Raw genomic sequence first — 119297 nt, forward strand, 5'->3', positions numbered from 1 at the left:
CATATTCATGAGCTTATTAATTATTCATGAGCTTTCGCGGGCTCCCCCAATATTTTTTATAAGTCGCGCCCCTGACACTAGCTGAGCTATATCCTGGGTTTTGAGAGTGGAGGCTGCTTCTCAGGAATGCTTGCTTTCTGGGAACATTTAAAGCAGTAGTAACCAATGTGGAACTCTCCACATGTTGTTGGACTACAACACCCATCATTCTCAGCCAGCATTGTCAGTAGTCAGAAATAGTGCAACAAAGTCTAGAGGGCATCACATTAACTCACCATGCCTTAAAAGTACACTTCAGGACTATGTGCCTCTGCTCCTCTCACTGATCTTCCTGTCCTCATGCATGTAACAAAATTAAACTCTCACAGTAGATGTGTTATGCTTTACTCCTTTACTCTATACAAATAATATCTTCTGCAAGAGTTGGAAACAGAATTGTAGATTATCACGGTCACATTAATTTTGCTTGTCTCTTGTCCCAGTTGGGTCAAACCCCATTATGCTGGATTTTGTAGTGCTTCAAGCAATTCCTAGGGGAAACTGAAATAAATTCCCTGAAGTAGAACTAGCATTTTTGAAATGTATATGTGTACTACTCAAGTGTGTGGTTGTTGTGAGCATCTGCTGAGCAGTGATCATTGCAAGTTAAAAAGTCTCTCTTCCCCACCCAAAGCATTCTTAAAACTGTGAATAGAAGTGTCTTTAAAAAGGAAAAAGTGAAATCTTACCATACAGTGGTACCTCGCAAGACGAATGCCTCGCAAGACGGAAAACTCGCAAGACGAAAGGGTTTTTGGTTTTTTGAGTTGCTTCGCAAGACGATTTTCCCTATGGGCTTGCTTCGCAAGATGGAAACGTCTTGCAAGTTTGTTTCCTTTTTCTTAAAACCGTTAATACAGTTGCGACTTGACTCCAAGGAGCAACTCATAGCACGCGGTGTGGTAGCCTTTTTTGAGGTTTTTGAAGACTTTGGTGATTTTTGAAGCTTTTCCAAAACTTTTCCGACACCGTGCTTCGCAAGACGAAAAAATCGCAAGACGAAAAAACTCGCGGAACAAATTAATTTCGTCTTGCGAGCCACCACTGTATATCTGCTACTATCAAGGAATGTTCATGAATATTTTCATGCTTGGCACATGGTAAAGTACTCTTTGTTCCATGGCAAGGTAGCTCACAACACATGGGAAAAGATAGCAAAGCAACAGAGGCCCATATGCAAATGGAAGGAGCATGGAGGCAATGTGGAAGTAGAATGGTGTGCAAGGACTTGGCCATGTAAATATGCAGACAAAGCTTTAGCTCAGGTTCCATTATTTTTAGATCCGTAGCCCACCCATTCAGAAAGGTTCATTTCATTTTGATCTCTATTTGGTTGGCATGTGAAATCCTGCGCAAATTAACCAGTATGTATCTGCTTTCTCTTCCTGGGTCTCAATTGCCAAATGGCCCAATTGCCAAACCAACAAGAGAAATGTCAGCTGGTTTTTTCCAGCTGTAGCCACTAGGACTAAATTGGCTTGTATTGAAGTGTTTCCTCAAGTTTATCCCGTTTATAAAACCACATAACGTCTCATTCATGCAGGGTTTCAGATATCTTGAGAGTTTGCTATAAGCACTGATAGAATGGTTAAGTGGGGCATTTGACTAATTAGAAGCCTTATATCACTGTGTCATGTATTTTAAGAAATCCAGCAAACACATCGGTTATGGTTTAAATATATTTTTTATTTCTTGTCCCACCCCTACCCCCCAAAAAGAGGACACCATTACAGTCTAACAATCAAAACGTTATTACATACACACAGGCACACCACAGAACACTTTGAGGCAGTTGTGTCCTTTGCTCTGTCAACTCCTTGCAAATGCCTAAACAGTACCCTACAAGCAATGGGCTTCCTCCTTCCATATACTTCTTCAGCAGGTAACAAACACATAAAGACACATTTTGTTTAAACAAGGTATTTGTTCTAGGGTATAAGTGATGCGGAAAAGGTTGGTGGGCAGACTTACATCTAGTTAAACCCTCTATTGTAAGGCATACAATAAGGATCCTTGCTTAAAAACCATGCCCCCACTTCCCCGTCAGCAGAACAGAACAGAGAGAATGACCAGAAATGAATTTGCCTCTCTAGCATGTGCATTCAAAATGCAAAGGTTCCCCCTCCCACCTTTGGAAGTGGCATTATAACAGCAGAGAAGGGGATAAGTGTGTTTATGTGTCTAAAGTAAAATAAATGCTTTAATACATTTTAATACATTTTTAATGGGTTTTTAAGACTTAAACCAAAACAGCACTTTTTGGTTTGAAAAGCCTTCGGAAAAGAAACAAAAGGTAGCTACCCTAATACGGTTTTGACAAAATGCTGGTGGTAGGGAAAGGGCTGTAGCTCAGTGGTACAGCCTCTGCTTTGCACACAGAAGGCCCTCTGTTAATCCTCAGCAGCTCCAGGTAGGGCCGGGAGAAACCCCCACCTGAAATCCCGGAAAGCCGTCAGTGTAAACTATACTGAGCAAGGTGGACCCAATGGCCTGGCTTGGTGTAAGAATGTGAGAATTTGAGAATGTAGCAAAGATTTTCCATGGGAAAGGTGGCTGGATCCATATTCTCTATGGTTCTATGCTGCAGAAATGTCCTTAGCTCCATTGACAGGTTACGGAAATCAGCGGTGGCTGCTTTCTACATTTTGTTTTGTTTTAAGCATTCAAATGACTCATTTTTGTGACCAAAATCACAATGTTCTTCTGTGACTGATGCAGGAATCTGCAGAGAGATTCCTGGTTTCACAGTGTGCTTTTGTCTGGAAGCATGATTAAAACATGGGTACAAATGGAGGAGGCCTAACTTTTCAGCATTTGGGTTTATGTATGTTCCATGTTCGTGTAGAAGTGGAATTCCAGCAGGTATAGTTTATTGTCATGTCACAGTGCTGAAGGGGTTTAAAAACCTACACTTGTTGAAATTTCCCCACCTATGTACTTGCTGAAGGTATAGATGACCTCATGTTGAAAGGTTGGCCATGTATTGTATTGTTGTGTTGTGTTGTATTTCGTGTTTGTGACTCTCATCCTGAAAATTACTTATATTGAGAACAAAGGAACAAAACTGCAACTTGCCAAAAGGCCCTTAGCTTGGTAAAATACAGTATTTATCAAATCAAGCCCTTAGTATGCTTTAAAATAGCCTGCAATTTTAAAACCACCATACATATATTTGTAGCATTTAATCTGCAGCCATCTATGTGTAGTAGGACATTAACTATGGTGGCCTGAATCAATTTGTGTCTTTTCTTTGATGTATATGTTCCTTAGAGAATAGTGAAGCCAAATCATGTGAAAGTGGGCGAGGGACGTATGAAAGACAGGTGCACAAATCTATAATAAATACAGTGTGAAGATGGATAATGCAGAAGTGAAGCAACATGAGTAGAAAGCAGGGCTGATTATAAGGAAATATCATACCACTCAAATGCTACTTGACAGTTCAAATTAGGCTATAATAGGAAAAGACTAGGAATGTGGTTGTTAGGAGAATAAACTATATTTTCATCATAAGGAAGAACAACTGAGGAAGGAGTTAAAATGCAGTTGGGAGACCTGGAGCCACAATCCAAATGTGGAAAGTAGTGCCATTTCCCTAGTAAATTCAGGAAAAGGGCCTAGACTAGAATACCCTTTTGAGTCCTCTGGGTACCTTCTCCACCTTTCTTTGGCCTTGCCTCCTGGTCAGGCATCCCTCTACCCCCTTTAACATTAATGAATCTGAAACATCCATTCCAACTGGCATCCGAAATGCAGTATATTGCTAAGGAAGTTTGTTTCCTTGCACTTCAAGATGGAAGTGTGCATCCCCAACACTGTCAAAGACATATGCAGTGTCAGAAGTGCGTACTGTTAGTTCCAGATCAGAGACGAAGTGTGAAAATGTGTTTTGATGTGGACGTCCATACAGCAAGGATAGGAAACTTGTGGCTCTGCAGCTGTTGGGTTCCCAACTCCCACCAGCCTCAGAGAACATGGCCATTGAATAGATATAATGAGAGTTGGAGTCCAACAGCATCTCGGAGGCCATAGGTGTCCTCACCATACAGGACACAAAGCTAACAAGGGAGCTGGGTTGGGGCTGTTGTTTTTAATGACAATGGTGGTTCTGAATCTCTGAATGCTTTATCCAAAAGCATGTTACATGCAGCTACATGTTTGCACATGGTACAGCAATTGTGATGATAATCGCATATCACAAAAGGTGCTGTAATGTCAACACTATGGACACTCTGGGCACGTTCCTCTAGCATAACCGTTTCAATTAGGTGTGTAAGATTTCCCTGCAAAATTAGTAGCTGGAGATTTGCCATGTGCAATCCACCTTAGACTGTTAAAAGGATAAGGAACCAGATATTTTTGAACTCTAATTCCCATCATCCTGCAATCAGCATGACCAGTGGCTAGGGATGATGGGTGTTGTTGTCCAACAATGTCCAATGTGCCCCATTTCCCATCTCTAGTCTATTATTTACATTAAGATTTATTTCTTAGTTTCAGTGAGATGTCACTTTAAAAATAGTAAAAGGGGCGATACGAAAAATTATGTGGATAATATTTTTTAAATATACATATCATGACCATGACCAATTTTGAGGATAAAATTCAGTTCAAAATGGAGGCCTGGATAATGTAAAGTGAGAACTAAAATAAAAAAAAATAAAATAAATCACCTTCTCTTAAAAACAAAGAAAGAAGAGGACTGAAAAACAAGATGGAAGCATGCATCATGTCACTAGCAAAAACCAGTCAGTTATTCCAGCAAATGGGAAAGGGCTGTGTGTGTGTTTTATTGCTCTGGCTTTACTTTGTATTCTATCAATTCATTCTTGAGCTATGCATGAGCTGAAATGAGCACAATCCATTTCTCTTGGATCTGTCCTGAAATGAATGGGTATTACGCTTTAAGTAATCAAAAGAATGGTATCCTAGCCACCTGCTCTAGCTTTTTTGTGTCCTACAAATCAGTGCTGAAATCAGCAATTGGATATTGGCTGGTTGCCCACAGTACGTAAGATTCACCCTTCTGTAAGAATTTAGGAACTGCCAGAAAATAAGAGTGAAAGGGGACACTACATTTTTCCATTTAGTGCATCTGGCTGCAAATTAACATGATTTTGTTTCTAAGGGGGGTGGGGGATGAAACAAATGACCATACAGAGCAGTTGTCATGGTTTATGTGACATTATGGTCAAATAAAGATTGCTCTTTTCAGAAGGCTTCTTATGAGCTCTCTGACAAGGTTACCAAACTTTCTCTTCAGTGTATAACCACAGGTGGGGATTATTGGATATAGTCTAGAATTTACTCTTAGTTTGCATAGGTTGACTGGCCCAACAGGCTTCTCTGGCATCCATTGTGGGCCCTAGAATGTGTTCCAGAATCTTCTGCAACACTCACGGGTTCTGCATCAAACAAATCAATACAGAAAAGGTTTTCTGAGGTAGGAACTTTGAACTCCGTTGGATTATTAAAAAGCATCACCAATTGTATATTTTGAAATAAAGATGTATGGATATAACAAAACCACATGTTTAAATTTAGTTATCCTACTGTGTATCCTCACAGTAAACATGGCCCCTTACTGTGTCAATAGAACCAATGTTTCCATTATATGTAGAACATCAATAGAACTGAGGTTTCCATTATATGTAGTTTGGCCTCTCAAACTAAACTTTTCTTCCTATTATTTAAATTGGGGCTTACTCATGTCTCTGAAATCGCACAGCAAAGACATCAATGAAACACCGTGGAGACCTATTTTCCCCCCTTTAATGTTTGAGATGGCCTTGACCATCCATTCCAAACAGAAACAAGTTTCTCTCAGTTAAATGAGACTTATTTTCTAGTTAGTGTGTTTAGGCATCTGACTTCAGTTTCTTCTTTACTGCCTAGTCAGGAAGGGTCTACAGCTGCTAGCAGTACACAAAAACAAAACTCATTTAAATGTGACTAGGAAAATAAATCTCTGTTATGATGTTATGATTGCAATCGAGCGCTTTAGCCTTCCTTACTTTTCTTTTTGCTTTTAAGTGCAACTGACTAATTACATTATTACTAAACAAATCAAATGAATGTCAAGGTGTCCCTTCCCTATGCCATTTATTGCAAATATCCCAGAGTATTCTCTGCCAGTGAAATTCTACCTCATTCCCATTGACTTCCAGTGGTGGGCAAGAGTTCCCCCATGGTTTGTAGCTCAGTGATAGGCTTGGCTATGGTTTTCTCCAGAGCACAGGCCTTGGCTCACTTTGCCTCCTCAGTGCCCCTCAAAACACTTGGGGACTTTGACCAAAAAATATTGCTTAAATATATTTATATTATATAATTGTACGTATGTAACAGTATTTACAAGAGAACAGGTCTAAAAGAGGAAGTGAGTTACAAATGGCCACTCTCACTTTTCCAACTTGTCATCCACACGGTGCCGTGCGGGAGTACCGCAATATGGCCGTGCCATTGTTAAAAACGGTCACATCCCAAAGACTGGCTTTAATTCTGTTATATAGCCAAGCCAGTGGCAATCAAGTCCTTTTTCCTTGACCAAAAGGCAGCAGTTAGTTGCAGAGTATGTTTCACAAATTATGCTAAGGTATATCTTTCTTTCTTTCTTAAGAAAAACAAAACAGCAGTTCTATCAAGTTCGTAAATTTCTTTAGGACATGCAAATTTGTATCAACAGACTCATACATACAACGACAAAATACCCATCCAAATCAAACAGTTCTAAAACATGTGTTTTTAAGGTAACAACATTGTTTGTTTTGTCCCTGAGTCCATGCTGTAAATTTTCCTTATACAAATAAAAAAGAAGTTAGAACTCAACTGATCCCAGGGGTAGCCAAGCCAACACAGTGCTTTCCAGATGTTTTGGCCCACAACTCCCATGAACTGGAGTCACTATGGCCAATGGACAGGAATCATGGGAGCTGCAATCCTGCAACATCTGGAGAGCACTACATTGGCTGCCCCTGGCCTATCCCATAAACAATGCCATTGCAACACTCTCCCAGCCATTTATTCAGGAGCAATACAGCTAGTCACAACTTTTAAATGGTTGAAGTTTTAAAAAAATGCTTGCATCCTCTCATTGTTGTAACATATTTACAAATGTGAATGCACACCCACATACACAAACACACACAGAAGTTATTATTTTAAGCACCTTTCCTTCGGCTTAACACAGGAGAGCACTATGTAGTTGGTATTTTTGAACACCATTCTTGGGACTGATCACTGAATTGCCAGGATGAGAATGTTAAGATGGCTTTCCTGAACTGCTAGTGACAGCAAAAACAATGAAGACATTATACAGGTGTTTTAAATTACAGTGTTTATAGGATGTGGACAAAGAGCAGGTTAACATATTATCATTAGACTTTGGAATTTGCTCTGCAGTAAGGAGGTTTTTGTGTTTACCATAAGAACTCGAGATCCTGTTTTATTCTCAGAACATGGCTATGAGGCTCCCGTTTCACAGATGGGAACTAGATCCAGGTGATCTGAGAGAGAAAAAATAGCTTGAATTTCTGTTATATGAATTCAGCTATCGCACACTCAACCATTGAACCTTTTCTCCTTCCCAAAATTTGTACTGTTCTACGAGCTTAAGAAATTGGTTACATTTCTGCACCTTTGAGAGATTACCCCCTTAGCTTTTTCCCCCTTCTCTTGCATCGTAAGAACTGTCTTGTTGGATCTAACCAAGAGTCCTTCTAATCCACCAATCTGTCTCTGGTGTTAGCCAGGAAAATCCCTCGGGGAAGCTCACTGGCAGGACATGATTCAATAGCCCTGTTTGCCTTTAGCATCACAGGAACATGATGAAACTCTAGTGCTCCACTTGTCAGCATATTAAAAACATTAAAAACCTGTTCTAGCATTTTTAAAAACTAAGCCTGAGGCATAGATGGTGTCACGAATCTGGTCAATATAAACTACACAGGGCATATTTTGAGCTCAGGCTGAGCTCGCAATAGTCTTCAGAGTGGAAGCAATAATATTATGGGATAAGTACTTGTTGTTAGGGCTGACACTGCCATTAGGCAGAGTGAGGCGGCTGCTTCAAGCAGCTGATTTCAGGTATCATTAAAGGGCAACAACTTGTGAGCTGTTAAAGTATTTATCATCATCATCATCATTTTACACTCATTGTGAAAGGAATGCCACTACCCTGGGAGCCTTTTCGAAGGCCAAGTGCTCAAGTATAATTGAAAAATGGTGGGAAGACCTGCAAAATTGTGCCAGTACAATACTTCTTTTTCCTGTTAACCTCTGTCTGCATTTCTTTGTGTGCGCTGCTAAGGCACCAAACCAGCAGAAACAATCGAAAGGTGCAAGTGCTCACATAATAAAGTCACCCAGTTATACAGTATCACCAGAGGACGGTATCACGCAACTTACTGTAGCATGTTTAAGGTTGTAGTCAAAGATACGATGCTAATTTTAATGGGGCGCGAAGTAGGAAGCCAGGCCCCATTGCTCAGAGTGAAACACTGCCATAATTTTTGACCCCCATAGGAGGGCAACATCTCTAGAAGGAATCTAACACTGGGACTACCCCCCTTCCCCGAGCACACCTGCAAGAATATCCCACTGAAGCCAATATAATTTTTTCTAAGTGTGTTGGTTTTAGGCAGGGATGGGAAAACTGTGGCCCTCCAGATGTTGTAAGACTCAAACTTCCATCAACTCTAGCCAACATAGCCAGTGCTCAGGGATTATGAGAGCTGCAGACCAACAACACTGGTTCCCCATCTCTGTGTTAAGGTGTCAGAACCTCTTGGACATGTTGCAGAGATGGGGACAGAAAGCGGCATTGGAGGAAAAGGTAAGTAAGTGACCTAATCCAGTTTTTACTTAGAAAAATGGACTTTCTAACGTTCCTTTGGAGACATGAAACAGTTTGAATTCTTAAGGGCATGGGGAAAGAAGGAAGGAGAGGCTCCAAACTCATCTACTCTTTGAAGCCACTGTTTGGAATACAGGTGTTTTCAGAAGTCTCTCTTTCTTTGCAAAAGTTCAATTACCATGTAAATCATGATTCACTGACAATGAAGCATAGATGGTGGGAATAAATTTCACCTACAGCTTGTAAGACTAAGTGGTAGTAAGAGGTGATGTCCACATTTTAAATGGATCGGGTCTTCCAGCCCTTTCAGAGCTTTGAGGTGTAGTTTCCCCATCACAACCAGACATCATTGTGTGTCACAGGGCTGTAGAGCTGCAGACTTAAAGGGACAGAGGCCCTATTCTGGTGAGATGCCCCCTCCCAAAATTGATTTCTGCAGCAACGAAAATAAAGAGTACCCAGTGAATCAAAACAGAAATTGCTAACATCACTCTCTTTCTCATAAATGACATTTAAAAAGCAGAGATATTCAGTGTTTGTGATTTTTTTAGGGTGGGGAGGGGGATGTCAAAAGTCTTATTTCCAAAAAATTGAATATTAAGCTATATAGACTCATCAACATAATGAAATCCACCCCAAAATTAACTCCTAATGTTCCAGATTAAATTATCACATTCAAGATGCAGCTTTCAATATCTTTGAATTGTCAGATTCAAAGCGGATCTGGGCATTTGTGTGATAATTCCCACATGCAAAACTCATTGCATTTGCACTCCCTGCCCCCCACCCCCCAATGTGTTTCAGCTCTTCAAATAAACCACCTTGCTTTGTTCAAGAGCTGCTATAGTGGTAAAAGGCATTTAATGTGACATGACAGAGGCAAAAAGATGTAAACACAAGATTAGAGAAAGTGTTAATCTCCCTATTTTAATCAGACACAAATGAAACCGACATAATCTGTGGCCACCACCATACAGGTACATAGGACTCACTCTCAGGCCTGCCAGCTCTATCGCCTTCCTGGTCAGTTAAAGGAGAAATGGAAGAATCAGTCATAAATTGAATTGCTCTGCTTTCAGTTCCAGGTCAAGTGCATTTGCCCCAGAACTAAAATTAAATCAATTAGCTTTGACATTCTCTATCTGATAGGTCGGCCCCACGGCTTTCTGCGGAAGTGTTAGCACTCACACATAAAACGAAATTTGGGCAACTGTCTAGTGTTATCTTCAGAAATGAAGAACCAGGATTTTGGCATGTCTTTCTCAACTGCTACTCCTGGAGGTAACATGCAGCTGGTGACAAGGGATGCCAGCAACCAAGTTTTGAGGTTCTGCCCTTGTTAAGGTGCTTGCCAAGTCCTCTGTACCAATAACTGGCTGAAACTGATGCCTCTTCAGCAGCAGTTAAAAGGCACATAGGCTGATCCTATAAGGGGGGTTTGCCATCAATTTCATAAGGACAAGGTGATGAACACCAGCTCTTCAAGAGTCATGAAGACAGCAAATAGGCAAATGCAGGTGGGAATGGCAGAAGAACAGGAAGAAGTCAACATTTTAGGGTGAGATCTGGTCTTTATTTACCTTCTTCGCCAGCAGGTCAAATGTATAGTAAATGTAAGTTTCCAACATCTGTTTGGATGAGTAGTTTAAATTTTGGAAAAACATTTAGGGTGACTTTTCCCCCCCCTTCTCATCTGACAGCAGTGGAACAGGCAGACATTCAATAGGGGCAACTTTCCCAACATTGACATGGCTAACAAAGCTGGATTTCTACTATGCTGTTCTGCCAAGGTATAGTGCCAGTATCGGGTAGGTGAAAGACAATTTTAGTCTGATTTGAGCTCAGATGGAAATCTTCCATTCAGTTGTGTCATGTGAATATAAAGCTATTGACTTTCGAAACACAGCCCAGGACCCCCAGGACCACACAGCTAATTCCCTTAGCCAAGAGGCTTTAGGCTTGTATTTCTTCAATAGCAGCCCCCTTCTCCAAATTTCACATGGTAAGCCATTTTTGAAACACATGCAGAATGTGATATTATACAGTATAAGGGGTGGGTGGTTCTAAAACCTAGGGTTGCTCAACAACTTTTCACTTTTTGAAGTATGGCAACCCTATAAAACCACAGCACTGAAATGCTACCTTTTTCCCTTTCAGCTGAGTTTCAGTACATAATTTACTTTCCTATTCTAAACATGTATCAAGCTTATTTTTAAAAATGTATATATAGACAGTACCAAATGATCATTATGAGGTTTTATATAGGAAATTCCTAAGCTCAGTACAGATTAAATATGACAGAAAATTGCAAATCTCAACCTGACTGAGCAAGTGTTTCAAGAATCAATGGTCATTGTGACCATAATCAGGATGTGAACACTGTGATTAACTTGATAGAAGGGGTGGGTAGGGAAAGGAATAAGAATACAGTATAAATGTTTAAAAAATTACAGTTTTGTTGCAGGTATTTCATATGGGATTGTTTTTAACAGGACAATGCTTGTCTAAAATAATTAGAGTGAAACCCAGTTATTCCTGAAATGGTCTTGATCAGAGGAGACCTCCTCCATGCGTCTGGCTACAGAATCAAAGCTATTTGTTCTCATAATCTAATGACTATGTTTACTGGGTGCTCTAGATTCTAAAAGACTTTCTTCAAAGTGTGGGTACTCATGCTGTTCTCTAGAGGGTATTCATTCTACTCTCCAGGGTCCAGACCTCCATGTCTTTGGCTTACACCTGGTCAACAACTTCAGATCCCTTCTTCACTGACACGCAGCCTGAACCTATTTATCCACTGAATTCAGTGGTGCTTACTCTCGAGAAAGTGTGCATAGGACACTTTATTTTACCTTCTGTCTTTGACCCACTTACTTCATCCCTCCAGCCTCATTCAATCTCTTATCTAACATCCTTCATTACTTCCTCCAACATACTTTATCACCTCTAAAATTATGTGTAAGCCCCTTTCTTTGCTGAGGTCCTTGGCATTAGCATCAACACCAGAATAAGATAACATGAATGAATATGAAGTGCTCTACTGTTGGCAAGGATCGAAAAATGATGTTTTCCCACTAAACATAATATTAAGGCATGATCCTGCCATCCCACTGAAATCAATGGAAGAAATGTGACTATTTACATATCTGTTTCCCATTGAAACCAATTGTCACAGACTTATCTGGTTGGTGCCCTTAGAACTCAACCTGATAAAAGTCCTCAGAACAAGAGTCTCTGCCAAACATCTGTTTTTATTTTATTCAGATTACTTTTAATAATTTCTTTCCTTAGGACAAGGAAATATTTTCATTGGAGGAAGTTTGCCATGATCAGCCTCAGGATAAAATGCATGGGGTAAAGATGCAAATTTAGGATTTTAAAATTTGTTGTTGTTGTTTTCCTTTTTAGAAGTTATTTTATTTTACACTTACACACACAAACTGATGTCCTTCCAAAAAGTACCACATCCAACTGTGCTCTGTACACATGGGTTTAAACACTTGCTCATGAAGTTATGGAGCCATGAATGATATGGCAAGAAAAACTAGGATAGCTTTTATGCAAATAATCAGAGGGATTTCAAAAAGGCCATGTGTGATTAAGAGCAACGTTAATACAAGCTTGACCTTTCAATAACTGTGAACCTCTGCAGCACCCATAAACCACTGCTGGCAGTTACAGCTGCTCAAAATGAAACTTTCAAAGGGTCCATTTCACATCACATGACACTACTGAACTGAAGATTCAGACACAATCCATCTTCTAATTGAAGTCAATGGCAAAACTCCCATAGATTTTCATGGGTTTTACAGCCCCAGTAAAATTAAGGATATGCCAGAATGCCTCATGACTAGCCACCACATCAGCCCAGTGAAAGGAACAAATATGCAATTAGTGTATTTTTAAAGGAAAGACATCTGTCATAAGATATAGTTTTAAATAGTTCCATTGGGACTTGTTTGGTTTATTTGTTATTTTTGTGTTCCAGTTTGCACATGAACCTGGTATCTCAATTTGTGACACCACACAGTAGAGAGTGTGATGTCATAAAGAAAGGCACTGATGTCATAGGCTCCCTAGTGCAACAACAAGGGACCAAAGGAAATGACAAGGCCATTTGGCCCTACTATGTACGTAACTCACTGGAAAGAAATTGAAATGTGATATATTCACTGGAAGCACCAATTAGTCTACCACTGGTAATTTCTACAATAACCAGTGTGTGATTTCATGCCGCTTGGTGACCAAGAATATAACCAGAGATAAATGGCCTTTCTTGGTAACTAAGAGGCATGCATATTTCTCCAACACTTCTTTAAAAACAACAACAACCCACATTGGCGTTTCAAAATAGACCTGCAGCCTTATTACTGGGACATTTTACTGGGTCATGTTGGGTTTCTCTCACCTTCAGATCCAAATCAGAATCCACGCTCGTGGATGGAGGGATGGGAATGGGGAAGATTAAACCCAAAAAGAAAAGGAAGCTGTAGATCAGAAAATGTATTTCTTGATGAAAAGGGGGTGGAGATATAAAGCCCATGAAAAGCCCACAAAAGAACAACTATTGAACGTTGCCAGTTCAGGAGAACGTAGGAGGTTTTCTCAAAGGGGTGAGGGGAGTGGGTTTATTTCAGAAAATGGACGAAGATGACCCTCTTGGCTGAAGAAAGCATTGTGAGGAACTGGTGAAGCTGAAAGTTAAAAGGATAATGCCCCACAGTGTAGACTTCCTGAAGTAGCTTAGTAGTTGTATTGGCGCTGGCATGGCTGGTAGACAAAGCTGCCTTGGTGTTTGGCCCGTCGCGGGCGGCACTCTCTGGTGCGGTTCTGCCGCTGCATCACTTTCTGACTGAACTTGTGCTTCTCCGACAGCTGCTTTGCCCTCTGAATCCGACGCACTTGGTTGACCTTCTCCAAGATGGCGGCCTTGGTGGCAAGAGAGGTGGAGTGGTGAGGGGCATGACGCTGCAAACGGCGTTCAGGTACCTCACTGCAGAAACAAAGGTACACAAGACTCAGGGTGGTTCAAGGCTCTTGACAGGATTAGGCGTACTTGAGAGGACATAAAAGAGACTTCCCCTAAAGTTGCAAAAGGCCTTCTTCATCAAAGCTACCGAAAGCAGTCCACTCATAAGTGTAGCGGGGAAGCAGAAATAGTTGTGCCCTCCCAATGCGCCTGCCACAAAACATGGAACCAGTTGTATGCAGAGACAACTCATGCAATCTCCCTCCTCTCTGCAGGGATAGGGATGGCATGAACTGTCTGTGCATTTGAACATGTGACACATTACACTGTATACATGGTGGGAACATATGAGCTTCACTGCCATCCTCCAGGTCTCAGGACTATTTCTACACCCTAGTCGCTTAAATAATAAAAAAGTGTGTGTAGGAAATCAGCTATATTTGAATGCGTTTGCATTTACAACATCAAAACAGTCAGATGCAAGAATAACACACCCAATTCTTTTAAAATGAAGTTATCATGTTCAATGATGGAGGAAGCAGAAAAGGCACAAGTACAGAACTGATCAACATTCTGCTTCAGTGGACGTTCCTGAGTTATTCTTATTTATTAAATTTGTATACCACCCTTCATACCAGGACAGTTTGCAGTAGAAAAATGCAGAATAAGAACACAAAATACATAATAAAACAAAACAAAACAAAAAATAACCCCCTCTCTCACATAGCATTATGAGCAGGGGGAACACTATTTTTTCCCACACAGGTGAAAAAAGGTAAAGGTAAAGAACCCCTGGATGGTTAAGTCCAGTCAAAGGTGACTATGGGGTGTGGCACTCATCTTGCTTTCAGGCCGAGGGAGCCGGTGTTTGTCCACAGACAGCTTTCCGGGTCATGTGGCCAGCATGACTAAACTGCTTCTAGCACAATGGGACACTGTGACAGAAGCCAGTGCGCACAGAAACGCCGTTTACCTTCCCGCCGCAGCAGTACCTATTTATCTACTTGCACTGGTATGCTTTTGAACTGCTAGGCTGGCAGAAGCTCCGACAGAGCAACAGGAGCTCACCCCATTTGGCAGATTCAAACCACCAACCTTCTGATCAGCAAGCCCAAGAGGCTCAATGGTTTAGACGACAGCGCCACCTGCACAATACTTAATTTCATAGACATCTATATTTCTAAAGATTGTGGCAATTGTCACTTTGGAAACTATTTGCATTTGCTCTTCATCAGTTAATGAATTGATTTTAGAATGATCCCAGATCATCAGTCAAGACTCATTTGCCTAAATTAATTCTATTATTATTATTATGGTAATGAAATCTGATAGTGGGTGAGGTTGTTCTTAGTAGCCAATGTCTTGGCTCATTTCCCTGAAAGATCTGAGCTTACCCTTCAGGGATGTGCTCCTCAGGATTCTCCCTTTCCACAATGATGCTGCTGCTGGTGACATAGACGGACATACTGGGATGTTCAATCAAAAGGTCCTCCATGGGGTTGCTCTCCATGCTGACGGGGTCAGGACCTTCTGCAGTAAAACAGGGGGGAGGGGTAACAAACCAACTCTCGTCCATCAAGCAGGGGTCAGGCTGAGAGGGCATGGACCTGCTGACACAGTCACTGAGGGAGTGGGGCGAAGACGTGGTAGGTGGAGGGGACCCACGGCGGCAACGAGAAGCACAAACAGAATCCTTCTCACCTACCCGCCGCTCCTTACTGGAGGCTGAAGCGTAACTATCTAATGAGAGACAACAAGAGTCACCACCCACACAAAAACGGGAGGACAGCCAGAACAAGAGCAACGACAGCAAAAATAATAATTAAAAAAATTCAAAACCAAAGCAAAAAAAAAAAAAAGGTAGTTACCGTTGTTCAAAGCCATGCAAGGGTTGTGCAAGGCAGTACAGGGGTGGGGAGAGGATTAAGAGGAGAGAGGTGGCACACACATTCAATATACAATGGATGGGAAGGAAGGGGTGAGGGAGGGAGAAGAGAAAGGGGGCATTATTAGTACAAATGACACCCCAAAGGCATTTTTGTAATTCATCCCAAAACCTTCCCTGAGGAGTCAGGGCTGGCTCAAGATGTTTTGCCACCCCAGGTAGCTGCGCCTTGCCACCCAAGCGGTGAGCCCCAGCAGCACTTGCAACTGCAGCTGCACCCCATCTGAGATTAGTTTCCCAGCATCCTTTGCAACAACAGCAGGGAACCTGGAGGTGCTCCTCTCAGAGTGTCTGTTGCCCCGTCAATGCCCCTAAAAACATGGCAGCCCCCAAGAGATGCCTGGGGTTGCTTGTACACACACAGTCCAGCCTAGCAAAAGTGTGAGCCACCATGCTGGTTGAAGGAGGGGGAATCAACAAGAGTGACGACCCACAAGCAAAGCAAGGAAGTCCTCCCATGGTGGGTTATCAAAGCGCCAGAGGAACGTGGAGCTACAAAGAGCGTTGCCAAATAGTAAGAGTGCCTAGCTCTCCCAAGATGGTGGAAACCAGACATATCATACCCACAGGTGCTAATATATTTAAATGTATGCATATTTAAAAGGAATTACTGGTTCAAAAGAAGAAAGAAAAGAAGTAATAGAAGAATGAAATGGATGGCAAAACAATACAATAAGGTACTAGAAACAGGCAGGCTGGTACAGATGGCATCCCTAATGGAGAAGGAGAGAAGACCTCACCAGTTCATCTCCCTTTCCAATCTACCCCAACAGATTCAAATCCAAACACAGTGACTAGGAAGAGGGAAAACAGAAATGCTCCATTTGACATTAAGACAACAAGCCTACACACAGTGATGTGCCACCAAGTCCCACTGACATACACATATATAGACACACACACACAATATTTTAATACCAATATTATCCACTTGAGTGAGCACAATTATCCACCAGGACTTCCTTTTGTCTATCCTAAATCTTCCAACTTTGGAAGATTGTGGGAAAGCGAGAAAAACTTATCTCTAACCTCCAGGTAAAGGAGGAAAAGCAAAGAAGGTCTGGGTGCCAAAAACGGTAGAGTTGGAACGCAGAGCAACTGCCAGTCACTATGGAGAGAATTCACTAGTTCACGAGGGGCACAACAAATCATTGCTTCCCGCTGTCATAATTAAGGGGACATCGGCATACTCAGAAAACTTGGCAACTAGCTAACCACTAGGGGCTGTAATATGAAGCAGCAGCCTAGTCAAGAAGACAGCAGCAGTGTCACACTCTGGATGTTGTAACTCGGACACTGTTGTAACCTGTTCTGCAAATGCAAAACCTTCAGAGAGTGTGGAGAACATGTTCTGCAACTTCCCACTAGCTTATGGGAAACCGGCTTTAAAAAATAGCCACACAGAAGCTCATAGACCAATGATGAGCAATAGAATACCATGAAGGTCCATCAAGTTGGGAGAGCAGTAAGCACAAGCTACCAGCATCCGATTCTCCCATGCAGACTGTAATCCCCTACTCCACATCCCAGGCCTTCCCTGGGGGTACCCTGATCTTTAGGAGATGCTTCGCAGGGCATGCAGGGGGAAAAGGTGGGACATTTCCTTCGCACAAGCGCTGCATTCATGCAACCTGTATCAGCACACAGAAACATATTTGCACATATTCATCTCCCGTTGGCCTTGCCTCTTCCTTTCTCTATTGCCTCCTCTGCTTGAAACATAAACCAAGCAGGGACCCATGTTTTAACTTACATTATCCAGCAAAGTTTACATTGATGATAATGTGTATCACATACAAAGATTAATGTGTGCTCCTGTGCAAATTAAGGTTGCCATATGTTCTCTTTTTCCAGGACATGTCCTCTTTTTCATGGGTATGTTATGTAAAATGAGAGCCACAGCGATCCATAGTTAAAAGTAGAAGCCGGCAAATGTGTCCTCTTTTTTGCTCTTCAAAATATGGCAAAATATGCAAATAACATTCATTTTAGTGGGCCTTGGGTCACAACCATACCATACATTTAAAGCACTCTTATGTCAGTTTAACAGGCATCCTCTTAAAAAATCCTGGGAGCTCCAGTTTGTTAAGGGTGCTGGGAATTGTAGCTCCTTGAGTTATCTCCTAATAAATCTTGACACCTTTAACAAACTAAGACTCCCATGAATTATTATTATTTGGGGGGTGGGAGCCATGACTGATAAAGTCTTTTGAATGTATTGGTAGATGTGACTTCTGTATACAAGCTCCTGGTGCACTGTGACCTCTCTCTCTCTCTCTCTCTCTCTCTCTCTCTCTCTCTCTCTCTCTCTCTTTCTGCCAGTGTGAGTTACTCTGGCTATCCTAGGTCATCTCACAAAATATGACCAAAATGTCAAAAGGCATGCCTGCAAAGTGTTTGTGACAGACCTGAGTTAGCCTCCCCACACTGGGTATCATGCCCTCTGACACTGGATCTGGCACTATTATTAGATATGTGGGAAGGTACTGCCTGAGGGCTGCAAAATGGGTTAGAGGGCCAAAATGACATCATATGGCAGATCTGTGAGTGGATGTCCAAACTTTTTTTGGGGGGGGGTGAGGGTGCTACTTGAACAATGTTGTAGGTCCATCCAGTTTAGATTAGCAGTTGCACTGGAGGAACATGTGTTTAACCCTTTTCCCTGTGCAGTTTCCCTGTTCTAAATCGCCCCCAAGTTGCTATTAGCTCTGCTAGGAGAAAAACACAATGTCCCTCTATCCAGCTTCTATTTGGCCCTCTAGAGAGGTCAATTAACAGAGCAACTCCTCTGATCAAAATCAGAGCTCCCACGCAGCTACTTTAAAGTTAAAGGTTACTTGGGAGATCCATTGTTGAAGGTTAATTGAGGACTGATCATGGGGAAAAATAGTTTTAATAGTTTTTAAAACCCTTGCACACGTGCATGCGCGTGCACACACACACAGTTTTGCAGTGTTGCCAAGTTGGGGGTAGCTTGTTGTGAGAAAATCTTGTATATTTCAGTATGAGAATGCAAAGTGTCTCATTCCTCTTATGGATGCCCCTTATTCATGCATATGTGCAAGAATTCTCAAACATTTGGCAACACGGCTGCATCTCATTGGTCCAGCTGACTGGCCCTGTGTCTCATAGGATGTTACTCAATCTAGACAGTATTAGCTCATCACCAAAGATATAATTCAGTGGAAGGTTCACTGGGGCCTTGGTTAGGGCTTGTGCAATTCCAGTACCAGGAAGAAGGTGGCAATAATTAGCCCTGACTGACAGGAGGAATGCAGGATCTTAAAAAAGAAAAGAAAATGTAAACAGCATTGCTTCTTGGCAGGGTGTGTAGCTGAATGAACACACAGATCAAAATACCAACAAGCGTGCTAAGTGTTATTAAAGCAGGAGTGGAGAATCTGCAGCCTTTTAGATGTTGCTGGACTACAACTCCCATGATCCCTAACCATTCACTGTACTGCCTGGGACTGACAGGAGCTGGAGCCTAACAGCATCTGCTGGACCACAGGTCCCCCACCCCTTGAACTGAAGTATTTTTAGATTTTCGAAACAAAGGGAAAAAGAAAAGAGTGGGGTTGTTGTGTTAAAAGTTTCAAAATGTGCCTCTAACCTAGATAAATTAAGGAAACTGTTTTCCTTCAAGCATTTTCCTGATGTGCCCATCAGTCTCACTAATCCTGCTCATCATGCCATCTTTTGCTAACAACATCATTGTCAACAACATGGGCTAAATGGAATAATACAGTGGTACCTCGGGTTAAGAACTTAATTCATTCTGGAGGTTTGTTCTTAACCTGAAACTGTTGTTAATCTGAGGTAGCACTTTAGCTAATGGGGCCTCCTGCTGCTGCCGTGCCGCGGCGGCGCAATTTCTGTTCTCATCCTGAAGTAAAGTTCTTAACCCGAGGTACTATTTCTGGGTTAGCAGAGTCTGTAACCTGAAGCGTCTGTAACCTGAAGCATCTGCAACCCAAGGTACCACTGTACAGCATAGCAGTTAAGAAGTTGGAGAAAATGGCACCCATGGTTAAGTGCTTACAGAGATCTTGAATTAAGGCTCTGATTTTGGCATCAAGACTCTGGCAATGGGACAGCATCCCTCACCGCACCTGAGAGCAACAGACTAGTTAGGGGCGGGCTGCATGGGGTGGCACACAAAGCTCTGCCCTCTAACCCCTGCCCACCACTGCCCACCACCCCAGCATCTACTGCCTGAGGTGTCCCCTTCGCTATGTCTAATGGCAGGCCCGGCCCTATTCCTTTCTTCCATTTTATAGAAGTGCGGAATATCAGTCAAGGCTAGAAGCTGCATCCTCTACCTCAGAAATTTTCTCTCTCTCTCTCCTAATCCCTGATGTGCACAGACTGACTGTCATTAACTTGTGTTATAAGGCAATGACAACATGTTGCTTCTCCTCCCAGAGGCCAGGTTTTAGAAATAAGTCCTTGGCCAAACCCTGGTTCAAATTAAGCTGTGCTTTAGACAGGGTATCAACTTGAATAAAATATTGTGGGGGGCCCAGGTAAGCCCTGTCTGACATAATCAATCACATGATGCAGTGCACACACCCCGTTTGAATGTGAATGCCCATCAACTTTGTGGGGGCCTGCCTAGGAGTTGGCTCCTATGGCTCTAGATCAGATAAAGGAAACCTAAGGTACTTCAAATGTAGCTGGGACTCCAACTCCCATCAACCTCAGCCATCATGGCTAGCTTTCTCTGTTTCTCCACCTTCTCCTGTGTTCCACATTTCAGTTTCCTAGCCAGGGCTTCCTTCTTTGTACTAGGCACCTTTGTATTTCAAAGCATGCAACTAATGAATACACCGGATGTATTTCTCACTCAAATACGGCCAGCCTCTTTTGTTCCCTCTCTGTGTGCAACAAGTTGCACTGCATACAGTAAAGGTGAGGACAGGAAGTGAAGCTGAAATCAGTGTTGCGGCATCTGTTGCCCGGCAGTATTGCTAGATGTGGTTTTCCAAGGTAATTGTGTTTTTCTTGGTGTGGAGCAAATGTCTTGGGACAGCCTTGTTTTGTTATTAGTCTGGGCTGTGGAAGCTGAGAGAGGGAGTGGGATGAGCAAAAACAGAAGCTGAGTTTCTGATCACTGTAAAGCTTTGAGAAAGGAGCGAGGCCTTTTCAGATTATCAAGGATAGAATGTTAAACCCACTCAGAGAGTAATCCTAACTGAATACAGTCAGATTTATGCCCACATGTTCATTATTACTGTGCAGTGAACCAGGAGAAGAGAAATGCTCTTCCTGCCCCTTATCTCAACATTCACCCATTGGGGGATGACCCAGTGGGAGAGCACCTGCCAGGTTTAATCCCTGGGAATTTTTGTCTCACTTTTGTTACACAAGAGCGCCCTTTCATTTGGCTACAATGCAGGAAAACACTGGGGAAAACATCACAGAACAACTGGTAAATCAAAGCGATGTGCGGATAGTCAAGTCAATCCACCACTAATGTACTATTATTGTGTCAATGACACGTTGAAAGTACACCTGTAAAACAAAACAAAACACCTCAGTCTGCAGGGACCCTCAGGCAATCTCCAAACGCCAGGCAAAAAGCATTTTGAGGACATAACAAACAGGGCTTGCTTTCCAACTGATAGGTAGCTTTATTCTTAGCTCCCTCTTAGGCTATCTAAAAATATCTGTAACACAAGCATGAGCCTGGTGGATGTTTTTTCCCCCCACATGGCAATGGATTGTCAGTAGGAACAGAAAAGGGTGGATCTGTGCGACGCACAGCATAGTTTACTTGGGTTCTCTCTGCTAAATTTGCAAGCAAAAAGGGTCATAGATTGGTTGCCACTGGGTGCTGAGTCATCTGACTTCCGCTCAGCAAAATGGCAAAGGCAAAAATCAGTGACTAAGATGGAGGAGCTTTCACTTGCCTGAGAAACTAGCAGCTAGGCAGCTACGAAGACCTTCAAAGCGAAAGATGCAGCCTTAAACACACTTACTTGGGAGTAGGTTTTGAATAAACTTCTTTGGATTTGGTGAAGGAGACCTTGAATTAGCACTGATTCTTTAAAAGTGGTATGTCATGTGAGTTATCAACAATATCAAGCCAATCTTTTTAAAAATAAAAGAAAGCACAAAGTTCTCCTAGAGAAGTACTGGAAAGAATTGCTTTCAGAAAAAGCTGTTTTCTATGACACCTATGCAAAAACCAGCAGCTAAAGCTAAACATGATCACCTGCTAGATGCTCCAGATCAATCCAGTTTTAAAGGAACAGCAACAGAGATGGATTCAAAAGCTGGCAACACAAAGCTGGAGCCCATGAAGAAGGCTGATAGGGCAGAAAGCAGGGAGATAAATGCTAGGGAGAGCCAGAGCCAATAACAGGCACCGCCAAATAATTCTACTTTTACCCCTATCCTCGTTCCTGCTGAATTCTACAAGGGCAACACTTGAGACTAAGGAGAAGGAGATACAGGCAGTGCTATCCCTTGGACTGGTTGTAAGCAAGAAGTTAGGCAGGTGGGGCTGTCTGAGGGCAGACTGAGGTTGGTGCAGGGGCAGAGGAAGGGGGTGGAGGGGGCAGGTCGCCCCCGTGTGCCACTCAGTGGGGGGGGTGACAAGATGGCCCCTGCCTCCCCTCAGCTGTGCACAATCCGTATTGGTGCACAATCCGTATTGGTGCCGCTCATTCGGCGTCCGTACAGGATACCGCACATGCGCAGTCTGTATGGGATGTTGCTCGTGCAGCAGCCCATATGGACACCATGTAAGCGGCAGCCCATATGGAGTGTGCATGTGCAACATTCCATACGGACTGCACACGCACGGAATGCCGCACATGCGCACTCCATACCGTTCCTCCGCCACTGGGTTGGTGGGGCAGTGCTTCATTTGCCCAAATGGATCAACTTTCACTTAGTATGCTGTAGATCTAGAATCAGGTTTCATGTCTCGAAGTTTTGACACTTCTGTGTATTTTGTTTATATACAGTGGTACCTCCGGTTACAAACTTAATTCGTTCCAGAGGTCCGTTCTTAACCCAAAACTGTTCTTAACATGGGGCACGCTTTTACTAACGGGGCCTCCCGCTTCTGCTGTGCTGCAGGCACGTGACTTCTGCTCGCATCCCGGGGCAAAGTTCGCAACCAGGAGCATCTACTTCCAGGTTAGCGGAGCTCATTACCTGAAGCGTTTGTAAGGAGGACAGTAGGTAACCAGAGTTCCACTGTATTAAGGAATCAATAAAGAACTACAGCCAGGCTGCATTCAGTCAAGGTAGATGATGCTTATAAATAGACCTCATCACTCAAAAAGAAGGAAGGACGGAGAGAGAGAAATACTTTCAGCTGCTAGGAGAAAAATGTCTCCAGCTATTCCATCACCAAATAACAAGTACTTGTGGCTTTTTAAGCATAAAGCGGATGCTCAAAAATAAAAATGCTGACTGTAGTTTGACTTCAAGAAAGACGACATGATGCTTTCAGATTTTATGAAATCAGCCTGGTGCATTCATTCATTGGTGCCAGCCCATTCATTGGAAGAACAGGGCATTTGATGTATGAAGCTCTTGCAAGTGCTGCTATTGCCAGGATTGGGAATTAGAGTATGGATTAGGAACAATGGCACAACTGAATCCTGAACACAAGATCAGAGCAAAATTATAGCCAGCCTAAAGCCAAGGCTGCCTAATGGCAAGGATAGCCTCTATCACAATTGTTCTGTGATGAGCAAGGAGGTAGCTCATTCGCCAGCTGAGATCCACCCTGGAGCCTGGATCTGCCTGCAAAAGGCAGAGCTAATCTGCTGGCTGCACTTGGCTGCCAACCCTTAACTCATTCTTTCTCTCTGCTTCCATTTTAGGCATATAGAACGGGCTCAGCACTGAGAGAGAAATACATGCTAAGTTGGGAACAGGATAAGTCAGGAATAGCCAGCTAGGGAGTTTTGTGTTTGTTGCATAAGATGAGCCCAAGGGAAAAGCAACTGCCCAGATGCCTGCTTTCCTTCCCTTGTTTGCTGCTGTATCATGCAACCAATAAGGCCAGGATAGTTGGAGAAGAAGGACAGGCAGCTGGGCTGCCGCATCACCGGAGCAGGAAAAGACAGGCAACAGGCAAGATAACTGACTCATAGAGCTACAAGAGTTCTAGCTTGGTTGAAAAGTGGCACTATACACCTGAGTGCCTTATTCAGAACCAGGTTTGTGAGACACTCCGGCATCTGCAGGTAGCTGTGACTTCCAGGCAGAACAGAAGTATCTTCCACCCTAGGTAGTGTAGCCAAAATGAGGATACATTCACTTTGCTAGGCCATAGCAAAGGTCCATGCAGTCCAGAATTCGGTCTCCAGCTGTAGTTAGCTGCATGACCTTCTCATCGTGTGTGTGTGTGTGTGTGTGTGTGTGTGTGTGTGTGTGTGTGTGTGTGTTTAGAAATTTTTCAGTTATCCCCTGATCCGTGGAGGGCACAGTAACACCTTTCATTCCAAAACCTAGAGAACCAAAACTACTTAGAAAGTTCTGCCTTTTGTGGAACCTCTTAAACTGCCTTTTGCAAACTGATCTGAATTTTGGGAAACACTACCAAAGCCAAGGGTAGCTCAGTTTACAGCTGAGTTTTAGTTTTAGTGCTCAGCGTTGAAGGTTTGAAGAAGCAGAGACTATGTGGGTGTGAGACAATAAGAAACAGGGGAAGGAAGAAGACAGAGTACGAGTTAGGGGTAGCAGTCAGCTAAGCTTTACTCAGAGTAGACCCATTTAAAGTAATGAACATGACTAAGCTTGGCCCATTAATTTCAGTGGGTCTATTCTGAGTAAAACATAGTTGAATACCACCCAGTATTATTTTGTGGGAGAGAATTGGAAAAATGCAAACACAAATGGTAAGCCGCAAAGAGGGAGGCTGGGACAGACTTACAAACTTGTTTGGAGAGGACTCTAGCCACTAAGCAACCACACACCTAAATGGTACTGACCCCAGCCACAACCTCTTTCCATGGCTCCCTCATGGCACCTGCGAATAGGGGCCTGGGGGCTCCCCACACCTCCTGCTCAGGACTGGTGGCCTCTTTCTACCCCTTCCTGGCCAGTGCTGCCCCACAGGCAAATCTTGTCCAGACTGAGCTTCAGATCCTCCACACACTGACACTACTCTCCCCACAGAAACAACTGCTTATCGTTGAAGAAAGCTGAGCTGCTAGCCCTCAGGAAGGAGCTCTATTATCTAGTAGTAACAAATCATAACTCCTCAATTCTCCAGTTTGAGAGTTATGGCTCTTAAGTCAGGGATAGGGAACCATTGGCCCTCTAGATCAGGGTCTCCAGTTGTTTTTGGACTACAACCCCCATCTTCCCTAGCTAGCAGGACAAAGTGGCCAGGGATGATGGGAATTGTAGTCCCAAAACAGCTGGAGACCCAAGGCTGGGGAAACCCTGCTCTAGATGTTGATGAACTATAACTCTCATCAGCCCCAGCAAGCATGGCCAAAGGCCAAGGATGATGGTAGTTGAAGTTCAGCAACATCTGGAGGGCCAGAGGTGCCCTGCCCCCGTTCTAGGTTGACCCTGATCATTCCCTCTCATATTTCTCACCTGGAAGATCAATAATGAGCCACCCATCTTCTTCTTCCTCTTTAGAGACAAACGGCTTAGGTCCCTCAAGGTCCTCAGGTGCGCTGCTGTCACTGAAGAAGAGGCTGGTGAGGCGCTGGAACATGGCTGGAGAATTATTTCAGAGGTGGACTTGGGAACGAAAGGCGGGGATGAATTTGTAGGCGCTGGCTTGAGCGTGTGGAAGCTGGTGCGGAGGCAGGAGCACGAGTTGGGGAGTGTTGGATGGACGGATTCCTTGCCAAGGGCGGGAGCTGCTTGTTTTCCTAAGCGGAGTCTTATCTGAGTTGAGTTACGTAGATAGTGCAATCATAAGGTTCTTCACTTGGCTTCAGTGCAAAGGCCTGCCAAAGAAAGGGAAAATTCATTCAGGCCAAACACTGATGGAATCACGAGGAACTCAGATGGCCTGGAGGAAGGGTGAGAAGGGAACCCTTGCATGAACCGTCATCCCAATTCATCACGGCCATTTCTCTTTATCCTGCCTCCTACACATAGTGCCTTCTCAACTGCATTCCCACTAGGCTTTCCTCACTTTTACTATAGAAATAAACACCTTGCAAGACGGCTGAGTTGAGTTCTCTCACCCTACAGGGTGCCCCAGGCAAGGAGTAGCCTGTTCGCTTTGATTACGGTTAACCTACTTCCCCTCACATGCAGGCAAAGAAAACAAGCGTGGCTTCTCTTATGCCAACCCAGATGTTTTGGATGCCAACTCCCACCAGACCCAGCTAGCTGGGGGGGGGCACCAGGTGGGCGAAGGAGGCCCTAAGCCAGGGGTTGGCAACCTAAGGCCCATGGGCCACAAGTGGCCCTTGGGGAAAATTTAACCAGCCCATGAACCCCCCCCCACCTGTTCAGGGACCCCGGCCACCTGCTCTGTCGGCTCCCATGCGCTGCACTAAACCAGTGCAGAGCAGAGTGGGGACCACCTTCTGCAACACTGGCTGGCTTCCCATTGGCTGCAGGAAGCTCCGCACAACTCCTCCATGCCGGAAGGAGCGCCGGAAATGGCGTTTGCGCATGCGCGCATGCGCACTCCGGCCCACCGCGGCGTCTGCGGAACCATGAACCAGCCCAAGCCACAAAAACTTTGCTGACCCCTGCCCTAAGCCTTGTGTTGCATGTGCTAAGCACCAGTCAGGAATACTGTAAGGAAAAGTAGATCACCATTGTGTGAGTTTCTGTGTGTGCCTGTCACAGCTCAGACAACTGCCCCTTTCCATATTCCCCCTGACCACAGCAGTGGGAGATAGGTGGCATGGTTCATTTATATTCAGATACATCCCTGCCTAAGATCTTTGTTCCTCCAGCTCTTCCATCCCTCACCATCTTAGGAGGTTTCTTGCTCCCTCCAAAGACTTTGCATTTTCTCCCTTGCTGCCCCCATGATATAGCATTCCTGAACACCTCTGTGATGCTCTTTCCCTTTCTTTAAATCCTTCCCCAAAGCCCACCATTCCTCTAAAGCATTTGGCACAACACTGCCATTCCCTTGCTCCACTGTAATTCAGCTTGTAACTAAAGATGCCCTTCAGTCTTCCTTTTCATTGCACATTCATGAGGATTTGTGCTCTTGATGCCATGGGCGTAGCTGTACGAGAGCCATACGAGCTATAGGAGAGCCAGTGTGGTGTAGCTGTTAAGAGTGCTGAATTAGGCCCTGGGAGACTATGGTTCAGATCTCCACTCAGCCATGAAGCTCACTGGGTGGTCTTGGGCCAGTCAGCTGCCCTCAGCCTAGCTTTGGTTTGTTCTGTGATGCTTCTTCAAATCCACCACATTATTGCTGTAGGGGCTATAGCACAACTAAAGGAGGACAACCCATACCCCACCCCAAGAACAAATGCTCTGGTTTTCATGGCTTGCTTTTGCTGCAGTATAGTCTATCTGGACAGCATAACTGGTAGCATTAAGAAGCATCAGAAGGACTGTTAATAAAGCAGAATAAATGCACCACCCAGTACACTATTATTATGCCAAGCACATGTTGCGGAATAGTATCCAATATTCTTAAACCTTGTGCTATGCTGGCTCTGAACTTGTCAAAACTCAGTGAATGAGGTAAATAGCTTGCTTTCTTGGACTCAGCTATACAGCTGCAAATAAAACGTTTTAAATGTGCTGTAAAGCGCAACATACAAATGTGACACTAGATGGCAACAGTGAGCTTTGCCAAATTCAATGTATTTTTCAAAACGTGTTTTTTTTCAAAAAAGCATTTTCACAGCGTTTTTTATATGTGTGTAGATTCCACCCTTTTGTCTTTTTAAGTATTTGAAAACTGGCAGCACGTTCATCCAGAACCAGAGGAGAGACATCAAGATCCAGTTTTTCTTTTGGGATCTTAGACTGTGATGGATCGGATCTCCAATAATCCTTTAGAAGAGGGAACATTTGGATTTGTTTGTCAGAGAAATTCCTTCCTATCACTTTGCCTTTATCTGCTGAGCTTCCATCTGTTCCTACAGCAAAGGGCTTCCATTAATCAACACAGCCTATTTAATCAGCACAATGCATCACTAATAACTGCACCCACTTATTACAAAGCGCTGTCTGGTCAGACACGTGGGCAGGGCTATAGCAAATCAATCTGACATGCAACCACCCCATGAGGGATCTGCTGGAAGTCTCAAGACCATAGAAAACAGCATTTTCATGGAGGAACAAAGTGCTCCTATGTTGTTGCCACAACAATCCTGTGACGTAGGTTAGACTAGAAGAGAGCGAGTGGCCGAGCAGTGATTTGAATTCAGAACCCTACTCTATCACATTATCTTTCCCCAACTCTGTTGCCCATGGAGGCTAGCCTTAAGGCCTTCTTATGTGCCCAGGAAAGCTTTCAATTAGGGACTTCAGAGATGAACCTACTTACTCCATTATGCTATACGGTTCCTTTCCCTGCATATCAAAGAACATAAATGCTCTGTTGGATCAGGCCAAAGACCCATATAGCTCAGTGTCCTGTTCTCACAGCAGCCAACCAGATACATATTGGAAGCCCACAAACAGCACCTGAACACATCAGCACTCTCCACACTCATGTTCCCCAGCAAATGAAGTTCAGAGGCACTAGTTTTACCCTTGCCCTTACCCCACTCTTTCCCCAGGAAAAACCCCCGCTCTTTAGTGCTAAATCAGAGCAAATGTCAATCCAGGGGAAACACAGCTGGTGGAATGTGATTTCCCAGCCAGAAGTGTCAATACATCCTGACAGCTTTCCAAATAGGTTAATACTTGCCCCACATCTTATTGAATTGATGCCTTTTTCTCCTGGTTTTCCTCCATCCCCTCTGCCTAACTATAGAAGTTATCTCGCCACATCCCACTGATTCTGTCCAATTGGATTTGCAAAGGACTGTGATTTGGCTCAAAGGCAGATGGTTGCTCCTTCCTCCTTCATAATGACCCCTTTCCTATCCAGATCCTTTAGTTCAATGCCTTTTGGGGCCTACACACGACAGTGATGGCTTGCTGCAATTACCTAGGCAGGGAGCTGCAGTGGAAGCCATTATGATGGCAGCAAACACATATACAACTTGGCACCAATGGATGGATCCTGTAGGCATGGCAGGCAGCACAGGAGAAGCCTGGTAGGGTAGTTTATCTCAGAGGTCTGTGAGACAAGTAAGTTGGCATTCATACACAGCATATAGCTGGGACTGTATTTGTTTCCTTAGAAATGTGTCTGACTTATTTCAATGGAATTTGCTTGAGCTCATTGCCTTTTGCAGTGGTGAGCTTCTGTTACATTGGGACCTGCTGGTCAGTCTCTAATCATTTGCAGTAGATGTGCAAGGAATTATGTTTATGAATTGTTTGACAACAACAGCAACAGAATCATCCCTCTCCACCTGAAATTATACTACTTGAAATGAAGAAAGATTGGGGATAAACTGGAATGGGTGTTTGGGTGGAAGGACTGTGAGCTCTGTTCGGTTCCAGTACTCAAAACAAAGTCCTGGACTCAGAATTATTTAATGTATGTCTTTTTCACCAGGCACTCTCTCAGTGAATCTTGGGGGTCTAATTAGAAACAAAGTAGATCCCACTGGAAGTGGCTCATGGGGTAGAGCAGAGCTGCTATTCCAGCTTCCCAGCAGGTGGGTCACTTCATCTTTCAGGATGAGGAGGGGAAGGCAGTGAGGAGGTCAGTACAGTGTAAATGCACCGGCGGAGCCAATCTAGTGGCACTGCTGGTGTGTTTGCACCATGCTGACATCCTCACCACCTCGTTCTCTCTCCCTTTTCCTTCTGGTAAGCAACAGTGTCTTATCTGTCACTAAGCTAAGATAGCAGCTCTGGTGAGGTGGAGCAGGGACAGGCAGGGATGAAGCACACCACTTATTTCACAGCAGTGCTGCTGCTGTTAATATCTGCCAGCCTCTTGCATGTTGAATAAATAAGCCCCCCCCCCCCGCAAGAGAACCCACCAAATAAACTAAGCAGAGGAAGGGATAATTACATTTGCACAAATGGCTAAGGATTAAATTGTGGTGTTTAAAATTTTTAAAGCCACTTTATTATGAGCAACCAAAATGCTGCAAAATGACAAGCAAGCTTTTGAGTCCACTAGAACTTTCCATCAGGGTGAATGTTAAGCAACATTTAAATAAAGTAGATATCACACCTGAGAGTCTTTGCCAACTGGTTCTTACTGATGTAAGAGCCAGTGTGGCCCAGTGGTTAGAGTGCTGGATTAGGCCCGGGGAAACCAGAGTTAAGATCCCCACTCAGCCATGAAGCTCACTGGGTGACCTTGAACTAGTCACTGCCTCTCAGCCTAATCCACCTCACAGGATTGTTGTAAGAATTAAATCAGGAGGGGCAGGGGCATGTATGGCACCTTGAGCTCCTTGGAGAAAAAGATAGGATATAAATGCAATGAATGAATGAATGAAACTGATCTTTTTATAATTCTCATTGTAGTACTGCGTTTTCTGTCTGTATTCCACCTTGCAACAGAATTACTGATAGAACTATGTGAAAACCAGAAGGGGACTTAAAAAAAAATATGGTGGTGCTGGCAAGGTGCTGTTAGCACAAATGCTGAGATCTAATGTGAGCCCTGCACTTCGTTCCTGAATGCTCCAGGCTCCATTCAAAGCCCACTCGGCTCCAGCCTTGAGCAGAGTCCTTCACAAACAAGCTCAGCTGTGCTCTTAGGGGGGACAATGATGGATTTTCTGCCTTTCAACCAATCAGCAAATCCACCCTGAAATTCAGTCACATTAGTGACATTGGAAAGAGGATTGTGTGGGGCCGGGGGAGGGAGTGGGAGGGGAGTGTATGTTCATGTTGCAAAGAACTGAGACAGCTGAGAACAGGAAATGTGAGCAATGCAGATGGAAAATACACAGGAGGTGGGGGTCGGGGAGACAGCAGTTCATCCAGAGAGCACAGGGAATATTTGAGGGGCTTCCGGCTGGCAGGTCTGCCCATGATAAGACATTGCCTGTATCTTGCCATTGCCTGTATCGCAGAAACAAGAAGGGAAAGGATCTTTAAGGGGGGGGTGGGATGTACATCTGGGGAAAATGTAATCTCTGCAAAGTAATGAGAGGCTGCCTGATCATGAGAGATGGAAGAATTGGCTTTCTGTCAGTCTTCCCCTACCTGGTACCCTCCAAGAACTTTTGGACCACAACACCATCACACCAGACCACTGGCCATGCTTCCTGGGACTGATGGGGGGTGTAATCCAAAGCTTCTGGAGGAAGGATGCCAATTTGTTGGAGGTTTGCTTTATATCATGAAGCCACTTGTTACTCTCTTGGGCTTCACTAGTGTCACTAGCTATCAGAGATGTTGCTGGATCAAAACTGACCCATCCAGTTTGGTGTACATGTGGCCTGAAGTTCTCTACCTTTAATATATATAGGATTCCAGTTTTACAAATTATATGGGTTATATCCTAACTTTTTTTTGGGGGGGGTATTTCACTCTCTTGCAAAGATCCTGATGCTCAGTACGCATTCTTTTTCCTGCCTATGCATTATTTGTTGCACACCTCAACTTTTCCTTGTCCCTGGATTGGTCTTAATTATCAAATAATGCGGTGTGCACACAAGATGATTTTGCATGATATCACAAACCTCCCTAATCAGGTTTGGAAAAAGAAAAGACCATTGAAATCAAGACATGCCCCCATGCCTTTTGCAATGGATGTGCTGCCTATGCATTGTGCACTCTGGGTAAAATAGGTAAACAAGATTCCATCCCTGAATAATCCTCTTTTGGAATATTCTGACACTTCCTTTGTTGAAACCAAAGAGCCTAGCATCTACTTATTCAAATACTTTTTCAAGAGCTCCTCAGGGGGCAAAAAAAGTTGCATCGGTTGAAACTGGAGAGGCCACTGTCATCTCTCCTCCCAACCCATCACAAATCTCAGCATCATCTTTCAGCTCTTTCTTCACCTCCCACAGCGCAATCCACAATTCGGAAAGGCTACGTGGACCATGCAGTCTTCCTAGTGGAAAATCAAGTTGTGTGGCCCACACTGCCTTATCCTCTATCTGTTCAAAGTTAGTGTGGGAGAAGCCCAAGTGCCATAAATGTGCTTTACATTTGATTTAAATATACAGTGTGCATCTGACCATACTATCTGTGTTTGGAAACCTTTCATTATATACCTTTTTACACAGCCACAATATTTGAATTATCAGTGAGTTTATATAAATCAATTCCTACTATGGAGCTAAAAAAAAAAATGTTCTGCAGAAAATGAAATGAACAAAATTTCTATCTGTTTCTGACCACACAGGCCATTGTTTTGTTTTATACCAGCCAGAGTGTAAATCTGCAGGACCTCTTGAATTTCATGGGTGAGATCAGATGAGTATGAATGTATGTTATTTGATCTAGTTATCCGATTAACTCATTTATACAGTGGGTGAGACACCAACACTGCAAGGCAAAACACCGCAGGGGTAACTTCAGTTATAGAACTAGGCACCTGGCAGGGGGTGTAATGAAGTAAGAAACGATTAGCCTCATTGAACTGCTTGATAAACAGAATACAGAGGCCCAGATTTCACTGACTCAGAACCACCAGAATAGCCACATGCTGTGGGCATGATTCAGAGAGAGAGAGCCCGCATGTCCTACCTTACAGAGGGGAGTCCTCTATTTGAAGGTGTCCTCCAAAGGGCTGTTTAGTCCAAGTGTGGTTTAAAGAAACAGAACTGTAAGGAGGGAGAGCAGGGGCCCTGAAGCTGCCCATCAACAGCTCGAGCTGCTGGTATACAGATCACCTGTTCACAAAGCCTTCTCCATTATGGTTAAGGGTGGAAGAATCCGACCATTGCCATGCTCTCAGTTCCTCAGGGTTCCAATCTTAAACTTGGTTCTCCATGTTTCTGCGGCAATTTAAAATTTTTATTTGTTTTCTTAAAAATCCTCATGAAAATTCTTAGTTATTTTAGTGCAAATTTCTCCAGATGAAAATATTTTTGTATACCGTTTTAACTAATGTATACATTTTTTTGCAAGCAATTTCTCCTAACGTAATGCATTTTGTATGTTATTTTCACACATATACATTCATTTTTATGCACACTTTTATCTAATGTAGGCATTTTTAAAAAAAAAACTTGTTGAAGAACTGCATCACAAAATTCGGATAAATGCAATTTTCAAAGGATGGCTATGTTTCAGTTCTCAGACCATCAAAATTGAATCAAAAACTCAATTTGATAAATTTGGCTTTAAATGTGAACTGAATCAAATTTCTCCCCCATCCCCAACTATGATAAGGTGCACTGAATTTCTATTTAAATTATAGACATTATTTCTAAATTTGCATCTATATTTATTCATTAGGAATCTTTTGCCCTATGTGGGGCTCAAACCCATAAACCCTGAGTTTAAGAGTTTCACGCTCTACCTAATGAGCTATCCTTGCTAAAGACTTGTGCCCAATGTTTGGTGTAAGTCCATGAAAGGTGCACTACTAATAAATTCTTTTCCTGTTTCTTACCTTTGTGGCTAATACCCTTCACAGAAAAGGCACTAAAAGCCATCAATAATCCAAGCTGACTGTCAGGGTAGTAAATATGATGGCAGATGCCCATAGCAGAAGTTCACAGGATTACATCATGAAATGTCCAGCAACATAGCCCTGAAATTTCACCAGCTCTTTTTTCACAACATCCTCCTAAATGACTGAACTGTGAACAGAATCTGCACCACTCTGACCCATCTTTAAAGCCCTTCTATAAACACACAGAAGGCTAGTAGTTCTATTGATTTTATTAACCAAAGCTTTTAAAGCAAGAATAATGATTGGCGATTATAGACACTGTTTCTAAGCCACAGTTCTAAGCCACTGTTCCTAGCCATCTTTAGAGCAGCCCTGCTCCCTAATGTATAATAACCTCCCCATGTATTGAAACCACCAAGTAAGGCTTTCCTTTGGGTGCCCTTGCCACCTCCAGAAAGGTGGGTGGTCAATGGAGCAAGGGTCTTCTCAGTGGTGGCACCCTGTCCTATCTTGCAAGCATTGGGGTTGGAGAGGGAGACTGGAATGGAACAGAATATCCCAGTGGAGCAAGGGGTGAGGAGAGGCAGATATCACTGGCTGACTTGAACACGGAACAGAAGCTCCCCACACTACAACATATTCTTGGAGATCTCACTTGAAAATTGTTAAGCGTGCACAGAATTGCTGCAACAACCATTACATTATGCCAGCTCTCCCTTGAATATCTCAGTAATATCTCAGTGGGGAGTTGGCAAGCCTTACTTGCTTTGGGAACTGACAGAAAAGTAGGAAATGTGACCAGGGGAGAAAAAAATTGCAGTGGGACTTGAGGAGGTACTCACTACTGAGCAAAGCAAGCATGCTGGGATGTTGTATCCTGTGTGTCTTGGTGTGACCCAGTTCTGCAGCAGTTTGGCCAGCATAATGTGGGAAATAGGGGGTAACTGAATGACCTCTCTGCCCCTGCTTCTCCCCCCCCCCTTCGTATAAATAAGAAAGTGACATGATGCAGCTCAGACTGTATGCCAGTAAGCCTAGCAGGGGCCATCTGCTCACAGTGAGAGGGGATTACACTTTCAGGCGACAAAGGCCTTTCCAACCCCCTCCTCCAGCACAAAGGAAGAGATGGCTGGTGCCACCAAGCTCTGCTGGGGGAATCAACCTGCTGTGTGCAACTGCCCCTCCCCATTCATCGACAATGACTCCTGGTAATCTCAGCTTCTTGCCACAGGGTGGTCATTCCCAAACAATGCATGGGAGAAACTGCTAATGCACAGTGAGGTACTCTGTTCTTCTGTTGAACAGCTATCAGATGGCTTTTTCTCTCAATGTTTAACTGGGAGATTTCCACACAGCCTCTGCTGGGGGAAGAACATTCAGAAGAACATCTCTTGCAATAAGTGTGATTGGGTTATTCAGAGTTAATCCTCATGGGTCACTAGTCAGGGATGATGGGAACCTAGAACACCTAGAGGCCCAAAACTCCCTCATCCCTAAAGGGTGGGTAATTTTTATTCTTATGTATTCTAAAAGCAAACCTTTTTAGATCCAAGACCAAAGTGTGTCTCCAGTTTTAACTGGGGCTGTGCATGTCATTTGGGAAATGCTGTAATATGCAAAGGGCGGTAAGAATGCAATATCAGCTGGTGTTTCCTATCAAAAAGTTGTTGTTATTGTTGTTGTTAATAATAATAATGCCCCGCCCATCTGGGCTGCTCCTAACAGAATATTAAAGCACAATAAAAAGTCAAACATTAAAAACTTCCCTAAACAGGGCTGCCTTTGGATGTCTTCTAAAAGTCAGATAGTTGGGACTTCCGGGTTGGCGCGATCGGGAAATGGCGGATTCCCTCCGAGCTCCGGAGGGAATCGGCTCAGCGGTGGATGGGTCTTTGCCGTGCCGGCGACACGGGGACCCTTAAAAACCGCAGGCGCAGAAGCCTGCGGACTGAAGACTCGGCGGGTGCCTTAAGCGCCCCCCCTGATTCGCAATGAGCCTTTTTAAAGGCTACGGAGGGGATACAGGGGACGGCGTGGCACTGAGAGTCGACCGCTACCGCCGCTGAGCGAAGCCGCGAGCCATAACTGGAGAGCGCTGACTTCCTTCCTTGAAATTCGGACTGAAAAAAGAACCCGTGAGTAATTTGGAACTGAACTTTAAAATTTTTACCTTCTGAATTTGAGACGACCGGGGGGTGTGCCAAAAGGAAGTCCCCACACCCCCCCTTGCAGACGATCCAGAGCAACGAAATAAGAGCTAAGCTGGAGTGCCTACCCTGTAAAGGGTGAGTTTTAAAAAGACAGTAACTTCCAAGATTTAGAAAGGTAAATTTGAGCAGGAGAGTGGAGTGTTGGAAGAGTCTTTGTTTTGTGGCAAACAACCCTCCCTCCCGGGCCCGGGAGCGACCTGCTTTGGAGCCTGTATAGAGGAGCAGAATTTGACAGCTGTCAAAAGCTGTCAAATGGACTATTAATAGTGAAAAAAATCGCTGTTTAAGACCCCTCCGGATTAAAAGGAGTTACAATTGAACTAAAATTTTGGGAAACAAAGAAACAATAATAGGACAGAGGATTGTTGGAGAAAAGATTACTCAGTAACCAGATTCCCTCTAGGGGGAATTCTGTGGAATTACAATGGCTGTGGGTGGAAAGATACTGAGAGAAATCGAAAGGATGTTTTCACTGGTGGGAACCTTACAGGAGCAGACTACAGCTATGAGTAAACAATTGACGACCTTGGATTTGGAAACAAGTAGTTCTGCTGAATGTAATGAGGGCCTGAGTGAGAAAGAACCCACAGCTGAATTCGAAACTATAAACAAAGAAGAGGAGAAGACAAAACAAGAAAGAGAACAAGTTATCTGGGAAAATACTAACCAGAAGCCGACATCTGGAGAACACAAGCAAGGAGACTATTGGATTAAATCTACTTTAAGCCTACGAAAGATACAGAAGACGAAAGTGGAGGCCCTGGGACTTTATGGAATTCAGGAACTCGAAATAAAGAAGTACAATTGGGGCCTCCACATAGACTTCGATTTTGACTATCACCAAGACTTAGGCCTTGTGGAAATTCCTCAGCAGTTGCCTTTAAATATGGGAAGAGACTATGGACTGATTGGATTGATGGTTAAGGAAATCTTTCGAGACTCGATGATAGACAAAAAGGACTACCAACAAAATTGGCGGAGAGGGACTGAAAGAGATTTGAGAGCCTCGGATGTGCGGAATCCAGGCTAAAAACTGTTATTTTGGACATGTCTTGGGAAAGGACGCAAAGCGGGGATGGGAGGGAGGGAAGTACTTAAATTTAAACAACACTCAAGACCAGGGGGTTTAGTAATAAGAAAATTATGTAAGAAAAAATGAGAAATCGAGGGAAGAGAATTGGGGTCCAACTTAGGGAAAATTTATTTTTGTTTTTTATAAAAGGACTAATACTAAGACGGAAGAAATGCCAACTTGCTGACACAAATCTGGGAACAGGGATGCAGGGGAGGGGGTGGGGGGAAGTCAAGGACTAGGGTTAGAAAATAAGATTTTCGGGAACTATTCATGTTTGTCGTTTTTTATGTTTGTTTTGGTGTTATGTGTGTTGTTTGTGTTTATATAAAATGTGAAAACCCAATAAAAATATTTAAAAAAAAATAAAAAAAATAAAAGTCAGATAGTTGTTTATTTCCTTGACATCTGATGGGAGGGCGTTCCACAGCGTGGGCGCCACTACAGAGAAGGCCCTCTGCCTGGCTCCCTGTAACCTCACTTCTCGCAGTGAGGGAACTGCCAGAAGGCCATTGGAGCTGGACTTCAGTGTCCAGGCTGAACGATGGGCGTGGAGACGTTCCTTCAGGTATACTGGGCTGAGGCCGTTGAGGGCTTTAAAGGTCAGCACCAACACTTTGAATTGTGCTCGGAAATATACTGGGAAGGAAGCTTGAGATGCTATTGGCATAGATGGAATCTAGCTTAGCCCTAGTTAACAATAATTTCCTTACTCTGTCTTACAATGCACATTTTTGCACATCCTTTGGATGGTAACTGTTCATGTTTTCACAAAGGGAAAATAAGCACACACCATTAACATCAACTTTCTTCTTGTTACCAGGACTGGTGTACTTTGCAATAATACAGTACTTTTTTGGGGGAGGGAACTGCCTAAGAAACGTAAATTCTGCACCCCGAAAGGCTGAACTGCATAAAAATTATACATTTCAGAATTTCTATGTGTGTACAGGTTTAGGTTGCCTGGGCAGATAAAGTTTCAAAAAAAAGTTATGACAAAGTACACACTGCCCTGTGACTGAGAAGAAAAGAGGGTAATGTTAATTGTTCATCCTGTTCACAAAGAAAAACAAACACATAAATAATGAATCATTAATATACTATATATAATATAGCAATTATTATAATGTATGAAATTATTATACTGTATATAATATAATATGCAACATAAAGATTTATACTAGGTAAATGATACAAAGAAAGGTAATTTGTATAATTCTTGTCAAAATAAGTTTTATTTTCAAATTTTGCTATATTGCATAATTTAGGAGATGCGTGAAGAGCTATGCTGAACAGAAAGCCTGGCCTCCATCCTTTGGAAATCCTGTTCAGCAAAACTTCTGACTTTCAGTAAACACCTCCTACATATGTTCAAACATACATTCAAAGCCATGAGGGCTAGAAACTTGAAGAAGGTGAAGAAGATGAAAACCAAAACAAAAAATCTGAAATTCTCTGGATGCTGAATCCAGCATAGTGCTACGGCAAGGATTTTTGTTTGCACAACATAATGCTCTCCCCATCTCCTGCCTTTCAGTGCTCCCTAAATCTGTTCTGGGAGTTTCCCTAACCATCTGGAGCAGATTTGGGGAGGGGGAAATGGGTGCACGCAAACTGGGTGGGGAGTACAAGCCAAAATCCTTGTGTTGGCAGGACAAGGTATTTGAATTCTGAGTCCAGTCGGGTACTGTGTGCTTTTTCCTTCTCTACCCCAGTGGAATCGCAACATAATTACTTGCTGTCAGTGCCAATGGGATGCTCTTCAAGGCCTCCTCCATCCCTTGGAAGGTTGTGCCATTGGCTTATGCTTTATCCATTTGCCATATTTATAGTGTGTGTGTGTGTGTGTGTGTGTGTGTGTGTGTGTGTGTGTGTGTGTAGCATAACTGCAAAAATAGGATAAAACCGCATGCCCAAACAAATATCAGTGCGTTGACCAATATGTTTGAAAGTCAAATGTTAAATTTGAAAGTCAAATGTTAAGCTTTATGAGATATCGGTTCAGTCCCAAAGAAGAGCAGATCACACTCAAGTGTGATTTTGATCCTCCAGGGCCAGGATTAAAATATGGCACCAGTCTATTAAAAAAATTCTGGGGGTTTGGTGAGGAGGTAGTGGATGTGGCAGCAGGGATCCCACAGATATCCGTGTAGCCACTGTGAGAACAGGATGCTGGACTAGATGGGCCACTGGCCTGATCCAGCAAGCTCTTCTTAGCTTCTTATCTATTTGTCCTTCCTGGGTATTGGATATTTTTTTCAGTTATCTTCTGCATATAGTGAGACTGCTTTCATGATGTCAGGTGGCTGCACATTATTTTGATAAAACCAAGTGAACTCCGGAGAGGTTTTTGTTTGGCAAAAGGAAACTAAAACCAGAAAGAAAATGAGCTATTCTTCTTCCTCTCAACCTGGCATATATTGTTATCCTTCTTTTGTGAATCACTGGCTCTCCATAATAACCCTGTTAGGTAAGACCAGGAGGGAGGGAGAGAGAAAGCACAATTGAAACCAAGACCAATGAAGCACAAGAACATTACAAAATAGGCAGGAAGGAGTGGGTTGCTCTTGTTTTTGTAATTAACAGGGACAGGACTTCCAGAACTGTTACGAGCTTTGCAAATACCTATTTAGAATCAAGACGTTGCTCCCCAAAAATAAACCCTTTCCAAATTCTTTGGAGCCAAATGCCAAGACTCGCCAAGGAAAACATTCCAAAATAGATCTAAGAATGCCTCCACTGTCATCACGACACTGTAGAACGCCAGTATGTGCTTATGATGCTTGAGAATTGCTATCTTCATCACCTCCTACTCAAGAGGGGATGGCTATGGTGGTTGGGAGGGTGGAAGCTTCATCTGTCACACTGGTGTTTATACTGCAGATTTAATGTGTCACAGTTTAGTATTAGATTGCACAATCTTCACCCCAAACTTCAGAATGCATAAAGGCACAAAAACTCCCATTTCTTAATGCAGTGGGCTAACCCCATAACCTTCAAGGACAGTGGCTGTGTACTCATACAGATGGAAGCTGGATTAGAGGGAAATTCACCAAACTTCAATGTTTTATAGAATTATAGACTCATAAAACTGTAGAGGTGGAAGGGACCACAATGCAGGAATCTCAACTGGGTCATACATGAGAGATGGCCATCTAACCCCTGCATAAAAGCCTTCAAGGAAGGAGAGTCCACCACCTCTCATGGAAGTCTCTGTCAAATAGCACTTACTGTCAGAAAGTTCTTACTGTTGTTTATTTGGAATCTCCTTTCTTGTAACTTGAATCATTGATTCAGGTCCTACCCTCCAGAGCAGGAGAAAATAAGCTAGCTCCATTCTCCATGTGACAGCCCTTTAGATATCTGAAGATGGCTATCATATCTCCTCTCAGTCTCTTTTCCAGGCTAAACATACCCAGCTCCCTCAACCGTTGCTCATAAGGATGGGTTTCCAGACCCTTGATCATCTTGTTTGCCCTCCTCTTCACACCTTCCATATTGTCAATATCCTTTTTAAATTGTAGTGCACAGAACTGGACACAGTACTCCAGGTGTGGTCTGACCAAGACAGAATTAGAGCAGAACTATTACTTCCCTTGATTGGGGTACTTGTTGTTGTTTAGTTGTTTAGTCGTGTCCGACTCTTCGTGACCCCATGGACCAGAGCACCAGAGTACAAGGCTTCTGTTAATGCCACATTGTTGACTTATGTTAAGCTTATAGTCTATAAGACCCCCAGATCCTTTTCACATGTACAACTGACAATCCGGATGTTCCCCATCTTATATTTATACAGCTGGTCCTTCATGCCTAAGTGCAGAACCTTACATTTGCCCCTATTGAAATTCATTTTGCTGGTTTATAGCCAGTTCTCCAATACGTTAAGGTGATATTGAATCCCAATTCTGTCTTCAGTGGCATGGGTACACCTCCCAGTTTCATGTCATCTGCAAATTTGATTAGCATCCCCTCAATACTTTCATCCACGCCATTTATAACAATGTTTAACAACCCTGGACCCAGGACAGAACTCTGCAGCAGTATGCTGCACCCCACTTTTCTCCAGGATGACAAAGAACCATTAGCAAGTACTCTGTGGGTTTAGTCAGCCAACCAGCTACAAATCCACCTGACAGTTACCTCATCCAGTCTACATTGTACCAGCTTCTCCAGAAGAGTATCAGGAGGGACTTTGTCAAAAACCTTACTGAAATCAAGATACACTATGTCCACAGCATTCCCCTAATCCATCAAGCCTGTAACTCTATCAAAAAACAAAGAAAACAATGAGATTTGTCTGGCATGACTTGTTTTTTAGGGACCCATGCTGGGTCTTAGTAATCACAGCATCCTTTTCTAAGTGCTCACAGCCCTTTCCTGGTATTGAGGACCCACAAACCAGGTTTAATAAGAAATAACAAGACAGATACAGCTAACATCTGCGACTGTATACCATTTCCCAAACCTGCAGCAGCAGCACACTAGATTCAGAGTAAATGGGAGTGTGTACACAGCTGCATCATAGCTTCCTGTCACACAGCTGTAAAATGAATAGTCATAGATGAATATGGTGTCTGCAACTTTGCAGTTTGCTTATGCATTTAACCTGCAGAGTAGCTAATATTGCAGGAGTCTGTCACTTGTAGTCCTATGGATACAAATGAACATCTAAATCTTTTCCCTAGAGCCATGCAACTACAGGGGGTAAAACTCAGAGCCGTGACTACACTTCAGTTTCATTGCAACAGCCATCAACTTTAACACACAAATCAATAAAGGACCAGGCACTTCAGCTCCAACGATGGTGCCTCTGGCCTTTTTGTCACCCACAAATCAGGTTTAATTATCACTTGTGAAAAACAGACACCAGACCAACTGAACATCAAAAGGGAATGTGATAAACTTCCTTATCATATATACTGTCAGTATCAGCATTGCTCCTCTTGCAAGTTATCCAAAGCTGGACTAGTCTAAGGCCCCCAAAAGAACAGATATTTAAAGCAGCAAGCTAACCAAATTATTGGGCATGACTGCATGTGTGCGGCGTTAATTACACTGGAGGGGGCTCTAACTGTTTACAAAATCTCCATAGCAAAGCAAGGCCTTTCATGTACTAATATGGAGGAATGAACAACGGTTTCAAATGCTGGCTAGGTGGTGTGATGATTAGAGCGTTGAACTAGGACCTAGAAAACCAGGGTTCAAATCCTGATTTAGCCATGAAGCTCACTTGATGGCCAGGGGCCAGTCACTGTCTCTCAGCTTAACCCCACCTCACATGGTTGTCGTGAGGATAAAGTGGAGATGTGAAAAAACACCTGTGGAGGAAAGGTGGGACATAAATGTAATAATAAATACAGCAACACATTTTCTGTTGGGCTCACACCCTGAATTTTCCACGAGCAGCCCATCATTCTTTTGCACATTCGGCTATTCTGCTTTAATAGTGCGTAAAGAATTTTGCTTTTCTGGGAAGATATGGACACAGGAAGCTGCCTTATATTAAGCCAGACAGCTAGTCCACCTAGTTCAGCATTGTCTACATGGATTGGCAGCTGCTCTTCAGGGTTTCAAGCAAGGGATCACTTTCAGAGGCTGAGGATGTAGCCACAGCCCTTTCTGCAAGCCAGGCCAATGTTCCACCACTGAGCTACTGCCCCTCCTCTTCCCAGCTACGCCCACAATTAAATTATGTGTGTTAAAATATAACATGCTGAATGAGCCCGAAATCCAAACAACCACTCAAAGCTATAAAAAAAGATGATAAGTAAAGTGGACCAAAGGAGAGGCACACTGAGCCCTAGTCCTCCTCCTCTTGAGTGCTTTATTTGCTGTGACACCGACCCTACGAGCTTCTTGCTCAGCAGTGCAAATACAAAATAACATGACATTGCTCCATGCAGTCCTCTGCCCACCGATGCAATGCACCGATCTTCAGTGCTCTCCAGTTTATGGCAGCCTTCCACACAGCAGGTCAAAAGAGGACAACTTCAATACGCGCGGGTGGGGAGCGGGAGGGAAGGATTAGAAAGGGCCGGCCTTGGTGACGTCTCAATGTCATATGCAAATGACGGCTACGTCACCCCAGGCTTCCAATCCCAGGCAGCCAATGGGGGCGGGGGCTGAGATCAACCTTTAATCTTAATCCACTGGAGGAGAAACAAGTAACAAAAGAGGCAAAGACAAGGGAATGTTAAGAATCAAGCAGGGCCGTGAAACTGACTGAGCGCAGAGCGGCGGCTGGTCCTCCAGGTCGAGGAAACGCGGCGCCTTGTTTGTCGTTTAAACAGCTCTGCCTTTTGTTCCCTTTTACTTACGTCAAGAGGAGAGACCTGGGCCCCGATCCTGCCTCCAGCAAGCCCGACGAAGCGGGGGACTCGCATAGGTCACGAAAGCTTGTTGTTGTTACGCCACAACAGCGCATCTGTTCGCCCTTTGCGCTTGGCGCGGAGATACATTTCCATAGAAGGCCGGACGCTGCGGGTTCTCGCCTTCCCTGCCCTCCACCGCACCCCGATCTACAAGTGCACGCTCGGTTTATAAACTATAAGCCAAGAGGCGATCCAATAAGGCACGTTCGTAGTTGGCTTGCAAAGAGTCACACACAAGTGAGAACTCTTCCCGTTTTTATTTTTGAACAAACACCCGGCGGGAGTGACGCCAAGGACAACAAATCAAGTCCGCATTTTGCATTAGGAGCCCATATGCAGCGGTAGCTGGCAGGATTGCAGTGGGTAACAAGAGCTTGCTCTCAAGGAAACAGCTGAGCGAAAAAGCAGGCAGCCAACCCACCCCGCTGATCTGCAGTTGATTATGATGAACATTTTCCATTCGCCTGTTATGACCTCAATGAGACAAGCTCCACACAAACAAGGGGATGTTTTCCCTTCTTTCCGCTCCTTCGCCTCTCCCTCCCCACCCGCGTCACCTTCCCGGTGTATTATTAATATCTGCAACATTTGGTTGTTGTTAATAGCCGAATACAGTCAACACAAAAGGCTCTTTCTGCATTCTGAAGCTAAGAAAGAGAGTCAGTTACAAACCAGTCAGATCCCGAACCCCAGCCTATTATTCCTGGCTGTCTCTTGCGCAGCCTTTTGTTTATTACCGAAGGCTCTTCAAAATCATAAAAGAGCAACCATGATTATTAATGATTCTGCAGTTACTTACATTCGGGGATCTGGTTTTAAAGTGTAATATTTTACTCTCAAAAACCTACGATGAGAATACACAGATATATAGATACACGCACCACATATGACAATTTTTCATTCGCAAGCCAAAGCAAAGGACGAAGTAAACAGGAGCCTTTCTTCGTCGCCGCCCGCCCCCCTCCAGACCCCCAGTCTCTCTCTCCCTGGTGACTCTAGAGGTCAAGATAGCCTGCTTCTAAACTCAACACAAAGATCTGTCCCTCCTGAGGTTTAGATGGTCTCCTACCTCAATATAATGTATTCGCGAGTTCCCTGCCAACCAGAGGATGAAATCGCAACGCGTCCATAACAACATATTGAGAAACATAAAGCGAAGCACCCGGCCGCATAGGGACTGTCAAATACAAAAGGGAATTCAAATGGCACACCAGAAGGGAAATCGATATCAGAGATGAACGTCCCTCTCTCTCATACACACACTACATGCAAAGAGATGGACTCTTAAAACGTCGACAGCAGCAAAACAAAAACAACTCGCAAGCTCCCTTTCGCCACAAAAATACAAGTTTGGAAATAAACCAACCGCCCTGGGCAAAGGGAATTGGGGAAGCGGGGAAGGGGGGGTAGAGCAGCACTTACCTTGCCTTTAATGTCATCAAATGCTTTGTAAACAACACCACACACACAAAAAGAAAACCCACAAGATTATTATTATTATTATTAAGCACCAGCTTTAGGCAGAGTCTGTGAGGTAGTTTTAATTGAAATCAACTAAGATCAATAATAGAAACGATTAAAAAAAAAATACCCTCCCCCCAAAAAAGGATGCAGGAGGAGGAAGAGCAGGAGGTGGTGGTGATGTGAATGGTGTCTCAGGTCTTCTCAGAAGATATGCACCATTTGCAAACTGCAAGCAGCTGCCCTCGCGTCCGGACGCCCTCCCTCCCCTGGCTGTAGTCTTGGTATTATTTTTTTTCTGTTATTGCTGAATCCCCGGTTGATCTCGGCTCAGAAATTAGAACGTTCAAACAGCTGATCGTGGCGTCACAAAGGGGCCCGCCCGCCGCCGGAGCGGCAGCCGCTCTCTGCAGCCAATGGGAGGCGGACAACGGCTGGAAGGCGGGGCTTTGGCGCAGCGGTGGGGGGGAGCTCTTAGCGCTCCACGTGAGCGCTGGGACCCGTGGAGGGGAAGTGGGGAGGGCTCGCGGTGAGTCTGTGGTAGAGGTAGGATCCAGTGCACTGCTGGGTGCCGTGTGGTCAGCGGGGCCCGGGGTAGGGTGGGGAGCCGAAAAAAAGAGGACGCATCCCTCCCGAAAAGACTTTGGGTAGATTGAAGAAAGTGTGTCCGGCTGCTCCCTGGAAACTTGTAACTCGAGCGGGTGGGGATCAGGACCATTCCAAGATCTCCCTCTGCGCTAAAGTTTCCCCATCGAAATAAAAAAAAAGTTTTTCTACAGGATTGTCACGGTTGAACTGCGGGACTGTCGCGCTTATTGAAGTTAAGAAATAGTCATCTGTTAGGTGTGGCTTGTATGTATGTGATAGAAGATTGGTCTGTAGGGATTTGGCCCTCAGGAGTTGGAGTCCACCGACATCCATAGGCGCCGACTCCATGGGGCTTGAGGGGGCTCGAGCCCCCTCAAAAAAAATTTGGGGGGGCTCAGCCCCCCCAATAATCTCAGGCGGGCGCCCTTCCAGCAGAGCGCCGCCGCCGCCCCCCGCCTCCTCCTTCGCCAGCCAGCCAGCCGCGCGCCCTAATCGGAGAGCCCCGGCCGGAAATCCCGCGAGAACAGGGGAATCCCGACTGGCCACACCTCCCAGCCAGCCAATCGGCTGGCTGGGGGGCGTGGCTTGCCCTATTTAGGGCCGGAGCCACTTTATTTGCATATTCATGAGCTTATTTATTATTCATGAGCTTTCCCGGGCCCCCCCCAATATTTTTTCTAAGTCCGCGTCCCTGCCGACATCCGATCATTCCTGACCATTGGCCATGTTGGTGGGGGCTGGTGGGGGTTCAACAGTTTCTGGAGGGTAATATGGTGGTTCCTCAGCCCTGGTCAACAGGGGAGATTTGTGCCACCTGACTGACATTGGGATGTACGCTGCCTCAGAAGGTGGTGGACTCTCGTGTATTCCAGGATTTTGAGGCTGGAAGGCCAAATCAACACAGACTGGAAACCTCACACTGGACTTCAAGCATCTGGCATTGTGTGCCTCCCCATTCTTCTTCTAGACTCTGGGTCCTTGGTTTCCACATGAGATGCAAAAGCTGCTCTCATCAGAAAAGAGATTTGGGGAGCCATGCCATCAGCTGGTGTTGGTCCACTGTGCTTCATTAAGTCCAGGGTCAACGCAGTTGTCTACCAGGAGATTCTGGAGCACTTCATACTTTCTTCTGCAGACGAGCTTTATGGGGATGCTGACTTCATTTTCCAGCAGGACTTTGGCACCTGCCCACACTGCCAAAAGTACCAAAACCTGGTTCAATGCCAATGGGATTACTGTGCCCAATTGGCCAGCAAACTCGCCTGACCTGAACCCCATAGAGAATCTATGGAGCATTGCCAAGAGAAAGATGAGAGACATGAGACTGAGCAATGCAGAAGAGCTGAAGGCTGCTCTTGAAGCTTCCTGGTCTTCCCTAACACCTCAGCAGTGCCACAGGCTGATAGAATCCATGCCACACCACAGTGAGGCAGTAATTGATGCAAAAGGGGCCCAAACCAAGTACTGAGTACATATGCATGCTTCTACTTCTCAGAGGTCCAATATTGCTCTATTTGCAGTCCTTGTTTTGCTGATTTCATTTAATATTCCAATATTCTGAGATTATTAATTGGGGGTTTTCATCAGCTGTACGCCATGATCATCACAATTATAACAAAGAAAGGCTTGACATATCTCGCTTTGCATGTCATGAGTCTATCTCATATATTAGTTTCACCTTTTTTTACTGAAATAAATGAACTTTTCCACGATATTCTAATTTTCCGAGTTTCACCTGTAGTTTCAAAGGTGACACTAGACTCTTCATTGGTCTGGTGCCAGTGATTCAAATGAGGGCCAAGTCCAGATGCACAAGGTCACAAAAATAAAACTTTTAGTAGGACTAGCCCATGTGCACAATGCAATATGCAAGATTTTGAGATAGCACAGCTCACCATCTGCCTGCATATTCATGCAATGGGAGAAAACCCCTGGAAGAGTCAAAGATGTATTTCTGAGTGAAAGCATACTGTTAATACATTATTCCAATATTAAGATGGTATTAGAGGGAATTCTTGCTGAATTTGTTAGGTTAACTTTGGATGCTTCCAGGCAGAGGCGATATTTCACAAATGAGATGTTTAATTCTGATTGTATCTGTGCATGCTTGGTTTGTCTTATGTTTCCCACAGTTATATTGCTATTTCCTGTCCGCATCAGTGGGGAGTTGATGGAATATTTCAGCTTTGTGTGTTCTGGCTCCTCCCCTCAATTACCTCTCTCCCTCTCTCCACAACATATTACTCGGCATGCACACAGGTATTTCTGCCTCTGTGTGTGTGCATCTTTAATTTGTTTACAAGTGTGCAAGACAGCAAGAGCAAACAATGCCAGCCCTTATTAATGTTGTTTCACAATGAACAGAGTGGAGAGTTGTGCTTTATTTATTTCTTTAGGGGCGTGTTTGCAAGCATCCATTTCCATTGGACTTCAATTATAATAATAATGCAAGAGATCTTGCACAAGGCCTCTGTATTAAAAAAAAATACTTTTTTAAAAGTCAGGGTGTACGTACTACAATTACAGTCTGCAAGGTTGAGATCTTGAGACAACAGCTGCTCCCAACTGGGTTGTTGAGATTCCTATGTGCCAGGATAACAACAAGAAGTTTTTAAGAAGGGACTATTTGACACTCAGTGCAGTAGAAACATGAGATGATTGGACCCCACTGAACTTGAAGCATGGGAACCCCCAACAAAAAAAATTATAATTTGGCAAAATATTTGGACTTTATGATATGTATTTGTACAATTTGGAATATTCAATGTGATTTGATTGGATTGTTAAAATGGAAAACTTAATAAAAAATATTTTTTTAAAAAAAGAGATTCCTATGTGCCTTCAGCATGTAGCAATTGGCACATTGACTGGGCTGCTGGAAACAAAATAGCTAGGTTGTGCCCAGGTGAGGAGCAAATGGAAGTATGGTATAGTGTCAGAAGCCACTCACTGAAATGACACCACACACCAAAAAAATATGCACTAACGAGTTTCCACACCAATAGAAATTTAGGAGAAATCCTGTGTTGGACCCTTAACTGATCTGAATCCACTGTTTCATTGTGTGCACGTTATCCAAAAATTAAAACAACATAAGAGAAGATAGATTTAGGATACATTCAAAGCACTATGATACTATTTTAAACAGCCATGACCTCCCCCCCCCAAAGAATTCTGAGCGTTGTGATTTGTTATGGGTGCTGAGAGTTGTTAGGAGACCTCTCTTCTCACAGAGCCATTTAACAGTTAATCCCTCTTCACATGGAATTCTGGGAATTGTAGCTCATTAAGGGGAATAGGGGCCTCCTAACAACTCTCACTCAGAATTATCCTTTGGGGGACACCATGGCGGTTTGCAGTGGTCTCGTAGTGCTTTAAATGTATAGCCTGGATGGGCCCTTATTGCAGCCAAAGAGTGGTATTCAATTAAGTTGTACTCGGAGCAGACATGTTGCAATTAATGGACACTACTAAGTTAGGTCCATTAATTTCAGTTGGTCTAGTCTGAATAAAACTTAGTTGAATGCCACGCTAAGTTGATAAAGCGGCCTCTAATCTGCAAAAGTTTATGACACAATACATCTATCTCAGCTTTAAGTGATATAGTGATGCTGTAAGTAAGAGACTAGTCTGCCTACCCCTTTGCACATTATTATCCAAATGCTGGGTGTTGTTCTTCTCTCTAGGGGAAGTGACTATTGTAGTAGCAGCAAAGATACCGTAGTTTCAGCTAAAAACAGCTGAAGAGCCAGGAAGTGGTGGAAATGATAAAACGAACCCCCACTTGCCTAGTTAAAAAGGCAATGATAGAAACAATATCTGCCTTACCAGAAAAACAAGGGGGGGCAGGCTGCATCTTGAAGCTCCCCACGTTAGCTGTGGGGCTAAGGGCAGGTCACCCACCTCTTGGTTTTGCTGCCTGTATGTTATTGATGTGAGTTCAGTGGCCCATATAAACAACAGTCAGTGAATACTCTGGCACCTATAACTTTGGCACATCCTCTGTGAGCTAGGAATTTCAAGCCAACTTTAGCAGTTGACTTGAGAATAGTAGACAACTCTACATCAGGATAGGGGATTGGATCTGGCTGGTATGCTGGAACTTTATCTTCCTCCATGAAGCAGGAAGGCAGGACCCCCCTCACCTGTCAGTCACAGGACATCAATGACATCAGGTTAACTATTTTTGCCCACGTGGTTTGAAATTAAACCATGCAAGAGTGCTTTGAAGCACCAGCAGTTAGCTGGTTGTTGTGGGTTCAAAGCACCATGCAAGGCTCTCTGCAAGCATCAGTGGTCAGCTGGGTGAAAATGGGTCAATAGATGTCATTGCAGTGTTGGGTGATTGACAGGTGCATGGGTCCATGGGGTGTGAGGGGTGTGTGCTGAACCAAAACAGCCTCACGGGCCTAATAAGACTATGAGCCAGAGTTCTCCACTACTGCTCCAGCTCCTACTTGATGCACATGTTGCCAGTGGTTGAAGCTGAGCATGTCCTCCCTCTTACATTAAGACAGAACATACATTAGAGAGAGGTGGTTTATCTGCATAAACATGTTTATTAGCAGACTCATTTAAATAATGACTTAACCAGTTTGTAAATAGAGCTAATTTGGCAGTTCCCTGTGCTCCATCATTAGAATCCTGTGAGTTCCCGGACATCATGTGGACAAACTAAATTAACTTGCCTTTGTTTATGTGGTTGCCTTACATTAAATAACTCTACTTTGGTCTGGCATAACACATTGTAATTGTAGAATCATGGGTTAAGAACAAATTAAGCATTGCTTATTACAATGCCCTCTAGATGTGCAAGGGCATTTGTTGTCCTCCACTTTTAATAACAGAGAAGATGCTGAAGTCAAAATGTTCCTTGATTATTATTTTTCAGGCACCACACAATGTAAATGCAAGTCTTGCCTCACCAGGATTCCAGGGGCATAAAATTCTGCAAAGCAAGGATGAGATGGTTCACGAGGGATATTAAAAAACACACACACCTGTATGTTCGTTCTTCGCAACAGCCTTTGCTGCAACATGAAACATGCACAGCACCGGACAGAGCCTCATTTGAATGTCTGCTTCCTCCTCCCAGCTTGAAACTTTGAGCAGATGTAGGCTCCAAAGTTTCACCATCAGCCAACTCCTTTCCACCACACATAGAAACACCCCAAAACAGCAAACAGCTAATTTTGTTCTAGGGACGCAGGTGGCACTGTAGATTAAACTACAGAGCCTAGGACTTGCTGATCAGAAGGTCGGCGGTTCAAATCCCCGCAACAGGGTGAGCTCCCGTTCCTCAGTCCCTGCTCCTGCCCACCTAGCAGTTCGAAAGCATGTCAAAGTGCAAGTAAATAGGTACCGCTCCGGCGGGAAGGTAAACGGCATTTCCGTGTGCTGCTCTGGTTCGTCAGAAGCAGCTTAGTCATGCTGGCCACATGACCCGGAAGCTGTACACCGGCTCCCTCGGCCAGTAAGGCGAGATGAGCGCCACAACCCCAGAGTCGGCCACGACTGGACCTAATGGTCAGGGGTCCCTTTACCTTTTACTTTTGTTCTACATTGAGCCAGATCTATCAGATGGTACTCTATATAGCTAGGACCAGCAAAATGTTACTATCACACTGTGCCAGTTAGGCACACTTCACACTTTCTGTGTGGTGCATGCTTTGGGTTTCTTCGCATCCTTTTATACTTTGCAATGCTTATTGTGAGAAAGTACCTTACGCTAAATCTATTAATGCTAGATCTTCAGAAATAGCAGCACAACCCTAAGCATGTCTGCTTATATGCAATCCCTAGCAAATTCAGTGGGGCTTACTACCAGATAAGTAGGGTTATGATTGCAATAAGGTCCATCAGTTCATCAGTGAGTATATACTGATATGTACTGTACACACACATGCAGTTTGAAACTAGGTCCTCTGAAGCCTTGTATGCACACCCTGATATACCATTTTACAAAATAAGTTGAATCCGGAGGAAGTTAGTTCTCCTCAATTCCCAATGAAATCAGCAAAAGCCCCTTCCATTTCAATGAATCACAACTAACTTAGTCTTGGTTCAGTATCCCTAATATTGTAACATCTTGTACAGTGGTACCTTGGGTTACATACGCTTCAGATTACATACGCTTCAGGTTACAGACTCCGCTAACCCAGAAATAGTACCTCGGGTTAAGAACTTCAGGATGAGAACAGAAATTGTGCTCCAGCGGCGCAGTGGCAGCAGGAGGCCCCATTAGCTAAAGTGGTGCTTCAGGTTAAGAATAGTTTCAGGTTAAGAACGGACCTCTGGTACAAATTAAGTACTTAACCCAAGGTACCACTGTATTTTAATGCAGGGACCTTTGAATTGGCAAAAATGCCCAGTAGCAAGTGTCCATTTCAGAAATGCACAAATATTTTCCCCAATCACATTACAAAGCACCCTGAAGGGACAGAAATTCTAATGTCTGTAGAACCTGACAGGTGAAGAGTGCTGGCCTATCAGTAAATGTCTCACACTATCTCTGGCTGTGTGTACTTTGGCAGGGCTCTGTTTGCTCAGCAGCATGGAAATTTCAGCAAATACATATGCACTGTGCACCGTTTGTTCCCAAGAGCTATTATGATGATAATGATGTAATCAAGTTATAAAAATGGAGCCCAGGTGGGGAAGCCCCACTCCAGGAGCAGCTAAGATCTGTCTGCTCTGGAAGCCATTTCTGGGTCCAGGTTAGTTCTTCTAAACTCCACCATTGTCCAGAGATTCAGAAGCAAGAGTAGCAGCTGGAACATCTGTGAGAAAGCTTGCGTACACCCTTGCTACTCCCTATTAAAACTGGCTTGCCCATGAGGCAGGGTAAAGTGACTGCCTCAGGTGGCAGAAGCACACGAGGCAACACTCTGCCTGCCCCACCAATGGTACGAGGGAGGCATTCTGGTGTGCGGAGAGGCCAAATAACAAAAAGCTTTGCAAAAAGCCCTAGTTCCTGCCAAGTTCTGCAAGAGCCAGGGTGTTCCTGGGCACCATGTTGGTGCTCAGTTTCCCCACCCCCTGGGCAGAGAAGCCAAATGGCAGTGCTTTGCGGTACATGTTGCTCTTGCCAGGTTTGGTGACAGCCAGGACATTCCATCAGCAGAAGTTGCAGGGTGGGCAGGTCAGGAGGCAGCAATTCCCATGTCGCCTAAGGTGATGAAATGGGACAAGTCGCCTCTGCTCCCTAGTAAATGTTTGCCTAAGTTTGTTTTTTGAGTTTATGGCAAGGTGCCTCAAGAATTTTGGTTTCTAAATAAAAGCTCACAGTTAAGGTATTCCATGGTCCACATGTTAAAAGTAGATAAGGGAGGTAGTAGCTCATAAATGGCTAATGCTATATTTTGTTTTTTTTAAAAAAATATGATATGAATTGTGGTTTGAGCCAGACAGATGCTTTGTTTTGTTTTAAAGTAAAGACCAGGCCCCATTCAGATAGTCTGAGACATTATCGCATTGAAGAGACACTTTTAATATTCGTTGAACCAAATGTGTGTGTACATTCATGTGCACACATACTTTTAAAATTGCACAAAACATCAGGTGAAAATGACGATCATATACTGGACAACACTCTTCTTGTTGCTCAAAGGTTGCATCATGTCATGACTCAATGATTTTGCCCTTTAAAATAGCCTTCCTCCTTGCATACAGTGGGCTCTTGAATCACTTGGTGGTGTTGTGAGCCTCCAGGCAGCCTGGGTGTGGTGACTTTGTCACCGTAAAAGCAAACTCCAAATGAGTGTTAAGATGTTAGCTTTATTACATTTAGTTTCCTCCGGGGGCTCCACCCTCTGTTCAAATTTGTCACTATCCAGGAAGGTCACTTTAAGGAGACTTCCAGTTTACTCATGTGTTGTTGCTTTTGCTGTTGCCATTTTGCTGCCTGAGGATCCTAGAAGCAGGATTGTGAAGTTGCAGGAATTGCTCTAATAAAGAATTTAATTCAGGAGATTAGACCCTGACCTTGTTGATTTATAGCACAATAGTTGACAGGGAGGGTTGTTCTTTTAAGGTTATTAAAATTTATCTTATTGAAAGTTAATCAATAAGGGGCCCTCATCTCAACCATGGCATGATAGTCTTTGAGCCTATCTCACTTAAGTTTTATTTGATTTTTTTCAACCCCCAAAATGTCAATATTTATTTATTTATTGGTCTTAGATTTTTGTATGTTAGTTAATGGCAGGGATAATAACTTTTAGTATGACAGAGTCCTCACCTAGTCAAAGAATGTCTTTGCTTTACTGCAATACAGATAAGAAAAGAAGAAAAGCCTACCAGATTGGGCCAATGGTCCATGTAGCCCAGCATCGTGTTTGCACAGTGGCCAGTCAGATGTCCATGGGATGCCTGCAAGCTCCCTGTCCACCTGTGGTTCCTAGCAACTAGAACTCATGGGCAGTGGAGGTAGAGAATAGCCATTGTGGCTAGTACTAGATATGTGTGTGCATGTGTGTGTACGTGTGTGGGTGTGTGGATGTTACATATATGCTCATTAAAATATTGATACTGAAGTAACTAAAGTACCTTAAGTGTCTTCAAGGAATCCAAGAACCCTGTTGTACATTCTCCAATCTTCTTACAGTCTGACAAATGTCTTTAGACATGGTGGTAAATTCCTCCTCTTCCATGTCCTCCATTGCTGTTATTGACTTTGAAGTTCTCTTCCCATATGCCTCCACAACTTCCATCTCCATAGCCACCTCATTGCATTAAACCTGAGAGGGTTCGGAAGCTTCTTGTTAGACTTTGTTAGGTGTAGCCTGGAATTGATACGTCTTGGGGTTCTGTGAACATGACAAAAAGTTGGTTTTATCTGCCTGTCCCTTATCTGGAGTTTCCAGAACCACACCTTTTCAGATGCCTGTAAAGGAGTCGGTACCTTCAGTGTATTTTAGCAGAGATAATTGTGCTCAGCTGAACAGGAACCTTTACTCTGCCCAATGCTATGCTTGTAATTAGCTGAATAATGCTTGCAGGGTCAAGTTAAAGAGTCTTGCTGGAAGTAGTTCCTGCCTCTTGTGTGCACATTGGCTATTTTGCAGCTGAAGACATCTGACACTTTGCCTCATCTTTTGAAACTTCCTGTTTCTTTTGCTGCTTAAAGTCGCAATCCAGTTGGGCATCTGTAGAACCATGCTTAAAGATCTATCAAATAGAAGTTAAAACATGATGGTTGGGTTGTTGTTGCTGTTTAGTCATTTAGTCGTGTCCTACTCTTCGTGACCCCATGGACTAGAGCACGCCAGGCACTCCTGTCTTCCACTGCCTCCTGCAGTTTGGTCAAACTCATGTTGGTAGCTTCGAGAACACGGTCCAACCATCTCGTCCTCTGTCGTCCCCTTCTCCTTGTGCCCTCAATCTTTTCCAGCATCAGGGTCTTTTCCAGGGAGTCTTCTCTTCTCATGAGGTGGCCAAAGTATTGGAGCCTCAGCTTCAGGATCTGTCCCTCCAGTGAACTCTCAGGGCTGATTTCCTTCAGAATGGATAGGTTTGATCTTCTTGCAGTCCATGGGACTCTCAAGAGTCTCCTCCAGTGCCATAATTCAAAAGCATCAATTCTTTGGCGATCAGCCTTCTTTATGGTCCAGCTCTCATTCCATACATTACTACTGGGAAAACCATAGCTTTAACTATATGGACCTTTGTTGGTTGGGTACTTCTCCATAATGCAAAGCTTCTTGTCATACTCCATGATGATATAATGTCCACTTTTAAGTAAAATTTGAGAATGAATTTATCAATCTAAGCAAGAACAAAGTTGCCTGTGGGCTGAAATCTAGAATGTCTTGTGAAAAAAATAACTTACTTACTTACTTATCAAACCTTTATTAGGCATTGTGCAAATAAAACCATAAAAGAGGAAATAACATATAAAAGCTTTGAAATATATATAAAAGGCAGCAGTTGGCTACATACATATATATATATATACATATAAAATCAGTGGTTTTCGTTGTTAACCTGCTCCTTGGAGGACTGCTGCCAAAAACTCGGCTACCCCCGCCGTTACCCTTTGGTCGACGTCGGATAGGCAGAATCCCACACATTCACCTTGCTGGGGTTCCAGACCACCCAAAAGAGGGGACAGCACGCGTTGACGTGGGATACTGTACAATGGGCAATGAAAGAGAATATGCTCTACAGTGTCCGGGACATTCATAGAACATCTGCAGAATCTCTTGTTTCTAGGAATGTTTTGATATCTTCCCCTGACAAATGCTGAGGGAAAAACATTCAAACGGGCCAGCATAAAAGCCCTACGTTGGGCTGGGATTATTAATTTAGTGACGTAATTGGCTCTGCTGTCTAGGATATTTAAATCATAGAATATGGGGGAGCAAATTTTGTTTACAGCTGCCATAATATTTTGTCTCTCGACATCCTTTAGTCTAGTTAGGATGTTATGGAAAATGTATTGCTCATTAGAATTGTACAGGGGCTCCAGCTCGATGCCTAGAGATTCAATCTTTTTTTCGAGGTACTGATACCATCTTGATTTATAGGAGTCTTTGAGCAAATCAGCGAGCAGACTTGATGGAGGGCAGCGAAAATGGCAGCGTAACCAGTACTTTATTGAGGTGGACCATGCCCAATATTCCATTGTGTGTATGCCTATTTCTGCACACATTGTTTCATATTTGATCACAGCTGGGAGTCCAAGAATACGTCTCAGAAAGCTGGAGTGAATCTTTTTTAAATCACTGTTATATGCTTGGACCCATAGCGGGATTCCATAGAATATCTGGGATTGCACTTTTGTTTGAAATATCTGATTGGCCGCAGGAATAAATTGATTACCTTTCTGATAATAAAAACGGGCAACTGCTGATGAGGTACACTTTGCCTGTTTTATGGCATTTGTGCGATGATTTGCCCACCCTAAATTGCTCTGGAATAAGATTCCCAGATACCTATAGATTTTCACTTGTTGGATTTCTTGCCCTCTTATTTTCCATTTCTCTAATTTCCAACCATTCGAGAAGACCAAAATTTTTGTCTTCTCATAATTTATAGAGAGTTTGTTACATTCGCAGTAAAGGATCAGAGAAGATATAAGACGTTTCAGACCCAAGCTCGTTAATGATAGTAGGACAGCATCGTCTGCGTATAATAAGAGAGGAACTGGTTTCTGATTAAGTTTAGGGGCATGTGATTCTATTTTTTGGAGGTGATCTGGCAAGTCTGATAAAAATAAATTAAATAGAAAGGGAGCGAGAATACACCCTTGTTTTACCCCTTTCGAGTTTGGGATGTCTGATGAAAGGTGACCTTTGGTGTTAAGTTTGACTTGACAGGTATTGGAAGAGTATAGATTTTGTATTAGAATCAATAAGCGTTGATCAATTTTTAATTCTGCGAGTTTCCTCCACAGCTTTGGGCGGTCAATTGAGTCGAATGCACCACGAAAGTCTACAAAAGCAGCATATATCTTAGATTGCCTTTGGGATCTATATTTTTCAACCAAATGCATAAGTATAAGGCAGTGGTCTAATGTAGAGCAACCTTTGGAGAAACCTATTTGTTCTTTCCCTGGTAAATTTAGATTTTTCATCCAGGTAAGAAGTTTAGATAAAAGGTGCTTGGCGTAGATTTTCCCTATCACTGATAATAGGCTTATCGGTCTGTAATTCCTTGGTTCTTTTGGGTCACCATTTTTAAAGATTGGGATAATTATTGATCTTAACCATATCTCAGGTATGGTCCCATATTTATCTATGAGAGTAAACAATTGAGCTAAGGGTTCTGCCCACCAATCTATATAGGTCTTGAATAATTCTATTGGTAGACCATCTGGCCCAGGAGATTTCCCCGATTTGAAATTTTTAACTATCTCTCTAATTTCCTCTTCTTCTACCCTTGGCCACTCCTGGAGTTTATTGATTTTATTTTTAGTGGTTTAGTGGATGTGAGGGCGATCTGGCTGCGACATCTGTCACCCCATTGATCGCCAGGGTTGATTCGGCTGATCTGGCTGGCTAGGCGGGTGTCCCCTTCCTCCCTCACCGCTCCATGTGCGTCCCTCCCAAAAAAATAACATAAAATGTTGGAGTGCAATCTGTTCTGCCACGTTGCTGTGGGTAAATTCATACCATGAATGCTGTACAGTTCATAAAGATGTTTGGTGGAACCTTTCAAGAATCTTCTGACTCAGTGGGCAGTTACTTAGAGGAGCTTGACAAACAACTTTATTTTGCCCGTGTTGCTTCTTGGCTTACAAACAACAAGGAAGCACAAAGACATAGAGATGTGCCTGCTCCTCTTACCTTTGGCATTCTCGGGTGTGTTCATTCATTCATTCTATATAAATCTCGCAGCTTCTGTGTAATGATCACAAACATCTTCTATCCAAAAGAGAACACTAAACAACAGGTGGGCCATAGATCTTTGAACTTCCACATCTCTGAACTTGACTGTGAACTTTCTGTTAGTCTTTTTTCAACAGGAGTCAATGACCTTATGGCCCAATCCTGTGCATGCTTACTTGGAAGAAATTCCTACTGAGGTTAGTGGGGCTTGCCAATGGGAACTCCTAGTTAACGTGCATAGGATTGCAGTGTTAATCTAACTTTTCTGAATACAATGTGAACGCCAGTTTTCTGGACAAGTTAAAACACAATGTCTTGCCTCACTTTCAGCTGAAGAGAGGAGATCATCAGGTCACGAACATGAGGAAACCCATTTGTTATGGAAACCTAGCCATATCAGGAAATCTGGGAATGCTATGGCAATAACATGATGAAAAGCATCATAGAAATACAATAAATCAAATCAAACATTGCACTCTTCCTCCAAGCTACGCAAGGTGAATAAATGGGGAATCCCCACCTTATCCTCACAACAAACCTGGGAAATAAACAAGACAAAGAGATAGTGACTGGCTCAAGATCACGCAGTGAGCTTTGTGACTGGCGATTCACATCTTCCTTGAACAACACTGGGTAGAGTTGTTCTAGAATGTGATCTTTTAGCTTTGTCCAAATCCTGAGAAATTTGTTACGATGTTAAGACTTAAGATAAAAGTCTAAATACATGTATGCAGTGGATTAACAGAACCAGAAATTAACAGATTCAGAAATGAGAGATTATTGGGGCAGGGCCAGCACACTCATGAGGAAAAGTGAGGAAACCACCTCAGGTGGCAGGATCCACAGGGGCTGTAGTTCTCAATGACAAGCTTTATTCCCTCCTTGTTTCTGATATAGATCTTCACCCATCCCTTCTTCCCTGGCAGAGAAGGGGGGGGTCATTCTGGCATTTGCATTAGGTACCAAAATGTCTTGGGCCAGCTCTGTATTGGAGTAAGCAACCTTTGGCTCAGGCTCTGAAGCTGTTGCATCCTACATAGTATTTCTAATCATTGCCATGGACCCCTTCTCCTCCTATACCTATGTTGACTCTAACATCCTATGGAACTTACTCCTTTGTTTCAGTCATCCTAGAACATTCTGGAAAAACCCTAGATTGATTTTAGTGTGATACATTCTCAGAGTATTTTGTTCTTGGATCTCTTGTCAGCACAATGGAAAGATGGGAAAGACTATTACATTGTGTGTGCTGGAAATGTGTGTGCTTGCATGTATACATATACAAACACACACAAACTATTTCAACTCCCATAATAACTGTATCTCGAGGTATGAGAGGCAGGAGATCCCATCACCTTTGTCTGATGGATTGCAAAGCTTTCTAAACACACCATTTTTCTCTGCGGTTTGTCTTTTAACAGGCTTGACCCGACTGGAAAAGGCATTTCTATTATTGCAATTAGTCCAACATCCTCTAGGAATTCCCTTCATTATAAATCATTCCCATCATGTGTGTTTTTCCCTTCCTGTTGTTTAAAATTCGTGTCATGGGCTCCTGTGAAGTGTTTTGTTTATCTTTCCTGAGACGAGTGGCCATTTAGATAGGTCTAGTCTCTCCGTAGCATCATGAGTGTCTATTTCTATTATTTTGTATTTTATCTGAGGAGGAGAAAGGATGCTAGAGAAGAGCAAAGCCTATGTCCTAGAAAATTTGGGCACTTCCAGACTGTCACTATTTTGTGGTGAGATTCAGCTGCATACCAGAAAATTCAGGTTGTGTGGTTGAAGTGGATTTGGCGCTATTGTGCAGGGAATATGCCTTCCACATCCACCTTTACATAATAAGGAAAGTAACAGGAAAATGCATTGGAAAGTGTGGAATAACAGTTGTTTGACCCAACATAATACTAAACTCCCTGCAAAGAAACCTGAATGTTCAATAAACAACTGCTGTCACTTAACCTCACCACAAAATGTCTGCAAACAAATAAGGATGAATGTTCAGTTAGCAGGTCAGCTGGAAGTCTTTAGGGTACCACAAGACACTACATTGATTTATCTGCAGCAGACTAACACTGGCAGCTAACACTGTGGAAGAAGAATACAGGGAGACTTGAAATAGTGACTAGCTAGGCTCCTTTGGAAAGACTGCAACTGATTTGAATAGGTAGTTTTTGAAATCTGAGTGGTTTAATTTGGAATGTTTTACTTATTGCATCTTTGCAGGCTTGTTCAGGCAGGGGAATTTGGACTAATGTGCCAAGAATGAAATTTATTGTAATTTGCCCTGGGATCCACAGATGAAGGGTGGTATAGAAATATAAAATAATAGATAAGTAATGGAAGGGGCATGATCTCAGTGCTGCTGTCAAAACAAGACTTCAGGGCCCTCGCTCAGCAGAATAAGTAGGAGTGACCCCCTACACAAGAGCGCTGGGCTTACCAAATTTTAAAACATATTAAATAATATTAAATATATGTTAAATATAAATGTAAATATATTTATAAATAAACATATTTATAAATATGTTAATATTATTTATATGTTTTAATATAAAGCAGTATGCAAGTGTTTTAAATGAAGCAAAACAAAGATTTAAAACATTTCTTTTGCATCTTTCCATTCTGCAATGATCCACTGGCCATGGCCAGTGTGAATGGAGCCATGGGAGATGAATGGTGCACATGACCTCATGGCCCCTACAGAGTTTGAGCCCTCACATGTTCAGCTGAACATCTGAGCAGAGCTTGTAAACAGCACAGCTGGTATATGATACTGGGTAGACCACTGATTTCACAACCTTCCCTTCTTTCCCATCTCTTTGTTTATACAGCATATAATTACTAGCTTAGTACATTTACTTCGAAGAGAGGAAGAAGTCCCAGAGGAACACCTTCATGGATAAATATGTTGCAGAATGTATTAATCCAGTGATTTCAGTCTGACAGCATCTCCCTGCAGGATTTTAAGATAAGATTATGAAAGGCAGGTCTCAAAGGTAATTTGGGCTTCAGGTAGTGAAATAATCACACTCCTTCACTGAAGGTTTTTAAGCAGAGGGTGGATGGCCTTTCTGTCATGGATGCTTTAGTCGAGATTCCTGCATTGCTGGACATTGGACTAGACGGCCCTTCTAACTCTGCAGTTCTATGATTCTATTATTGCAGACTGGAGGAAATAGATAGCCAGAGAGAAATGATACTGATGGATTAGTCAAGGGTGGTGCAAAAATGCAGCTCTCTGATTTTCAACTTTGTGTACTGGCACCCGATCCACATTGCTGTAATAAGTTTTATGTGTCTGTATGTAGAAAAGATGCAGCTATATTTGCCTCACTGTGACTTTGTGATAAACATCTGTTACTATCATTATCTAAGAAGGCTTAAGAGAAATAACATGCATGCCCTAGCATGCCTAAATTTATCCACCTGTCTGGCCCAGAGTTGTGGGTTCCTGAAATGAAAGGGAATATTTCCCCCTCCCTCGAAGCTGCATGCTCTCATTTCCTCTACCACCACAGATCCTAAGAGGAACATTAAAATGACTTGCTTTGCCTATTTACACGAACTGCTTTGTAGAGTCATGCTGCAATCTCAATAACTTTGCTGGCAATTTTTTCTATAACCTCCCCCCGCCCCCCACTGCCCCGGAACTCACTTTTGCAGTAGATACAACACTGGCTGCGGAAGAGGGGAGGAGGGCAGAGTCCTACAACTCTGAGGAGGGGGTGAATTGTCCCCTCCCAGGTCATCAGAGTGAACATTTGATGAGCAGAGAGGAGATGATAGCTGCCGTGCTCAGCTGATTTGCATGGAGCAACTGAGGGGGGATGTGGGCTCTGTATATGCAAGAGTGTTTGGGGGGGCACCTGCACCACCCTAAAGAGTGGGTCCAAGATGAATGTGGCCCTTTGGCCAAAAGGAGGCAGCTGTAGGGATAAGCCACAATAAAATAGCAATAAAACAATAACAGCAACAAGCAGATCAAGGAGCAACAGGATCATATACTTTCAATAAAAAGTGCTTTGGAAGAACAAGTAGATGTTTAATGCTTATTTGAATACCTTCCAGACCACCTGTTTCTTAAGCATTCAACTTTACCATATTGGCTGTGAGTCCTGAAAGACTTGCTCCCTGCCTTGCAAGCCTTTCCCAACTGGCCTGGGAGGCTGCGGACGTGACTGACTCTAGATATAAATGCTGATGCCGCTGAACTGAATCTTGGGCTGGGGTATTGTTTAGGGGAGAGGGGTTGTTGCTGTTGTAGATGTTAATTTTTTCTATTTTTATTTTGGATCTTACGTTTTAGGTGGAAATTGTTTGGTTTGGTTGTGTACTTTTTGATGTTTTCTTTACTCTTCACGACTCCTCCTGCTATGCTTGGAAGTGTGCAATTTTTTAAATATGTTGTAAGCCTCCTTACAACCTAACAGTTCAAAAGCATGCAGTGCAAGTAGATAAATAGGTACCGCTCCGGTGGGAAGGTAAACGGCGTTTCTGTGCACTGCTGTGGTTCGCCAGAAAGTGGCTTAGTCATGGTGGCCACATGACCCGGAAGCTGTGCGCCAGCTCCCTCGGCCAATAAAGCGAGATGAGTGCCGCAACCCCAGAGTCGTCCATGACTGGACTGGTCAGGGGTCCCTTTACCTTTAAGCCTCCTTCAGCATGGTTTTAACTTTGTAAAGGTAGCATACAAATAAAAGCATTGATTGATTGATTGATTGATTTGTTTGTTTGTTTGTTTGTTTGTTTGAGAGGTTAGGTGCAGTTTCATCACAGCAAGTGATGAAATTCCTTTTCTCAAAAAAGGTCTGATCTTTTGGGGAAGCGGGTTTGTTGTGCAAGACCTCCCTATCCACAATAATGGCAAGGCCTGGATTTGCTGGTATGTGATTGAATCCCACACAAAAATAGTGACAGTCTGGAAGTGTCCTTCATGATGGGGCCATATGAGACCCATTTGGAAGAGAGCTCACTCCTTGAATGTTCCGCTTAAATAAATGCTTTTAACATTCCAAAAGACACATAAGCTCACTATTATTATTAGTCTCTGCACTGCTGCTAATCACCCTGGGTCCTGCTGCTGCTGCTCTTGAAAATCAAACCCAGCACAAAGATCATGCTTGTTGCTAATGTTGTCACATCCGAGCACCGGGGACTTGGGACTCTTTTATTCGCATCTAGTACAAATCCCATGGGTAAGCCTGCTCTGCTGATTGGAACAGCTAGGACAGTGGCGTGTTGCTAACTTTCTCTCTTAAGAGTATACACTGGTGGATTTGTTCAGAATTCATCTTTTAAGCAGAGACATAAGAGCACAAGATGTGCTTGCAGGATCAGGCCCATGGCCCACCTAGTGCAGTCCAGTGGCATCCCAGATGCCTGTGGGAAACATGCAGAACCTGAGCAAAAATCACCCTTCTGTGGTTTCCACCAACTAGTATTCAGAAACATTTTTGCATCTGAGACCTGTGTGTTCATTTTGACGTCAGTGTATAGCCTATTGCCCCTCACCACTCACAATTGCACATATTGCCCCACATTCTAATGGTGCTTTTGCCTGACTCCTTTTGCCTATTATGCGTGGAGCCGGAGAGTGCAGCCCAACAGCAATAACAACAATAATTAATAATAAGTTATTATTTATACCCCGCCCATCTGACTGGGTAGCTCCAGCCACTCTGGGCGGCTTCCAACAAATTATAAAGGCAGCCCTATGCACACAAACAGGGCTATAAGCAACGAATTCCATATGCATGGAATTTCATCTGCCATAATAAGCAACAGCGATCGCTATGTATCTAAAGGGCTTTGGGTTACAGCCTGTGATGGTATGAGGTACCTGTCAATCATTTTGTTCTCATCCATAGCAAGAGGCCGGACCACTCTATTAATAGCATATTTGCAAAAACAGCAAATGCTGACATGCAGAACTATTTTCTGGGTGTGGGGGAGAGTCCTGTCTGGGTTACAGTGAATGAGAGGGCTGGCTAGGATAAAATGACTTTCAGTGCCCTAGTACCGTGTTAGTGACTCACCTAATTACCTTCCGGAGAAGAGAGCAATGACAAAAATGGGAGATAGCAGCTTTGGGGTTATTCATGTTGATGAATGTGGAATTCATGATCGTTAAGATTTTTTTTAAAAAAACAAAACAAAGGGAAGAGGTTCTCATTAAGAAACTGACTCATTCCAAGGAAGACTATTGGTCCATCTAGCTTTGTACTGTCTAGGGTTGTCATATTTCAAAAAGTGAAAATATGGACACAAAAGCTGTTGAGCTTCAAAAAGTTGCTTTTGAACTTCAATTCCAAAATGGGTTGGTTTTCCTGGACATTTTGCCAATTTGTGAAAATTCCCCCCGGATGCCATTTTCAATGGTCGAATCCCAGATATCTCTAGGAAAACCCAGACGTTTGGCAGCCCTAGCGTACACTGACTGGCAGCTGCTCTTCAGGGTTTCAAGCAGACGTCTTTCCCAGCCCAGCCAGAAGAAGCCAGGACTGAACCAGGGACATTCTGCATGCAAAGCATGTGCTCTAATGCTAAGCTATGTTTCACTTGTTACATATAAAATAAGAACCCAGTCCTCAAGGTTCTGAACAAGTTGGCTGGCATCCATCTGTCTTGGGAGATCATGGAGGAGTGTGCCTTTGGGGGTGAAGTCAAACTGCTCAAAGGTTACAGCGCCTGCTGTGGCTGTAGAGACCAATGCAGGAAAGACATGTTTTGTTGCAGTTGGGGCAGATGAAGGCACCTGGTTGTGCTGCTGCCCTTGCACCATGGCATTTCTTCCCTCTGCACTCCTCCCAGTGGCCATTCCTCCTCTGGTCACTGCCATCAATGCACAACCTGACTGTCTCCAAGCACTGTAATTGCCTACAAGGTTTTCCCCTTTTCATATTGCTTCTAATGGTGGCTGCACAGTGATGGCCATGTAAGATGTGTGGTAAATGAAGACTCACAGGTTGTAGGGGAACCACCGGCCCAGAAATCATATTAAATTACAACGTACGGCCATTTTAGCTTTGTTTTAAAAGTCTCTCTCACAGAAATGTCCCAAGTCTGCCACTATCAAGGAAGCCCAGAGTAGGAGGTTTTCCTGTTCTGCTGACTGTTTATTCTGCTCTCTTTCTGACTCCCATAGTTGTTTATCTTCAAGAGCAGAGTGGTCATGCAAAGGTCCTTCTAATCTCCTACTTATGAATACTAAAATTCAAGACAGACTTTGAGGACTATCTGTTCTTTTGATAAACAAGACCATCCGGTGGGTATTCCAAGAATCATTGATGACTTTGCTCATCTCAAAGGGAAGGAGGAAGGTACAAGGACACTCAATCTGAAAAGCTGTGAATTTTGTTAGAGAAGGTTTGAAGTTATTTATCTTTAATAATAATAATAAATTATTCTAATAAAACTTTGTCATGTCAGTTAATACCGCAAATAAATATGCATCTGTAATGTATATCCATTCTGAAGATAGGTACTTCATCTTTAATTAAATTTCTTCTTCTCTTAATCATGTTTCACCTCCAGTCAGAATGCATGTCATTGGATACTTGGTGTATAATCAAACTAAATGGGGAGGCCCCCTTCACAAAGGACCACTGCAAAGCATGTCCACCGCTGCTGCTACAGCATTTGCACAGCACAGTTGGCATCCTGTGCTTACCTGGTCATCCTTCCCTAGTCTATTTGGACTGTGAGCTTAGCACAATGTGTTTGGGTCATATCCTGTGGTCACAATGCTGGAGTACAAAATAGGAGTGAGGAGACGTTTGACACAGCTGTGCATATACTCAGTGCCTTGCTCCCAGCAGCAGACAGCGTGGTGGGGCCGCACTGCTTACCTGACCTCTGGCTGCCTCTGCCATTGCAGCATATCGGGATGGAAAGATGGAGGGGCACGTGGAATGGACTCCCTCAGAAGGTGGTGGACTTTCCTTCCTTGCAGGTTTTTAAACAGAGGTTGGATGGACACCTGTCATTGCTGCTTTAGTTAAGATTCCTGCAATGAAGGATTCTGCAATTCTATTATTCCTGCTGATGCATTTGCACTGTGCCAACCTCTCTGTTGTTGCCGCACCCTCACCTTTTCTATCCAGGTGTGCTGCAGTGACTCAGTTGGTTTGCGGTCAGGTGAGCCCCAGAGCCCCATCATGTTGTCCACTGCTGGTTGCTCTCTGTCTTGCATTTCCCCCAGCTCTTCTTCAACTATCTCACCGAGGTTTTCCATTTTGCAATTGCAGAGTGGAATTTGTTGCATCAGTACACTGCCTTGAATGTTTTGCTCTACTAGTGATCTGACTGTTTATTAAAACAAATCCCAGTCTCAGTGTTAGGTAACATAGTCCATTAAGCCATTAAGAAGGTGGGGTGAGCTGATGGGTGTGATCAGCCTTTGAAGACAAACAGTCTCCTTCTCCAAGCTGGTAGAAGATGATCGATGGCTTTTAGCCCATTAAGAGACGTTTGTGCCACATTATCTGTGAGACAACCAGCATGTTCAGAGACTAGTTCTACTAGACTAGGACTGGGAAAACCAGAGTTCGAATGCAGCCATGAAGCTCACTGGGTGACCTTTGACCAAGTACTCTTGTTCATCCTAACATACCTCAGTGGACTTGCAGTGAGATTAAAGTGGCAGTGTGGTTCAGGAGAGGGACCGTGTATGGTTCTGTGAACATCTTGAAGGCAGGTTAAGATATAAATGAAATAAATACATAACTATTAATGCTTTGGATTTGCTACCTAAATCTACTTGGAGTCAATTTAGAAACATGCAAAGGATAAATGTTTTAATAAATATTTCAATGTATTCCTTTCCTATCAGTACTGGCAGATGTGGAATTGCAGTAGCCACTAACCCTAGCAGGCTCATTCCTCTGTTCCCCACAATATGGAGCAGAAAGTTCCGCAGAGAACTTGAGCAGACAAGAATGTAATTTGATGCAGGGAGCTGACAGAGAACAAGGGTGTTCTGGTTGTGGAAACAGATGGGAGGGGATACTTTTGTTAAGCATCTCCTGTCTGTTTCCCGTGCTTGTGGGATAGACTTTTCTCTCTCGTTATCTGTGTAGTGTCCTCGTTGTGACACTCAGAAGAGCCCAGATGGCTGAGTCTGATTAATCAGAGCTTTAGTTTTAATCTGTAATCAAACTATAAATCGGTCCATCAGTCAGATGAATCGATTTTAAAGCCTTCTGCTGTAGTAAGGGTTTGTTTGTTTTTTGCTGTCTATTCTTTGGTGGTCATCAACGGTATAGCAAAGAGATCTTGTTTTGCATGAAGTGCCCCAGTTTTAAATGGGGGGGGGGAATGTGACGATGGGTGTGATTGATGTGATGGTGTCTCAGGTCAGAACAGGTATTACCATACAACAGTGGCATGAGGAGAGCCCATAGGGGTGGCTGAGCTGGGTGCAAAATTGTTAGGGGGCAGAAAATTTCAACACCCAGTACTGCCTCAATACAGCTGTGCGCTTCTGTCAGTGGGCTGCACTGAAAACGGCTTCTCCATGTGAGCCAGAAAGTGACCTCTTCAGACAATGAAATGACTCTTCTTTTCTTATCTCTGCAGCTGAGATCTCCTGGGTGACATGGACGCCATTAGGCAGTTGAATGTGCATGCATACTGTGATCTTGCACAGTGGAAGAAGAAGAAGAGTTTGGATTTGATATCCCGCCTTTCACTCCCTTTAAGGAGTCTCAAAGCGGCTAACATTCTCCTTTCCCTTCCTCCCCCACAACAAACACTCTGTGAGGTGAGTGGGGCTGAGAGACTTCAGAGAAGTGTGACTGGCCCAAGGTCACCCAGCAGCTGTATGTGGAGGAGCGGAGAGGCGAACCCGGTTCCCCAGATTACGAGTCTATCGCTCTTAACCACTACACCACAGATGTGCGTTTTGGGGCGCTGTTCCCCCCTCCCAAAAAAGTGTTTTGGGGGCTGCAACCTTGTATGGGTCATGTGACTCACAAGGGAATGTGGGGTTGGAAGATGGTGTCCCAGATTTGGGCCGGGTCATCTTGGAAGGTATGCTATTACATCCAGACAGATCGGAGCAATGTTTCTGTATGACACACACTTTCCTCCCTGTGCTGGATGAAATGGAAAATGTAAAGGTTGAATTTCCTTCTTGCTGACCCATAGCTAAGAGATATTCTTCATTTCTACTATTGCTACCCTTCTGTAGGAAGAGCCACAGGAAATTAACGCTGGCAGTACTCCATTAATGATGGGTAAATCTACCTGAGGGGATTGAACTTGTTTTGGAAGCCATGTTGGCACTGAATGATCCGTTACTCATTACTGTAATAGAAAAGATTCTCTGTTTCATATTCCCAAATTAATAAAAAATAAAATATTAAATATGACCTTTCTAAAGATTGTATTGAGTGGCAGATTTATTTATTGCCATACGTGAGATAAATGGTACATTTATACATCCTCAAAAGGCACAAATACTTATTTATCTATTTATTTAGAAAATGTCTGAATCACTTTACATTCCAAAGAATGGCAAAGCAATGTAAACATGCAAGTGTATTTACTGTAAATCTAATCATTTGTTAGGGCTTGTTCTCAGCTGGGTCATTGCTGAATCTGTTAGCTGCTAGCTGCCAGCGTTGAATTTGACCTGAATTGACATCTGTTTAGTTACCTCCAGTTCTTCTAATCTTCTGCTGCTCTATTATCTGCGCTCTACCTTCAGAAGCCTCGGGGCACCGGGCATGGCACAATCCCCTAAAATGAATCATTTGAGCTTCTGTATATTTCCTGGCTGGAAATTTTCCTAGTTGGAAAAAATTTCCACTGTATCAAGCTGAAATATTTGGCTGCGTTGCGTGCCTTTGAGCTGTGTGTAATTTAATTGCCTTTGCCCATATGCCAGACTGTTTTGTAAACCAGCTACAATAAAATCTCACAATAAAATCTCACAACTCTTTGTTTCACAAAGCCCTCAGCTTAGCTGGGCAAACATCAAGCTTCTAGTTTGACCTATTCCCCACCAATAGCCTGATGTTAAAATTTAGGAAAAAGTCATACACTGACTTCAGGGGGACTTACTGCATTTAAGATCAGTCACACTGCTTTTGCAACTTGCTTTTATCTTTATTTTTGGCCATTTGTTGCTCAAATAAAAAGGTGTTTTCTCACTCGCCTCTTGTCTCTGTCATCTTGTGGATCCAATGTAGCTGCTGAAACTTCTGACTTTAAATGGCATGTCCTTTAATTTATATAAAGCCATTCTCAACTTGGAGCTCTTTTCTTGGTGCTGTCAAGCAGCACCAAACAGGAAGAAGGAGTCATCTATTTTAGTTTGTTGATGTCCTTGGGTCAACTGCTGGCTAGACACACATGCTTGTGTAATCCTATGGTGTGGGGGGAGAAGGGAGGAGAGAGACTGTAAATCACAGCCGTAATATTGGACACCAGGATAGCTATAAATGTCTTGGTGTGTATGCTGAAGAGAGCTAGGGGACACTAAAGTCCTCTCCTAATCCCCCAAGATTCCTAGCCTTGGTGTAGATCTTGCCTTGCGTGTTATGTGTCTCACACATACCATCTGTGAATATCTGAAATATGAAGAATATCAGCATTGATATGGGAATGCTGAGAATCCCAGGTAAGTTTTGTGAATGTCTCAAAAACTCCATTGACGCATCAGTGAATATCGGCAGCAGTCTACTAAAAACGATAGTCAGCATCCACTCATGTACAGTGGTACCTCAGGTTGCAGACGCTTCAGGTTACAGACTCCGCTAACCCAGTAATAGTACCTCGGGTTAAGAACTTTGCTTCAGGATGAGAACAGAAATGGTGCAGTGGCGGCACGGCGGCAGCAGGAGGCCCCATTAGCTAAAGTGGTGCTTCAATTTAAGAACAGTTTCAGGTTCAGAACGGACCTCCGGAATGAATTAAGTTCTTAACCCAAGGTACCACTGTACATCTGAAAAAAAGGGCAACATCTCCCTCTTTGGATAGTCACAAAATGCACCTGGGATTGTCAGCATTCACATGCAAATGTCAGCACCCACCAAATTTCAAAGATTTGCGTGCATGTATTTTCGCAGGGTACAAGGCACTAACAGAAGGCACTAACAGCGCAATGGGGCTTACTTCAAGGTAGTTGGTAGAGGATTGCAGCCTACTGTTTTTAATACTGTTTTTAACACTGATTGGGAGCCACCCAGAGTGGCTGGGGAAACTCAGCCAGATGGGCGGGGTATAAATAATAATAATAATAAATTATTATAAAGGTTCCCTCCATTTGAACTGAGATGTCTGTGGCAGGAAGGGGTGGGGATGATTAACACGATCTGACTAAAATCAACTTGGGAGTGTTTCCAGTCATACCACAGACATTCCAAGACTCTCATAAAAATACCAAAATCTGTATAATTTAAAAGCAAAACCCTCAGTTTTGTCTTGCTAATTATCTAACCTAAAAGGTAGATAGCATATTCTTTCTCTTCTCTGTGGCCTTCTAGATGTTTTTGGCTTACAGTTTCCATCATCCCTGACCACTGGCTGCAGCTGATGTGAGCTGGACTCTTGTTACACCTGTAATCAGTTTTAAAAGGAAAGAAAAAAGGAAAGGGGGAAAGATACGGAACGGGGAAAAGAAGAGAAAGAGGCTACAAGGCCTTCTATCACAATTACTGCATATCTTCAACACACAGAAGAGTGAACCCTCTCAGTTAAAGTTCATATAAAAGTAAGGTTAAAAAAGAAATATAAGGAAATAAGAAGCGCTTTCCATTCTCTGCCAATTATGCATATGGCAATTATTCAAAATATTCAGTGTATGAATTCCAGGATAACATCTAGCTGTATTAATCTTCAGCTGTTTCTCAATTCTGCTGGACTCCTGCTTCTATCCCTGTGGTCAGTGATCTTCAGTCTGATAACATCTGACCAAAAATGATACCTAGGGATGAGGAATCAGCACTTTTGCCCTGCCACAGAAACAATGGGAACCTTAGGTGGGAGAAAAACCCCATGTCTGCCTCTTAGGGGTCCGGGTGCTCTCAGTGTGACAAAATGCTTCAGGGCCAGCCCTATCATTAGGCAAACTGAGGTGACTGCCCTCAGGTAGCAGCAGCCCTCTGTAAGTTTCTCATAAGTCCATTGGCCATTTTCCTCTGATGAAAGACAGAGCTGTGAACGCTGCACAGCCTGTCCTCCCCCCTGTAGTGTGCTATAATAGATTCAGTCAGCAGTCTTATCCTGCCTGGAGATAGGGTGCCATCTTGCCCTTTGCCTCAGGCAGCAAAATGTCTTGAACTGCTCTATGCTTTGAGGAGTTATAGAGTGAAAGGCAAAAAGATGATATGGTGGGAATTCAGATCTCAGTGAGGGGAAGGGGAGCTGGAAGACTCCAAAGGAGAGCTTTCACATGTCCAAACATTCATCTGAAGGACCCTCTCCCCGCACTGAATAGATTCCAGTGGGAAGTGTGTGCATTGATGTAGGCCTGTGCTTTAAAATTCATAATCTGGACTTTTGCAATAAAAGGCCTATTTCTGTTTCTACCTGTCTGAACACTCACCCTAGGCGGTTATTCATCCCAGCTGGCTGTACTTGCGAAGGTCACAGATACGTTTTCTAAAATGTGGCCTATAAATAGTTTACCAGTTAACATGGAGTGAAATGCTGACTAAATTAGGGCAAGCTGTGGGTCAAGCTGTCCTCAGAGGGCACTGGCCAAGCATTCCTCAGCCTTTCTTCTAAGAGGAACATATGATGCTGACCTGAGTTGCATTCACATGTCAGTTTATTGCATTTTCCTGACATTCCCCTAGGTGTTACTTTCCACATTATATTCCACATTCTATCATATTCCACACAACTTAAAAGCTACTTGCAGAAATATAGTAAAATAAAACACAAGTTTAGCATGCTATTTGCATCCCCCCCCCCCCGAAGCAAGTAACATGCAAATGAGCACTAAATTTGCATTATATTCCACTGTATTTCCAGAACTGGCTTTTCCGTCATGTGAAAGTTCAAATATATAATGCAGAAATTAACAGTTAAGGAAATGTCTAGAAAATGAAATAAACTGAGAGTGCAACTGTAAAAGCCACTTCCAGAAATATACCAGAATATAGTGCAAAACGGCATTCACATGACATGTTTATTCTACTTTACCGACTTCTGTGTCATGTGAAAGCTCGAATACAATGTGGAGATTATCAGGAAATTGTTGAGAAAGCAGGATAAATGGCTGTGAGAATGCAGTCTTGCACAATGTTCCAGGAAGTCTCGTTTATGTAATGTGAAAGCTCAGATAGAATACAGAAATGAACAGTTAGGGAAATGTGGGGAAGATGGAATAAACTGCTATGAAAAAGCAGCCTTATACCAGGTCAGACTATTTCTCCATCTAGCTTAGTAACGTCTACTAGTTCACCAGGGTTTTGGACAGATGCCTCTCGCATCACCTGAAACCTTATCCTTTTAAACGGAGATACAATGCGTGTGCTCTACCACTGAGCTACCCATCTGATCCAGCTGTCCAAAGAATTCATATTCAAGATGTGTGTCTTTGTATGTTGAAAATCATGTCTGAAACACATCCAAACTGCTGCAGTTAAATCTATTAATAAATGGCTACAAACCATCTATGAAGATGTGATTGTTTACTGGGCAGAGATGGTGACTAGAGAATAAATAAATATCTGCTCCCATTAGAGATGCCGCATGCCTGCCTTGTAAAGCTTGCCTTCCAATGTGTACACAGTTATGATGCACCCGCAAGTTCCTCTCTGGCTCTCATTCAAATACAAGTTGGAGAAGAGCCCTGACTCTCACCTTAATTGGCCTCATAACAGGAGCCACTGGAGCCCCAAGAGAGGCCTTCATACCTGGTTCCTTGATCACAGCCACACAGTTGTGTCCCAGGTGCTAGCAACATTGGGAAATGTAGTTTTTGAAGGGCACTCCAGTTCTTTGGATAAATGTCAGACTATTTATTTATTTACACCCCAACCTAAGCATAAAAATAAATGAGGGAGACCAGGAGGTCTCTGTGGAGTCTGTGCTTCTATCACCACCAGACCAGGAAAAAGAGAGCAGGACAGGCTATAGGAACTCTCTGGGGCTCATGAGAGGCTTCGGAAGGTGTTTGGATCCTGTTATGCTCCCAATGTCAGTGGGAGCATGAAGAGTCCCAATTCAACCCAGAATGAACAAATCTATTTTTTTGTTTTGTTTCATAAGGTAATAGCTGAGTTTGCAAAACCTAATTTTGAGCCAGGTGTGTGGGATTTTACAGTCTTTTAATTTGCATTTTGAACTCTCTACTTTTGTTGTTTTGTGCTGTTTTCAGTATTATTATTATTATTATTATTATTATTGGTGCCGTTGTCGTTGAAGTTTATGTATACATAAATAAATTTGCCCATCAACTCAACCGCGTGGTGAATCTCTCATGGATGTCTGGGATGCAGCTCTGCTAATAAACATATGACAGAAGTACTAAATACTCAACTACGTTTCACAAAAATGTGGACATTTCACAAGTGGAAGAGGAGTCTATTTGATCCCCTGCTCTCAATTGGTCGCCACAATTTACTGTCAGCATCCTACAAAGTTGTGGCAGCAAAGTGCCTCTTTTTGGGGTCTGTTTTGTGCCTCGCTGAGTTTTAAAGGATTGCTTTCTGCTAACTGAAGGGCTGCTGCTTTGCAAGGCTGTCCTCCACAGATAGGAACTTCACCTGCTGCCTCATGAATGCATTCCCAACTGGGACACCGACATACACAGGGATTGAGTATCCCCCACAAGCCAGCACTTGCTTGCTGTGTATCATTTATCTCAGCTGTTTGTCTCACTGATCCAATACACAAATTGGTATGTAGATAGGCCCTGGGTTGGAAAATTAATCTAACGATCCTGGAGAAAAGAGGAGGAGGTGGATAAATTTAGCATCTGTCTGAGTTATTCTGGGTCCTGGAAAAAAAAGAGAAAAAGAAAAGTCAAGGTGAAAGGGATTTCAAAGAGTTATTGGTACTGCTGACAGAAACTCTACACTCCCACAGTGCTTTCCTTTGTGATTTCAAAGCAGAACTGCAATGTAATTTAGGCCCCTGAATCCCAGAGGTTACAGAAAAGAGGCCATAACTGTATGAAGTCAAAATATTTCCTCTTCCTCACATAGTCAGTCCCATACTTATAGCAGAGCAGGCTGCTCAGAGTGGAGTGAGGATGTGCAAAAACTAGTAAGCCCTAAGACATTGGCAAGGAGGGTGCCACCATCTCAGTGCTTGATAACCAAACTTCATGAAACTTCACAGAATCACAAAATGGTAGAGTTGGAAGGGACCATGAGGATCATCTATTCCAACCTTCTACAGTGCAGGAATCTTTCACCCAGCATGAGACTTGAACCCATGACTCTGAGATTAAGAGTCTTGTCCTCTACCAACTGAGCTATCTCTGTGTTCAAAAGGTAATGACAGCAGTGGTGGTGAAGTATGGAAGCTGGTATGATGTTCGGCACAAGGATCTCCTCATCTTCTCCTGGGGTAGCCAGAATAACCATTGCCAAATACTGGAAGATAATGGGAAAATGGAGGACTAGAATAGACAAACAGGGAGAGTGGCATGGATGGAGAACTTCTAACTAAACGACTTAGAGCACCAAAGACTTCAATTTATACCAAGGACAGTTTTCGTGAACAGTGGTGTTTCATTGCGTACATCTCAGAGTTGTCCAATGATGCTTCATTAAGTGGGTCAGACTTCTGCTGAAGGGTCTCAGGCTGACAGATGGGGGCCTTTCACCTCACCTGCTACCTGCTCCTTTTTAAAGGATGAGATGCTATTGTTTGAACCTGGCGTTTCCACTTTGCTGCAGGCCTTTCCCCACTGCAAAACAGCCATTGAAAAACGGCCTCCTTCCCATTTGTAGCAGTGTGTGAGAAAGGTATGGCAAGCATGTTTTGCATCTCATAGCTTTCAGTTACCCCCAGGATTGAAAAAAAGGGAGAGATAAGAAGAGAGGAGGAAGCAGGGTTGTGTGCTTTGCTAGCTGGGAAGCTTGAGAGTCTGCTCCAACTGATCTGGCAAACTCTGCTCCCCAAAATAGAAAAAGGCCAGGCATGGGAATGAAATTATCAGCACACAGAATTTGATAACCACCAGTGCATAAACATGATTTGCACACAGTCACACACTGTGTCCCTGTTAAATACTCAGCATAGGCTATTGCAGTTTAGAATCCATGTTTTGGATTTATGGTACAAGCTTTCTAAATACTTTGGGATTAAAGGGAAATTTGGGTGACGTTTTGAGAGGAAAAGTTGTTTGTGGCTACTTCCTGAACAGCAGTGGCGTAGCATGGGGGGTGCAGGGGGGGGCCGGCCACACCAGGCGCAACATCTGGGGGGGCGCTCGCACTCGCAGCTCTCTGCCCCTTCTGGCTCACTCACTCTCTCTCACTGCAGTGCTGGCTGTGCGAATCCGATCCGAGCCGCCAGGTCGCCGCCCACTGTGGGGGGGGGTGCCAGGCGTGCGGTGCGGAGAGAGAGCGAGGGACTATCTGGGGAGGGGGCGCAAATGGGGAGGGGGCGCAAATTACTTGCCTTGCCCCGGGTGCTGGCAACCCACGCTACGCCACTGCTGAACAGTATTATCTCCTTGTTTCCAGGCATCGTATAGTAATTTATCTTCAAGGACCAACTTTAGGATGTAACCCTGTGGAGGTATCATAACAAGCAGATTTGCTTAAGCGTGCCAAGTAACATGTAGATTTGCTTCGGGAGTGCCTTGTCATGGCAGTGAAGCTCCGTTCATTAGCTAAAGTATGTCATGTAAATTTATTACATTAAATATTTCCCATTACTGATGTTAAATCCAAAAAGCATCTGAATTCCCATGTAGGAACATCTGCTATCTAAATCATTCCTGGGGAAACAGAATTCTCCATGGAGGAAAACATGTGGAAAATGTTCACTGGAAAGACAAACAAATCCACATGGATTAATTATTTTTTTACCTCAATTTAGGGATGGATGAATCTGTCAGGTTTAATTTCTCTCCGTTTCTATTTTTTTCCAGTCTTAAATTCAGTTACCCACACTTCCTCATCAGTTTGCTCTTTTTTTGGGGGGGGGGGACTCCTCATGGAAATTCACCAGCATATTTTTGTATGCAGTTTCTCCAAATATATACATTTTTGCAAACTGATTTGCCTAATATAATTGCTTTGTTATATAATTCTCACCAATGTGTGCATTTTCCAGCACACATTCGCCTTGTTTTGGTTGAAGAACTGCATTGCAAAATGTGGAGAAGTGCAAAATTCAGAGAATAGCTGTGATGTTTCAGTTTGCAAATTAGGTAGGTTCGCTTTAAAATGCAAACCAAACTGAATTTCTCCTTTATCCCTGCTGCAGATAGTGTTTCCTTCTTGAATGGGCTGCCAAACACCTAATTAGTTATGGTAAACATGACTATATATTCGTAAAGCAGTTTGATTGGAATACTAACACCGGAAGAGAGCAGCAGAGATGGCAGCACATAGTGAAAAAATAAAAGTGCTTAAAATCTGCATGAAGTGGATATTTATCCATTCCCAGCAGGAGCGCCCAATCCATTTGGACGTGCCGGCCAGCCGGACTAATGACTTCACATCAAAGGATTCAACACTTGACTTCTGCTCTTTCCAGGAAATAGTTATTTAAAAGTAGGGAACAGGATGGAAAACATGAAAACACTTTACTCATTTTATTTATTTATTTAAAGGCACTGCTAAACAGCTTCATAAAAAAATATATCCAAGCAGTGTACAGTATAAAAGCAACAGGTGGAATCCATTGTCGTACTAACTCGCTCTTTCCATTTGCACAAGGAATTTCCACTTGTGCAATGGAACCTCTACTGCCCCTCCTCTCCCTGGGTGGCCCTTAAATGGGTTCTGGGTTTCCTCCCAACCCTCGTGATTAGATTTGGGGAGGGTTTGGTGCACACATGTGAGAAGACAGAGTAGAGTTCTATTGCGCAAGTGGAAATCCTTGTGCTGACAGAATGAGGGAGTTGGAGGCAGCTAGATTCTGTTAAAACAGGACAAAACAATACAACCTCACAGACTTTTGCTTTTCTCTTAAGGGTGGGTGCACAGCACCATACCCAAGAACAGTCTCAGTCCCTGGCATCTCCTAGTACTGATGGGAAAGAGCCCTCTCTGAAACCTAGGAGAGTTGCTGGCAAGTCTGTGTGGAGCAGTTTCCCCCAGACTTGGGTTCCATAGTGTTGATGGACCACATGTCCCATCGTCCCTGACCCGGTGGCCATGCTGGTTGGGGCTGATGGGAGTTGGAGTCCAACAATATTTGGGGACCCAAGGTGGGGGTCTGGTGTAGACAGTACTGAACTATGGACCAATGGACTGGCTTGGTATAAGGCAACTATTTCTTTGTTTATCTGTATCCTTTATATACTACTTAATATAGCAACATCTCTCAGCAGTTCACAGAAATTAGAAACATAAAATCACAAGCAAATACACAACATCAAAATGCAATGAAAATCCAATAAAATGTTAAGCAAAACATGAAAGCATAAATACTGAGTGGCATAGTATGGGAATTAAGTGTCAGGGGAAGCCTGACAAAGCAAGCAAGTTTTCAGTTTAAATTGCACCACAGTGACTGCCTACAGCAGTGGTGTCCAAACTTTTTCCAAAGAGGGCCAGATTTGATGAAGTGAAGGGCTGTGAGGGCCAGCCAAAGGGCCAACCAAAGTTGTTGACCTTTTTGAGGATTTAAGTTATGGAGGTTTTTGTAGGATTTTACCCCAGAAAATAAACTGCCACAGGGACCGGATTAAACGGACTTTGGACATGCGTGGCCCACAGTATCTGCCAATGAGGCAGTCCATGATCCTTACAATGGTATTTCTATAGAAAGTCACTTGTTGAAATCGTGCCAGTTCAAGGACTATTTGCTTAAAAAAAGAAATGGGGATAGGAATTTTTTGGAAGCCAGATAATTCTTCCAAGAATTTTGGTATGCAGTTCTTATGAATTTACAATTCTTCTGCTTGTGGTTATCCTGTTTAGAATGGCATCACCAAGGAAACAATCTTTTGATGTGAAATGTGTGTTGTGTGAATGAGCTCAGTGTCAATAATATACTTCTCATTACTAGCTCTAAATGTGCCCAGCGTAAGAAAAATAAAAGATCTGGCGTTATTCCCTGGTATGCTTAATGACGTAGAAGGGAACCAGAAATAGCTGAGCTAAGAACATGCAAGCAGGATTCTTTTGTCAATCATTTCCTCTATTTTGAAGCTTATAGGTGACTGTTGATTCTTAAGCAGCCAAAATAGAATCAACCACACATAAAAAAGAAGGCGGCGTCAGCCAGTTGGCGGGAACCCCAAGGTTTGCGGAAGTACCATTGTTCTGTAGGGGGAGCTAAGTGGACAGACTTCCCAAAAAAGAACATTGAGGGCTGAGAGCAACCAAGGGCCACAGAATGCTGCCTGACCACTGTAGGTAAATGGAGGGGTTAATGGAAAACTGAGTAGGAGGGGCAAGGGAATGGAGTATTCAGCAAGGGGTCATGGCTGACTCGCTAGGGCAGAGAACAGGAGCAATACACCCTGTAACATCTGTTTCAGGTCCCACTTTGTCATTGTGCCAAAGGACTCAAAAGAATATGAAAGACAGATTTTCACTAAACACACACACCAATTTGTGCATAATTTATTATGTTCCTGCTAGTCATGGGAATGGGAAAAGAAACCATATCCAGTCACTGACCACTAAGAATATTCAGCAGTGAGAAATTCTGGCAAGGCAGATTACACCATGTTCATGAAAACAACTTTGCAACCATAAGGACTGGAAACATGCCAAAAGAAATAAAAGAAATAAAAGAAAAGAGAGGAGAGAGGAGAGGAGAGGAGAGGAGAGGAGAGAAGAGAAGAGAAGAGAAGAGAAGAGAAGAGAAGAGAAGAGAAGATCCACAAACACCTCAGATTCCCTAGGAGTAATTTTTGCACCTCACACTAGGCATCATGTTTATGTGGAATCATAGCTCTGTCTGTGACTGAGTGTGCAGAAACAACACATGAGCATGGAGGAATTTTGGAATAATTTTGACAGATAACACACTGCTTCAGACTTCAGTTTCTAACACACACACACACACACACACACACACACACACACACGGCTGGCATCAGGTGTTGGAGTTCCCAGGAGAGGTCCTGCTGCCAGATCCTAGAAATTCCCCACTCTGCTTCTCATTTGCTGCCTGATCACTTTTGAAAGAAAGAGGTAGTGACTGAGAGCACAGCAGTGTCCATTTACACCTCTGCCTTTCCATTTGGATGGTGGAGCAGACTGGGCCCAGAGGAAGGATGCAAATGACTAGGAGTGGAGATAGCAGCATGAAGAAGGAGGTCCAAAGAGGGCATCTTATCCAATAACTACCCAAACCCTATTGTCAGTGCTAACAAGACCCTCTCAGATAAGTGTTATTGCCTGCTTTAATATGCTGTTGTACTTTATTATTGCGAAATATTGTAGTGGTTGACGTTCATTATTTTTGTGTGATGCATTTCTGTCCTGGGACCATATGGTAAAGCCGTGGCTTTCAGCCATTGTGCTCTGGCACCCTGGGATGCCTTGAACGATGGTGAGGGGTGCTGTGGACAACACTGGCCTCTGTCCATCTTCCCTTCCCTTCCTCCTTTGATGCCCTCACACATCTCTGCCTCCCAAAGGGCTTGTGTGGCTGTTTGTTGCAGCAGCCCTGGCTACGTACAAGCTCCCCAGGTGAATGGTGCCTCTGGGGCTCGCCAGGGAGTGCTTCCCAGGCCCCTGTGGGGCAGTGTGAAGAGGCACCTCCCTTTTGGGGCAGGGGGGGCAGCTCTGAGACCAGGGGCGGCAGTAGTGGCTGCCCAGAGGACTCCCAGTGTGGTGGGAGTGGTGGTGTAGAAGAGCCAGTGTGGTGTAGTGGTTAAGAGCGGTAGTCTTGCAATCTGGGGAACCGGGTTTGCGTCTCTGCTCCTCCACATGCAGCTGCTGGGTGACCTTGGGCCAGTCACACTTCTCTGAAGTCTCTCAGCCCCACTCACCTCACAGAGTGTTTGTTGTGGGGAAGGAAGGGAAAGGAGAATGTTAGCCGCTTTGAGACTCCTTCGGGTAGTGATAAAGTGGGATATCAAATCCAAACTCTTCTTCTTCTTCCCAAGGAGAGGGGAGGGGAGAGGAGGCTGAGGGAACATTCCACAAGAGAGGGTGTTTGAAAAGGGGTGAGGGGCTGCCAGTTCTGTGGGCAAGGGGTTCCTGAGCCCCACAGGGGTGCCACCGAAAGAAAGTAGTTGGCCAAGGGAGCCATGAACTCAAAAAGGTTGAAAACCTCTGTGGTAAAGGGTGGATTATAAATGAGTTAGATAGATAAGAAGCATTAAATTAAACAACCACCAGCACTGTTGCTTATTTGTGCATTTTAAAGAGCTGCTATCACTCCCCACAATCTTATATATCCACATCAAGATGCTTGTTTATGTCTAAGCACAATAGGCCTTCTTAAGCCAGTGTAACTATAGAGCTATAGAAGATCTTGGCTTTCTGAAAAATGCACTAAATATAGACAACAGAATTGGACTTTGTGCTGCTGCAACACTTATGAGCTCTCCTTTCTTTCCTCACTCAAGCTGCTAAATGTCACTTGCAAGCAGACCTCAACCCTCCTGCATTCTTTATGCACACAGAGAGTTATAAAAGGGTTGGCTCAGCAGTTCAGCAAAAGGCTAGTGTATATTTTTATCATCAAAGGGCCCCAGGACACTGTAAATGATAAGCTGAGAATGCAAATGAGATAGAAGCTGGTGCCATATCACAAAGGCCTCCTGCTCAGACAATAACCTTAATTGGCAAGAGATGGAGCAATTCCATTGTCGAGCTTCGTTAGTGTGCACCGGAGGTCATATGTGGAGCCAATAGAATTTCCCGTTAAACTCAACCATGCTAAATGGGTCCCACTCTACACCATAACAGCTATGTCCCATGATTTACGATTTCCTCAAGGTTTTTGCTGTGAGTAGTATGTCCTTGGGTCACATAATACATGCCACTCTCTGTACAACACTGTGTAAGTATCTTGATACATTCTCAATAATTAAAGTCACCATTAGGGAGGTTTCCAGGTTACTTCTTGCTGCTATTTTGTTTCCAACTCTCCTTTTAGTTTCTGTATATGGTTCCTTCTCTGGAATTGTCGACTTTTGTCCCAGCAGAGCTCTTTAGGATTCCCCCAAAGTGCTATTTTGGAGTTCCATTTTTAAACGAGATTTTAGGGGTGAGCTGTTGTCCTAATCCTTCAGAAGGAGTTTCAAGTCTGTGTGGCTGCTAAACCTTATTTTAGCTGAAGTGCCTTGAAGGCTTAAACATTGTTTGAGCGGTGAACTGCAATCCATCTCATCCCTCACCAATGGTAAGGAATGGATTTTGAGTCTCCCTGACCTTCTGTGTGGTTCCTAAACCCAGATGTTGAAGTGAGGAATGTAAGTTTGTTTTGGCATATTGTGGCAACCATCTACATGACTGGCTCAGCGCCCTCAGTCCTATGGAATTCAGTATTGGGATGGTTTTTATGTATGAAATGGTTTTGTCTTATTTACATGATGTTGGCCGCTCTGAGCCCAACTTTGGCAGGGGAGGGTGGGATACAAATAAATTAGTAGTAGTAGTAGTAGTAGTAGTAGTAGTAGTAGTAGTAGTATTGGAATTGTTTTTACCATGACATTTTATAAATGAAATAAAAATAAATGGAACAACATAAAAACAATAAATAGGCTCTGGAAAATCAGTATGTCTCAAATGTGTCATCTCTACCAGCTTGCTCTTACCCATGTGCTTGTTGACATCTCAAAGAGATTTCCTCAGCAAGCCTTGCTTATTTATATGTTTAATCATTCTGGTTTTAATAATGTGCTCAACCAATTTACTCAGGAGAGACATTAAGTTAAACAGTGTGTTAATTTCTTGTCTCCCCATCCCCCCAATCCCTTCAGTGTTTCCTTGGCTATCTTCCAGTCCTCCAGCAAAGAGGCTGATCTTAATAACAAGATGCATATTTCTGCCAGGAGGTCAGCAGTTTTGCATTTGAAGGCCTTCAGAACTCTAGGGTTTATAATCAACTTGCTTATTTCCAAATTCCAATTAGCCACAGAGCAAAAGTGGGGAGCAAGTGGCCTTCCAGGCATTGCTGGACTACAGCTCCCATCATCACTGACCATTGGCCATGCTGGCCAGGGCTGGTGAGAGTTGGAGTCCAACATCTGGGGGGCCACATGTTTCCCATCCATGCCCTAGAGCTTCATTGCTTGCCATCTCAATTTAATTTATTTCTTAAGACAGCTCTTTCCCAATAATCCAGGTGTCTGTCCAACATCTCCCACAGTTAAAACCAATGCAAATAATTAATTCAATGTCTGTACAATTTCCCTTTCTTTCTACAGCAGCCCTTTCATACCACCACTACCACCCCTTGTTGATTTCATACTCTGAATGTACTTAAAGATTTTTTAATTTGCTGCTTTATCAATGGTTTTTACACACACACACACACACACACACACACACACACACATACACACAAATCTTACTGTCAGTTTCCAGGTTTTTTGGTGTTTTTTCTTGTTTTCTTCACTTGGGCAAGACTTCCATTTTTCAGAGGAACCACTCTTGCCTTTTTTTAGCTTCCTTGACTCTCTTTGTTAGCTGTAATTGCATCCTCTTGGAATTATTTGTACTTGTACCTTCCCTAATCTGTAGTATACATTCTGTCTAAGCTTCTATTATCTTATCATGGTTTTAAATGACCTCCAGACATCCTGAAGGGATTTGACCTTCTTGAATCTCCCTTTCAACCTCCTTTTAATTAACCACCTCAGTTTGAAGGAGTTTCCCCTTTTGAAATTAAAAACGACTTCCTGGGCAACTTGTCACTTAAGTATATATTACATTCAATGTCACTTTGATCACTCTTCCTAATCAGTTAAACAAGAATTATATTTTGTACCAGATCATGGGCACCGTACAGGATTAATTCCAAGATCGCCATACTTGGAGTTAATCCCATGACCAACTCTTCCAAGGCATGGCCATAATATGCAGAAAGTTAGTCTCTCTGTTGCAACCTGAAAAATCATTTTCCAAGTGAATAGGCTAGTATCCCCTGGCATACAAGAAAGAAAGAAAGAAAGAAAGAAAGAAAGAAAGAAAGAAAGAAAGGAAGGAAGGAAGGAAGGAAGGAAGGAAGGAAGGAAGGAAGGAAGGAAAGGAGCAGCTTACACCACAGAACCATTGGAAAAGTAGTCATTTGGGGCCCAAATGATAATTTAGTACATCTATGTTATGAAAGCAAAGATCTATGGGCTGTGCTGTTGTTGTTGTTTAGTCGTTTAGTCATGTCTGACTCTTCGTGACCCCATGGACATGCAAATAGTAAAAGCATCACTGTAAGGTTTGAAAAAAATATTTCAGACACCTAGCCCGGATGTCACAGGGACTAAATCTACAGACAGGCTCTCCATACATGCACATACAGCCTCGAGCATTTAGAATCAGCACCCACACTTTATATAGAGGAGGGAGTCTCGAAACTTGCTTCATCAGATCAGCAGCAATGGGACAATCACATACATAGATCACACAGTACCCTAAAAGAAACTTTTAAAAAATAAGATCAAATGCATATCAAATATATATTAAATGGTATATATTTACTTTATTTTTATTTTTACCATTGGTAAAAACAGGGAGGGGGTCACCTGTCACCTTTTTTATTACCAAAAGTAGTCACAATTATTTTAGGACCCAAGGCAGCTCACAACATGAATTAAAAAGAGATGCAACTGAAAAACACACCAATCAATCCATCCTCTGGGCTTTTCACAAGGAAAAGTAAATAATCACAGGTGTGAAAACAGCATTTTCAGTTAGGATTGTTCAATAAATAACTTTTGATCTGCCTGTTTCAGTAAATGCCCTTTGGTTTATGGTTGTGGGGTGTACAATATTGCAAAGTGTTTGACCTTGGATCTTTCCCCTGGTTGATTCAGGGGGAGGCAGTTTTGAATTTCTCTGGGTGTGTCTCAGGACTACAGGCAAAAAGGTTAACAGCCTCACTGCAACTCACTGCCTAGTCCTCTGTTTGTACAATGCTGGCCAGATTTGCTACTCTAGTTGTAAAAAAAAAATTTGAATACCATCAGTCTAAACCATTGAGCCTCTTGGGCTTGCCAATCAGAAGGTCAGTGGTTTGAATCCCTGCCACGGGATGAGCTCCTGTTGCTCTGTCCCAGCTCCTGCCAACCTAGCAGTTCGAAAGCACGCCAGTGCGAGTAGATAAATAGGTACCGCTGCGGCGGGAGGGTAAATGGCGTTTCCAACCCTACAGCCCCTGTAGAAGGGAGACACTTAAAGTCATGGTGTGGCCATGTCTCCTACTCCACAGAGGGCAGCCCTCTATATGAAAGGTTGTTTGTCTGAGATGAAAAAGCAGATTGCAGCACTGACAAAGCCAGTCCTGTCTTTCAGGAGTCCAGACAGAAACTGGAATAAAATGAGGAAATAGATGGGTTGAGAATTTGGCCATCTGGGTGTAGCACACCCCTTTCTGTTACATGCTTGTGAGTCAGGGATCAGACAGATCTAGAAGTTCTGGAAGGTGCCAGGAGTACTGGGTCAAGTCTAGTTAACCCATGTTGATGCTACCAGGATCAGCAGGACACATTTTGAACCTGATATCACTCCTAGGAGTACTTTACATTGTATGCACTTTGGGACCAGGTCCTGCCCTTTTTTTGTTATAATTTCTAACAGGGTCAGTCCTACAGGTAGGCAGAGTGAGGCATCCATCTCAGGCAGCAGTTTCTGGGGATAGGCAGCAGTGATGGCAGGCATTGGAAGATGTACCACACAGCTTCCTTGCAGTGGCGTAGCGTGGGGGGTGCCAGGGGTGCCGGCCGCACCGGGCGCAACATCTGGGGGGGCGCGCTCGCTGCCTCTGGAGTCGCCGAAGAGCCTCGGGCGCAGGCTGTAGCGGAGCCGCATGTCTCGCGGAACCGACGAGCTGTGCGCGCGTCCGGGCTGAAGGTGCCCGGCAGGCAGCGGCTCTCAGCGCTTGCCGCGGAGGACGCACCAGGCAGCCCCTCCTCACAGCCCCGCCTCCGCCAGTGCTGCTGCAGCTGCTGGGCCGTTGCATTTTCCTCGCCTCTCTGCCCCCCTCCTCCTCCGGGCAAGCGGCGTCGTTTGGGCGGCAGCGCCAGCGGCAACTCGCAGGTTAGGGGTTGGGGGGGGCGCAAATTACTTGCCTTGCCCCGGGTTAGGGGGCGCAAATTACTTGCATTGCCCCGGGTGCTGACAACTCACGCTACGCCGCTGCTTCCTTGCACCCCCAAAGCTTGCCTGCTGCACTCATATATATTGTAGAATGCTGTCCTGTCACCATTGTTGAAGAAAGATTCAACTGGAAACCTTGGTCAGCTTCTATACATGGCATTGTGATAACACCATCTTATCTTTTGCCTGAAGTAGCAAAATGCCTCAGTCGAGCCCTGAGTTTTTGCTCATGCTGTAAGTGCCATGTGCAGTGAAGATACACACTATCTACATAAAAACAACAACAATGACACCTTCATGGCTCAGACCTGAAGGAAAAGAAATGTTGAAAAGATTTCTTAGGTCTGTATTTTCCAAACTTTCAGCGTGCGTCGGACGGCAGCCCTCCATTTTTAATACCTTGTCTCTTGCTGCAATAGTTGCCCTGCAATTCTTATTGAATAAAATGGTCACAAATGGCCAGGGGGGAAAGGGATCAGAATTGCTAAACGTGCAGGGAATATTTCTTCTGGATTTCTGTTGAGAATGTGTGAGTGTGATGGCAATTAGATTAAAAAGAAGAAGAGTAAAGTCCATTTAAAACACAATTCTGGGAATGTTTATTCATAGTAAGCTGTCTTATTAAGTTCAGTGAAACTCACACCCAGTTAAGCTTGCACAGAATTGAAGTGTCGTTGACTAAGCATTAGATGGAACTTGCCAAGCATTCTTTTTAGAATTCCTATCTTTGTTCACGCTACTAAGCGGCACATGAATCCATCATTTCTGGAAGGCACAGTTATAGCATCATATTAGCCCTGGTGAAATGCAAGTGCAAATCCACCAACTGGATTCATTCTACTGAAATGAATTGAAGTTGCCTAGCAACAGGGGACGGGCCCACATACAACAACCTCTCAAGCCCCTAACTTCTCTTAACACGTCTTCCGCAATTTTGATTTGTTTGCTTCTGTCAGTAACAGCCATGACACAACTCTTCGCTTACACGATTGCGTCACAGGCATGACTTATTTTCCCCTTGTCAAAATCAGAGCACCTGGCAATTATAAGAGCCACAGCCAAGGAACATGATGGGGCTGTCAGGTGGTGTGAGTTGCTGAACAGGTTCCCATTGCTACTGTAGGAGCTCACAGAGCCGCATTGTGTGTGGCTGAATTGTTGTCCCAAGTGAGCAAGGGTGAGACAGGGAGTTGGCAAATGGATAAAAAAGGCACATGTGGTTAAGGGGAGGAACGGGCTGGGTAAGTGGGGTGGGGGAATAATCTCTTAATCACTTGAAAAATGAAGGGAAAACAGGATCTGTGCAGTAACCTACAAATACTTTTTGGACACGTTAACATTTGCCTTCTGGTGTCTGACATATGACTTCCCCCAAAGAATCTCAGGAACTGTAGTTTGTTCAAGGTGCTAGGAATTGTAGCTCTGCGGGGGAGGAAACTACAATTTCCAGGATTCTTTGGGGAAGTCACATGCTTTAAATGTGATTTACATATAGGGTGTGTACACAGCCTTTGACTTGAGTTCATTTTCTGCTATCTGGGTGCCGTGGGAAGTGGTGCAGGGAACTTCTGTTTCTCACGCTGTCTAGATAACTTGGAAAGCCCTAGCCCCTGTCGAATGAGCCCACACGTCACAGGGAACAGGAATTAGAAAACACCATTGTGAGACAGTTTGAAAACATGCCCACCTGTGTGTACAGACAGCACAGGTGGTAGCTGCCGCTTTAGATGATGTTATTGCATCAAAGTGTGTGCAATTACAAACAGCAGAAAAGTGCTCTGCAAAAAAAAATGACCTCTACATGTTTCAAAGGCCACAGATGTACAGAGCCTTTGATCACCTGTAGGTCAGGTTGGCTGGCATCTCACTGAAGACCACAAGAGCCTACTAATGTCACAGGAGTATTTGGAGGAGTAGCAAACGTTTGCCCCAGAGATGGAAAACCACTGTGAGCCTTCAGAAGATGTTGGACTCAAAGTCCCATCAGCTCCAGCCAGCAGATGCAGTGGTCAGGGTTGATGGGAGTTCTGGTCAAGGAATATTTTGAGGGCCACAGCTTCCCTCACCCCTGCTTTACACACTTTGAAAAGTTCTGCATTTTTCTAGTGGTATTATTATCCTCATTTATCAGTTGTTACACAGAGATAAACAAGACACTTGATTGCAATCGTTCACCAGTCTCTTTTCTTAATGAGCATTTAGCATAACTAGCAATTTGCCGATTATCATAATTAATGGTGAGTCATAACAATTGGGAGTAAGCCTACTAAGCTTAGTGAGGCTTACTTCCAAGTAAAGTTGTTGTTAACAGAATACACTGCTACTATGGTTAATGAAGTTGCAATATACTGCAGCACATTAGCAAAGTATGCGAGCCATCCACACAACAGCTGTTTCAGAGTTATCTATCAGCAATCCCATAAACTTCAATAGGGCTTTGCTGACATTAATACACAGGTGGTGGCGATTTGCTTTTTGCAACCATGTATTTGAAGAGACAGGTGGATGAATTTGTTGTTAGGAAACCTACTCTAGGATTTAATTTTGACAATTGCAAACCTGTTCTGTGTATCAGCTGGCATGTACAAAGCTGTCCATTCATTTACAAAGTCTGTACCTTTGCAAGCCTAGACTGCATAAAAATGCATGAGTGAGGGTTAAACTGCCACTTTTACTTTAAAGATTTTCCAAAATCTCATTGATTATGACCAACAGTGTTTGAGCCTGCCAGAACTCTTCATAAGGTTGAATGTTAACCAGAGTAACCTTTGGGAGTGTGAATAATGCTTGGCATCGAAGCCATAATGTCTGCATTGGTCAAATGCTGACTTTTGTTGCATAGTCTGGCACAAAACATGGCGACGAGGATCAGGTTATCGGGCTTGTCATGAAGATCACTTGCACTTAAGAATTTGCCATCACATCCCTGTTGGAGTTTCTTCACCCTGGATGCAGAAAAGGTGCTGAGCTCTGCCCCAGCATCACCAAGGAGCTCTCCTCCTCTCCCAAACCTAGCCAGAATTAATGATATCAAGAATCAGTGATGCTAAGTAAGTCCCACTGAACTCAGCTGGATTTTAACATGCTTAGGCTCAAGCAGTTGGAAATGCACATACTGTACCAGTTACAGAAGATTCCAACTAACATCAGGAAGAACTTTCTGACAGTAAGATCTATTCAACAGTGGAACAGTCTTCCTTGGAAGGGGGTGGACTCTCCTTCCTTGGAAGTTTTTAAGCAGAGCTTGGATGGCTGTCTGTCATGGATGCTGTAGTTGAGATTCCTGCATTGTAGGTTGTTGCACTAGATGATCCTTGGGGTCCCATTCAACTCCACAATTCTATGATTCTATGCAAGATATAGGCTTAAGGATAACCAATGAAGTGCAGCCCATCTGGGAATGACTATCCATGAATTTCAAATTGTGTGGCTTATGCAACAAGATGGTGCCATGGTGAACCATATCGGCAGACAGTCACCAAGCTGGACCTTTAACATCTGCCTGAAGCAATGTAAGTTTTTGTTTGTTTTTAATTGCTATTAGCTTTGGGTGAGTCAAGCATGGGAGAACTAGAGCATGGTAATCTGTAGTCCTCCAGTAGTTGTTAGAATCCATCACTTTCAGACAGTATAGCTAATGACCAGGGATGAGGGTTGAATACTTGCTATGTTGTTATTGATTCCTGTTATTGGCTTAGATGACCCTCAAGGTCCCTTCCAGACCTACAGTTCCATGATTCGACTGTCTAAACCTTTGGAATGGGGAGGGCTACAAATGAAATTAACAAAGCACATTGAATTCCTGTTGTTGGCAGTATGTTGCAAGATGGGTTAGTTAATTGGTTGGCTCAGGTTGTTGGAACAGGGCACCACTCCCTGCGGACTACACTTATTTAAAAGAGGGCTCCATACACCTACACTCTGCAGTCTTCTAGCCACTCACTGGGAAGTAACCCTTTACCTACTGCAGTTGCAGTCATGGGGAAATCAAACAGGTAATATGTATCAAGTGAAGAAATCCTCATCCCCTCTTTGGTGTGTACTGCAATGTGCAATGAGAACTTCATGAATAAGAGTTTGAGGGGGTTGCATGAGTAGGAAAACCAAACAGGTAATGCAAATCAGGTGAAGACAGCTCTGCTTCTTCCCTGGTGTGCAGTGCAACACAGCAGTGGGGAATGACCTTGCTGCATTTTAAGAAGCTAATGTAAACATACCCTTTGTCTTAGCCTTTATGTAGCTTTCCTACCTCTGGAATAAGCAAAGCCCTTCTAGTCCCCCCAGCTGACCTTTCTCTGCCTCTTTTTATCAGTCCCCCCCCCACCCCACCCCTGCTGCCTTCCTCTTTGAAAATGACCCACTTCCTTCCTAACCATCCTGGCTGGTCACTTAACAAATCCACTTCTCAGTACCTCCAACAAGCAGCTCTCACCATCTTCCTCCACCAGCCACCAATGTGTTTGTTTACATACCATCCTCCAACTCAACTTCTCAAACTGGCAGGCTGTCAAAGGGCAAGAACCAGTTTCCAAACCGGTTGTGTAAGATAATGGCATTTTGCACAAGCTCAGAATGTGGTAAGGGATCCTCGCCATGGCCAGATGCCAGCATATATATTATTTACTGTGGTTAATTGCAGAAACTCTAGGTGGTAAAGGGACTTGCCTAGTGTAACAGAGTGACTAAGAAATTGAAACCCAGGACTTATTTCCATAATATATGACTGCATTTGAACATTTCAACTTGGTTAGTCATGGGCAGAATATAAAATAATGTTTGAAGTTCATAGAAGCCTTCTGGCTTTTTAGGGCCTCTCCAGCAACGTGGTACCCTCCATCCATCAGCCTCAGCCAGCATACTAAATGGTCAGGTTTGATGAGTGATGTAGAAACCGGGAGGTTGACAGATTCATCCACCCACATCTTAAGTAAGACTCCCATTTGCCCTGTGACAAAATATTGTGGTTGGAGTCCTGGGAAACGGCAATATATGTGCAACTGATATGTTACCTTGAGAGAAGATCTCTGGGTGTTATGCAACAGACAAGCAACAACTGCACATTTATTGCACTACCTTTTGATGACCTAGAAAGGTCCCCCCCCCCCTCTTAAGCAGTCACCAATTTTACATACAAAGAATTTGGCATAGAGCTGGATCTGTGTTATGTTGGTGGGTTACAAACATTCCTCTTCTTCCTCCCCCCGCCTCCGTGTTGTTGTTGTTGTTGTTGTTGTTGTTGTTGTTTCCTATTCTTCTTCTTCCTGCTGATTTCTGGAAGCCTGCATGCATGCAGTTGATCCTGCTAAAGCCGACCACAGGAACAGCTTATAACAGGGTGAGAGAAAGGGAAGGAAAGGGGGATGGTCAACATTCCCATTGTTATGTACTGAAGTTCTCACCCTGGGCCAGCAGCGGGATACTGTAGATAGTTATGCAAATAAGGGATCGAAAGTGAGGTTCAGTGATTGGATAGTTTTAGAAAGTTGCTACAGTTACACTGTACTGGAGCTCTATATAAGCAGGCTGGCTGAACCCTTCAGTTCAGTTCAGTTCAGTTCTGGCCTGTGAATAAACAAGAGCTGTTTGAAGAATCACTGTGTTGTCTGATATGTTCACCCACAACTTAACACCCATATATGTTGTTGTTGTTGTTAATTAAATTTCTATACTGCCCTTCATCTGAAGATCACATGGCGGTTAACAATATAAAAGCTCAAGTATACATACTTACCATAATAACAAATAAACATAATAACTCCACCACCACACACACATACAAGAGCCCATACATATCTACTTGGAATTAATTCTCATTGCATTTCATTTTTATTTATTTACTTACTGCATTTTTTATCCTGCCTTTCCTCCAAGGAACTCAAGGAGGTTTACATAGTTCTCTTCCTCCCCATTTTATCCTCACAACAACCCTGTGGGGTAGTCTAGGCTGAGAGACTGGTCCAAGGTCTCCCAGTGAGTTTCATGGCTGAGCGGGGATTTGAACCCTGTTCTCCCAAGTCCTAGTCCAATACTCTAACCACTGAACCACCCTGGCTCTCATTCAATGATGCTTACCCCCAAGAAAATGGGTAAAGGTTTGAGCCTTTATTTCCATTTACTCCGTTTTTGAAGGAGCACCCAAGTGATGTAAAAACGAATTTCTATTGTCCAAGTTGGTGGCCATTAGCTGTGAATTCTATAGCTTAACTTTGTGCTGTATGAATTTCTTTTGACTGTCCCAAATATGTCAAGAATTGCTCACCACTGAGTTTCTCTACATAATTCTATACATTTATATCATGTCCCTCTTCCTTTTTTTTCTGTAATAAAAGGGCTCAGTCATTGTCACCTTTCTTCACTTAAAGTTTTACTTATCATTAAGTGGTGATTGTTTTAATAAGATACCATGAAGGAGTCTACAGATGTACAGAGGTTAAAGACAGATCAGTAGAGCTGAAAGCTCAAAGTGCCTGCGTCCTGCATATGAAACTTAATAAGAATCTATCACTGGGCAAGTTGCTATGTTTATATGTTGTTCTTGTATTTACATGAAAACCAATAAAAATTATCTGGATTAGAAAGCTTAAAGTGAATCACTGGTGCCATTAAGCAGATTCATTAGCATCTTATTAACAAAAAAAAAATACCTAATTGGAGAAGAAGAAGAGGAAGAAGAGAAGAGTTTGGATTTGATATCCCACTTTATCACTACCCAAAGGAGTCTCAAAGCGGCTAACATTCTCCCTTCCCTTCCTCCCCCACAACAAACACTCTGTAAGGTGAGTGGGACTGAGAGACTTCAGAGAAGTGTGACTAGCCCAAAGTCACCCAGCAGCTTCTTGTGGAGGAGCGGGGACGCGAACCCGATTCCCCAGATTACGAGTCTACCGCTCTTAACCACTACACCACACTGGCTCTCACTGCCTGAATTCAAGATGTGTCAGTCAGGTCTGGCCTTACTAGGAATCAACATGAAGTTATTGCTTCAGGCAGAAAAGGGTGCCATTTTTATGCCTTTAGTCTCTACTTCTATGTCTCATTGAAAATAGTATTTAAATACAGCTGCACTCAGGAGCAGTAACATACAGCTATTATTTAATCCTTTTGTGACCAAAGCAAAAGTAATCTGATCGCCATAGATTTAATTACTGATTGTACTTTAAGTATCTGATATGCATAAATTTTAGTACTGAGTGTACTTTAAATACATTTTCAAAATGCACACACACACACACACACACACACACACACACACACAATTGTTTTCTGTAGTGGTCAGGTGCTGGACCCTTATATTCATAAATAAGAACGTAAGAACTCAAGAAGACCCATCTAGTCCAATATTCTGCTCTCATGATGGTCAACCACCCAGGGTGCCACTCTTGGGAGGTGTGACAAGATGGCCCTGCCTTCCCACAGCTGTAGAGCGGCCGAGGGTACGCACAGTCAGCATGGGTGCCGCTCTCTCGCGCTGTCCATACAGGCTGCCGCGCATGTGTACTCTGTACAGGATGCTGCACATGCACACTCCGTACGGATGTCGCACGTGCATCACCAGGCAGTTTATCCTGCCCTGGGTGCCAGAGAGGGTTCCTCTGCCACTGCCCAAGTGCAGCAGCACAAATATTCTTCAAACATTGCCTTTATTGAAATAGTGTGCAGTCGTACCTTGGTTCTCAAACGCCTTGGTTCTCAAACGCTGAAAACCCAGAAGCAAGTGCTCCAGTTTTCGAATGCTTTTCGGAAGCCGATTGTCTGATGCAGCTGTCAGCTACTGTTTCTGGGGCACCTTGGTTTTCAAACATTTCGGAAGTCAAATGGACTTCTGGAATGGATTAAGTTTTGTGTTTTTGTTTTTGAGGGTTTTTCAGTTAATTTGTTTTTGTGACTGTGTGGAACCCAGTTCAGCTACTGATTGATTGATTGATTGATTGTGTGATTGCAGAAATGGATAAAAGCTCCCCATCCAAACAATGACTATCATCAGTGCACATAAGAAAAAAAATTAATTTTAATTTTTATCATCTACAATACTGTCATATTTATTTTATAGTACAGTACATTGATTATTGCTTTCATTTTATGGATAATGCTCTCATTAGATAGTAAAATTCATGTTAAATTGCTTTTTTTAGGGGTTGTTTTGAAACGGATTAATCCATTTTGGAACGGATTAATCCGTTTTGCATTACTTTCTATGGGAAAACACGCCTTGGTTTTGGAACACTTTGGTTTTGGAACGGACTTCCAGAACGGATTAAGGTTGAGAACCAAGGTACCAATGTATATAACTAGCTAAATTAATCCATCCATTGTACAACATAACAGCAAGATAGTTAATTTACAGTACTAAGAAACACTCAGCCATAGATAGGGCTTGAGGGACACAGGAACATGCCAGAAGAGACATGAAAAGTGGAAGGCCTTAGGAATGCTGAAGCTTTAGCCAAAGAAATAATATCGCTGATGCAAGGAGAAAAGTAACAGGACTTGTTTCTGGCCTCTGCGGTAGGAAAATGAAAAGTTATATTTCTTGCGGATGCAAAATTATTTGTTGTACCGCTTTGTGGAACAATACATGCAACTTGGTGCTGACATTTTTCAACACACTGTATTATTTTGCCGGGGGCTAAGAGGATTGGTTCAGTTTTGTCATTGCTGCTTCCTTCATGTCAACAATACAGAGCATTTTAATGAATATTTTACTTCTGTGTGTTGCTGCAAATAATTGCAATGATTGCCTGTACAGTGGATATTTAAGGAATTTGGGGATTTGCTTTTAATTGTTCATTATTTTCTCGACAATGGCTTCCAAACTATCCAGTATGTCACTGAATAGGATTGCGCATTTCTAATTTAGTACATTTATTTTAAAAATTGGGTGGTGTATTAGACTTTAAGAATCCAGCCATTGTTCATTTTACCAAGGAACTCTGGGAATGGAGATGAGCAAGGTACAAACATAGCACAGCTCTGACCTTTGCAAATAAAGAGGGCTGACCACAAGTGACTATTTGAATAGCATTGCAACAGAGACACAAACCACTCCCATAAAGTCATATGCAGTGAGCTGATGTGAAACTACCCTGAAGATTACCAAAAGAAACAACCCAGCCACAAAGTTAACTTGGCAGTCATAAGCACATGTCTGCATCACTTCTACTGAAACCAACAGAACTTTAAATTCTTTATTTTGGTTGAATAACACCCAGTGCCTTGGAATTTAATGTAGCCTGATGGCCTGTGTCCTTTTGGTGTAATAAGCGTGGATCTGCACATTGTTTAGTCTATGCAAGGGAGAAATTTGACATGGAACTAAGCACTCTCTGAATTCATTTTGCCACTTGCTGGAAACTGCATAAGAGAATGCTCTTATGCATGGGTCCTGCTTGCGGGTTTCCGACAGGCATCTGTGAGAACAGGATACTAAACTAGATTGGCCTGATCCAGTAACCACTTCTTGTGTTCTTGCATGTTTAAAACTTTCAGTCTCACAGGTAAACTGTTTCCAGCTTCTTCTGGCTTTATATACTAATAGTAACATGTTGAACTTGTCCCAGGTTCTGGAGATACAGTTTTTGTTACAAAGTTTGTGCTTAAGATTGTCTGGATGATCATATATTATGAAAGAGATCCAACAGAAGCCCATGCACCTCCAGGAAGTTTAAGACTATTTAAGAGTCTTAAACCAATTGAACCAATTACCTCTGATTGCATGGTCAGCATATTTCCAGATGTTCCTGCCACACACATTCAGTCTCCTGGCTCACATGATGGTTTCCTCATACATACCACATGATATTTTTCATGTGTGGGGATAGTATTCATGTAGCAAGAGAGGAAGCATATGTCATCATATGTGCGGTGAGAAGCATGTGGCTGTTTTGCTGTGAGAATGTGGATCAGGAAGCCAGAGTCAACTTCCTTACCAGTATGCCAGGGATGGAGAATCTGTGCCCGGCTCCCATGCTTGGACTATAACCTCTGGCAGCCCTACAGCTGGCGATCCAAGTTTGGGAAACCTTGGTGTAGACAATACACAGCTAGATGGACCAATGGTCTGATTCAGCATAAAGAAACTTCCTGTGTTCCTAATTCCTTCTTAAGAGCAAAAACAAAACCTACAGTTATTCAGATTCACCACAAGGGATCTCAGCAGCAAGTGCAAATACCAATGTAGATACCAGCTGTCAGACTTGAGCAGATATATTGCCCAATGTACAACCACCTGTCAACACAAGAAGGTCAGAGTTGAGGTTATGTGCAAAAGTGTGTCATCATCTTAAAGGTGACCGACTCTGGGGTTGCGGTGCTCATCTCGCTTTATTGGCCAAGGGAGCCGGCGTACAGCTTCCGGGTCATGTGGCCAGCATGACTAAGCCGCTTCTGGCGAACCAAAGCAGCGCATGGAAACGCTGTTTACCTTCCCACCAGAGCTGTACCTATTTATCTACTTGCACTTTGACGTGCTTTCGAACTGCTAGGTTGGCAGGAGCAGGGACCGAGCAATGGGAGCTCACCCCATCGCGGGGATTTGAACCACCGACCTTCTGATCAGCAAGTCCTAGGCTCTGTGGTTTAGACCACAGCAGCAAATAACAGGCATCCTGAGAGTTCTAACTTCCAGAAACAGAATGTTTAAATCAGCAACATTACATAAACAGCCAGCTTCATGGGCGTCCTTGATCATGGGTAGTGGGTGACTTCATCATCATATAGCAGCAATAAGTCCTGTTCCACAACTGGCTCTGCACTAAGAGACAGCCAAGGTGGTCTCTGGCTTCTTCAGCAGCCTCAGCTTTTGCAGCTGGCCATGTGGAAAAAGATCTGTAAGGCAGGGAGCAGGTCTTCCAGGACTCATGGCCAAGATGTCCACACCATGGCTTGTCTCTTCAAACCTTGGTTTGCGTTCCAGCTGGTCTTGGCTTGTGCCTCTGCAACGTGGGAAGTGTCTGGGGTGGCCAAACAAATCAGGTGCTATGAAGGCTGCATCCCTATACAGAGAGAGCAGACCTTGGCTTAGTTATCAATGCACTAGTGGCATCCAGACTAGACTATTGTAATGTACTCTATGTGGACCTGTCTTTAAAATGGCCGCCGCCTGACTATTGGTTGGAGCCAGGCAGTCCAAGCATATTACACCTTTATTGTACCAGCTGTAATGACTGCCAGTGCATATCTGGGCCCTATTGAAAATGCTGGTTAGGACTTTTAAAACCCTAAAAGGCTTGGATCTGGGTTACATAAAAGATCATAGTCTTTTGTTCCATCTTGCCCATACCTTAATATCTGCCTTGAAGCCCTGCTATGGTGGCTTCCTAGAATGAAAGTTAGCATTTGGATGAGGGCATTTTCGACGGTGGCCTCACAACTGTAGAATGCATTTCCACGGGACATCAGACAAGCCCCATCCCTTGCAGGTTTGGAAAGAGCCTCGAAAAGCCTCTTTACTGCAACGTGTAGCAAGTAATCTGATCGGAGCTGTAGAATTTGCATTCCCCCTTGATTTTGGTAGCGAGTTCAGAGCTGAATGGACACATCAGTGGGAGCACTAGGTTGGCTCTGGCGTTGCATCTGAGCAGCTGTGATCTTGCCACTGCCGTACTCTGCCCCCATCTTGGTAGGTAAAGGTAAAGGGACCCCTGACCGTTAGGTCCCGTCGCGGACAACTCTGGGGTTGCGGCGCTCATCTCGCTTTACTGGCTGAGGGAGCCAATGTTCAGCTTCTGGGTCATGTGGCCAGCATGACTAAGCTGCTTCTGGCGAACCAGAGCAGCGCACAGAAATGCCGTTTGCCTTCCCACCTATTTGTCTACTTGCACTGCATGCTTTCGAACTGCTAGGTTGGCAGGAGCTGGGACAGAACAACAGGAGCTCACCCCCGGGGATTCGAACCACTGACCTTCTGATCAGTAAGCCCTAGGCTCAGTGGTTTAGACCACAGTGCCACCTGCGTCCCTGCCCCCACTTTGGTAAACAAAAGCAATGCCTCTATCAGGAGAGTGGGCATGTGTCACTACCCCCCTGCACCAGCCACTTCTGTAGGTACATATTCAAATTTTTGTGTACTTCAAGGAGGAGGAGGAGGAGGAGGAGGAGGAGGAGGAGGAGGAGGAGGAGAAGGAGAAGGAGAAGGAGAAGGAGAAGGAGAAGGAGAAGGAGAAGGAGAAGAAGAAGAAGAAGAAGAAGAAGAAGAAGAAGAAGAAGAAGAAGAAGAAGAAGAAGGCTGCCCTAATATAATTAGAACTGTGGCATAACAGTTGGAGTCTAACTGAAGAAGTAATGCTTCCTATGGACACTAGATGGTACCATTGCACAAAACTAATTTAAGACTTCCTTGGGGCTCATATTTCACAAACCCCTGAATGATGTTGTGAATTTTGCTCCATTCTGAGGCTGCTTACGCACTGTGTCTTCAAAACACATTCAAAGTACATTTTTTACTTCTTCTTTTTCCCCAATACTCAGTGCTTTACATTAAAGCAGTCCTGCTAATAATGATTGGTAATATCAGTCAATTATAGCTTATAATATCCCTTTAAGTTTCAACAGTGTTTTAAAAGAAAGGTTGGAAGAGCATACTTAACCTGCAAAACACAGTACAAATTCATTATGGAAAAAGAGCATGTTTTCGTTATTTTAATGGTCACGCCTACCAGTCCCCTCTGCAAGCAAACCCAAATATTTACATGTCCTGGATTAAGGTCCACATTTGGGTGTGCTGCTTTTCATATTTCAGAAGCTCTTCAAAAGTTTCTGAAATAGGAAAAACAGAACACGCAAATTTGGTACTCTTTCAATGCATCTATGCTTAAGCAATAAAGTACCCCATTGTGCCACGCAGGAAAGAGCTGCTCTGTTTCCGGGGGGGGGGGGGCGGTATTTCAGGAACTTGGTGCAATGCCCAACCTTCAGCCAAATCTTTATTTCTTTACTGTACTTTGATATGGATCCATGCTTCCAAAGGTTCCTCTAGAAAAATTCAGTTATCCTATAAGCCCTATATTTGGAAATAGGTAAAGCCTTATTTAAAATCTTTTGTTTTGTTTTTGTTTTGTTTGTGTGTGTGTGTGTGTTTTTTAAAACCCTGCTGTTTTAAGGCCAAAATTAAGGCTTTCTCATACTGGCTCAAGCCCCACAAAGCCAGAAAACTGGAAACTAAGGCTGATGGCTTAACAGGTATGCCCAGTAACGATTTGCAATTATTTTGTACAATGACACAAATTGTACTTCCTTACAACTTACCCTCCACACACCCACATTTCTCCTTGGTGTTTCAGGCCCAAATCTAGATGGAGAGCATTTGGGTAGCGGTGGCAAAAAACCATGTGCCACCTGTTTTATCTATCTGTACCTGTTTTTATCTATCAAATTGTGTTTATATATGAGTTAAACCGCATACAAACATCTTGACGTTTTACCTTTTCTTTCACTTTTGTGAGTAAAAGAAAATATGAAACACTTTTTCATCAAGCATCAAATTAATGCAGTACTAGTGTACAGTACTTGCGGAAAAGTTGAGACCACCATGAATTTTCTGGACAGAAAGGTATTTATGTGCCTGCCGAGGAGGACAGCAGGGAGGGGACCCTTGTGATAGAGAGGGGGTATATGTACGCATGTGTGTCTGAGTGTACTAGTGAGGGAATGGGAGTGAGGGAGTGTACTAGAGAGGGAAAACAGAGTGTACTAATGTTGCAACACTAAGGGTGGTGGAAGGCACTCTGTACATGTTCAGAGGAGCATATTTTGGATGCAGGAAACCTTGCAAGATGTCCTGGGCAGGGGGGGTTGCCTCATGGTAGCAAAATTAGTTGGATGTGGTGGCAAAAATATCCAAGCTGCTCCTCCATGTTGAAATAAGTGCATACCCCTGAATCAGTAAGGCAGACCTGCTAACAGAAGTCCATAACAAATGAGGGGGTTGGTTGAGTTGTGTGCAATTAGAACTGGTCCCCTCTTTGCAAAGCATTTTTAAAGGCTGACATTATGTCATGGCCTATTTTGGAACAGCCAGTATACCTCCTCCCTCTCCATTTCTTCCTCTTCCCACACAATTGAGAACATACTTCTGTGGGTTAATTTCATATTATATTCACTGAAACCGTGTTCTTTGTGAGCCACTGCTTTTGGTTGAAGAGTGAAAATAATGAAGCAGAAAAGAGAGTGGAGAGTTCCTCTATTGGACTGCTGACTGAATTACTGGTTTTGGTTCTTTACTATTGTTTCTTTGCCACCCAACTCCCAAGGCCACTTTTTCGCGCAGTACTTTGAACTTCTATTTACCGTATTTCAGTGTGGTCTGTTGTTTCCTTTTGTGTTCGTTCTCAAGTTTGTGCAGGCCCTGCCTCCTCTTGCTCTCTTCATATGCCGCTGGAATACAATAGTAACTATACACTCCATTAATACAGTGGTATCTCGAGTTACCTCTTGCCAACCTAGCAGTTCGAAAGCACAAAGTGCCTTCCAGCGGGAAGGTAAACAGCGTTTCCGTGTGCTGCTCTGGTTCACCAGAAGCGGCTTAGTCATGCTGGCCACATGACCCGGAAGCTGTCTGCGGACAAACGCAGGCTCCCTCGGCCAATAAAGCGAGATGAGTGCCGCAACCCCAGAGTCGGTCACGACTGGACCTAATGGTCAGGGGTCCCTTTACCTTTACCTCGAGTTACATACGCTTCAGGTTACAGACTCCACTAACCCAGAAATAGTACCTCGGGTTAAGAACTTTGCTTCAGGATGAGAACAGAAGTCGTGCTCCGGCGGCGCGGCAGCAGCAGGAGGCCCCATTAGCTAAAGTGGTGCTTCAGGTTAAGAACAGTTTCAGGTTAAGAATGGACCTCCGGAACGAATTAAGTACTTAACCTGAGGTACCACTGTGAATTTCATTTATAAGTCAAATTCTAACTGAATGCCTGTCAGGGCCGGCCCAATACTACTACACTATAGATGTGGGTGGGTGTTAAATAATCCCCCCTTGCCCCCAAAAGGCAAATGGGAAACCTTTGCAAAGAAGCTTAGGCATGTATTCTGCAGTACATGCGCTAAAAGACATTCAATAAGAATTCACTGTCTCCTTACAGTACAGTGATATACATGCCTCCTTCAGGTGTAAATCTCTTTGTGTTTAATGGATCTCACTCTCATGTTGTGTTACTATGCCCCTATGGCAGCCATTTTGTGACTGGCACCCACAGAACTCTCTCAGAATTGGTCCAAAATGGTTGGTGAACCGTGTTGCAAGTATTGAGATTGTTGACAAACAAAGCAGGCATTTTCTCCAAGAGTACATCCCTCCGGCAACTGAAAAATGCTAGCATTGCAGAACATTTCCAATTGCCTTCCGTATAAGTACATAGCACATAAAAAATGCTTTTGCACTATGAATATTGATTCAATGTCCTCTTTTTGACATGTCACCAAATGAAAATATAGCTCCTTCCAAAAAAAACTCCAGCATCACAACAACCAAAGGCAGTGTTTGCATATTATATCAATCTAAACACAATGCATTTCACTGACGTATTCCAGCTCATCAGCTCATTAGATTCCTCATGTTCTAGCAGTGTTATATTAAAAAATAGATTACTAGCCTGTAAAATAGAAAGCAAATTAATTCTCATAATGTTTGTGGCTGTTATGACCTTTGCACAATAGCTTTTCAAAGTCATACCTATCAGACTTTTCCATGGACAAAATCAAATATTTGCATGTCCTGAATAAAGGCCCAAATATGCACACACTCTCATATTTCAGACTCTGGTGTTCCTTTTCTGCTGAAAGGTGAGGGAGAATTCAGGTGTTGGGTTTCCTTTGAAACTCTTCCAACAGGTAACGTTCCGTTCCACCAGTTAGAGCTGACCACCTAGAGATCTCTTAGAAACTCAGACAAGCCAGACGTAAACTTAAAGAAATAAAACACAGTGGGTGAAAATCAGAGGTGCCCATCTGCCAGTAGAACAGACATAATGGGCACAATGGATTTTTCACTTCTGCTTATGCTAATGAGGTTTTGGGGACCCTCCAGGAGGTGTATTGAGAGCCCCAGGGGAAAAGAAGAAGGGGAAGTCCATTTATTGGATATCACCATTTTATTCTAATTTTACACAAGTTTGGCATATGCTTAGTTTGCTTTCGGCCATGCTTCAAATACACAGAGTGGAAAGAAACTTGCAGTATGTTTATCTACATCACCCAGACTTGTAACCCCAAGCAGAGACAGACAGAAGGCACAAGCAGGAATTACACCAGTAGCCAAAATCCAGTTGGCCTCATGGACTATCTTCTATCTTGAGATTGGCGTCATTGCATGGAATTAACAACCCCATAGTTAGGAATTGTGTTTAGAAAAGCCCAAATAAGGGAATGCAGCATCTTTCAGTTAGACCAGCGGAGCATCATTTTTGTGGAGTTTGGGTTTTGTATTGCAGTTTGGCAATGTTCCATGTTGTTTTCAATGGCTCCTCTAGAAAATTGTTTATCCCAGAGTCTGCAGCACCTAGGAAAGACTTAGTCAGCATACAAGTCTGAGACTTACAAGCCAACCTCATGGCTACAGCTGCCCATTTTTTGTATCCCGCCCCCTATTTTTCTGTGTCCCACTCACCCTCTGCTTTGTGTAGCAACTTGCCCAGCTGAGAATTATGGAGAACCCAGAAGCTTGCCACATTTTTGTTTTTGGTATTAATATTAGTATTAGTCTAAAGCAGTGTTTCCCAACCACTGTTCCGCGGCACACTAGTGTGCCGCGAGATGTTGCCTGGTGTGCCGCGAGATGTTGCCTGGAGGGAGGCGGGCGAGTCGGGCAGCGAGAGGCGCGGCGGCGAGGAGAGGCCGCCCAGCGCGGGGCTCTCGCCGTCTGCCTGCCTGGCTGCCTGCGAGCTCGGCGGGCAGCGCCTCCGTCCGCAGCGCCCGCCTCGCGGCTCTCATTCCCTGCCCCTGCCAAAGCTCACCCAGCCAAGCCGCGCTCTCCTTCCTGCCTCGCTTTGCTGCCTCCTCCCCCCCCACCCCCAAAGCTTGGAGGTTCCCCGGCAAGGGGGAGGGGAAAAAATTGAAACTTACACTTTCGTGCGTCCCTCCCGGCGTGACGCTGCGCGCTGACATCACGGGGCTGTAATGGTGGTGTGCCTCGAGATTTTTTTCATCAAACAAGTGTGCCTTTGCCCAAAAAAGGTTGGGAAACACTGGTCTAAAGGGTATTATTGAGATTTTAGTAAATAGTGTCTCTTCTGTACAAATTACTACACCTTAGTTTTATCAGTTCGATATATAAGGAACTCTAGATGTCCTGGCAAAGCGCAACCCCTCCTTTGAGGCACCCTTCCCACAGATGTGGATTCCTACAGCTGTGGAGCCATCTGTCTGCAGAAATAACTGTAGGCAGGAGTGATCCTGTCCTCCTGGCCCAGGGATTGCCACCTGCTCTGCTCCCTGAATCTGGACTGGAGAGGTGAGATCTTGCTCTCTTAGACATTGCTCTCTATTTCTCCACTGGTACCAAGGCTGTTTCCAGACTGCCAGTATTTTGTGGGAAGGATTTCAGTGCATACTGGAACTTTAGCTTTGTGTGATTAAAGTAGGTAAAGTGCAGTGTCACCTTCGCACAACAAATCCTTTATTTTTTGTGGTTTGTAAAGCAACAAGGAAATGCATTGGAAAGTATGGAATGAACAAATGATTAATGGGAAGACGTGTAAATATCCTACAAGCAAATTGAGAAGAATGCTGATTATAGTATAAACCACCCTCTAAACAAATCAGACCAATTGCTCAATAAAGGAAGGACGTAGTCTAACCACCGTATAAGCTTTGTACAAGCAAATCAAGAAGAATACTTCAAGTATTTATTGCTAAGAAAGAACCTCCCTCTCCTATAACTAATTGATTTATTGCGTTAGGATGAAAGCTTGTATTTCACCCACTGCAATCTGTCACTCATGGCTTGTATGCTCTCTCCTCAATTGTTTTCTGTTCCTAGATTTTTTTGGCAGATACTGAAACAAAATGCAGTAAGGCAATCCAATTGCTGGAACAAGTCTTGGGGTGGGGCAACTGGCTAAAATGTTTTACAATGTTTTAAACAGTTCTAACTTTGGTTCGTCTTGTTTTTGTCAGGTTGGGGTCGGTTAAATGTTTAGTTGGGGTTGGCAGTTATTTTAAATTGGGTATAACTGTAAACTGTTATTATTGTTATTATTGGTTTCTATTGATTTATTGGTTGGTTTGTTGCCTGTATAGGATATTCTGGTTTTTTAATGTTTGATGTTTTGTTGTATTTTTATATATGCTATAAGCCACCCATAGTGGGAAACCCAGCCAGATGCGTGGGATATGATGATGATGATGATGATGATGATGATGTTTCCAACAAATGAATAAAAACCTCTTTCTAGATTTGTGTAGATTCCCCTCCCTTTTTCCATGGATTCGTGGAATTAGAAGGGAATGGAGGTAATATCGTCTGGCTACTTGCCAAACCACAATACACTGCAGGGTATTATGCAGAATATGCCAATGAATCCAAAATGGAACAACATAGAAAGATGCATAAATAAAAATGGCATCATGTCACTATTTCATCCACATTACATTAGATGAAGACCATCCAAAATAATGTCACTTCTAAGCAGAGATTTGCAAGGCTCATTTAACAAACTCAAAAGACTCCCAACATACATCAGGCTCAAAATTAGGCTGGTCTCCTGCTTTACAAGAGGACAGGCCTCTATTTGAAGGACTAACAGTCTTCTAGTTGAAAGAGTTTCCTATTTGGGAGGCTTCCAGGCCAGTTTAAATAGAGCAGTTGGGGTCTCTGGAAGCTGCTTACCAGTAGTTGCACCTGGATAGCAGACTGAATATATCGATCTGACCACTTGACACAGGGCAATTTATTGTGGGCTCAGCGCTGCTCCTTTACGCAAGCTTTTTGCAACATTGACATGGTGCTGCAAAGTTAATGAGAAGGTAATGAACTAGCAGCAGCAACAACAACAACAACAACGGCATCCTATTTTCCCACCCCACCCCATTCAATACTGGTTTACTATTTCCAGGTTTGCTTGTTTTTTAAAAACAAAAACTTACCATTTTCTGCAGAAATGGTAGCTCTGTTTTAAATGAGAAAATTATATGGGACAGCAACCAGTTCTGCAAGTTTGCAACAAAAGCCGTCTTTGCACAGCCCTGATTGGCTAGAACCAGTGATATCACAAAGCCACCACTCCTCCCCATAAAAGCTGTGCTGAAAAAAAATCTTGAAGTATGTAGGAGGGAAAAGACAAGTGAGTGAACCAGTATTCTAACTGTTGTTACAGTAGTTGCTTTCCAAATACAGTGGAATCTCGGGTTATGTACCGTCCTCCTTACAAATGCTTCAGGTAACGAGCTCCGCTAACCTGGAAGTAGATACCCCTAGTTGCGAACTTTGTCCCAGGATGCGAGTGGAAGTCATGCGGTGGTGCCACGGCAGCAGCGGAAGGCCCCATTAGCAAAAGTGCGCCTCATGTTAAGAATGGTTTCGGCTTAAGAACAGACCTCCGGAATGAATTAAGTTTGTAACTGGAGGTACCACTGTACAAGAGGAAACTGAACTGAACCTTGCAGAGAAACATGCAGTGACACTTGTTTTTGGCACATCTGTATGCATCTAATTCTCTTTCTGGACCGCTGCAACCAAGTTTAAGGAAAGTTTAAGGCGATAGTTGCAGGATCCATTTCTGTTGCTTGTCAGATCACTGGAAATCTATGATTTTGGAATTATTATTATTATTATTATTATTAATATTATTATTATTTTACTAATATACATATTGAGAAAGAATGACACCTAAGACAATAACCAGCACAAACCAATGCCACTTCAAAACTTACAGAATCCAGGTAGCTCAGATAACAAGATATTGCTTTTGCCAGTGTGTTTACAACTTAGCTGGAACAAAGCTGCTTTTCCTGAAGCTATCCCTTTCAGGGCTGATGACTATTCAAGTGCTGTTGAAAATCAGAGACTGGACTGGGAACCTGTGGCCCTCCTTGACCACTGGACATGCTGGCTGGGGCTAATAGGAGTCGAGCCCAACAACATCTGGGTGACTACAGGTTCTCCATCCCTGCCGTAAATGAACTGTGTGCATCTTTTCATTGAGGCAATGCTTTTAAAATGATTGTGCAAACAATATTTATTCTTTTTGTAGCATTCTATTTAACCAAGGGAAATTCATCATTAATGAGTACATTCAGAATGGTGTATGTTATCAAGATAGCCTCATACAACAAATACTGCAGTTCTTTTAAAGCAGCCAAATAGGAAAAGAAGTCATAACAGAGGATTACACAGAGTGAGAGCCTTTGTAAACATCCACCAAGCCTTGTGAATGCCGGATGAAAGGTCTATCAACAAAACAGTTATTCAGTCTATCACTTAATCGTCTCCTTAATATTACATCACTGTCACGTATTACAACTTCCCATCTTTTCAACATCAACATTTTTTTTTTGTAACAGCAACCATGTAAAACAGATAAGCTGCCCCCTAATCCACTTTAATAAATACTTCAACATATGATCAGGGTAATTAAAACCTTATTCTTCTATACTGCTGAACACAACTGGCAACACAACTTTCCAATAGTGATTCTGAGTTCAAAACCATAAAGAAGATAGTTGTTTTGATTAAATTAACCCAGAATAAAGGATGATATCTTAACTCTGTGCCAGCAGTGCTCCATTTTTAAGAGTACAGTGTCTCTGGTTTTTGTAGAATGTGCACATTTAGAGTTTGAGTGAATTGTATATGTTGCATGATGAAATACCATAACCATATTTGTGATAATACAGCAAGCCCAAGGGCCATTTTTGGTAATTGTATTGTTGTTTTCCTTGGACTTGGATCTACAAAGGGCCATTTTCCAAGTTTGTACAGAGAAGAAACATTCTGCTCTGTAGATTTCTGGGTTCTGTGGGGGTTAAAGGCTCTGTTCCATCCCTTTTCCTCTGCTTATTTATGTAAACAGGAACCTGGTTAGAACAATTTTTGAGAGAGCAGCATGCTTCTGCACTCTGCATTATAATTCATGCCCATAAATCCATGCTGCATTTATTCTATGAAATCCAGGTCTGGCGCTTCAGGAGAAGTGCACATTTCTAAAAGATAACAGGACCAGCTCCATCATTAGGAAGAGTGAGGTGGCCACTTCAGGCAGCAGATTCTGTAGGACAGCGGGTGACAGTGACACGCTGGAGGCAGAGATGTGTAGGCTGTGTGATCTGTCCTACACTCCTTAAACGAGCCAATGTTCAACTGTCAATTCCATACATGGAAACAAGGGGGCCATCTCTGCTGGGGGCCTTTACCTCAGGCAGCAAAATATCTCTGGCCAGCCCTGTCCAAAGGAGCTTGCAGTGGACTAGGATAGGGACTGCACATCCCAACACAACAGCCACCCTAATCAAAATGGCAGACACCAACTGTGCTATCGGTTGCTCTCTGGGCGGAACATCTTCTTGAGGACTGCCACACAGGCAGGGGCAGAGCTGTGCTCCTCCTGTGAGCAGGCGGCATCCTGAGAGGTTGATATCAGCACCGGCTTGTTGAACAGCTCCCGAACCCCCTGACGGAACTTGGGATCCCAAACACTGTAGATGGCCACGTTCCAACAGCTGTTGGAAGTGAGGATCCAGAAGGCGTAAAAGGAGAACTTGCACCACTGGTATCCCACTACTGACCCCACAACAAATACCGCAATGGGGAGGAAGGAAACGGAGAAAGCAAAAGTCAGAATGCCAATGGTCTTGGCAGCGGTAATGTCTGAGAAGGAGACCTGGTTGCTACCACCCTGTGCCTCTTCTCCCAGTTGCTTCCGTTTCTTGCAGTATTGGTGGACGGCTGCAAAGGTGACGGCATTGATCGCAAAGGTCCCACTCAAAACTGAGAAGTCAAAGACCGGGTACAGTAGCATGATATTCCAATGGGATTCGGGCGGCTTGTCTGTTGGAAAGGCATAGTTGCACATCTTGCTGCAGGCATTGTACTGGAAGGTGATATCAGGGCTGGAGAGCAAGGGCACCACGGCCAAGCAGCAGCTCATGGCCCAAGAGGCCACAATGAGCCAAATAGTCCTGCGCTTGGTGATCACTGCTTTCCTGTGCAGAGGCTTCAGCACAGCTACACTCCTCTCGACCGAGAGCAGAAAGATAGTGCTGATTGAGACAAAGGTGCAGCCTGCAAAGATGGGCCCAGTGATGAAGCAGGCAGGCTTCTCATATTTATCCATCTCTGGTTCCATCCCCCAGGTCAACCTGTTCACCTCCCTGTAAACAGAGTAAGGCACGACGATGAGCCCCACCGCCAAGTCAGCTAGGGCCAAGGAGGCCTTCAGGTAGCCTTGGGAGGTTCTGAATTGCCTGACACGGAAGAAAACCAGGAGGCTCACCAGATTGCCGAGGCTGATGACCACCACCAGGAGGACCATGAGGAACAGCTTGAAGACGTCCCCAGCAGAGGCCTGGCTCCAGCCTGTGCAATTGAGGCTCCTGCCACTGCTGTTTCCCAACATTGACCAGGTTGTATTTCCTTCCTAAGACAAGCAGGGAGCTACAAAAGTTACAGGCTAAGGTTTCTTCACCTCTGAAATTCCATGGGAGGTGCTTCGCAGGGTGCTTTCTCCATACGGAATTTCCAGAAGCGGAGTTTGCAAGAAATAGCAGCACAAACTGCAGCCTATTCACAAATGCAGAATCGACTGCTGTGCCCGCAAAGATGTGAAGTGCAGATCCACACAGCAACAAGCTTGAGGTGCCAGTCAGGCTCCCACACAATCTACTGTAATGAGTTCCTTCTCTCCTTCCCTCCCTCCCACCCACCCTCTCTCTTTCTGTCACACACACACAGGAGTCTAACTATAGTAGTGGATAGTTCACACAAGCAAAGGATTATTCAAAGATCATCTGCAAATACTGTGATCTTGCATCACTTTGTTCAAAACACATGCGTTGATACTGCAATGTCACACAAACCCTCAGATTTTTGCAGAAGCATCTCTCAGGCACACCTTGCACACGCGCGCACACAAATATAACAACAGACCCGTCACCAATCTTATATGAGAGCCCTTGAAGTATTCAAGTGGTATTTGCCCTGGGATAATACTATGAGAGGTAGGTTGCAGCTATCCGACAGACTATCGCTCCCTTCTCCCTCTCTTGAAGAGAACTTTCCGTGCCTAGACCTAACTAGGGTTACAGCAGCCTCCAGCGTAGTAAAAGCAAGAAAAGGGCGAGTCTTAACGTTCCGCCATAAATTCACATGCTGGCAATTTCTCGCATCGGTGAGAAGTCTTTACGCGGATTATCTGCACAGTCGTCTCCTCAAAACAAAGCAAAGGAACAAAGCAATCCTTGGGCCCTTTCCTGGAGTTGCCATTCAGATGCGCTCCGAAGCGGCTCCGCTCTTCTGGAAGGAACGTGCGCTCGAAAAAACCAGTACAAACTGGGAGACCCATCAGCCTGTAAGGCTCTCTGTTCGCTCTCTCAAGCTTTGCGGCGCTGCGCGCAGCTCCGGGCTGTTTTCATCCTCCGTCTCTCCCAGCATCGCTAGCCCAACGGCCGCCTCAAAGTTCAAGGCACCCTTGGCGAGAGTCCCTGCGCCAACTCCGCTGCGCTCCCGTCCTGCGGCGAAGAAGCGGCGCTCCGGAGGTTGCTCTAGAGACCGGCGAGACCCTTCCCGCGACAAATAGCCTCTCTTCTGCAACCCGAAAATGTGGTTACCCGAAAATCCATGCAACAGGTTCCTAGAGTTTCCAAAAAGAGGATGCTGCTGGAAACATTCGCCACGAGCCTCCAGATTGAATATGTCCAGCCCTCTCTGCTCTCCAGTCCTTCGGCTGCTCAACCAAAGCTAACCCACGCGCCTGAGTTTCCAGGTCTTCTTGCGTAGCTGCTTTTGGCGACGCCTTCCGCCTCCGGGGACTGGGTTACGGACGGCTCTTGCCCCATCGGGCGCTCCCTGCTTCTCTCACCTAAGAGAGCAAAAGGCGAGGGGGACTGCAGACTGGAGACGCGCGAAACAAGACTGCCGAGATTCTGGGCGAGATTATTTGCAGTGCTGGGGGCGTTGCTCAGATTTCCCCCGCACTCGCCGGCTCCAGTTTGGGCAGAGGGGGTGTGCGAGGGGAATGGGTGTTGCTCCACACATCAGAGTCAGATTCTTCTGGGAGCGCGTGCGTGCGGGTGCTCCTAAGGGCGTGCTCCACATTGGCTGGCGGAACGCAATGTTGCCACAGGGGCGTTATGGAGGGTTGTCGCTCTCATCCTACGATCAATCACCTGTTTCCCATTATTATTATTATTATTATTATTATTATTATTATTATTATTATTATTATTATTATTATTATTTATTATTTATTATTATTATTATTATTATTATTATTATTATTATATTTCCTCATAACAATTCGTTGGACAAAAGAAACCTCTCGAAGACCAGTCGAATGGGCGTTTTCCCTGCACCGCTTTTTAATACCGGACCAGTTCCATACATTCGCGAAATTTATTGCTAATGCTAAACCCCTTTTGTCATAAACATTGCTACGTCTCTCCCTCCCTTCCCAAATTGCCCTTCAGAGAGAACTTAAGAGACGTTTCTCCATACACAGTGGTCACGTGGGGGGGCGGAATAGAGGGGCAGAATCCTAGAATCGGAAGAGACCCCAAGGGCCCAGTGGCATAGCGTGGGGGGTGCAAGGGGGGCAGGCCGCACCGGGCGCAACATCTGGGGGGGGCACGCTCGCTGCCTCCGGAGTCGCCGAAGAGCCTCGGGCGCAGGCTGTAGCAGAGCCGCATGTCTCGCGGCGGCCGGCTGAAGGCGCCCGGCAGGCAGCGGCTCTCAGCGCTCGCCGCAGAGGACGCGCCAGGCAGCCCCTCCTCACAGCCCCGCCTCCGCCGCTGCTGCTGCAGCTGCTGGGCCGTTGCATTTTCCTCGCCTCTCTGCCCCCCTTCTTCAGAAAGGTATATTTAAATACCCTTTTCATTTCATTATAAATCATCTCCCAGAAAGCCTTAATCCTTGGGCACGTCCACCAAAGGTGAAAGAATGTACCTTCAGTCTCTTTACATTTCCAACATTTATTATCGGGCAAATGATAGATTTTTGCAAGCTTGACTGGTGTCATGTACCACCTGTATATCATTTTCATAATATTCTCTCTTAAGGCATTACATGCCATGAATTTCATACCTGTGGTCCATAACTGTTCCCAGTCAGCCATCATTATGTTATGTCCAACATCTTGTGCCCATTTAATCATAGCAGATTTCACCGTTTCATCCTGTGTATTCCATTTCAACAGCAAGTTATACATCTTTGACAAAATCTTAGTTTTGGGTTCTAGCAGTTCTGTTTCTAATTTTGATTTTTCCACCTGGAAGCCAATTTTCTTGAGTGCCTGTTTGTCCCATCCTCAGATTTCTAAGGGAAATTGATGATGTGGTGGCACCCCTGTGTCCAGCATTCTCTTGGGTGGAGTCCTTTCTTTGAAGGGGTGTCCTGCATGTGTTGTCTTGGTCTGTTCTCATGTAGAAATTCACTGCAAGGTGAGTTGGTTGTTAACTGGACTTTATCTCCAATGTGGCCTGGGTGCCTGGATTGAGTAGAATCCAACCTCTCCTGCCAGGCCACATCTTTAAGCAAATGATCATAACTCAGTGGTAGAGCAGCTGCTTGACAGACAGAATGTCCCAGGTTGAATTGCCAGCATCTCCTGGTAGGGATGGGAGAACCCTCTGCCTGAAACACTGGGGAGCTGCTGGATAATCACGGCAGATAATCTTGAGCTAGTGAGCCAATGTAAGTCGGTTTCCAGTGTTCTCTGAGTCAGCTCTCCAGGAGCCAGCCTCCTGAGTCATAGCTGCTTCTCTCAAATGCCAGATATTTAGCTGATAACACATACATTACACCCCCACCCCACCCCCCGTCTACCAGTAAAACATGAAATGAAAATATCCCTAGATGTTTACAGCAAGGAAGCAGATACAGGGCTAAATCATTGCTTTCTACTGTGCAACACAGTCCTCCCATCCTTTGGGTTTGAATTTCCTTCCATACATTGAATAGGTGTTTTGGGTGGGTGGGTGGCGGGCATTTTCAGGGCAAGAGCAATGGGTGGGAAAGGTATATTTAACTTTTTCCCCAGTTGCTAGTTTTGCTCCTATTGAGGTAGCAAGAAAACTGCTTGCGTATTTGCAATTTGCAAAGTTAGGCAGGGTCTGGTATGGTGTCAAATAGTTTAAACAAGCCAGAAATTCCCAGAATGATAACAGACACTTCATATTAAAACTAAAAGTTCTCACTGTTTTTCACATTTCTCAACCAACAGAAGCTGTTTCAGTAAAAGATTAGTCCTTGTCCTCATTATGTCTCTCAAAGAAGTCTATTCATCTCCTGATGGTTAAAATGTGTTAATGATCTGCAGATCCTTCACAAATCCTTCTCTTATAATATTGGCCGTCCAGACGTAAATAATCTCTCACAGTAAAAGATAAGTTGCTCACTTTAGATTTCCAACAGAAGTTGGTTAAGTGATCATCTATCAAGTGTTTGTGAGTCCTCTCCAAAGCCTTCAGAAACAGGAAGTGCAAGCCATCCATCTGGACAGAGAACAGCATGAACTTCAGAGTAACTGACAAGCATGAAATAATAATGTCACAGTACTTGGCACCATTTCATCCTGCCTAATTTTTTCACTCTATCCTTGGGGGCGCCCTAAGGATGAAAAAGCCTGAGAAGATTTGTCTACTCTGCATTCCCAGCACTGTTATCAACCCTCACTGGAGCCTGAGGGAAGTGTAGTTGGTCTTGAATCAGGGATCTAGCTGTCTGGCTTTGGCCAGACATCCTATTCACTGTGCGTTCATGATGGCTTTTGCTCATGCTGCACCTGTACGTTTTTGTTTTTTTAAAAACTGTTTTATTAAATTTGCTTAGTAACGTAACATTATTATATATATATTCTATAAACAAAGAATACAAAACACAATTCATTCATACTACAATGCATATCTACATAGCATTAATATATATGGTTTCTGAAAAAGGGTTTACATAACAAAATCCATTCAAAATACCATCCGGTTTACCTTTTTTTCTTTTTTTCTTCCCCCCTCCCCACTCCAACCCTCCCCTCCCCCCCCCCGGTCAGGCCTTCTTTCTTCATATCTTTATGCATGTACACAGTCTGTTCATTAGAGCTTGTATGTTAGTGTTGGCTTCCCCTCTTTCTATCCAGTTCTTATAAAAAGCCCATTTATTTGTGATTCTGTGGCATTTGTTTTCCCATCTATCCTCTGCCACTATCTGTGCAAATATTTCTGATTGTACGTATTCAAAAACATAATCATTCCATTTTTCCATATTCCATTTGGCCTTTTCTTTCCATCCCAGAGCAATAACTGCCATTCCAGCTAGAATCATAATCTTGTACAACTCTTGCTTATTACTTTTTACTTTGTTATTTCCCAGTATTCCCGAAAATAACAAATCCCTATTAACTTCCATGTTTATTTGAAATAATCCAGAAATTACCTTTATAATCTTTTGCCAATATTCCTTAACCAGATTACATTCCCACCACATGTGTGAATGTAGTCCTTTTTCCTGACCACAATGCCAGCATTTTGGACTAAACCCTTTCACTATATACGCCATTTGTGCCGGAGTTCTATACCATTTTAATAAAAATTTTCTACTTAATTCTTTATACTTTTCTATTTTAATATGCTGCACCTGTACATGACCCAGTTTTCCATCCTGTTAACACCTGCAAAAAGTGTTAGGGAAGTCACACTCTTTCATTTCCAATCAGTGCATATCCTGCTTAAATCCTACAACTATTTATGCCTCAAATGTTCTGGTTTGTTTTTGAACCAGTTTCATTGCACTGTAGCCTCTCTAGATAGCAGTATTGTGATAGCAATGGATAAGCCTTGGACACCAGACTAAAGCAGAATAAATCCTCCACCACTATTATTGTGGGAAGGCCATGTTGCAGAGTACACTCGCAATAAAATAGCAACCTGTGGGGGGCACAGGGGTGCAAATAGGCACAGCTCGTGGGAAGAGCCATTTCTTACCTGCACTGTTGAAGGGGCAAAGTCTGAAAGCTTCCCTTCCCATGCCATGGTTTTGGGGAACCCTATACCAGCCATTTAAAAAACTAATTGTTATGTGAGTAACAAATCAAGTCCAATTTGACCCTTAGACTGTCCTTTGCCTTTATGTAACCATAGCTTCCCACTTCCTCAATACCATACAAACTGAGAAAAAGTCACCTGAAGGACAAGTATTTCACTCCTGTTTTACTGGAAGTCAAATATATGGGCTGTTTACATGGGCATGTCTTAAAATAGTTCAGCTGCTGTCTTAAAAGATGTACAGACATAATTTTGGGTGGTGGTTTCTCCTGGTAGCAGACCATTATCAAGGCTGATATATATATAAAAAATAAATTCTCCCAAGATTGTTGATCCAGCCCTGCCAGGCCTAAAGTAACATCGTTATCTTTAAATCCTAGAGCAGCCATGATGGAATGAAATGGATATAGTAGTGAAGGGCATGGGGGGAGGAAACTCCAACCTCCCAGAAAACAAGGAAAGCGCTTGTGAGTCAAAAGTGACTCCTTTGAGGTACTTCTTGGGAGGTGGAAATGCTAATCTCTGGGCACAGCTTCTTATGTCACAAAGGCTGCTAGTCCTACTCAGAGTAGACCCAAGGAAATTAATGAATATGACTAATTTAGGTCCCTTAATTTCAGTGGGTATATAATCTGAGCAAAATGTAGCTGGTTACAACCCCTAGGCCTATTTCTGATCAAGATAAGATGTAAATGTCCAGACGTCCAAGTACTTCCTATATATCTTTCCTTTTTGCTTTCTCCGCCTTCCTTCCTTCCTCTTCTTAAAAAAAAAACCACTGACAAATGAAGGCAAATAAAGATTTTGGACTGTTCCTCCACCTGCTGTCATGTGTTGCTTTATAATGATGTTTTCAGCCTTACTTAGGTTTCAAAATCTCTCACACAAAGTTGTTGTTGTTTAGTCGTGTCCGACTCTTCGTGACCCCATGGACCAGAGCACACCACAAAGACTATTCAAATAATTCTAGCTATGTTCTCCTTTAGTTCTATATTTGAAACAGGAAATGTTTGGCTATTGTTTTTGAAACAAGTGTTTGCCCAGGAGAGCTTCTGTACAATACATCCAATAGGTGGAATGGGTAGACTAGAAAAGGCAAGTTCGTCTGGCTACCTAGACATAAATTAATGGTTAGACATGTCCTTGCCATGGCCCCAATGGAAAAATATCAGCCAGTGGGCATGGGATAGCTTCCCAGAATTCAGTGTGTTTTGAGAAAAAATGGAAGGGGAATCTTAATGTAAACTATCCTGAAAGGTAGTGTGTGCATTAGGAAAGAAGCTGGTTAGCACAGAAGTTAGTACAGACTTATGCTTTCAGCAGTCCTGCATTAAACCATCTTCCTAAACATACATTGTAATGAAAGTGAGATTTAGTCAGTAGTCAAAGGGCTCATATCCATAGTACTTTTTAAAAGTGCCTAGTTTATTATTACAATTACCTTCCTCTGCTTCTTTCAAACACAGTGGCTTTTAACTGTGGGAGCTAAGCACCAGTTTGCACAACCTGCTGTTCAAACCCACACCCACCCACTCACACTCCAGAGTCTTAATGAATCCAAATACACAGCCACAAAAAAAGCTTTTAATGGTGTTTGATGTTTTAAGGAGAAACGGATAGCACTGCAGCACAAATGGGAGGAAGAAAAGATTGGAAGACATGTGGAATGGACAACCACACCTACAACGCTGAGGACTTCTCCCAGAATTCATGCCATGCTGTTGGAAATACAGTACAGTAGTACCTCAGGTTACGAACTTAATTCATTCTGGAGGTCTGTTCTTAACCCAAAACCGTTCTTAACCTGAGGTGCGCTTTCGCTAATGGGGCCTCCCACTGCCGCCAGCGCACAATTTCCATTCTCATCCTGGAGCAAAGTTCTCAACCCGAGGTACTACTTCCAGGTTAGCGGAGCTTGTAACCTGAAGTGTTTGTAACCCAAAGCGTTTGTAACCCAGGGTACCACTGTGTCTGGAATCCAACAAAATGGTGCAATGGAGAGACCTGGTGGGGTTTTGTTCCAAAGAATCATAGCCTTTCCAGGATTAATGAAGCATTACCACATGCCCTAAGATGCCCTAAATTATTACACAGAATTTATATGCTATAAGAGATGCACATGATATGAATAGCTTAGGGAATTTCCAGAAGGCGGTGGTTTGTCCTGGATCTTCAGCAAGTAAACTGAGGAAAAAAACTCAACAATTTAGGGGTCTCCCAGCCAAAAAAAAAAAAAAAAGATCAACAACTTTTTTGAACTTTGGCAACCCTAAGATAGATGGGTCTTTTGTTATTAACTGAAACAAGGGCTGCTCTGTAGATGGTTCTCTCTTGCATTTATACCTTGTTCTGGAAATTTGATTTAAAGAAAGCATATGCACCTGTCCATAATTAAATAATTAATGGTGCAATCCTATACTGAAGATCCATCAGCTGAGGGCCTATAGAAATCAGTGGAATGTCAACTGTGCCCCCCACCATGACAGAGAAAGTGGCCAAACACCTCAGATTTGCTGACAAACCCATTCTGCTTCTGAAGATACACTGATGGATCTATTTTCCACCCATTTGTTTTTCCTCTCCAGGCCAAGTACACCTTGATTACAGTAGCTTAGCTTCATGTCATGTGAAGCCATGGTTTGTTTTAAAGCATGGCTTAATTGTGATGTGCCTCACCTCCCCTACCCCCAAACTGTGTTCTACTTGTTTAAAATAAACCACATGTGGTAAGCCAGTAATAAGACAAAGACTTGTGCAGCAGAGCAGAAGGCATGTTCGTGATTAAGTCCAAGTTTGGCTTAGCAAGACATGCAAACAAGACATTCCATTGGCCTAGCAGCTGTGTGTCTCTGGTACTGGCACAATGTGAGAATAGGATTGCTCACTCAGTTCATTAGGTCATATACAGTTAGGTTTATACAATCTTAGGTTGCCTCCAGATTACTCGATTATTCAGAATTCATCCTGATTCATTCATAGAATTATTTGCAGAGAAGTTAAACTATGGTGGTTATTTACTGAGAATTCATTCTGATTGTTAGGTGGGACTCTGCCAGAGAGGCTGCATCAAGCATTGTTCTTCCATGCTTTCCAGTGTATATTCCTGTCATTTTCCTTATTGCAAAAAGTCTGGTTTGGAAGAGGGGCCTTGTTCTAGTGCACCAAATCAACTTTAATTCTGCAACCTCAGTTTGGCAGTACAGTATGTAACTGAATCCACTTGAAAATAACAACAATCGGGAAGTGCCATTATTGTGTGAGATTGCACAGCGGTAGAGTAGCAATACTCGTTCTGAGCCACACATAGTCCCTTATTAATAAAACACATCTCACCTAGGAAAAAGTTGCAAAGTTCGGAATGGGTTGCAGGTGCCTTAAAAAAATCTTCTTGCTGAATTCCTTGTAAATTGTTTTCTGTTTTAAAACCTATTTAAAACCCACATGAGTCACACTTATTCAACATTGTTCCACTCACAACCCCAACTCCCAGATGGAGCTGAACCCCCATATGTGAAATTATAGATCTAGTCTATGGTTTCCTATAATAACTTTATGAATCACTGCTATTCATGGCCTTGGAACCAAAGCACAACACTAACTCAGAAGCCAACCAATTACAGCACAATTTTTTAATATAAGAAAAGCTGTGGCATTACAAAGAAAGCTAACTTCACTTCTGCCACAGCTTTTGTTATATGTCGTTCAATAAAAATTACCCCGGGTGATGGATGGCATGGTAAACTTTTACCGACTCCACCTGCAGGTAAGGGCTGATTCATACCTATGTAATGCCCCCATGAATAGACCTAGTCCCCATGAAGCTCATATATATATATGTTTAAAACAATGAATGGTGTTTAAGATTATGTGAGATGCTATTAAGGCTCAGCCTGTTGCTGTTTCATAGGTCGTTGTTTCACCTATGAAAGTCATCCCATTGGACAATTAATTCATGCTGTGATGAGTTTGCCAGCTACATCACAGAGAATCTTACTATTACTCAGAAAGAAAAGAAGACAAACAACTGCATTGTTGATTTGGAGTGAAAATGGAGAGGATTGCATGGGACATGGTAAGCAGTGACTTGCTACATCATTGAACTAGGACTGGGTGAGCACATCAGAGGTGTGTTGGCTGATCTAGAGCAAATGTGACACTGGAGGCAAAACATAGCCTCCATCATGGCAAGTAGCAAACTTATCCTACATGGTCAAAACAAATAAATAAATGTATTTATTCATTTTGACTGCATCAGACCAACATAGCTACCTACCTGAATCTCTTATCCTACATGGATTTGTCTAATCTTCTTTTGAAGCCATCCAAGTTGGTGGCTGTCACTGCCTCCTATGAGATCAAATTCCATTGTATTTTCTTTTTATCTGTCCTGAAACTTCCATCCTGCTTGTGTCATTTTAGTCCATTCGATTTAATATTTGCTCCCTTTGGCTTTTGGTTCTGTCTCTACAATGACCACACATGTGCAGAAATATACTGGGACCTCCTGGATGTAAAGCATTGCCACCACTGAGCTACAGCTTGCACTACTAAGGTCTTGTTGCCCTTGACAGAAACTCGTATAAAGAGACCTTCCAGCTTTCCTTGCTTTTAAGAGCTTGCTATTCTCTGTTTCATTATTCAGACCCATAGCTTTGATTTCTCTATTATTATATCCCCAGTTATTCAATTAGCAGGAAGACTTTTCCTTTGTGCTTCCAGTAGCAAAGAGAAAATAAATGGTATGCTATGTATGAGGCATACACCACTTCTCTATAACATTAAAAGGAACAAAAAGCTGAAGGTCTGTTAGTGCAAGAGGACATCTCTTGCTAATGAAAAGCAGAAAGATGCAGTCCACTGTGTAGAATAAATCTGAGTCATCAACACTACTGGCTCTGGGTTTCCAGCAAGGGAGCGTTTAACGAACCAGTGCTTTTCTGTTTATGAGGTCATTTCCAAGGCCTTGTGTTTGTATTGCATGCTTACTGCAACACCTTTATGGTCTTATCTGTGATATACAGAATTTCAGTACTAAATGCAATGGTCAATCAACCACACTATGTATGATAAGCTACTGTTTTATACTGTTTTATATACTGGGTTTGCTATTGCTGAGGGCCTTCTTGGTAGTGGCGCCAGCCCTGTGGAAAGCCCTCCCATCAGATGTCAAGGAAATAAACAACTATCTGACTTTTAGAAGACATCTGAAGGCAGTCCTGTTTAGGGGACTTTTTAATGTTTGTTGTTTTTTTGCTTCTTCTTCTTATTAATAATATTCTGTTGGGCGCTGCCAAGAGTGACTGGGGAAACCCAGCCAGATAGGTGGGCGGGGTATAAGTAATAGATGATGATGATGATTATTATTATTATTATTATTATTATTATTATTACCCATGCCTGATGCAAGGAATTTGGTCAAGCGGATGTCACCCAAGAAGGACTCCAAAAAACCATCAAATAGCAAAGGAACGGAAGGGTCTGTCTGCTGTGCTTGGAATTAAGACTATGGAGGGCAAGTCCATCAATAGCAATCCTATACACCATGGAACCTCATGTAGCCAGAATTGCATAATCTGTGCACAAAATGGAGATATCAGAAAATATGGAGGAACTTTGAGGTTTGCAGAAGTCCCCCCCCCAAAAAAAAATCCTAATTGTGGCAGGGTAGAAACCCCAGAAGAGGCAGTGGAGGACTGAGCATGCTCAGTGGCCATGGAATGCTGGCTGATGATGTGGAGGGACAGAGAAGCAGGCGAGAGGGGAATGGAATGAAGTATGCTTGGAAAGGGTGTGGCCACCTTGAACAGGAGCATGGGTAAACCATGCTCGGATCCAGCAAGGCAGGTTTGCAGTGATGCTGCTGGACTACAGCTACCATCATCCCTGATTATAGGCCATGTTGGGTGGACTGATGGGAGTTGGAGTTCAACAGTATTTGGGGGTCCACAAGTTCCCCACACCTATCTTAAGAGTTGATCAACCATTATAATGAAAAGATTCTCAGTCTTTAAACTTCCAATGATAGATTTTAACCTTGTATTGTCTTCAGCATTCCAGAGAAGGTGATTCTACAAGAGGACGACTTGTTGCATTGCCCAACCATTTTTACAAGTGCTCCTCCATATCTAGCAAGCCTGTTTTGCTGTGAATATGAATCCATTGCCCGAAACTCATCTCTTAATGTTTCTGGATTTCTTTTCTGCAGTTTTTCAGATCTTTTTTGGAGAAAAACAGTTATCATCATGCTATCCCCCTTACCCATCTCAGTTAAATACCAACTGTAGATTCCACATTCCGCACATTTTATCATGGCGATATAAATTAAACAATCACATGGTTACTT

The 119297-nt window shown here is 43.5% G+C and overlaps 2 protein-coding genes and 3 long non-coding RNA genes across 10 annotated transcripts; 3 read left to right on the top strand and 2 right to left on the bottom strand.

Moving 5' to 3' along the window:
- The first annotated feature begins 1640 nt into the window (after nt 1–1640).
- LOC308588407 lies at nt 1641–6648 on the top strand. Its single transcript, XR_014008720.1, has 2 exons — nt 1641–5642; nt 5678–6648. It is a non-coding gene; the product is annotated as an uncharacterized lncRNA (long non-coding RNA).
- A 3930-nt stretch (nt 6649–10578) lies between these two features.
- On the bottom strand, nt 10579–68094 carry TP53INP2 (tumor protein p53 inducible nuclear protein 2). Of its 6 annotated transcripts, none has more exons than XM_081196720.1 (4): nt 68071–68094; nt 25378–25739; nt 15254–15599; nt 10579–13883 (listed from the first exon to the last, which is right to left on the bottom strand). In XM_081196720.1, exons 2-4 carry the CDS (start codon nt 25499–25501, stop codon nt 13634–13636), a joined length of 720 nt encoding a protein of 239 aa, XP_081052846.1. In that variant the 5' UTR covers nt 25502–25739; nt 68071–68094; the 3' UTR covers nt 10579–13633. The 6 variants fall into 6 exon arrangements, with proteins under 6 accessions (XP_081052846.1, XP_081052844.1, XP_081052845.1 ...); XM_081196718.1 differs by lacking the exon at nt 68071–68094 and adding an exon at nt 44455–44741; XM_081196719.1 differs by lacking the exon at nt 68071–68094 and adding an exon at nt 44102–44246.
- Nucleotides 44915–46719, top strand: LOC308588415. The gene is made up of 2 exons (XR_014008731.1): nt 44915–45338; nt 45764–46719. It is a non-coding gene; the product is annotated as an uncharacterized lncRNA (long non-coding RNA).
- Nucleotides 65155–67852, top strand: LOC308588369. Its single transcript, XR_014008659.1, has 2 exons — nt 65155–66000; nt 66990–67852. It is a non-coding gene; the product is annotated as an uncharacterized lncRNA (long non-coding RNA).
- A 37638-nt stretch (nt 68095–105732) lies between the features above and the next one.
- Nucleotides 105733–107474, bottom strand: LOC308587506 (trace amine-associated receptor 13c-like). The gene has a single exon (XM_081195159.1). It carries the CDS (start codon nt 107320–107322, stop codon nt 106240–106242), a length of 1083 nt encoding a protein of 360 aa, XP_081051285.1. The 5' UTR covers nt 107323–107474; the 3' UTR covers nt 105733–106239.
- Between the last annotated feature and the right edge of the window lie 11823 nt (nt 107475–119297).

The sequence above is a fragment of the Podarcis bocagei genome (assembly GCF_964188305.1).
Source record: "Podarcis bocagei genome assembly, chromosome: 5".
NCBI classification, from domain to species: domain Eukaryota; kingdom Metazoa; phylum Chordata; class Lepidosauria; order Squamata; family Lacertidae; genus Podarcis; species Podarcis bocagei.

Coding starts and splice junctions, on each gene's coding strand:
- TP53INP2 (XM_081196720.1), bottom strand. CDS start 25,501: ATGTTCCAGCGCCTCACCAGCCTCTTCTTCAGTGACAGCAGCGCACCT. Junction 15,600..25,377: donor GCTCATTATTGATCTTCCAG/GTGAGAAATATG, acceptor GTCTCTCATTAG/ATAGTTACGCTTCAGCCTCC. Junction 13,884..15,253: donor GAGGAGCACATCCCTGAAGG/GTAAGCTCAGAT, acceptor TTGTTTCTGCAG/TGAGGTACCTGAACGCCGTT.
- LOC308587506 (XM_081195159.1), bottom strand. CDS start 107,322: ATGTTGGGAAACAGCAGTGGCAGGAGCCTCAATTGCACAGGCTGGAGC.